Source organism: Bactrocera neohumeralis, chromosome 2 (genome assembly GCF_024586455.1).
Source record: "Bactrocera neohumeralis isolate Rockhampton chromosome 2, APGP_CSIRO_Bneo_wtdbg2-racon-allhic-juicebox.fasta_v2, whole genome shotgun sequence".
NCBI classification, from domain to species: Eukaryota; Metazoa; Arthropoda; class Insecta; order Diptera; family Tephritidae; genus Bactrocera; species Bactrocera neohumeralis.
Genome location: NC_065919.1, coordinates 73,871,120 through 73,973,130, shown reverse-complemented (window position 1 = coordinate 73,973,130; position 102,011 = coordinate 73,871,120). Strand labels below are relative to the sequence as shown.

The window sequence follows — 102,011 nt, the reverse complement described above, 5'->3', positions numbered from 1 at the left end:
CGTCACGGAAGGCACTCTCCGGAATAGCCTTGAGAGCCGAGGTACATGCTACTTGGATCTCCTTTCATCAGTCTTTTCAGGCAAGGAAACCAGTCCGGGAGCCACATCTGGGCTGTAGGGCGGCTGGGGAAGCATTGGGAGGCGGTGTGAGCCTGGACGATGTCGTGGTGCAACTTCCAATCGGCTGCGATGTCTTGTCTCGGACCCGATTTACACTTCGTATGAGTCTCTTGAGGGCTTCCACGTAAAACTTGGCGGTGACGGTTTGTCCAGCAGGAACAAATTCATGGTGGACGATGCCTTTGATGTCAAAAAAGACAATGAGCATCGTTTTCACTTTAGATTTGCTCATTCTTTCCTCTTTTTTGGGCGAGGAGACGCCCTGTCCTCCAATAAGGCCTGGTGCCAACGAAACATACCACTTCTTGCTAAAGCAACATCTGCGTAAGCCTGTTTGATCACATCAAACGTCTCTGTCGCAGATTTACCGAGTTTCACACAGAATTTAATCGCGTACCTCTGCTCTAACGAACTCTGCATTTTCATCTTGCACGACTCCTGACTCTCCAGGTGCTCGGAGACAACTGATCAGCCGTTCGTTAGCTAGGAACGCCCTCTATCGAATCCAGTCGGTGCGCACACGCTTCGAAGTACAGTCGCAGCGGAAGAAAATCAGTCCTATTACTTCCCTGAACAAACCTCGTATAGCGAAGAATTTGACTGGTGAACACTCACCTCAATAGAAACTTTTGAAAACACACTATACCAGTTTTTTTACCAATAGGGACCGGAGAGGGTTTATATGAAAGTTTCATTAAAAAAATTAACTTCAAGAAGGAAACAAGTTATCCAACAACATATGTACATATGTATGTATACAAAAATATATGTATATACATATGAATATATGCATATTTGGCCTAAATCGGATCACTTCAGCTATGCTAAATAAAAAATTTAGTGGAAAAATAGCGGATGTCTTCTTACTAAACCTTATATTTACATATGTGCATATACATATAATTACTGTATGTATGTATAAGTATGTGTATACGCTTTAAAATCAATTAAAATATTGAAAATCCTTTTTTGAGGTATGTTAAGCACCATGCCACATTATAATCAGGGTAAGCTGCTTAATTGATATCATTATGATGTCTTGCACCGAGGTCTTCATTTTGATTCACTCGGAAACTTACATATGTACATATGTGCGTTCCAAAGAAAACAGGAATTTTTTTTTAATCTAGCGCCCCCTGGTGGCGCCATCTACTTGTATATGTCGACTGGTGCATTAGAATCAGCTATCTTTATCGATTGTCAGTATGTTGGTGTTATCGGTGCGAAAATGAGCTTCGAACAAAGAGCCAACATTAAATTTTGTTTTAAAATTGATAAAACTTTTACCGAAACGTTTCAATTGATGAAACAAGTCTATGGCGAAGATTGCCAATCCCGTAGCAGAGTGCACGCGTGGTTTCAACGTTTTTAATGTGGTCGTGAGGATATAAGTACATATGTAAATGACGATCAGCATGTGGGCCAAACAAAATCTGTGAACACCGGAAATTCCCTCGAAACTTTGCGTGAATTCATCAAAAATCAGCCGAAATCATCATTGATATTCGAGGAAATGGAATTGAACATCTCCATAATATCGATTTATCACATTTTGACCTATATTTGGGCTTATGAAAGGTGTGTGCAAGGTTTGTTCGCACAAATTGACTGACGACCAAAAATTGCTCAGAATCCAACATTCGATTCGACGCTTGTGACCGATTATTTGACCAAAAATCACATTTTAACCATTAAGCACTCCCCGTATTCACCTGATATGGCACCGTGTGACATCTTCCTTTTCGGAAAAATGCATTTGCCAATGAAAGAAAAGCGTTATGCAGCCGATGAAACCATTCAAAAGTCCTGCACCGGCATACCGGCCAACGAGCTAAAACACTCGTTCGGCATGTTTTTGAACCGTGAAAAAAGCTGTATTGAAGCAGAAGGAGACTATTTTGAATAAAATAAATTGATTTTGCAGAAAAAATAATTTGTTCTGTTTACTTTGGAATGCATCTTGTAGATGCATAACTTTTCCTCGAGTCCTTTAAATACCTAACTTGATTTATAAGTATATCAACTGTAATGTCAGATTGCATTAATTATTGTGAAATATGTTAAGAAGGCGTGATTGTATATTGTTATTGCGTACTTTGAAGGAATTCACGTAAGTTTTTTAGTTGGAAAGAAGTTCCACTACTTCTTTCTCATAAATTTACCCACAACAGCTGTACTTCAGTTACTAAATTCTCTTGTAAATAAAAATTGAGCAGGAAACGCTATACTTTGGTCATATATTACTAATTTATTACAGCACTGAATTATACGCAATTATGTGAGCCTGGTACAAGTACACATATACATATGTACATAGATACATGTATATGTGTAAATGCCCACACACATTTATGCACCATATTGAGCATACTTTCCACGCACAGCAGGGCTGATTAGCATTTGGCGCTGATAGACAATAAGTTGGTGTTCCGATTAGTAGTATAAACTAAAAACACAAAAACACAAACAAATCATATGTAATAACAACAACAGCACTGCCATACATAGCATACCTCACAGTGCAGCGGCATGCCACATGCGTTAGTTGCAGTTGCAGCAAGTGCAGTTGCTTATTTGTCTAAGTGTGATGTGCACTACAAGTATTGCCCACATAAATACCGCTATAAATATGTACATAGGTGTATGTGTATGTAAGCATGTGTGTAAATATCTGCGCTTTTGTTTACGCGATACGGCGGCCACATAATAAAGCGCCGCGGCTGAACTCTTCACATTTCACTTCGACACAACGTGAAGTTGCTGCAACATTATGCACACACACATACATATGTACATATATGCATGTTGTATATAGTAAACATGCACAGTTTATTTGTTTGTTTATTTGTGATGCATTTTTTGAATGAACTTCAATTTACCACAACTTTGACTGCAACTTCAAATTCCTTCTATGTATTTATGTATCTTCGCTGTTGGTATAAGTAATCGATGTATGTATGTATGTGTGTAATTAGTAGCGACACTCGTAGCGCTCTCTACTTTAAATGGTGCATCACTTTTCTAGTAGATATTTACATAGGTGCCACATGTGGCATACAAATATGGGTATGTATGCTTGTGTATGTGTGTGCGACGTCCTTTTTAGTTAAATGCCAACATTTAAGATTATCCCCAAGAGCTGTGAAGCTGTTTGTTAATGGAGGGAAACATTATACTAGATTTAATTCACGACGGCGCACTTACATTATATATGTATATGTATGTATGTATGTGTACTTATGTGAAGGTGTATGCGTGTGTTTTTCACAAAACTGATATATCTGAGCATGTGTGAATGTTTGGCTCTTTTAACCAAGCTAGACTGTTTTTGTAAACAAACTTGGGCGTGTTTTTATTTCGCCTCTTCTGACAAGAACTCCTCATTTTTATACTTTATGTGAACTTCAGAAGCCGGAAAAAGCCATCAGCTCAGCAGAGTGTTCGAAAAATATGTACATGCATAATTATATACATATGTACATATGTATATATGTACGTGCATGACTAGAAGTAGTAGACAAATGTGTTTGTATGTATATATACATATATATTCGCAAAAAACCACAAAGTAGTAACCCAGCAGACGAGTTCGGGACATTCGATTTTCCATGGACCCTGTTGATTAAGAGCCACGGCCAAAAAAAATATTTGTGGAATTTGTGACATTTTACCTACTTTTAAGGTACTTTAATCTGTAATAGAATGAATTGGCATATAAAATATGCAATAACATACAGCTGTTGACAGCTAATTAGAAACGGTCCCTTTTTGTGAGATGTTGATGAATATAATGATTAAATGTTTTGGTATACCGTTATTTATATTCCTAAAGACCTTACATTGTTTGTGTTACTTTGTTTTGTGTTACTTGTTAATTTTTTTTGTAATGTCCTTAGGCATATACAGAATTTTAAAACTATTTCCAATGTTATACGCAAAGAAAAAACCTTAAAAACTTCAACAGAAATAGACCGCTGATTTACTACCATCGCCCGAAGAGACCCAAAACAGAGTTCCACTGACATTCTACATAAAACTGAAGACGAATATAATGTCCAAATATTCAAGAAAACAATTTCCCGGCGTTTGGTCGAATTTGGACTTCACGGTAGGACAGCACGCAGGAAACCACTTCTGACTAAAATTCAAAGTAAACAACGCGTAGACTCTTCCAACTCTTATTGATCTTGGACAACAAATCAATGGCAGTATGTTGTTTGGAGCGATGTAACCAAAGTTAATCACATAGATCCTAGTGGTCGAAGGTATGTTCGCCGACCAATCTATCAAGAGTTTGATCCTTACTATGTTTCGCGGGTGGTGAGGCATGGTGAAGGATCAATCATGGTGTGGAAATTTTTTTCCTAGAATGGTGTAGGTCCACTCCATACGATTAATGTAATTTTAAAAAAGGAGAAATATGTCGACATTCTGAAAAATGTCATTCTGCCATGGACTAAGGAGGAATTCGCCTATTATATGGAAATTCCAACAAAATAACAATCCAAAGCATAAGGGAAAGTTGACACAAACGTTTTTTGTTGAAAATTCTATGAATATTTTGGAGTGCCCTGAAGAGAACACATCTGGGTTGATGTCTAAAAAGCTGTAGGTACCAAAAATATCACAAATATGGATGCCTTTTTTGATGAAATTAGGACGGCATGGCAAGCAACACTAGTGAAGCAGTTTTAAAGTAAAAAGGTTAAGTAACAAAATACTACCTGAAAGTACATAAGCAATTTTTTTATTAACAATATTTTTTGCTTATAAAATATTTTCGTTTCGCCCTCAAATCATCGAATATACACATTTTTGTTAAAATCTTCAAAAAAAAAAAAGATTTTTAATTACAATTTGTACTATCAGAGTTTAAGTTTAACGCAAGTTTTAAAAAAATGTGTGAAAAAGCAGTCAAATAATTGATTTATCGGAAAATAACATCATTTATTTCAAACTATGTAGTGTTTCTAATTAACTGTCAACAGCTGTATGTACATACACAGTTCGTAGTAAAATTTCTCCCAAACAGCTGGACCGATCGGCTTAAAATTTACACACGATCTTGTTGGCTTTATTTGTCTGGTAATAATCGAAGGAATATTATTTTGATAAAATTTTTTTTTCTACAAAAAAGACTTCTTTGGGAAGCCACCATTTTGTGAAAAGTCATAACTCAGTCCTTTTAATAATTGTCTACGATAAATTTTTGTTTTTTGGATTGAAGGTCTTTTTCAGCAGTAAAGTCTTCACCTCCGCCAGTCACCTTCTTTCTAAGGCCCTCCTGGTGATTTGTTTGATTCTTTCATTTTCGGGTACACAAAGAACACACGTTCATCCACCGGGGTGAATTCCAGGACTCGGAAGTGTATCTCTCACCACGAATCCCATAGCGAATTACCGCTCCTTGATATGGCCACTGTAACAAATGCTACAAGGACCTACTTATCTCTGTCCTTATCCCGTCCATTCTTCTTGGACGGCTGTGATGTCAGCCTTTACTCTTAGGAGGACCTCAACTCAACTAAATAGCTACACCTTCCCACTTAAGGAACGGACATTCCAGGTGCATGCCCTTAAATCATAATCCTTAATACGATTGCAGTGATCGTCATCAAAACGGAGTCTCTCATCCGAGGCTCTTTTCTTCTTTTCATTGGGGTGTATTTTTACGTGGCAGGTCTCAAACCCAGCGCACAAACCCGTTTCCTCTTCTTACTTTCTTTTGTTTTTTGGCTACCCAGAGGATACTTAGTCTAAGACCGGAAGTCGTGAGCTGCTTAAGCCATATAAATATAAAACAATCATTTCTGGCCACTTCTAAGTGAATGGTGCTCAGAGAACTTTCCTCACTTGCGAACTTTGCTCCATCTTCCAGATTTGTGAGTTATCTCAATGAAAATAAGAGAGCGTCGTTTGCTTATAACAGTGTATCTTTGTGCTTAAAATAGATATACATAATTGGACGAAAACTTGACCCAGCACCCATATAACTATTATCAGAATTTTCTTTACTCCGTATGATTGGTGATTGTATACGGGACACCTTGACACCCGGGAGCATTTTATTAGTCTGTAGCGTATGTATTAATTCTACCTGTAATATAAGTCAAGTTCCCGGTCTTGCAAGTTTCAAGAGTATAAAATGTTCGGACTCACCCGAACTTAGATCTTACTTACGAAATGTATAATGTAAAGAAATATGAAAAAAAATTGTTTGTTCTAAATTGTACATTATATGTGCCCTTATGTTGTCTTAAATTCCAAAATCGGGTTTATTTTTTGTAATTCACGTAGGGTACCTGAACTGTTATCAACTTACAAATACAAGAAAGATACTCGTGCAATAAACCTTAAGTGATCTATTTTTTACATACTTAGATACATATAGTATGTGTACATATATGTATACATTGTTACTTATATTGTTTCAAAATTATGTATAACGATTATTGTTTAAAATATATTGCGGTATCCGCATAATAGTAGTGATTGAGTAGCCTGTCACCAAGTCAAAGGTATTTTTCTTACACACCATAATCTCAAACTTTTGTTTTCCTTATACCTTATTTTCATTCTCATTACACCAACATTGTGTCAATCCATATTTTTACCGAGTACATCAAATAAAAAAGTCTCTATAAATCTTTGAGCGGATTTCATAATGCTAAAATGCGGTTATTTTACCAATTAGTAGGAAATAATAGTTGCAAACTTTTCAACGTTTGCATTGTATGTATGCATTCAATATTAATATAATTATCAACGATTTGTTTTTATTACGACGGAATTTGTTACATACGTGCATTTATTTCCTCAATTTGCGGCAATCAATTCATTTTACTGCCTCACAGAAAGCTTAAGCAATTTGTTCCTCAGCAAAGCAACGGCCACAAATACACAGCCTCGCACACACGCACACATCTCTTCGTGTATGTAAATTGTTGTAGTTACGCCGACGTCGGTATTCGTTGCATTATTGGCACAATCCGTTGAAAGATTTGTTATTATTGCGATGCTTCTACAAACAAGCGTACAGCCTCCAAAGCAATAAACAAAGTATCAATTTATTCTGCCAGCAGTGATTGCAGCAGTTCGCCTGCGGTTTCTACGGTAGGCGGTAAGCATCGGGCGGATAACTAGAAGCTAGGAAACCAAATGCTGGAAGTATGTAAATGTAGACAAACAACTGTGAATGTGCGTTTGAATATCCACACATACATATAGGCTTACATTTATAGAAGCTTTCATATGTATAGGTGAATGCATGCTTATGAGAACGAGAGAAAGGAATCATGCGATGTAAGCAATTACTTACATATGTATATACATTTGTATGTACGTACGTGTATATGGATAATAGATATACATACATACATACATATGTGAGTGTGTGTAAGGATAAATCTTTGTTGGTTACCTTTGGACTTCAAAAAAATATTGGGTGATTTAATTCAGAATTTGTACCTTTACGAGAAAAATGGTAAGGTATTGTATATACATACTTATGTATGAAGATGGACGACATGTTCAAATTGAAACAAACTAACAAAAAAAAACTACATTTTCATATATGTATGTACATACATACATACATATATAGTTTATTCTTCTTCTTTATTGGCGTAGACAACGCTTTCGCGGTTATAGCCGAGTTAACAACAGCGCGCCAGTCGTTTCTTCTTTTCGCAATATGGCGCCAAATGGAGATTCCAAGCGAAGCCAGGTCCTTCTCCATCTGGTCTTTCCAACGGACTGGAGGTCTTCCTTATCCTCTACTTCCCCCGACGGGTACTGCGTCGAATACTCTCAGGGCTCACATCAACGATAAGACTCGCTTTTTAACCGACTTTGATGTGGTTTTTTCAGTTTCGGCCCATTTTTGGAGAGCTAGATTGTTGAACAGTTTCGACGACATATTCATAAACGCACGTCTCTTCACCAGTAGTAAAGCGTTTAATCAATACATACTTATATGGTGCTGTGCTACGTTATCAATCATCTCCTTTGCGACTTCGTTTTCGCTTCATACCCGAAACATTAAGCGAAATGTGCTGAGGCGCTGTTTTTTGTCTTTAAGAGAGATGGATGGAGGACTCCCATGAGGCAAGTTTTAGATAGCTTCACGACATTCGGTGAATACCTTACTATGTGATAAAATAGACCACCCAAAACACTTCTTCGACATTTACCGTGCAATATTACCAAGTCCCAACGCATAATCATAATATTTTAGTCAATGAAAACTTTATCCTTTTGGTTAAACACATATGTGTGTACATACATACATATATGCCTATTGAGCAAGGTGATCATGTAAGTATGTATATACATACATACATATATAGTATTTGAGTTTATAAATTTATGTACTCAGCGTTTTCATTTAGAAGATTTTTTCTCTAATAACTTTTTGCTTCTCTGCACTGTCGTAAAAAGTCATAAAAAATAATTAAACGAGTATAAGTGAATATAAAATCGCGCATCTTTGAGACGATCAAAATCTATTTATCATATCCTACATTGTCTGTATATTCAGAATCTTGAGTTTACGAAATTTCGCATTATCCACTTAAAGTTTTACACTTTTAAGAACACTTAAAAAACAAAAAAAAAATCATAAAAAAGAGTACTTAAGAGGAACAAGGCACAAGTGCTATAATAAAACATTCAAAGGAATTAGTATGTTCATAATGAGCAAGTATGTACAGTGGGGCAAAATTTACATTTTTATTCACCTTAAACCGGAATTTTTTTCACACACTTCTTATACCAAAGTTAAAGTAGTTATAAAAAGTATTTAATATATCAAAACGTCTTCGTATTCTAGTATTACATCGAGTATTGCAAGAATTTGAGACCCTATGTTCCACCTAGGAACTTTTTGAAAATATATGTATATTGCAGCAAGTAATAAACTCTTAATATCAGTAAACCCGATTGCAGTAAGTCACTAGATTTACCGTCCTTTCCCTAACTCAAAAATTGCGCCACTGTGCTCTTAAGTGGCACTTCATAACCTTGACCCAAACACTTAAGACGTCGAGCAGGTCCATCAATTGCAAATACTTTTACGCACACACACTTGCAACTGTGCAAACATGCATATTGTAAGCGATCTGCTTCCATTTTATGTCATGCCAGAAGTTTTCCACTTTTTTGATTACAAAATTTTTAAAAGATTTCTATTTGCAATTGTAGCCAATTATTACTTAAGAACAACATTCCGTTATGAGCTTGCGTTGCTTACGATTGAACTAAATTAAAATTTTAATGCAAATTATAATCGAAGCCACTTTAAAATAATGCAAATACAAAATGGAGAAATAAATCAAAAAATTAAAAAGAATATTTGTATTAAAATCATTGTTATACACACTGCGGGCCACGCTGGAACTAAAAAAAAATTAATATAAGTATTATTAATACGATATTATATAATTATTTATTACCAAATATGAAGTTTTAGAAATATGTCTTTTATGCTTTGGCTAGGGTATATTAATTTTGCAGCGATATTTAAAACACTCAGAAGGAAAAGTCAGAGACCCATCTGTCTATACATAAGTATACTTACGTATGTACATAGTACGTTCTTTTCTCAAAAATCTCCGTATTGGAAACTGCGGTATCGGACCACTATACAAGTAGGATACAGCTGCCATACAAACAAACTGATCAAGATAAAGTTCTTGTAGGAGAAACTTTTTTATTTGCCGAGATATCTTCACGAAATTTAGCATGGATTGCATTTCAAAGCATAGGTACAATATCCAAAGAAATTTCTCAAATCAGATTATTTTTATTTGTGAAGAGTATTCCAGCCGAATTTAACGTTTTTCTGTTTTTTTCTAGTTTTCAAAACTTAACTTATATGTAGCACCCAATTAAATATTTAAAAGCTAAGACTCGAATAAAATTAAAAGGTCAAAAAAGTTCAATCTATGTAGGATTATAGTCTAAAGCTCAGCTCCACCCACTTTGAGAGCACAGAGCACTGCCCTTGCAGTAATTTCCACCGCCTGTTTGCCTCATAAAGCCACTCATATCATGATTGATTGCTTATTTTAACGCACTACAAGCCGCAATATGAGCAATAATTTAGTCCGATGCGATCATCGGTTCCATTAGTCGCATTAAGTGCTTTGCTCTAATTCAACTACAAGTACCTAAATATTGAAATGTATGTACATACTTACAGATGTATATGTATGTGGATGTACAAGTGCAGATAAGAACATCCTTGCATTGAGCAAACCGCTTGCAGTTTGCAATTGGCAAAAACAAAAGCATAGCACTTACACATATTCATGTATGTATGTATGTACATATGTGTACTTGTGCATATATTAAGACATGTGCGGCAATTTAACGTAACTTATGACCGTATTAGCGCAATTATAGTAAACTTTTCTGGCTTTAGAATCGAAAGAAAGAGGTAAGACGCTATCATCGGCTGCGACGAAGCTGTAATACCTTTCACAGGTGCATTTATTATAACAAAAAAAATAAAACATTTATCTTGATCGATCAGCTTGTATGGTAACTACCTGTATATGTCGCAGTGGCCCGATCTGAACAACATGCTCTGAGATTGTGGCGTTGCCTTGGATAATAGCCTATGTCAAGTTTCGTGGAGATATCTTGTCAAAAAAAAGGAAACAAAAAAAGGATTTGATTTTAATCAGTCAGTTCGGCCAGGGTAAAAGCTATGTATGTATGTACATATATGTTAGCGTGAAATATTGGTAGTCGAAAAAGTCTTTTCGTACTTTGTCAATAGCAGTCGTATATCTCCAGTGCTACCAATCACGTTGTGTTATACCATATAGTGTTAGAAAGGTGAAGCTTCATTTAATAAAAAAAAATTAAATTCGGGGAAGTTGAAAAAAAGTTACAGTTGTTCAAAAATAAGTGAAAATAAGAAGAAATTCGCTATATTTTGAAATTTTTATATAAGAAGTGAAGAATGCCACGATGATGGAATAATGTCTCTAGAGGAAAAAGGCAAAAAGTGGTCGACCAAAGAAGAATATATGTATGTATGTATTTGTTTATTTATTTATTAGTATAATATAAAAAAAATAAGTGGAAGTTTGATTAGAAATACGAAAAGACTTTTTCGACTACCCAATATATTCGAAGATTGTGACGGTGTATAGGACAATAACCTTTGCCAAATTTTGTGAATATTTGTCAAATAAAATAATAATAATAATATTTGTCGGTCAGTTTGTATGGCAGCTCTATGCTATAGTGGTTCTATATCGGCGGCTCCGACAAATGATCATCTTCTTAAAGAATTAAGGACGTGTGCATGATTTCTGCTCGATATCTCAAAAACTAAGGCTCTAATTCGCATATATACAGACTGTCAGAGAGACAGACATGGCTAAACGGACACAAATCGCCATGCTAATCATTTATATACATTTTTCAAGGTCAGGACAACTCCATCCAAGTATTACAAAGTACAACTTTTTAGCAAACTTAATATTCCTTGTTCAGGGTATAAAAATTTCAATTGCCTCTGAATTATAAGCGAATAGCCAAATACAAGCACTAAACAGCTAGATCATTGAAGAATAATTAGATTAGATCTTATTGCGGATGTGCCGATTAAAAGTGAAATTTAATTTATTACTACATATGTATGTATGTATGTGCATTAGTATATATTGGTGTACTTATGGTTTTAAATGGAAAATCTCGAATACAGAAGCTACAAATTTTCTTCAAGTACTTGAATTAAATAGGAATGTAAGTTTCTGTGCGATTGTTTTGCACTATTTTTAATTACTAGCCTTTTACTATATGGAAGAGTATGTTTATACGTAATTTATTGTTTCTAAAACAAAAACATATGTTAAAATATACATACTTATGTAGATATGTATATGTTATACGCGCACGCACACACCAAGAAATATTTAGGCATTCATTTGCACACCCACAACTTCCGTTTCATATAAAATTATTACCGTTGTGTTTACTGTTAGCACCTCTAACAAGCATTGGAAAAGCGACACAAGAACAGTGGAGAGACCTCCTGCTGTTCACGCATACACAAATACACACACACTAGAAGGCATTAAAGTGGTCAGTCAGTGTGTTTTAAAACAGTTTTAAAGCAGTTTTATCGCTCTCGGCTACTTTTTTCACACACATACATATGCCTATGGCTGTGTGTTATTTAATTTTGTATGCTGGCTAATTAATAATAATTGGTCAGACTGTTTTGACAATTCTAAGCGTTGTTGTCGTCGTGAAGTGTGTCTCATTGTGTCAGCGTGTCTCGCCAAACACAAGTGCAATAGTGAGCCTATTACATACACTTGTGATGCCGCCTCAGCCCACCCAGACTACTTTGCCGAAAGCAATACTAAATTAACTCCTTAATGTTTTAGGTTTGCGGTATTAAACGATGTGAGCTCGGTAACCAAAAGTTTAACCTACATACATACATACATACATATGTATATTGCGACTGAGGACGTACTTATTGGAGAAGCTGGCTCAATGAAGTTCATGCTACCGAAATTGGAACTGCCAATAGAAAAATAGGAAAAGGAACGAAAATGTGATTATAAACAGTGATCCGTGCATCAATATGCTCTTAAATTTTCTTCTGTGTTAACTAAGGGATTGTTCGATATAATATTATATAAATGAAAACTGATATTTTTTTCTATTTTGTTTGAATCACTTGCCTCAAAAGTGTAAAAGAATTTGCATCGAACAAATGATATTTAAAAACTTAACGAAGTGAGCCCTTAACAATATAAAGCACCAACTCATACAAATTATATTATCAGAGTAAAACCATTTTCTAAAGCGGCATGTCCAAAAAAGAAGAAAGAAGTCCAGAAACCCAATGTCGATTTGTTTTCCGAAGAACTTTCTAATTTATTTGAAATAAAAAAACTTCTATAAATGAGAGATATGTCATTGAGGTAGAGATCCACGTTATGAAGTCAAGATTAAGAAATAAATGCAACTTTATTTACTGATTAAGAAATTATCAAAAATATTGCTGCCAAAATGTAATAATCATAAATAATGCTTTAGCATCTTTAACTCTCTGCTTTTATGGCTTCAGCGATTTTCAAGGCCTAACAGTAGATCCAGCTGCTTTTACAAATATATTACTTTTAAATTTCGTATAATATTAGATATATATCTCTAGGAAAGAATATAATAAAAAGACTTAACAGTGAACATCTACTTGATCCCAAAAAGGTATCACTACCACCTTTGCATATAAAATTGGGTTTAATGAAGAATTTTGTTAAGGCAAGGATAGAAATGGAAGAGGGTTCTTGTATCTGAAATAAAAATTTCCAAGAGTCAGTAAAGGAAAAATTAAGGAGGGCATATTTGGAGGGCATATTTGGGGTCCGCAAATAAGAGAACTAATGAAAAATGAAACATTTGATAAAATGCTCAATGAAACTGAATTAGGAGCCTGGAGTGCTCTTAAAAACGTTGTTAAAAAATTTCTTGGAAATGTGAAAGCTGACAATTACAAAGATCTTGTTACTGAATTACTTACAGCCTATAAAAAATGGGTTGCAACATGTCCCTTAAAATTCACTGTCTGGACTCCCATCTGGATTATTCCTCGAAAATTTAGGGGTCGTGGACGAATACGAGAAAAACATTTCTGCTATGGAGAAACGGTACCAAGGCAAGTGGAGTGCCAGTTTGCTTGTCGATTACTCCAGAAACAAAATATCGCCGAAAAACGTCGGCAGTAGCGTTTTAAGGTACTCTTGGTTAATAAAATAATATACTTGTATCTATCTATATTTTTTTTTAACAAAAATCCTCATAGCAAAAAAACATAAGGTGATAGAAGAAATATGTAGCTATTTTCTGCATTTGTGGCAATTTTTACATAATAAAGACTTTGTTCCGTACATGTCACAAAAAACAAGTGGATTTTTATTTACCAGTGTTATGAACTCTTTCAAACAATAAGACTCTCAGAGAAAAAACTGTTTTTTTCTCAGTAGACCATTCATCAGCAGCCTAATAAATTTATAAAATTTGTTCTAAATAACAGACGCTCCTTACAGACCCTTATTATCAATAATGATGTTCGAAAATCCAGAATGACGCCATAGTTCCATACCACCATATTCGTTTACATTCTGTTTATAATATACATAAATACCGTGAAAATTTGTCATACCCCTGAAAATTTTAAAATTCAGTTTATACTTATATTCTTCTTTAAGTGGTTACTTCTACTTTTGAATTTCAAAACAAATGACTTTTCATGGTATATACATTGTGACAAAAAAGTACCCGGAAATTGTAAATTAAATGCAAAATATTTGATTATACATCAATATTTATTCTGTCGCCTTGAAAGTAATAACCACCTGATGTATGTAATTACTTATGCCAACGATTTTTCCGGTTTTCGAAAGATTTTTGATAAGCATTTTTTGGGATGGACTTCAGCTTCTTGAACTTTGTTGTTGTATCGCTTCGATCGAATGAAAATGGGTTAAACGGAGCAACAATTTCCATTTGGTGAAAAAGAAAAAATTACACCGAATCAAATCTGGTGAATACGGTGATTGATCGGTGATATTCATTACGTTTTTGGCTTTAAACTCGGTCACAATAGTGACGTATTATCATTTTGTGAAATCCATAAATGTTTTTCCACAATTCCGGACGTTTTCAACAGATGTTCTCAAGCAAACATTCAAATACGGTCAAATAGAACTGCTTATTGACCGTCTGTTCCTCTAGAACAAATTCATGATGCACCAAGCCCCGAATATCGAAAAAAACAATGAACATCACCTTAATTTTTGAGCGACTTTGGCGTGGTTTTTTGGATTCGGCTCTTTTTTTCCTCTGTTCCGATGATTGCTGACTTGTTTGCAAGTCAAACTCATAAACTGATGTCTCATCGGCAGTTATAATGCTATTCATGAATTATGAGGACGAGTTTTTTTAAATTTATTATTTTGATGAAATAATGTATTAATTACGTTTATATATTTTTTCCAATTCAGCCAACGTTTCAAACACATACATAACCATGTTTTCCAAGAAAAAATACATAAACTGTGTTATTGAAGATAATTTTATTTTTTCAGTGCGTTATTGCTTTTCACACTACTTATTTCTAAAACTAAACTAAGCAACTAACTAAAATTAATCATAATTCTAAAAGTATACATACGCCCACTAAGCCAATTAAAACTTTCACTATCACAAATTTTGTTAATTTTTTATCATATTATTTGCTAGTTTTGCAACACTGTGCCACACAAACTTTTACATTATAGACACACATCAACGTTTCACTAAGAAGCGTTAACTAACGGATCATCTAATCTATTTCCACATTCTCATCACAGTCCTCCGTCGTGGCGGAGTGCGTCTCAGCACAGCTTTCCGTATCCGCCGACATGGCTGATGTCAACATGCCGCCAGCGGCATCCATGGCCGTTGGGCTGGAGCATGACCTCGATGGGCTGCTGCTGTCGCCACTGGCGAGCGTGTTGCCATGCGTGGGTGATGAGGAGGCAGAGGAACATTGTATATAACGCATGCCGTGCTCCATTTTAGCGAAATTCAATGCATTTTTCGTGATGTCAAAACTGTTGTTATTATTGTTGTTGTTTGTATTTGAGTGATTTCCCGCAGCGTGAGCGCCAAAACTGCCAGCAACTTGAGCATTTACCGACGACTGGCTTGGCGGCGGTATGGGCTGTGGTATCTTCGTCGCTTGCGGATAGAAATAGGGAAACGATACTTGAGGCAATGAGACACCAACGCCGTAAGCCATTTGCAGCTGTAACGAGTGGAAACAAAAATAGCAAATATTTTTGTTAGTTAATATTTATTAATTTTTTTTTTTATTTATTTCAAATTTTCAAACTTTTTAAATTAAATATTACAAAATGTTGCATATAATTATTTAGCTAGCAATAAAAATGTTGCTTGCCTACCTGATGGCGATAAATATGCAGCAGCGCCGGATCAATGCCATGCGTCGGCAGCATGTGTGCATAAGCAGCAGCCGCTGCTGCCGCCGCCGCACCACTGCCGTCCTCGCGCACCAACACCTGCACCGGCACACGCTTCGTGGCGGCGCTCATCAGCGCAGCTTCATGCTGTTGAATTTGCTTACGCTTCGTTTTGTAACGGCGATTCTGGAACCAAATCTTCACTTGCGTCTCGGTTAAACGCAGATTCTTGGCCATTTCGGCGCGTTCCGGGCCGCTGAGGTAACGCTGCTGTGCGAAACGACGCTCCAACTCAAAAACTTGCGCGTGACTAAAAGCGGCGCGCGAACGCTTCTTGCGGCTCAACGAACCGCTGAGCGCATCTGTGTCGTGCATAGTAGGCGAAGTGCTGCCCATGCAGCTATTGTTGGCGGAATGCGCAGAGGCGCCACCATAAAGCGACAACATTGGCGGTGGCGGCGAAGACTCGGAGTCTAAACATCAAAAAAGTTATAGTAAATATAATACAATTACTTGCTGAAAATTAGTTTGTTCCAGTTTTAAAAAATTGGTCACCAACACGAGTCTATTAGCCGCTTCTAACAATGCACCACAATGTTTCGCTTGCGCTAATGCATTGCCGCCATTAAAAAGCTTTTAAAACTTTACGCCAACTTACCTGATTCATTATTACTGCAACGTCGCATGTCAATGGGACAATCGCGTCCGCCAACCAAACCACCCGCGCCGATATAACCGAACTTTCGCGCTAGCTGGTAATCGTTGTGATTGTTATTCTCCAAGGTGGCCATGTAGTAAGGCATGAAATCGTTAGTTTCACTACTGCAGCCTTGTGCGCCGCCTGCTCCGCGTGCCGCCGTTGTTGGTGCCGAGTATTTTGCCACCGCTGTGCGAATTTCACAAGTTGGACTCGGATTATTGGAGGAGTTACGTGAGGCGCTGTTCTCTAAAGCAGCACTTAATTTGCTGCTAGTGAATTCACCCGCGCCGATGTGGCAACACGATGCGGACGTTTTCAAGCCGTCTTTCAATTCGCGCACCTGATTTTGACGAAAGTCGGCGACGGCTGCTGCTTCTGCGTTAAACGACATTTCCGTGTCGGAGAGTCGCCGTCGCAGCTGTTGTTGTTGTGCTGCGTTTAAGCTATTGTTGTTGCGCGTTAAAATATCATTTATGGAGAAAGGTGTTGTGAGCGCCGCCTTACTAAGGCTCACTAATGCACCACCGCCACCAACACTATGACCACTATTCTCCATATTCGTTAACATGCCACAATTTTTAATAATTTTTTTTTTTTATTTAAATAATTTTTTTTTTTTTTTTAATTTTGCAAATATATATCGCTTTGCAAACTCTTTATTTCAATATTTATCAACAAACACTCTTCGAACTATTATCTATTATTGGATGTTTCCATTTAACCTTTGACACGTCCGTTAACGTCTGCTCATGCGACACCATTGAACAAACTCACCACGCACAGTTAGATTTTAAATACTTCGATCGCACTTGGTAGCGTTCACTAGGTCGCCCGCAGTCAGAGCACAAGCGCTAACACCAGCACTCGGCCACCTCCCGTTTATGTGGCACTCGAGTGTTTTTCTGTCGAGTGACCCTTAAGCGGTGCGGCTGTTGTTGTACTCGCAATAGTGGCGTCTCTATGGTAAACTCAGTGAATTATTCTATTTTTATTCAATACCCACATACTTACATTTGCATCCATACATACATACATACAGGCATCGAGACGCACACTCCGATCATCTCAAGCATCTCAGCAGCCCCACTTTGAGCGCTTTCCTACTCAATTTCTGATTCGTTTGCTGCCGGCAGCGCTCATGCGCCGCACAGCGTCTCTAAAATCTTTGCACTGTTCGGCTGTGGTTGGTGCTCTTGTGCCGTGCGTAGCGGTAGTGGTGGTGTTGGCCGCTGATTGGTTGAGCGCGAGCATCATTCTGCTACCTCAAGTGATTTATGAGTGCAATTATTACCGTTAGCATCCAGTATGGTGCGAGCAGACGCGTTGTTATTGTATTCCCATTGAGTGACTACTTTCATTTGTTTGTGGTTTCGTAAATTGTGTGAATTAAGACTTTGGGAAACTTTAGTATTTACGCGATAAATTGTTTATACATACATATGTACATGCATGCATACATACATATTTATGCGCATATGTTGTGAAAGCGAACTAAAAAAGATGACAATATTTTCACCATTTACCCCGTGCTTGTAAAGTCAAATTAGACAAGCTACTCGATTAATTGGGGCACATTAATTTGCGGCAAGTCATCGAAATACTATACATCGTAACAGGTGGTAGTGATGTACTATATACATACATATGTATATAAGTAAAAAACTTTGAAATTTAACCCGAATTGACAAAAAAACTGCATGTTTACGTTATTTAATAGAAATCTTCTTTATTATCGCCTTCAAAATAGGCGGTTATGCAATTGTCCATACACTTGTTGTAAGTTACGGCAGGATAGGCTTCAGTGTCTTCAGCAAATCACTTTATTTCACGTTAACCGAAGTGAATTTTTCAGTTTCGAAAACAGAAAACAGTCACATTAGGGCAATTCTGGCGAAATTGGTGGATAAGTGATGACTCTTCTTTCGTATTTGGTCAAAACATTAGTTAGAATATTGCTAGAAAGTGACTGCGCATCCATATCTTTTTTTAAAAGTCTAGTATTGTCACGCTTTATTCCCAAAAAATTCGTAAAATCCGTAAGAGATGTTAAGACCCTCTGCTATCTCTCTGATGCCAAGAAAATTATTAAATTTCAAGCAACTTCTTTCCTTAGAGTCGATTAGACGCCGTTCGCAGCAATACGGACTAACTTATGGAACGACTGGGTGCATTTTACGTCGAGATCTTACAGCTTGTGCAAGAACTTAAGCCGCTCGACCTACCCAGCGACATCGATTCGCTCTGTGCGCTCTTGAAAAGTTCCAAGAAGATCCGACGTTTTCGAGTCAAATTTTGTTCAGCGTTGAGACCCTTTTCTAGCTCAATGGGTATGTAAACAAGTAAAATAGCGGGATTTGAAACGAAGAGCAAACTGAAGAGATTTAAGAGCTGCCATATCATCCAGAAAACATAACGGTTTGGTGTGATTTGTGGGTCGGTGGAATCATCGGTCCATGTTTCTGGAAAAAAGAAGCCGGTGAGAATGTAACATTTAACCGACTATTTAATGCTTAAAATTGAAGCTCGTGATCTCGGCGACATTTGGTTTCCACAAGACGGATTGATGGATTTATGGAGAGAAAACTTCGGTGAGCAGTTTTGGGCCGGTCAATTGGCCACCAATACCGTGTAATATCAGTGACCATTACTTTTTCCTGTGTGGATATGTAAAGTCTAAAGTCTATGCGGACAATCCCGCTTCAATTCAGGCCTTAGAGCAAAATATCACGCGTATCACTCGCCAGTTACCAGTTGAAATGCTCGAACAACTCATCGAAAATTGGACAAAACGGTTGGATTTTTTCGTACGATTTTATTCTATAAAAAAGCACCTGTGAAGAATTGTAGCTTCGTTGCTGCTGATGTTAAAGTATTTTATTATTTTTATTTAATTAAAGAATACTAAAAGACACCTTTTCAAACCAAAAACTCTAACTAATCTAGTCTAATTCATATCAAAAGAAAATAATACTATTTTTTTAATCGACATACAGCAAGAAACATACATTTATATTCATTGGAGCACGTGATTGGGTGTGAATAAATGATAAAAATGGCCTCCACTGAGTGATAAATAGCCGCTCTTTACTCCCACCTTTGAGTGAGTTTGCTTTTAATTGAGTGTTATTGCTTTTCTGAGCTTTAATAACAAGCTTCTGTGCGATTGAGACCACAGAATCCACCAATAATATTAGTGTTTGTATAGATTTAATTAATCGGTTAATAAAAGTAGAAAAGTTTGTCACTAATGAGTGCTAAAGAAATATCTGATTAAAATTAAAATTTTAAAATAAACTTGCTTTTGAGATACATTTAAAAAAATAAATAATATCTAACAAAATAAAATGATTTATGAGATCTTAAAAAATCAAATCGCGCAAAGAAAGATATATAAAAGCTAATCAATTATAATTATTTTAATTAGTTATCACACCATTACACACTGGAAAGCTGTGAAAACTTTTATTTTTTTGTAAGTTTTGGGAACCTTTTTTCAAGCGAACATACTAAATACAATATAATTTTTTTAATATCGCCACCCTTTACGATACCTTCAACATACCTTAAGCTCTTTAATATCCCGTTAACATTCGTGTGTGCACTTCAGCTGGCTCTTTTGCGGTTGTACTCACAAGTACGTATGTAAGTAACGTGGCTTTTTGGCCGCAAGCGACAATTACTTACACTCTTGTGAATAGGATTTGCCGATTTTTTTAAGCATCACACAAAAAGCCAAAACCCGGTAGGGCGTCGTGACCTGCTAACATGTACATACATATGTATGTGATCAACATAAGCCTCGTTAAAAAAGAAACATATTTATTTACATTTGAGTGACTCTCAATAATACTTGAGTAATTAGCAATAAATGACACAGCGACTGGGTTGATATTGCAACCGGACGAACAGTCACAAATGATGGCGCTATTATTGTTGTTATACAGCAAAATAATACAAACACACATCTTACTTGTGTAATGTGAAATGGTTGCTGAGGTGAATTGTGTTCATGCGAATAAACCACAACAATGCAATGACACGTGACCAAATAAAGTCTCAGCATGCGAAGGACTTTTCAACGCTCTCCTTCTATAGCAGCATTGAATTACTTCGCCACTGGCTTGCGATTATTTTAATACCTCAACGTATTTATGTCCACAATCTTTGTTTAAGTGTTGAGATTAGAAATCAAAGCATCAAATGCATTTCAGCATGCGGGTATAATACATATGTACATACTGTGCAAGAATATATATTTTTGTTTTGTAAAATGTCATAGCTTGTTTATAGAGTTATTTAATATCTTTCCTTGTCCTTTAAATTTCTATTAAGATATGATGAATCGCTTATTTCAATTAAATTATTTACAGAAAGGAAACTAAGTGCAAACCCTGTAGGAAATAACTAATGATAACATGAAAATAAGGAGATTCGGGTTTACAACAAGTAAGATTTTACTAAAAATACAAAAAAAAAATATATATATGGTGATCCATATTGAGGTTCAATACTTAAAAAAACACACAGAAATTTAATGGGGAATATTTGTTATTTTTCGAAATAATATTTTTTGGCATTTATATTTTCAAGATTATCTCTTTCAAATGTTGGCTACTAATGGCCCATCCGTTGAGTCCAATTTTCGATGACTGGTTTGATGATTTTCGACTGGTAACTGGCGAATGACACGCTTGATGTCTTGCTCCAAGGCCTTCGATTAGGCTTTATACTTTGCATATCCCCACAGGAAGAAGTCTAACGGTGTGATATCACACGATTTAGGTCGCCAATTGACCGGCCCAAAAAGAAAGGAAATTATCTGCTCACGGAAATGTTCTCTCAATATATGTAGATTGATGCGATATGTGGAAAGTGACGCCGTCTTATTGAAACCAAATGTTGACGAGATCACGATAACGATTACGCGATAACGATCGCCATTAACGGTTAAGTTCACAGCGGCATCATTTTAAAAGAAATATGGACCAGACTAGCGAATGACGCTCTAAAAATTTGAAGAATCCAAAAATACCAAAATGCGATGAAAGCAGTGAAGACCATCAGAGCAATGCCTTTTAAAGACGAAAATAAAGATTATATTAAAATACTTACATATTTTTGTTTAGAACTCATCTGCACATTTTATGCTATATTGTATTCGATTTTTCGTTTGAATGTCTTTACTAACTTTGCTTTATTATTTACCTAGCAGGATGCCTTAAACCAAATGGTTTGATATAATGCACAATTTTCAACCTTTTGATCATAATTCGAATTTCTTAGTATATAAACTCAAATTACTAATTTTCCTACGGGGTGTCGGCATATCTTTATAAGCTGCGTGTATGAATGTAAATTCGTATCTCTTTTAATTTTTTTGCTGACCCTGGCTCATTTACGGAGTCATGGCGGTGGTTGCTTTCTTACACACGTATTTGCCGTGGATGTATTGCATTTGGCCACTTGTTTCTTGGGTGGATAGTAAATTCACTTTAATAGTATTATAGTTAATCGAAGTGCTCTTCAACTAATATTTGCCAAACATTCAATGCCAAGTGATTTCACTATTTATCATTATTCATTAGAAATTTGATGCCATCACTTAGTAAGCTTCCGCAAAGTACTACATTCGATGTTATGAGCGATGGATGGCCTGGTGGTTATACATGTATTTGTATATATGTACTATGTATATACACACATTTATATATCATTTCTGAACAAAATAAGCTAGATATTAGTATAGTTGATGGTATTCTTTAATTTTTTTTTTTTTGAAATTCTTGAAACATCAAAAATACAAAATGGTAGATTCTTTAAGGAATAAAATTAAATAATATTATTTCTAAGATATACATACCTACTAAAGCAAACATTATGCTCAGCTCAGCTGTTTAGTAGATTCACATTACTCCCAAACACGAGTGATTGTGGTGTTTGTCATCATACACACAAGCCTGCTTTTTCAGCGAAACTCGACAGCACAACTGAAAAATTTTGCTCAGCCTCTGCAACCTAAAAGTCAACCATTATTTAAATTATTCTGACTATTCTTATGCATCGTAAACATCAAAAAATGTTAATTAAACTCAGTTTCTGGAACACTTTGATACTTCTTCTTGCACCTTAAATCTCAAAATACAGTTTGTTATACAAGGTGAACATGCTATTAACTCAGTTGTGTCTCAACTCTGCTATAGTAACGATGATCTGTAAGCACTGAAAATTAATGTACCAAAATTTTTCAAATTTAGTACAAAACCAAGCCTGGTTTCAAATAATTTTAAAATTATTAACAAAGTGTACGTTTAAAAATTTGATTTATATGAAACTCCCTGTAAGAAAGTCTGATATGCGCCCTCTATTGGAGAATAGTCGAAATGATGTGAGATATATATATACAAATAATTTGTGGTAGGTTTGTGTCTGCGATTTCTTGAATGCAGCCAAATTCGGTAGTGCCCAACCGAATACAGAAAACGATGATTGTTTTCTGGCCGAATATATGAAGGAAACGTAATAATCGAACCCTACGAAACCGAACTAAATGGATATGGATACATGTATGTATATACGTAATTGTAAGTAACACATACATATCTTCAATGTAATTTTAATATAATAATGTAATACGTAATGCCGCAAATTATGGAAAGATTTTTTTTCGAAAAAGTACAAACAAAATAAATGGAAATATATTCGAAAACGATCTTTTTGCAACGGAAAAAGTGGTTTTCTGAAAAGTCGATTTCGCATATCACAAATGCTGCTTGAGCGCTACAAAAAGGAATCGTTTTTGCTGCAGATTGTGATAAGCGATGAAACCTAGCCGATCGGCTAAATTAACGTCAAAGTCAAACATCCGTGACGCCAATTTAATGTACTTCATTTGGTATAATCAGAAGAATGGGTTGAAAACTTTTGCCAATAGTCACGTAGCACAACAGGTTATCCAAAATAGACTTAATTCATTCATAGCCATCAAGTCAACGCAGTTTTTTTGAGATGGAATCCACGAATCGCCAGAAAGATCAGGAAATGTTATAGCTTCAGATAGGGAATACTTGGAAGAATACTATTGTTCATATTTTTCTTAAATAAGCGTTTTTGAAAAAAATTGTACACATATTGCTATAGACCCGATGTAATGATGCATGAATTAATAGATTTCAGCTGTGTTGTGATCAAAGCAGAGATCAGAATCTTCCAAAATCTGTTCTGGATCGACTCAACAAATTTAGGTTAGCTAATTACACCACGAAACGTCTCAGATTTCTAACTACAGACGAAAACAAATTGCCAAAAATTCCTAAATTTTTCGGGTACAGAGAGTTATGAACAAAAGTCAGTCTTCAGCTCCATTGTTCCCCCAGATTTGATCCTCTGCGGTCTACGACTGATCTTAAAACCCAAGAAAACCGCACGAATTGCTTTGTGTAAATTGAGGATATTATAAGAAAGTTTTAGAGAAAACAAAAGATCCAACCGTCCAGCTCGGCCTATAGCTGATGCTTGAAATGATTCCAGAACTTATTTGACAACAAAAAGATGCAAAAAACATAAGCTTCCAAAAATCAAAAAATCTTTGATCTCAATCAATGGAACTTGATAAGCAGTTTTATCTAATATAGTAAAAGGTGATTTAGGGTATATTATCTACATTTGGTTAAAAGTGGACTCGGAGCAGCCAAATCTAGTATAAAACAAGTAAGAAAGGTTTAAGTTCGGGTGTAACCGAACATTTTATATACTTACTTGCAACTTGCTAGGAGGATGGAGTCATGTGTAGAAGTTCACGCAAGTGAGGAAAGTTCTCTGATCGCCATTCACTTGGGAGTGGCCAGAAACGATTCTTTTACACATGGCTCAAGCAGCTCACTACTTCCGGTCTTTGACCAAGTATCCTCTGGGTAGCCTAAGAACATCCGTTCGAAGGCGAGCTAAAGTGAGAAGGCGAAACATTCCCTACAAGGGTTGTGCGCTGGGTTTGGGACCCGCCACGTAAAAAAAAAACCCCCAGTGAAGAGCTACAACCAGCCTCGGATGAGAGACCCCCCTTTTGATGACGACCATGGCAAACGAAATAAGGACTACGAATTGAGGGCATGCACCTGGAATGTCCGGTCCCTTAATTGGGAAGGTGCCGCTGCCCAGCTGGTTGATGTCCTCGTAAAGACAAAGGCTGACATCACCGCCGTCCAAGAAATGCGATGGACGGGACAAGGACAGAGACGAGTAGGTCCTTGTGACATTTACTACAGTGGCCATATAAAGGAGCGCAAATTTGGTGTAGGATTCGTGGTGGGAGAGAGACTCCGTCGCCGAGTACTATCATTCACTGCGGTGAATGAACGTCTAGCCACAATCCGCATCAAAGCGAGGTTCTTCAACATATCGCTGATTTGCGCCCACGCCCCGACGGAAGAGAAGGACGATGTGACCAAAGATGCCTTCTATGAGCGCTTGGAGCGCGCTTATGAGAGCTGCCCCCGCCACGATGTCAAAATCGTGCTTGGCGACTTTAACGCCAGGGTGGGCAAAGAAGGTATATTTGGCACTACGGTCGGTAAATTCAGCCTCCACGACGAAACATCCCCAAATGGGTTGAGGCTGATTGACTTCGCCGGGGCCCGAAATATGGTTATCTGTAGTACTAGATTCCAGCACAAAAAAATTCATCAAGCTACCTGGCTGTCTCCGGATCGAAAAACTACCAACCAGATCGATCATGTTGTGATAGACGGAAGACACGTCTCCAGTGTTTTAGATGTGCGTTCGCTCCGAGGTCCTAACATCGACTCGGACCACTATCTTGTTGCAGCTAAGATTCGCACCCGCCTCTGTGCAGCAAAAAACGCGCGCCACCAAACACAAGGAAGGTTCGACGTCGAGAAGCTGCAATCACAACAGACAGCCGAACGATTTTCTACTCGGCTTGCACTCCTGCTCTCTGAGAGCACTCGTCAACAACTCGGTATAAGGGAACTGTGGGACGGCATTTCAAACTCCTTACGTACAGCTGCAACCGAAACCATTGGTTTTCGGAAAGTGCAAAAGAACAGCTGGTACGACGAGGAGTGCCGTGTCGCAGCGGAGAGAAAACAGGCTGCCTACCTCGCAACGTTACGATCGACCACTACACGTGCGGGATGGGATAGATACCGAGAGTTGAAGAGGGAAGCGAGACGCATTTGTAGACAGAAGAAGAAAGAGGCTGAAATGCGTGAGTATGAAGAGCTTGATAAGCTGGCCGACAGGGGTAATGCTCGAAAATTCTACGAAAAAATGCGGCGGCTTACGGAAGGTTTCAAGACCGGAGCGTATTCCTGTAGAACCCCCAAAGGTGATCTAGTCACTGATGCCCAGAGCGTACTTAAATTATGGAGGGAACACTTCTCCAGCCTGCTGAATAGCAGTGAACGCACAACACCAGGAGAAGGAGAACCCGATTCCCCAATCGATGACGATGGAGCAGACGTTCCATTACCCGACCATGAAGAAGTTCGAATAGCAATTGCCCGCCTGAAGAACAACAAAGCGGCAGGGGCCGACGGATTGCCGGCCGAGCTATTCAAACACGGCGGCGAAGAACTGATAAGGTGCATGCATCAGCTTCTTTGTAAAATATGGTCGGACGAAAGCATGCCCAACGATTGGAATTTAAGTGTGCTATGCCCAATCCATAAAAAAGGAGACCCCACAATCTGCGCCAACTACCGTGGGATTAGCCTCCTCAACATCGCATATAAGGTTCTATCGAGCGTATTGTGTGAAAGATTAAAGCCCACCGTCAACAAACTGATTGGACCTTATCAGTGTGGCTTCAGACCTGGCAAATCAACAACCGACCAGATATTCACCATGCGCCAAATCTTGGAAAAGACCCGTGAAAGGAGAATCGACACACACCACCTCTTCGTCGATTTCAAAGCTGCTTTCGACAGCACGAAAAGGAGCTGCCTTTATGCCGCGATGTCTGAATTTGGTATCCCCGCAAAACTAATATGGCTGTGTAAACTGACGTTGAGTAACACCAAAAGCTCCGTCAGGATCGGGAAGGACCTCTCCGAGCCGTTCGATACCAAACGAGGTTTCAGACAAGGCGATTCCCTATCGTGCGACTTTTTCAACCTGCTTTTGGAGAAAATAGTTCGAGCCGCAGAACTAAATAGAGAAGGTACCATCTTCTATAAGAGTGTACAGCTGTTGGCGTATGCCGATGATATCGATATCATCGGCCTCAACACCCGCGCCGTTAGTTCTGCTTTCTCCAGGCTGGACAAGGAAGCACAGAAAATGGGTCTGGCAGTGAACGAGGGCAAGACGAAGTATCTCCTGTCATCAAACAAACAGTCGTCGCATTCGCGACTTGGCACTCACGTCACTGTTGACAGTCATAACTTTGAAGTCGTAGATAATTTCGTCTATCTTGGAACCAGCGTAAACACCACCAACAATGTCAGCCTAGAAATCCAACGCAGGATAACTCTTGCCAACAGGTGCTACTTCGGACTGAGTAGGCAATTGAGAAGCAAAGTCCTCTCTCGACAAACAAAAACCAAACTCTATAAGTCACTCATAATTCCCGTCCTGCTGTATGGTGCAGAGTCTTGGACGATGTCAACAACGGATGAGTCGACGTTGCGAGTTTTCGAGAGAAAAGTTCTGCGAAAGATTTATGGTCCTTTGCGCGTTAGCCACGGCGAATACCGCATTCGATGGAACGATGAGCTGTACGAGATATACGACGACATCGACATAGTTCAGCGAATTAAAAGACAGCGGCTACGCTGGCTAGGTCATGTTGTCCGGATGGACGAAAACACTCCAGCTCTGAAAATATTCGACGCAGTACCCGCCGGGGGAAGCAGAGGAAGAGGAAGACCTCCACTCCGTTGGAAGGACCAAGTGGAGAAGGACCTGGCTTCGCTTGGAATATCCAATTGGCGCCACGTAGCGAGAAGAAGAAACGACTGGCGCGCTGTTGTTAACTCGGCTATAATCGCTTAAGCGGTTTCTACGCCAATTAAGAAGAAGAAGAAGACTTGCAACTTCCAGAAATCAAAACCGGCAAAATTCCTTCAGGTGCTGGGTTTCCATAAGGTACCTGACCTACAATCACCAATCATATGGGGTAAAGTCAGCCCGATGTTCGAAAATCCTATTATTAAGCGTTATAAAGTCACCGAGAAACTCAAAAATTTTTATATTAAGTATATGGGGACTGAGGGAAGTATTGATCCGAGTTACTATTATCAGGAAAAGATTACCTTTGAATTTCAATTGTATATACCACACATTGACCTCTATTTTCGGTCAAAAGTCAACTATGGATAGTGGGATCCACATATTCGGTACCTATAGGTTATGGTTGGATATGGACAATTTTTGGTCATAAGGCCATTTTCGCAATGTAACATAGAAATATTAGAAGAATGCCACTGACTAAATTTGGTCGAAATCGGTAGGACGGGGCCTGAGATATACGATTTCACAAGAAAGTGGGCGATGCCACAATTCACTATATAGGATATTCAATATAAAAAGAAATGAGTTTTCGTCATATTTATGCATATTTAATGGAACCGAATTCTCTTCTCCCTTTTATTTCATTTGATAAAATTGTTTCAAAATAAAATGCTTTCAAAAGTCAAAATAAAGTGGTTCAAAAGGTTAATTTGCCGCTAACTCCCTTGAACTGCAATTGTTTGAATCGCTTTGAACGTCGCTGTTGATTGCTAATTAATTTAGCTTTAATTGTCATCGAATTACCACTTGAAATTCTTTCGAATCAAAAAAATCATAAACAAAATGTCACAGATTCCCACATTAAATTCTAATAAAAACCGAAATGCACAATCTTACGCGATATCCGAAACAAGCTCTTCGTGTGTGTATGTGGAGTTGAGTGAGCGTTCGTTGGTATACTTTTGAGTGTTTCACTTTTCAATTGTTTGCTTTTTATACCAACATTTGTATGTGTGTTATGTGATTTTTATACGGTTGGGGGGAACGGCGGTGGCGGAAACATGAGTAAAAATCCACTTGACATCTTCCGATCACAAATTGGGCAACAATTTGATCTTGACGCCAACATGTCAAACAACGAATGGAGATCGGCAAGCAAAAGTTCAAAACCGAAAATCAAAAAAAAAATAAATAAAATAAAAAATGTAAAGTTAAAAAAAAATATGTACATATGTATATAAAATTAAAACAAAAATATTAGAAAAAACGGCCTAGCATTCAAAACCACAAGCGATTAAAAAAAAATAAAATACATACAAACAAATAAAAAATTATAACTGTTTACATTTATTGTGCACTATATGAATTTAGTTGGCGTGCATGCATGTGAACTTACATATATATACATACATATGTATGTATGTATGTATATTCATAAATTTCAAAATATGCAGTACTGATGCAGCAACATTTAATGCACACAAAACATACAAAAAAGCATACATATGTATATTAATGTGTGTATATTTGTTTATAAGTATGTAAAATACAATGAAATTGTTTTGTAATCGTTGACGTTGACTCATTGCCACATGAAAGGCGGCCGATTAATAAATCTTAATTTGCTTATTACCAAACTTCCTATTGCACTTTTCCATTTGCATGAGACATTTATTATCCTTAGTGCACATGCGCACAGCATTGTAGGCGGAATATATGTATGTAAATATTCAATGTTGCAGCGGCCGCCGTTGTCTTTGATCCTTTGGCACTGGGTTGCAGGCGTAGCGACAGATTGTGGCGCTTAGAAATGTCATTACATGCGCTATTAAAAGGACGCAACTCACCCACTTTCGCTGACTAGTTGCTGACGCCAGCTTGCATCTGCACACAGACACACACACGCTAACCGCAAGTATGTATGTTCGGCTGCGCATGCGCACTTGTTATCGCGTCGCGTCGGCGCATAATTGAAAAATGCTCTTTCCCCGCCGATCTTGCTGATGCTGCCGATAACTATCTATAAGTAAGTAAGGCACTGTATGGAAATGACAAATTTCTCCACTTGAAATATTCGTTGATGTTGTTCTGCGACTATTTGCGTGTGTGTGGGTGTGTATGGCGAATGAAATATTTCAGTATCATTTTATGTTTACAAAAGCAAAAGATGAAAGTGCTTTAGTCATATGCGAGGTTATGCAAGCATTTTAGATGTTGCAACTTGCAAGGACTTAATGAGGATTGCCGAAAAATGCTAACGGCATTTGTATGAGTGAATTATACAGTTATGTATATGTAGTACATGTACCTACCCTATAGGAAATATGCCGAGTTTACAACAGCGCGCCAATCGTTCTTCCTTTTCGCTACTTGGCGCCAATTGGAGATTCCAAGTGTAGCCACGTCCTTCTCCATCTGGTCTTTTCAACAGAGTGGAGGTCTTCCTCTGCTTCCCCCGGCGGGTACTGCGTTGAATACTTTTAGAGCTGGAATGTTTTCATCCATTCGGGTTTTCGCCGTTGCCAATGCACAAAGGACCATAAATCTTCCGCAGAACCTTTCTCTCAAAAACTCGTATCGCCGACTCATCAGATGTTGTCATCGTTCATGCATCTGCACCATGCAGCAGGACGGGAATAATGAGTGACTTATACAGTTTGGTCTTTGTTCGTCGAGAGAGGACTTTACTTCTCAATTGCCTACTCAGTCCGAAGTAGCACCTAGGCAAGAGTTATTCTGCGTTGGATTTCACGGCAGACATTTTTGCTGGTGTTAATACTGGTTCCAAGGTAGACAAAATCCCTATTGCGCGACTTCTTCAATCTACTGCTGAAGGAAATAACTCAAACTGCAGATCTGAATCGAGAGGGCACAATGTTTTCTAAGAGTCGCACTCGCGACTTGTCCTGCTGTTTGTCTACGACGTCGATGTTACTTGATCTGATGAAGCTGCATTTAAAGGCGGCAGCATTCGTGCTGTCAAAAGCATTTGAAATCGACGAAGAGGTGGTGTGTCGATCCTCTTTTCACCGGTCTTTGACTTTCAAATCCACCAACTGATAGGCAACCAATCGAAATTTAGAGAGAGTAGATAATTTTAAAAAACAAAAAACATTATAACAGAATGAAACTTATTGGAAACGAAAAATAAAGTAACAAACATGAAGAAAAAAATCGTTTACGGACGATCTGAGGTCGAGAAAAGGAATAGGAGGTTGAATTTTTCAGGGTTAAAAGCAGTTTATCTCGATTACGAGTCCTATTATAGCTAATACTTAGTTATATGGCAGGGTTGTAGGTAATGAAAAGGTATATAAATTTTTTATACAGACCTACATTACACATAACCTCAAAATTTAGGTGAAAAATTCGAATAACCAATTTTTTGGTTTTGTATCTTGTACCAAATCTTTTTTCTTCAGGAAATTTAGTGTAAGCTTACATTCTTAAGTCCCAAGTAGGCAAAGTAGCTGCCTCAGCAGTGATGGACTAATCGTAGCTAACAGCCCTAATGTGCATTATCGTCATATACAACTGTAACTATTTAAAAAAGTAAAACTTAAATACATAATTTCGATTTTTTTTGGTCCACCCTAAGATCACACTGCAGACACTAACAGTAGCCGTTCGCATATGAGCTCATGGGAGTACCCAATAATAAATGTATTATCATATGTTTTTGTCACTTTTGCCCCTAAATCAGTAACTAAAAATTGCAATATGTGTCTATAGATCCGTTTTTTCCGAAGACTTCTAGCAGCGCCGGTGTGACGCGACGGTAGGTATGGTGTTGGGTGTCGCTGTCGTTGTCGTTGTCGTCTTCGCCGGCGATTTTCATGCCACGAGACTAGTGAAAATCTTCATAGCCCACATACGAGCATAGAAATGTGTGTACGAGTTTTTTTTGATTTTAGTTGAGCCTGGCGACTTGTAATACGAGTCCATAGCGTCTGCTCTTGTGGTCAACATACAAGAGCTCTTGTTCAAATTTATTATATGTGTGCCTACAATACTACTATTGCTATATAAGTATGTATGTACATAAGTAGGTGTAGTTAGATGTTTGTAACTCTGTGGACAATTTTGTGTTGGTATGCGTGAGTATCCTTGAAATCTATTACGTGTGCGTTGGACAGCGATTATACGCCCGATTTGGAAAATTGTATTGACATGGGGCGTTGTGTCACTTATACTTTAATATGTAATGTACATATGTACTTATGTATATATGTATGTATGTAAATGGACAAGCAGTAGGCTTGCTTGTTTAGCATGCAACAGAGAGGCGTTTTGTTTGCAGTAAGCGGACTCTTATACAAATATATACATACATACATACATATTATATAGATAGTAAGCATATGTGTGTGTCAACAGACAGTCATTTTTATACCCTGAACAGGGTATATTAAGTTTGTCACGAAGTTTGTAACACCCAGAAGAAAGCGTCGGAGACCATATAAAGTATATATATAAATGATCAGTACGTTGAGCAGAGTCGATTTAGCCATGTCCGTCTGTCCGTCTGTCCGTCCGTCTGTCTGTATATATACGAACTAGTCCCTCAGTTTTTAAGTTATCGTTTTGAAATTTTGTAAACGTCATTTGCTCTTCAAGAAGCTGCTCATTTGTCGGAACTGCCGATATCGGATCACTATAACATATAGCTACCATACAAACTGAACGATCGGAATCAAGTTCTTGTATGGAAAACTTTCACATTTCACAATGTATCTTCACGAAATTTGGTATGAGTTATTGTTTATAGAAATAATGTAATATCAGAAGAAATTGTTCAGATCGGATTACTATAGCATATAGCTGCTATACAAACCGAACGATCGGAATCAAGGGCTTGTATGGAAAACTTTCACATTTGACGTGGTATCTTCACGAAATTTGGCATGGATTACTGCGTAAGCTAACAATATAAAAAATTGTTCAGAACGAATTACTATAGCATACAGCTTCTATACAAACTGAACACATAGTTACTAAGAGAAATGCACCTGAATGACTCAGTAAAATCAAATAACTGCATAGAGAATGTAGTATTTTATATTCTGCAATTATTAGCCTTTTTAATTCACTAATAATTATGCCATAAATTTTTAGTTTAGCAACTATTGTATATTCGTACATACACACATAAGTATGTATACATGTTTTTTTAATAATATATTGTTTTTATCGTATGTTTTTTTTAAGTAATATAAACTTTTTTCCAAATTATCAAAAGTGATTAGATACATACATTTCGGCAAGAAGATATAAGGATATTTTTAAGAAAACACCACACATATGGTGTTGTAATCTGACAACTTGATATTTTTGACGTTAAACATACTCAAAAAGTTCGACATACTAGTCGTTACAGTAACTTAAAATATTCATCTCAAATCTCATCGCCAAATCCAACAAAAGTTATTCGCGCCTGATTTTAAAAACAAAACTGTAAAACAATAAATTCTCAGTACTACACAACTATTTGTTTGCCAGTTTTGTTTAAAGAAATCAGAAAAACTAACCGTCAAATACGGATCGCTCTTCACGACGCCAATGTTAGCTCTCACACATCGACAGAAACAACTGTATTTTTGAGCACTCCAAACTTCGATTTGATGCATCATCCTCCGTATAGTTCTGACTTGACCCGTGGTTCAGGTCTGGACTGCACCAAAGCCAGTCTAATAAAGAAATCATATCTTCGTCCATTCACCGTTTAGTTGATCGCGTGATATGTTTGGGGTCATTATCTTGCTGAAACAACCATTTAACATGTAACAGGCATATTGCCGTCGGAATAGGGAAGCATTACATCTCTCAGTATAGAAATATACTGGTGCTGATGCATATGATCCTCAATTTTTGTTATAGGCCCAACACCCTTCGAAAATAACACCCCAAATCGCGAGTGTATTTGGGGTTAAACTCTTTATTTATTTATTTTCATTTGAACCGAAAAAAAAGACTCTTTTCCACTTCTTTCGAATACAATGATGATATTTCTTGTTGAATTCAACTCGTTTTTTACGATTTTGCTCTGACAGCAGTGGCTTCTTCCAAAAAATCCTCTCAAGGGGTCGTTTTTCTCTTAAACGTCTTTTGACAATTTGAATCGATAGTGGAGTATCATTTTTTCCACAAATAGGAGCACAAATTTCATTTGCTGTTAGATTCGTGTACGATACGCTCGTCATCTCTAGCCGTGGTAAAACGAGGTATTTTCTTGCGCGGTACTTTTGCTGTGGTTTTGTCGATTTTTGATTACTGATAGCATTGAAAATCATTCTTTTCGAAATCTTTAACGATTGAGCAAACTCACGCTAAACAGGATTTCCCACCATTGGGTATATTAAAAATTATGGCTCTACTTTCGCAACAGAAGAAACTTAGCTAAATTATTTGTAAGTGTGAATGAAAAAGTATTAATGCAGTGCGTTGCTTATTACGTGGCCGACTGCAATTTAAGCTTACTTAAGAAAGCACATGGTATTTGAATAAATTTTGACAAATAATTCGGGGAAAAATTCGTCGAAATATTTTTTTTTCTGGGTTTGTATAACAGTCAGTATCATCTGTGCCAAACATCACATCAAAAAATCATAAGTGTTCAGTAGACATTTAAATTTTATATGCGGAATCAAATTTCATCAGGATGTTGGAAAAGGCTTTCGGTGATAACTATTTGTCGCGTGCAAGTGCTTCTGATTGGTACAAAATATTGAACTGATGATCAACATGTCAAAAAAATAAAGCAATTGGTGCTTGAGATTTAATAGTCAGAGATCTTGCTGGCATCGTTGGAATATCGGAAGGATCAGTGAAAACCATTTTGAAAGATCATTTGGGCGTAAGAAAGGTGAAAGTATGATTGGTTCCAAAATCACTAAATTTTTTCGAAAAACAGCGTCGCCTTAACGTCTGTGAAACAATGCTTTCCGACTACCAGGATTTATTACTGGAGATTAGTCTGAGATCTATGCTTATGACCCGAAATCGTGATAAAAATAAGCTGAATCCGAAAAAAAATACATTAAATGTAAAAAATCAAGTTATATAAACCGAAATCGTGATCCGGCCGGCCAAAAAAATAAGTCGTTTGCGCGAAGCTATTTGTAATCACCGAACATTTTATACTCTCGCATGATAAAGTGAAAAATACGTCATTTACATATTTTTCAAAAAGTTTTATTAGCTAAAATCATTGGTTCCTAATGTACTATATATTATACAGAGAAGGCATCAGATGGAATTCAAAATAGCGTTATATGGGAAGAAGGCGTGGTTGTGAACCGATTTCACCTATATTTCGTACATGTCATCAGGGTGTTTAGTGTTTCTGTCGTTTTTTGTTAGTCCGTTAACGCACTTTTAGTGATTTTCAACATAACCTTTGTATGGGAGGTGGGCGTGGGTATTATCGATTATCGAGGAAATGACTCTATAGAGTTTGGTTGACATAGCTATAGTACTACTCCAAATTCTTTCTGCGTTTGCCCGAAGCTTATTTGACACTTTAAAAAGAGACAAGAATTATGGGCCAGAATCATGATATCTCAATTTTTACTCAATACAGCTTCACGGACGGACGGACGGACAGACGGACACGGACAGACAGACATCCGGATTTCGACTCTCTGTCACCCTGATCACTTTGGTATATATAACCCTATATCTGACTCTTTTAGTTTTAGGACTTACAAACAACCGTTATGTGAACAAAACTATAAACTCTCCTTAGCAACAGTGTTGCGAGAGTATAAAAAGAGACAAGCGCTGGCCAGAACTCTTGGTTTTTGCGCCGAATTCTCAAAATTTTCAATCAATATTACCGCAATCACCGTAATGGTCTCATTTAGCGCCGTGTGACTTCTAGCTATTCAGCAAACTAAAACGTCAGCTCTGGTGAAACCGTTTGAGTCAATTGGAAACTTTTAAAGTATACCCCTAAGCGCATTGAGGGCTATTCTGGAAATCGAATATTAAAAAAAAATATGCGCAAGTGTATAGGGGCCAAGGGGGATTACTTTTAGGAAGATGTCATAGGTTTTGAAAAAAAAATTAAAAATTTTAAAATTATGGGTAAAGTCTTACTATTTTTTGCTCATAGTAGTATTAAGAAATAAAATTTCTTTGGTACATATTGTTGTTAATTAGTTACCCCCTGCGTATTTGAAATTCACAAGTTGATATAACTCCTCAAGTGAGAAATATAGAGCGCCGATTTGAGATTTTTAGTCTACGTTCACATATTTCATGCAGCAAACAAATATAATATTTGATGACAAAACGAAAATAAAATTTTTCTTTGAGTAAACATTTTGAATTAAATTAACCTTCTTGAATTAACCTGTAAACGTTCTGATTTCTATTTTCACCGCCCTCACAACTCGTGACGATATGTATGTACATATGTACGTACGTAAATAAATAGGTACATATACATATATGTGCATAGTATATATTTCATATTATTTTCTGAAACTTTATACTCCAAAGCGAAGGGTGTCAAGCAAGTCAAACAAAATCGAAATCGAGGCGATCCTCAAGTGTAATCAGCTGCTTCCAGTGCTACCCCCTAACGGTAATCAAAGAAAGCTGAGTATTTGCGCAGCAAGTGCAATCGCGCTGATGACTCCATGACATCGGCGCATGGACACGCATCCGGATGTCTATAAACGCCAAAGTGTCTATATGTATACATATATGTATAGATATATATTTCTGTAGGCTTGATTGCGAAGGAGCTAATAGACCTATATTCATATGTATGTATGTATTTATGTGAGGGGTTTGCGATTTGTGAATGGCGTATGTTTATTGTGTAATTGATACGCCACTCACGCGTACGAGAATGCCTCTAAAAGGCGGAAACCCCTTGCCTCTTCGACTTGCCACTGCCGCACAATCCGTGCAATACCGCAATTCGTCCCCAGCAAACTGTTGTGATGGCTTGTTGCTATTGTTGCTCTGTCATAAATGTCAGCTACATTGAGTATTCACTTATTTATGAACTCAAAATGCTCATATATAGTACTATATGTACATACATCTTTACAGTTATGTTTGTGGATATTGCATATTGCCACACAATCTTTTACAGTTGCATGCCACTGTGTCGAAAGGGCAGACAACAAAGCGAAAGTGTTGGGGGGAAGTACTTGTGGTTCCAAATCAAAATAATAAAAACAACAACGCATTTGTTATTGCAACTTGTAACTCCCTGCCCTAGTGTGTTGCATTGCCACAAACGCCCTGTTGCGCTCCACCATTAGCCACCAGTCCACACACCCGTATCAGCTAAATTGTTAAATAAAAGGTTAAAAAAAAATCGAAAATGTTGCATCTTCTTGCCATCAGAGAGGCCATCAATGGCGTTGCTGCTGTTATTTCGATGCCTTTCATATTTCGAAAATTGATCGTTGCTTTTGATAAAAATTAATTTATATTGCCATACTCATATCCGCTACTGTGGCCCCGCTCTTGCTGTCTGTCTCACGTAAGTTAGTGTGTCTGTCCGTCTGGCAGCCTGCTGCCTGCCTTTTGTATGTCTATACTCGTATGTGACCGCTAATGGATCGATAGACTGGCAAACTGTTCGGAATCACATAACAGACCTCCAGTTCAATATGCCAAATCGGTTTAAATCATCCGTGTGCTGTTTTCAAACTACCAGAACATTACGAGTTCATATTTTAATGTTTCTCTGATATAAGAATACATATGTACGTATATATTATGTAGATTGTATTTATGTGGCGATGCGTGCTCTTACTCATCGAAGCAGAGTCCATTTCATCATCTAATTGTAGTCACCTGCGATTTTTTTTTTTTTTTTTCAAAAATGATTGCTAATGTTCTAAAGCAATGACGGAATAGATAATTTTTTATTTAATTACCGCTGCATACGTGACAAATCCAAAACAATGATTTTTCTGCCCAAATATTTAGTTCGTAGTTTATTTTTCCGAGGAAAACAGCACCAGAAATAACATTAGGAAATCACATTATATCATCAGAAGCTTTACATTCTTCTGATGCCTTATCAAATCCAAGTAGAGGTACTTTTTTCAAAGCCTTTTTTTACTGATCACGTGTGAGTCATGTCAAGCTGTCATGTAATTTTTTTTGAAATTTTATCATATTCTGTAAATAATGTGTTTCGCACGCTTCGCTCAACTTATGGTCAACATAATCGGCCTACTGAGCGTACTATTCACAACACCATCAACCATCTTGAGACCCAGCATTCATTATTGGATAATATTCGACCGAATAGATCACGTCCATCTCACAGTGAAGAATATATAATATAAGTCGTAGCTTAGAGTGTACACGAAGATCGTGAAGAGTCGATTCGACGCCGTTCACAGCAGCTCGGACTGACGTATGGAACGACTTGACGCATTTACGTCGATAACTTAAATTGAAAGCGTACAAAATACAGCTTGTGCAAGAACTGAAGCCGATCGACCTTCCCAAGCAGCATCGCCTCGCTCAATGGTCTCTTGAAAAGATCCAAGAAGATCCAACGTTTTCGAGTCAAATTGTGTTCAGCGATGAGGCCCATTTCTGGTTCAATGCAGGCAAACTGCCGCATTTGGAACGAAGAGCAACCTGAAGAGATTCAAGAGCTGTCATTTCACCCAGCAAACAAAACAACGGTTTGGTGTGGTTTGTAGGCCGGTGGCATCATCGGTCCATATTTCTTTAAAAATGATGCCGTTGAGGACGTAACGGGCAATGGCGACCATTATCGCGCCATCATAACCGACTATTTGATGCCTGAAGTTGTAGCTCGTGATCTCAGCGACATTTGATTTCAACAAGGCGGAGTCACTTCCCACACGTCGCATCAATCAATGAATTTATTGAGAGAACACTTCGGTGAACAGATAATTTCACATTTTGGACAGGTCGATTGGCCACCAAAATCGTGTGATATCACACTGTTAGACTTTTTCCTGTGGAGATATGTAAAGTCTAAAATCTATGCGGACAATCCCGCTTCGATTCAGGCCTTGGAGCAAAACATCACGCGTGTCATTCGCCAGTTACCAGTCGAAATGCTCGAACGAGTCATCGAAAATCGGACTCAACGGATGGATCATCTGAGACGTACCCGCGGCCAACATTTGAAAGAGATAATCTTCAAAAAATAAATACCAAAGAATGCTCTTTCAAATGATAATAAACATTCCCCATTAAATTTGAATTTTTTGTGTTTTTTCTTTAAAAAATTACGCAATCTTGAAATTGATAACCTCTTTTTTTTATTTAACAACAACATTAATTATAGACCGAAGTTTCTGATTATTATTAGGGCAACCAAAAATAAACTTACATCAAAAACAATGGAGAACTCCTTAGATACAGTACAAACCTTTAATTATTTGGGATTTTTCGGTTTCGACTCATTTTTGGCTCGCCACTCGCTAGATTGTTAGACAGTTTCGACGTCATCGTCACCAGTAATGAAGCGTTTGATGAATGTATGGTCTTCAGCCACGTTATCAAGCTTACTCTTGGCGACCTTTACTCTACGTTTGCAAAAAATTCAGGTATTTTGGTCGAGTCTAGAATTGACACACCGTTGAATACTCAAAACATTAACTGAAATGTGTTGAGTGCTCCATAAGAAATGATGAAATCCTATGCTTTTTTCTTTGATGCTAATACGATGATTTTCCAACACTGTTTCTTTTCTCTCTTTGACGTTGTCGTCATAAGTGGACGGACGACTCTCATAAGGCAAATTTTCGACGACTTCACGCTCTTCACGGCATGCTTTGTGTCACTCAAGTCTTCCTCTTCGTGATAGACGCCTGCTAATCTGATTTGTAAAATTTTCAACGATTCCGTTCCCGTGATTCCCTCGAGATTTTCCAGCATTGCTTCCTTAATCTTTTTGATGTTGTCGTCATAAGCGGATGGACGACTCGCATGAGTCAAGTCTTCGATGACTTCACGCCCTTCACTGAATGCTTTGTGCCACTCAAATACTTCTGGTCGTTATAGAGTAGATGCCGCAAGCATTTCTGCAAAATTTCCTACGATTCCGTTCCCGTGATTCCATCGCGAAAACAAAATTTCAAACAAGCAACTGGGATAAAGTTGTCTTACGGGTATTTAACCACATTGACAAAGTCTCAGCTGCCAAACATCTGATATGTATTATTACAAATTGTTGCTTCAGCATGTTTTGATGTTTTAGCTAGTATACTGTTACCACTCGCTTAGTAAAGAATGGAGAAATCTGTGAAATTCTTCAAAGTGTTCAATAATTAGAGGTAGAAGCAGATGGATCAGTCACAATGCATTGTAAGCAAATAATTCTAGACTAATTAGTCCAGAGTAGCAGCATGGAACCAATGTTGTTTCCTTATGAACATATGTATGTTTAGGAGAGCCTCAAATTTTCATTGCCATGAAAAGTAAAGAATATATACATATAGAGCATTTTTAATGATTGAATACTAAAATATATTTTTGGTAGGACTTATAGAGAATGGTCCTTTTGTAGATATAACAAAAAGGATTTTTCAAAATTCAATTTATTTTTTTTTTAATTCGAAACAGTCAAAAATATTGGCATAAAATTGTTTTTTTCTAGCAGTCGTTATTTTGTGGATTTTTTTTTCAAACTTTTAATTGGTTCCAAACATTATTCTAGATTCTGACATTATTTTTAGGTTGCTAGGAGGGTTGAATGCCAATGACAATTTGTTGACAACCTCGAAACACTCTATAAGTATTAGCTGCAAATTTTTAAAATGCTTAATTTTTTGATTTTTTCTGTATTGTATCTGTATTTTCTGCTAATTAATTGGCTTTTTTAAGAGTATCTATACTAGAAAACCTCCATAAAGTCAATACTTGTAAACATTGCGTACTCTCTTGGATACAGATGGAGTCTTCTATAGTGCAAATATCAGTAGGCATATAAATTATATCTTTAAAATCGGCATTGACTAAGAATATAATGAGTAAACTGTGGTCCTGATACACTAACCCTATATGGATGATAACGCTGAATAACATTCCTCTGGAACTCAAAAAAGTAGGAGCATTATCTTATGAAAATACTGTCGTGTAGGTTGTTACCTTTCAATAAAAATCATTTAGAAAAGTATTACGTCACTTATAACCGATGTGGAATAAACGCAAAGAGGACTGCAGTAGTGCTATTTTCACTCCCTTACAATTAAAGAAAGCTCCGGTTGCAAAAATATATTGATTAAAAATTGAATTACAGAAGAATTCTCAGCGAAAGCTATACTCTGATCCAACGATGAAACGAGTCTTAAGGATGGAAATGACGGTCATCAAACAATCCTGAGAAAATGAAAATAAATGCACTTATAGTAGTTATTGGAGCTCATATATCGGGTCCAACAGGAGAACAACAACGACAGCATACCATCCAAATGACACACCTCTCCTACTTGGTTTCCAGTAGTCGATTTTATTCTTAATTATTCGCTTAGAAAACAACTTCAATCGGCATGTTCTCTTACGTCATCACCATTTCATCTTCTTATTTATATGAAAACATATTTTCCTCTTTTCCCCATTTGTTCCATGAATTTCGATTGTGATCAAATAAAAAAAGTGTCGTTCATTTATTTAATGGCACTTTATTATTGTATTTTCTTGACCGAAGTCAATTATTGTCATTTTATTTACAACTCACTTATTTAACTATTAATATTAAAATACATTATGCTCGGATATTCCGTTCATAATAGACCTTTATGCTGTTACAATTGTTAATTTCATTTTGTTCTGAAGGTACTTGGCGTAAACCGAATTTCCATAATTATTGCAAATTTTTAAAACGAAAAATTAAAACTTATACTTAAAATATGCACTAAATAATTTAAATATTCTTGCACTCAGCGAACCGCGTATGCAAACACGTACATAAATACCGTAAGTATGTGTGTGTATGTGTTCCCAGTATCCACCTTGCTCTGCGTGTTATGAGTGATGCATCGCTTGCAGCGCCGTTTGCTGTGGATGTGTTTGATGCTGGCGATGCAGTTGGCCCCACATAACACCACCCGATGTCATTACGCCCGTCGCGCTGCTGTCGGCTTTCAGTTTCACGGAGATTGTGTCGCCGTCGATTTCACCGCGTTTCGACTTGTATCGGCGATTTTGGAACCAAATTTTCACCTGCGTCGGCGATAAGTTCAGTTTGTGAGCGATGACTTCACGCTCCGCACCTGTTAGATACTTTTGCATACGAAAGCGGCACTCCAACTCCAGCACTTGAGCCTGCGAGAAGAGCACACGTGGTTTGCGCTTACAACGCGGTTTGCCATTCTTGCGAAGTTCCGAGCGCGAAGAAGTGACTTGTGAGGTGTCTCCTGAAAAGAAAATGGAACACGAACTGTTATTAAAGAGACGAAAGTATAACATTCTGCCGTTAATGAATAGATGAAATATGGAAAGAATAATAGTAATGCAGCTGCCTTGAATTTCATTTTCTTATTTTATTATGGCACTGATAATATGATATTATTCACGTTCTGTAAAGAACATAACATGGTCAACATAATCGGCCTAGTGAGCATACTATTCACAACACCATCGCATTGTCCATCTTGAGACCCAGCATTTATTTTTGAATAATATTCGACCGAATAGATCACGTCTAGCACGCAGTGAAGAAAATATAGCAGCGGTAAATAAGAGTGTACACGAAATCCAAGGTAACTCGGACTGGCGTATGATCGACTTCGCGCATTTTACGTGGAGATCTTCTTGTGCAAGAACTGAAGCCGCTCGAAACGCCCAAGCGAAAACGCTCTTGAAAAGATCCAAGAGGAACCGACGATTTTGAGCCAAATTTTGTTCAGCGATGATTGATCCACTTCGCACAAATCAATGAATTTATTGAGAGGACATTTCGGTGAGCAGATAATGTCACGCTTCGGACCGGTCGTTTGGCCACCAAGATCGTGTGATATCACACCTTTTTCCTGTGGGGAAATATAAAGTCTAAAGTGAATGCGAACAATTCCGCTTCCTTGACCTTGGAGCAAAACATCGCGCATGTCATTCGCCAGTTACCAGTCTAAATGCTCGAACGAGTCATCGAAAATTGGACACATTCACCGTTAAATTTGAAGTTTCTGTGTTTTTTCTTTAAAAAAGTAGAGAACCTCGAAATGGATCACCTTTTAATTTCGAACTAATTTTTCTAATCACTTTAGTATTACAAAATATGGCATAAAACTTCGTTGCAAAAAAAATATAAAAATGGTTGTCAAGTTTCGGCTCACCAGTTAGAAACACTAAATAGACTAAGGTAAAGGTAATTTGGATAACTGATTGATATTGTTGTACACCTCAAAAATATATAAGGAACTAAACTTACTGCGCTTAGAAACTCCACACTCTCCGCTGCCGCCGGTATTTCCTCCAATAGACTCGCTGGAAACCTGCACATTGTCGGAGACGCTTTTTTGGTTACTTAAATGTCCATTCATATTGTGCAAACCTCCTGCGCCGTTATTGGCTAAATGCTGCTGCATTGAGGAACCGTTATTTGTCGTATCTATTAAGTTCTGCAGCGATTGTTGTGACGCCACCGTGGACTTACCATGTCCACTAACTTTCGATGGTAATGCCGTTAATTTTGCTGTCATCGCCGATGTGGCCGAATGTGGATCGCCCACCTCTGTCGAACTGTTGAGATCCAAGGTGGGTGATGGCGTCACATATGGTGTGGAAGTGTAGTCGCTTTTACTGCTGGCCATTTCGAGGTTGCCAACGCCATTCGCGCCACCCACGCCACTCATACCGTAAGCATCACTCGGCTGTTGATAGTTGTAGCTGTAAGCTGTGGGATGCGCGGCTGGCAAACCGTAAGCACCGGGCGCGCTGGGTGAGACGCTGCTGCTGCCTGGAGCACACATCGCGTTGCCATTGGTCATTGCAGGTGTGGTTGGTGTTGGCATATACCATTGCACAGCGCCGTAATGTTGATGGTAAGGAGGAGGTACATGATGTGTATGTGTGTGCGAATGTGGATGCGCGTGTGGATGCGGACCGGGATGACCGTGCAAGTGCGCTTGTGGGTGTACATGCGGAGGATAAGCGGCGGCAGCGGCATAATCACCGAAAGCGGCGTGAGGATGCGGATGATGGTTGTGCAGAGGATATTGGTAGCCGGATGTTGTTGTTGCACCGACCGCCGCCATTGTCGCCGGCGTCATGGTGGGCAATTGGAGTTGTGACATAACTGGAGTTTCTTGATAATTTTGCGTGTCGTAATCGTTGACGCAAGATGCGGGTGTCGAATCACTGTGCATGGGACTGTAAATAGTTAGAGAGAAGGAGAGAGTAAGAGAACACATGAGTAAAAACTAAAAAGCGGAAATAAGCATTTAGTAAAAGGTTCCCCATGTCAGCACCCCCCGTAGGCATAATTAATGAAATACATGTGTGCTCATATTGACCGTTATTAGTCGGAGTGCATATGTGAGCGCAGCAAGACATTAACGTATGGCGACTAGTGAGCGGGCTAAAAATTTCGCAAATCCCGCTGGCCTCTGCTTGGTGACAACGCTGGACATTGCTTTAAATATGTGAACTTATGCCGAGCGGCACTACTAAAATAGAACGGCTTGACACCATCGGCCAGCCAGTGACCGGAACATGGAGTGCACACATGACCACTTTTATACTTATATTTACATATGTATATAATGCATAATATACACATGTGCAGCGTTACCTACAGCTGAGTTTGAAGCCACTACACACTTACAAACATGTGTATGTATATGCAAACATTGCTGCTTCGAGACAAAAACGGTCATCATCTTCTGCGCAGGCGCCCGCGTCTCAACTTTCTATCGACCTCACTCCAAAGCAATAAAAATATGTCAGCAGCAACACAATCACACGCACGCTCAGTTACATACACTATTTAAAGAAAAAAGTTAACCACGTAAATATGTATTTGCATCTGTGTCGTATGTGTGTGTATATGTGTATCTATGCCTTTACTTGCTTGCAAACGTGTGTATGCACATAGAGGTTGGTTAAAAAAACAATGTCGATGATTTGACAAAATTTGCTGAGTTCAGAAAAAAAATAACAAAAACAACAATTTTCATGAATTTAAAGTAACCACAACAAATTTTCTTGTGCGTTCGCCATAAAGCAGTGCTGCAGCTACGCACCGTGATGAGCGTAGTCTCAAACACAAACACTCATATTTGCGTAGGATGTTTTCCTTGCCGCGCTTCCCGCTCATCTTTAGTTGATTTTGTCTAAAGTAAAGACTTTAGCAGACCTTTCTTTCAAATTTGTATTTTATTTTATTTCATAATTTTTTCTTCGTTTTTGCTTTTCGCCCGTTGTATCTTTGTGTGCATCCGTTTTGCCTATGAAAACACAGAGTTGCTGGGTGTATGTGTTTTCTTTGGAAATTGGTCAAAATTGTTTTTTATAAGGCGTTATTAAATGTAAATAAATAGAAAAAACTACAGAGTTAAATGACAGCTTCTTTTCTTCTGGCTACCTGACAGTGTTGAGTTATTTAAATGCATACATACATACAATATACCGACATGTATGTACATTCCTACATTTTCAACGGTTGCATACATACATACATATATAGATGTGGCTATTACTGCTAAATGTGGTTCAAAGTTGGAAGGAAAATATAGTTAACAGAAAAGTATAAGCAGACATTAGGGTGACTTTCATTTGTAAGATTTACCATTTTTTCTTTGAATAAAAGGTGAATTGAAAAATTCCCGACCTGACACATAGAAGGCGCTACTAGAATTAAATCCATATAATTTTTAGTCAGCCACTATCTTTAAAAGAAACTTTTACAAATTTGACAGCTGTCAAATATGTTTATAAAAAAGAATAAAAAGAAATTTCGTTTGTTAATAAATCATTGCTTTTTGGGGGCAAAAATACTGTTGAAGGAAAGGTTTGAAGATTGATCAACATATTTTTACCCTGCACCACGGAAATCAACCATTGAAAAGTGGTTTGCTAAGTTTGAACGAAGCGAAATGAGCAACGAGGTCGATGAAGGCAGTGAACGCCCAAAAGAGGTTGTTACCGACGAAAACATCAAAAAAGTCCACAAAATAATTTTGGATGGCCGAAAAGTGAAGTTGTTCGATCATATCATTCACAAATATTTGAGTATAAGAAAGCTCTATGTAAAGTGGATGCCGCGCGTCTTTTGACCAAAACCAAGGACCAGTTGATGATTTGGAGCAGTGTTTGGAGCTATTTTTGCGTCGATATGTGACAATGGATGAAACATGCTCCATCATTTCACTTCGTAGTCTAATCGACGGTCATCCGAGCGGACTGCACACGACGAACACGCTCCAAAACGTGGAAAAACGCAACAGTCGGCTGGCAAGATTATGGCATTTTGAAATGAGCATAAAATAATTTTTATTGACTACCTCAAAAAAAGATGGACCATCAACAGCGACTATTGCAAAGCGTTATTAGACCGTTTGAAGGACGAAATAGCCCAAAAACGGCCGCATTAGAAGAAAAAGAAAGTGCTGTTTGACCAATACAAAATGCACCGTGTCACAAATCAATGAAAACGATAGCAAAAATCCATTAATTGGACATCCACTGTATTCTCCAGATTAGGCCCCAAGGACTATTTTTTATATTTTCTGGTCTCAAAAAATTTGTCGGTGGGAAGAAATTTTCTTCGAATAAAGAAGTGATTCCCGAAACTGAGGTCTATTTTGAAGCAAAGAACAAATCCTAGTAAAAAATGGAATCGAAAAGTTGGAGGGTCGCTATAATCAGTGTATCACTCTTGTAGAAAACCATATTGATAAAAAAAAATTGTTTTTGGAAAAACTGGGATAGGTCTGGGACTTTGACCTGTTATTGCAATTAATCAAAAAGGTTTTCTCTGTGTGTGAATATAAAAATTTGTAATGAATAATATAATTACATATATTTCCGATTACATGTTATTAACAGTTGTCAACAGGACACGAAGTATGCTTTTAAACGAAATATGGTCCAAAGTGGGGGGAGATCAGGAACAATTCGAATGAGCACGGGGCTGAGCAACAATTTTTGCAAATTTTTGTTTCTACAATTGATACATCGGGGGAACTGCATCCTCCCCGGACAAGAAGTAATCTACGAAATTGCTGGTCTCTTGGTGCTATTATCTAATCTTGCCTGAAGGATTTTTGATTGCTAAACTACATACACATATTGATGGTCCTTTTCATTGGATCTTTTCTATGCTGGCAGCCGCTTCTCATGATAGACAAAAGCTGAAGCTCTCTATTGAAATTAACTGCTACTCGAGGTTTCCCATGCGTTATATCTATTATATTCTCAAGAATGCAGTTCTAATTAGGATATTTTAAAGAGTTAATATGTCTTTTATTTTCTTTTCATCACTTCCTTCAAAACCGATTACCGCTAAAGATCATTTTGCTATATTATATCATGAAGAAGAGAAACATCATTTTTATAGATTAAAATACGAAGGCTACTACTATACTATGAAACTAAAGAGTTTTGTATATTTTATCGTAGATTATTTCTGTTTTTTAAGGGGTTAGATCAGTTTTGAACCCTCAGAAAAGGCTCAATCTTGGCAATTCATTAAGGGTATTAGAAATTGAATTTTCCTCTTTCATATTTTATTAAACATATAAATGAGTTTTGAAATAAAATAGAGGCTTCTGGGCCAATGTTCAGAATCTTGTTTTTCAAGTAGACCTCAAAGGTTATCGATAAAATATGAACTCGTTCTATCTAAAACAAAATCACAAATGAATCTTAATCAACATAAACCGTGGGTTGTAAAGAAAGTAATTTTTTAACCGAAAGAATAAGGGGAACTGTTTATAAAAAAGGGTTTGATAGTAACAAAAAACAAGAAAAGATGTTAACTTCGGCGTCGAAGCTATACTATCGATAATTTACCTTACCTTAATTTTGGGCTCAATATCGGAGGCTCCCACAAATTACTTTATAGCACCTTCATGACAAACTAGAAAATGTTACAGTCTGGTGAATACATACATACGATTATTTATCATCATCTCCTGATTCGAAAAATGCAGTTTCAAAAAAAAAAACGCTTAACGCCATTTTATCAATTGAATTATGATGTCAGAGCCCTAAATTGTACTTTAATCCAACAAACATATTTTATATTTTTTCTGCTTCATATTTAAAAACTTAACTGTATACATACATATTTATACATCATGACTTTCAATTGACAAAAATATTGACAGAAGCTAAACCTATTTGCCTCAAGTATTTTAACAGTATGTTTAATTTTTGCTTACATAACTTAAAAAAGAAGGAAAATTCTATCATTTCGATTGATAATTACTACTATATCACATTCGAATAAATTTTTTGAGTTTTCATAAGCTTTAGCTTCATTATTTTTATAATTGTAACATAAATAGATTTTTGATGGATAATTTACACACAAAAAATTTAAAATTTATATTATATTTTTATATATAATTTTTTACAATTTACATTTTTTGCAAAAAAAATATTAGAAACGATGTTGTTAGTATATTTACATATATACAGCTATATTTGTATTCAAATTCAAATTAATAAATATTGAATTTTACCACTGTGATAATACATATACAAAATACGAATATTTAAACGTAACAAAAATGCAACTGACCTCTCCAAGGAGCCAAACACTTCATAACTCTCGTTTTGGTTCACCAAATTCAGTATATCCTTCACTGAAAACGGAGTTGTATTTAAAGAATCCGAATTGGTAAAATTTGTCGGACTGGTTTGATTGTAATCGTAGTATCCCTGTGACACCTGTGATTGTTGTTGATGTTGTAACATATTGTTGAACTTTAACGACGGCACTCTTCACTTGATTTGACAATTTGCACTGTCCACTTGAAATTCTCGCTGACACATACACACGTGTATGTGGAGATTAATAGAAAAAAAAAACAAATTGTTTATATTGATTTAATTGCACACCTGTTTTGACTAGTTAGTCCACTTCCTTCTAAAGTACTTTTACCCACACATTGTTTCTTGTTATTGTACATATGAGCTGTATTAAAGTATGTAGGTATGTAAATTTATTTTATTTGCAATTGGTATTATTTACCGTAGCGACAATGCAAACGCGGTATAATTTAAATGCGGACGGGCCGCTCGACTGGTTCCGATTGACTGCCTTCTTCTTTTAATTAACTGTAAACGAAAACACTGATCCCATGTGTCAGCCATGGCATTGACACAGGGCAAAATATACATATTTACACACACACTTAGCGAGTGCCTTGCTTAAGCACACAAACACGGCTTTCGTACCGTCGTTTACCCACCCCTTGTTCGTCGTTTCATTGGTGAGCGATGTTGTGAATTGCGTGAATGGTTTGTGTGTTTAAAAAATGGCTGCCGCTTCAACCAATCACATTGCGGCGGAATGTTTCATTCCGTTATTCATGAGTGTTTCGTTGCCATTTTGTCGTTTGATATAACGAGCCATTGGCGAGGCTTTTGATGTATTATTTTTGTAGCAGGCCATCTCACATTTAAATAATGTTTTGCAAAATAATTATTTTATTTATTTTGGTAATACTTTGTACATCGTCTTGCGGCATGTTTGTTTTGTATGAACATCATGAAGTAAAATAGTCTTTCCAATTGGGATGAAAGATCAGAGAATGTAGACTTATTATTCATTATTATTATATTTATTGTTTATTATTCTACATGCTCTATGTAACGACGTTTTACTATTATCTTATCTATTATAATATTAATTATTTTCGAAAATGTGTAAATTAAAGTTTATTTCTGGTGGTAATCTCTTGGGAGATATTTGTTTTTTTTTTGTTGGAAATGTATTTAATAAAAAACAAGAAGCGAAAATCAAATGTTATTCCTTTATAAGTTAAAAAATAAAAAATCAAAAAATTAATTTAGTACATTGTAAATAGTTTTGATGAATTAATGAAATTTAAAAAATTTCCTTAAAAAAAGTTTTAAACATTTATTTAAGTTTTAGTAAAAATTGTTAGCGTAATTTTTAGATAAAATTATTAATAAAATGGCATACGCAAATATTTAATATCTTTTTTATAAATCAAAAAATATCAAAAATGCCCAATTATTTAGAAATTATTATATTCTGCAAATTAAACTGGTCTTATTGGTATGTTAATACACATCTGTAAAAATTCGTATTAATATTTTTATCTGCTTTATGTTCTATGTATCTATTTTTAAATAAAAAAAATTGTCTAGAACACATATAAATTTTATTTTTGTGAGTTTTTATCTTAATTAGTACTTGACGGCAGAATTCCACTATAGCACCAAGCAATAACTTTTCAACTAGAAATTAGAAAGTGGGATGGAACTAGTAAACCATATACCAGCTTATCGCTAAAATTTTCAGAAAAAAATACGCATTTATGCCCATTTCCTGTGGCTTCAAGTTAGTATCATAGTTTTCTACTATTGCACCACTTTCCGTCAGCGCTCTTAATAAGCAATATTGTGTTCAACAAATATATGGAAATCCTATTTTGCGTGTGGACGCTGTGTTATGAATTACTCATTTCACATTGTAACATCTGGCAACGCTGCAATGTTTTTTTCAAGAGGCGCAGAAAAACAAAATAATTGAGTTTAGCTAAATGTTATTATAAAAAGTTGTGTTTTTATCAACTAATTTAATAAAAATTTGCTAAAATAAAAGCAGCACTATGGCTTCACATTTGGATCCTCAGCTTGAGGACCGAATTTTGCATGAGGTAAAGTCACAAGGCGTTTTCGATGAATTTCGCAAAGATTCTATGGCAGACGTGGACACAAAGCCTGCTTATCAAAATCTTCGACAACGCGTTGAAAGTACTGTGAAAAAGTTTCTATCTGAACAACAATGGACGCCGGACATGAATAAAAATCAATTACGTGAGAAATTGCGCAGACATATCACAGAGTAAGTCTATAGAACGCGTGGAGCTCGTTGTGGTGAAACATATTTACACTTTTCTAATTTGCTTTTGCAGATCTGGTTTTTTGGATGTAGGCGTGGAACGTATAGTTGATCAAGTAGTGAACCCTAAAATAGGCACCGTTTTTCAACCGCGCATTGAAGAAATTACATACAAATATTTAGGACTGCCACCACCACCCGTCAAACACGAACCGCCTCCACCAATCATGCATCCACTACCACCGTTGCCATTGACTGGACCGCCTTTGAAAATAGAAACCAGCAGCCTTTTGCCTACTGGTCTTGAACAAGTGAGTCCTGATTCCGATAAAGCGACAGTAAAATCGGAATGTTACGGAGACGACCCATCCGTCATGGATATGGACGTGGATGTCGATGATAAAACGGCAGACGAGGATGACGAGTCACCACCTTTCGAACCGCTTGTGAAATGTGTTGAACCAAATACAACTATAAAGACAGAGATTAAAAATGAAGATCTAGCTGATATGAAGCCGCAATTGAACAACGCTAAAGTGGAGGCAATACCAAGCGAAAGTGTGATAAAAGCTGAAACAGGTAATCAACAAGATTCAGAAACACAGGACACTTCTGCATCGGCAAATTCAACAGATCCCGAAATTGCGAAACATGCCAACATATCGTTTGGAACGGAAGCGCTATTATCGCAAGATTCTCAACTATCACAAGTGTCCAGTGACAGTAACATCTCTGACGTAACAGCAAATGCATCACATAGTTTCATGGATAATTCTAGTACACACAACACGCCACAACAAACAATTTCTGATCAAACAGCAGCAGCTATTGAATTAGCTTCAGCGAATATATCTGAAGAGGCACAAATGCCAAAATTCAGTGAAAATTCATCGGAAATGTTAGGTGCAAAGTCAGTCCCGTCTGAGCTACATTTCGATATTAAAAAAGATGAAATTAAATTTGAAGGTATGTTGGGATGCATTAGTCCATTATATATGTATGTGTAATGTGAAATAATAATTTATTTATAGGTACTGAGCGAAAAACGAATTTGTTGGAACAAGAAGGCGAATGTAATTCAATAACAGGTGATGATATATCGACGAGACAAGTGAATACTATGGGTGAAAATTTAGAAAGTAAGGAGGCACCACATCACTTTGGTAATTTAACAATTGATACTGATGTGGAACGCATACAACCCACGGGCATCACAACACCTGCAGCGACACCTACGCCCACTCCTCTTGACAGCAGTTTCGGTTCTTCCTTAGAAGATATAAGTACTCAACATTACAAAGAGGAAGTTGAAGTGGAACCCAAAGCTGAACCTGCGAATGTAACAGATGAGGTATTTCCAATACCTATGCAAGAGCAGCGCGATAAAAAAGAAACAAGTACTTCAAGAAATCACGGTTCCTCGTCATCGTCTTCGAGACACAAAAAACATTCTAAAGATAAGCGGCGATCGCACAGCTCTAAAGACAAGTATAAAGATCGGGATCGAAGCAAAAACAGGAGTCACGAAAAGGATAGGAGTAGTGATAGGGATAGAAGTAGCGATAAAAGTAGTCATAGAGAAAAAGACAAGCACAGAGATAAAGAGAAAAACCACAAGGAGAAAGATAGAAGAAAGGATAGATCACGCACACACGACAAGAGTACAAAGGACAAGAACGATAGTACCGAGCGTAGCAGTAGCTCCAAGCGGTCTAGTTCTTCCACTGGCCGCTCACATGATACAAGTTCAAGTAACAAAAATGAAAAGCAAGTTACATCGAAACATTCGAGCGCTTTCACATCTTCATCAAGTTCGTCCAGCCGATCGGAGAGCCACGACGCGAAGCGTGAGAGACGTGAAAATGAGAAGAAATATCATCGGCCCAGTTCGAACAACGGTGGTAGTTCAAAAAAAGATGATACAGAAACTACCAAAACTGAAGCGCCCGTTGACGATCACAATAGTGAAAAAGCGAATAAATTGCGACGACATAAGTCAACCGATTCGAATGACGAAGGTGGAAGTGCTGGTGGCGCTAATCGTAAAAATGGCGGCGGTGAGCACGAAAAAGCTGGTCAAAATAACATATCGAATAACAACGAGAAGAAACAAAGTCAAGTTAAAGATACGAAAAACTCTTCGCATAGTCCAAAAGGGAAGTCAAAAAGTGGTAAGTTTGAAACGAAAATTCCAAGAGAGCTTATTAGCCAATTGTCATAAAAATATACCATATTTTTTTTTTGTTTTCAGATCTCGAAGAGAAACCCGCTACCGCGTCGACTATGATAACCGAAGATGTAAGTACAAATGCGTTGGCGACACAACCACATGGCAATAAAGTAGTCATTTTAAGCGATATGCTCGAAAATCCCAACATCAATTTCATCGATCTGGGACCATCATCAGCTACCTATACTCACACCTCCGAAATGATTCTAAAAGATTGTCAAATAGACACCATATCAACTAAACGCGCTGTTACGCCACTTGTACCGAATACTCAAGCTGCCACGCCGCACATAACGGAGGATGAGCGCCAGTTACTTTTCTTCGAAGAAGCAATTGAACAGTTTTCAGATCGCTTGCGATTAATAGATAACGCAATGGATCGCTGTCGTCGTGTGGTTAACAATTTACGTTTCAATTGTGTCAATGAGATGTGCGATACTTACGAAGAACAACAAAATGAAGGCGAGACAGACGGCAGTGAAAGGCCACAAACCTGTGCTACTCTTACAATCGATTGTGTGCCCACCTATGCTGGAGAACGTGAATACTTCAACAGAGGCGAAAGGAGTGCGGATAGTCCGATCGGCAGCACGTTCGATGGCGTCTACGACTTGCATGGGAAACGTAAACGCAATAATAACGGCAGCCTTGTACAAAGTAAGCCCTCACCCACTCCATCCGATGCGAGCGCGAACTCCAAAGAGAATATGGCGTTGGATAAAAATGCCGGTAAGCTTCTATTACGCTTTGGCAAAACACACATTTTGTTTTTGTAGATTTTTGCAGTGTTTTAATGACTTTATTTACTTAGTTTGCATTATTGTGTAACACATATTTTTTGTTTTATTTAAAAGTTATTCTTTATGAAAAGTAGTATAGTAGTTGTTTTTTGCATGCTTCTCCTAAAAATTATGTAAAAAGGTTTGTGAAGCTAGAAATAAGCTCGATTCTTTCACATGTCTCGCCTTAATATTTTAACAGTAAAAATAAATTAAATATTTTATGATTAAATACATATACCTTTAATACACCCTGTGTAAGTTTGCCACGATGTTTAAATCACAAAAAAGGAAACGTCCGGAACCGTGTTTGAATTTAATTGACCAGCGTGGCGAGCTGAACCAATTTGACCATGTCCGTCTGTCTGCATATATGCGAACTAGTCTCCCAATTTTTGATAAAGTATCTTCATGAAATTCGGCATAGATTATTGTACAAGAGCAACGCTACAATATCTGAACATATTATTCAGAACTGACCACTAGAGCATATAGCTTTAATATATACTGACCGATCAAAATCAAGTAAAACGTTTTTTTATACCCTTTTATGCTATGAAAAATACGCCCCTGAAGGTTATTATAGTGGAGTGCAATCGAGGTTGACATTTTTTCTTGTTATTAGCAATTTGTTTTATAAATTATTTGTCACGATTTGAACATTTAAAAAAGAAAAAAGTTGGGTATACAGTTGTACCGTGCACAAAAAAATTTGTGCGACTCTAAGTAGTATACTTCTTTATTAACCATTGTCTCTATTTTCCATTTTTTTATGCATTTGTGTAAAAATTCCTTAGCCGTGTTTGTGAATCCATTCTGCAATAATTTCAATAATTTCTTTTAATGTCAAAAATTTTGTTCTGTCAAAATTTTCTTTTAATGTCAAAAACAAATAAATTTATTACCTAGTTGAGCGTAATAAAAAATATTTTTGAGTATGTATTTTGAAAAAATAAAAAATATCCATTTACCAAATGCCATTGATTCAAACTTTATCTTCTACTCAAAATAATTTATTCATTTAATAAAAAAATTGCACAATTATTTTATTAGTCAATATTAGTTGAATATTTTTGATTTTTTTAATGGAACTGTGCACATTTTACGTCCTCAATGACTTATTTAAGGACTTATTATACCCACTTGCAAGTTATAAAAAAGGTTTTTTTGTCATTTTCTTTTATTTTGGATTATGGAATGTACATGAATAAACATAATAAATTATTTATAATAAAATACAGTAGAAAAATAATTAAATTGAGAAATTGTTGACTCCCTTAATCCCGTAGCCAGTCTTCGGGAGAACCTCTGATAATGGCGCTGAAGAAAATTTTCCTGCTTAAAGTTATCTCAAATCCAAAAACCTAAAATTTATAATTACAATAGATGAGAACAGGTAAATCAAAGGAAAATTTTTGTTTTTTTGTCAAATGACCAAAAAAGTAGTTTTTTATGAAAAAATAAGACTTTCGCTGCAAAGTGGTTTAAAAAAATCAATATTATTATCAAAAATATTGTTCCGTCGATCATTGCCTGGCAAATATATGTACATATCTAAATAGATCGTGTGAAATTTTCAAGTATGCCAATCCAGGCTATTCCCGAAAACTCTGAAAACATCGTTTCACGAAAAATGCTCTTAAAATCTTCGGATAATATTCGCAAATATATGTATATCCGATTCACATATGTATATTAAATATAATTTTCGAAATCCACAAGTGGTTATAACGCTTTAGGTATGCAATTTGAAATATAATATGGAAATATAACCGGAAATTAACTTTTTACTTACAAAAATTATTTTAGCTCTTACTCCTTTAATCAATTTATTTAATTTAAAAATCTACACTCTAATTATATTTATGAACTACTAATACTAGCGTTAAAAACTGGTGCCATACGTACACACTCATTTTTTGCAAAATCACGCTAACTTTTCTACTTATAAATTAAAACAAAAATAAATGGTAATTTGAATTGTAAAATAAATTTTGAAAACAAAAATATGGTAGAAAATTTTGTAAGAAATTTGAAATTGCTAATTACTTATTCGATTAATTAACAGTAATCACGTTGTTTTCTTTTATTTACTTTTCGCTCTATTCTTCATTGATTTTTAGATATGCATACAAATTAAATCAAAGAAAAGCAAAACTCAATATGAAGCGTTTATTAAGTACTGGTAAAAATGTAGCGTCTACGCGTATCGCATGACCTAATAACATAGTCAGTCATAAAAGAGTTCATTAAAAAAAATTTAAACAAAAAACAAAAACAAAAATGTATATCCTACAAACCATGCTGGGTAAGCAATTTGTTAATTAATTTTGAAGTGCTTTCAATTGATTATTTGAGTATTTTCCTTTTTCCGTTTAAATTTCCTATGTGTCTCTTTATTTAAATATTTTAAATATAATCTGCCGCTACTTACTTTTCACCTACATGTTTTTGTGTATGTTCGTATTGATTTTCCCTTTCAAGCGACTTTAATGTGTGTGTCCTTTACAGATGAGGTGAAATGCGTTCGCCGCATTGCGTCTGTAAATAAATTGAGTCAACAGCGTTATAACAGCGAGGATTTGTACAAACCGCGTCCTGTTTTAAGTCAGCGTTCACGTCGTAGAGGTATGGATACTATAATCTAGAAGTAGATGTTGTTTTATCGGTGACATAAAAAAATATTATTTAAAAATTACAAATTTATATACATTGCTTGCATAAAAAAATATATATATATATTTATACAAGTAAAAACAGTTTTTCATTTTGGCACTTTGATAAAGTAAGAGATGAAATATATATTTTTTTCTTTTGTAAATAAAAAAATTATAACAAAGAAAAAATACATTTTTTTAATAAAAAGCCCTTTTAGAACTTTAATTAAAATTATTTTACTTCATCTCATTAAAAAAAAAAAAAAATCGTTTCTTCGAGTTATTTATGATCCAGTTAGTTATTGTAAAAATGTTGTTTTCCGGTACTTATTTACTACGCGGTACAATTTTTTCTGAAATGCAATTAGCCCCTAATCACCAACAAAACTATTAAAAAGCTAGTAAAAGATAATACTAAATACTAGCCCGTTCATATCGAAATTTTAATTCAGATGAGTAGTGGTTCGGTGACACTCAACAACAGCTTTACATTAATAATCGATTATTGCTATAATGTACAAACGTCTCGACAACGACGTCATTTAATATTTTATACCTTGGACCATAACTCCTGCCACAAAAAATACCGGATCAGTTTGTACAGCTAGAAATGGACGTGTGCAAAAAAAATAGTGTCTCAAAAACTGAGGGATTAGTTCGCATATATACAGACAGACATAATGAATATGACTCAGCTCGTCATCGTCATATTTTATAGGGTCTTCAACGTCTCCTTCGGGGTATTGACAATTTTGTGGCAAACTAAATTTATCTAAAAAGCTTTTGGTGGCGACACGCTGTCAGTAAACCTGCTGGTCATACCATTTTCTTCTCCTTTGATATTTTAATAATATATAGATATTTTGTATACCAGAATCGCCTTCCGACTACCAGATAACTGTAGTGTTTTGGAAGCGGAGTTCACAGAAATTAAATAAACCCCACTTTTTCTGACAAAAGTGGCCTTACAACAAGAAATATTACACACAGATAGCCAAGCGTTTTTCAAATCACTAAAGTCTATTAAATTTTCATCGAAGATAGCGCAATAATGACCTGATCTATTAGTGAATCGAACTTCCCTTTTCAGAGTGATATGGCTGGCAACTGTGAAGCATGAAGATGAACTAGCCAGAAGAGTCACCACCCTACAATTAGACTCTGATATAGGGAATATAGGAGCATATATGACTTGTAGATATTTAATCGACAAATATTTATGTTATTATATATATCTGAGTCTCGGCGAAAGTAATCACTGACTTATTCCACAAGCAGACGAACGAGGCAATATGGAATATGGGCCGCACATACCAAATTTTATTTCCGCAAAATTGCCAATACCACATTGCCCCTTCCGCGCCCCATTAAATGAAAAAGCAAAGCATACATTTTGGCGAAAAGACTATTTTTTCAGCTTTTCTGTTTGAAAATTACAAGGTTGTGTAATTTAATAACAATAAAATTTTTAAGTTAGCATATATTTAGAGTTTACATTTAATATAATTTAAAATAATATTAACAATTTTCATATCTTGCAGTCACCACGCTAAAACCACAATCTAAATATGTAGAATGAAAACAAAAATGTATTGACAAGACCTGTCTTTCAAGTAGCAAAATGAGCATCATCTTCTTAACTCCGAACATATAAGGCGTGTATGGTGTAATATATATATGTAATCACAGTAGAAATTCTCTTGCAACGTTTGTAACTATGTATGTGTTTAATTGTGTGTATATGTATGTTGTTAGGAAGTGTTGTCGATTCCATGTAGTAGCGTGGTAATGGCAAAATAATAGTTTCAACTTGCTGCTAGATCGCGCTGCACCTGAATTTAAACGCAGTTCGATGCCGTGACTTGTATTTTATGCACTCGTATAGTTGTGTTGTGAATTTCTTGGAAATTCAAAATGCTGCTAACGAGTATTGTGCCTACAAACTACGCATGGCGTCATTTCTTATTTTTCTGCTCATGTGATTTTATTTTTCTTCTTTCTTTCCTTTTATATATATTTGTATAAACTAGGTTCATTTAGTGTATTGTAATTAGATTACAAGTTGATGCTCTTTTGCAAAGATTTTATTGTGTAGAGTAAACACGTAGTGATTTTTCAAATTGATTTCACTTTCCGAATTGATAATTTTATTTTTTTTTTTATTTTTACAAACATGAATTTTTACACCGCAAATAATGTGCGGACGGGGGAGAGGGGGAGGGCGCATCGTGCCGGTAGGTATGGTTGCTGAGCAGGGGTGTAGCTAAAGACTTGCATATTTACATAATACTATATAAGGTTCGTTTTATCCAAGAGTTGGCGAAATGTTCCAACCTGTTGCCAGCACAATTAAAGCCAAAGGTTTTTAGCACTGGTTCGATTATTCTCTCTTTAGTAGTATAGATATTCTATATAATCTATAACGTTAATTTTAATTTGTCTTCTGTTTTTCTTCATTGAGCTTCTTTTCTATGCGGTTTATGCAACAGGCAGGTGATGGGTATTTAAACACTGCACAAACAAAAAATAACATTTATCACATTCATCACCATTAAACAAAACTTTCGCCAGTTAGATACCGTTCTTGAGCACTCTTTTGGTGGTCTTTAGTCTTCTCTGATAGGAAGGTATTTGGGGTGACTCGCAGTGTGACGGTCCACGTCGACACTGTTAAACACACCACCCCGCCCAACTGCACGCACCAGACCTCACAATAAAGACACGCCACAAATAAATAAATATACACGCACACGCCAGCGTTGCCAAATACGGTAATAAAGTTGTATGTTGTATTAACGTGCGCTCCACGCTGGCATTGAGTCGTCGCTTGATAATTAGATTTTTGTTGAGTTTTGTATATTACAATATTTTGTTTCGTTTCATGTTGCTACCCTCTCTCCGACACTCGTTCTATTTCTCAGTATCACTCTTTGAATTACGGACTCGAGTATCCTCGTTCAAATGGGCGCGTACTTTTCACATCCGTATGTCTGGTGTGCAGATTTAATGCGGATGTCGTCACATTACTAGGCAGTTCACATACGCTTTTGATCGCCGTAGCACTACTTGGCGCTGTCGCTCCACCCGCGCTGCTGCTACTGGGCGCTGTAGCTGTTGTTGCACTTGGACTTGTTGGTAGCTCCTCCACGGCATCGGCCGTTGTCACTGGCAGCACGTAGGCTGTCTTCTCAGCGGGTTCCACTATATCGTCTCGCCGCTGCAACGCATTCTTGCCGGTTATCGATGACTTGTAGGTGCTGTGATTGGAGCCAGCCAAATAGAATTTAAAGAATTCATATGTTGACCAGCAAATTGCGGTAGCGGGCATGGAGTATAACACGCGTGCCAACATGCCACGGAAGAAGCCTTTTACGCCAGCCACGGCGTAGATCTGCAAACAAAGTTAAGCAATTAAATGATTATATTGCACATTTGAAGGAGGAAATTTGATTTGAAATTTGCTTAAACACAGGTAGTACCACTACTTTCTTTACCTGCCGGATTGCTTCACCCATGCCCTTCGTGAGCCCATTCTCCTGTGTATTTAACAGCGTTTTTACCACATCCAGTGGCGTTGTGAAGGCAGCAGCGGTTGCACCAGCTGCGCCACCGGCTACCATATGAACTACGGGACTATATCTCCGTTCATGATTCAACTGTTGGAAAGGAAATAATTATTATTTTTCACATAAATAGCGCTATTTGTATTGGTATTTACCATATTTTGGAAAAATTCGTATGTGGCAAAATGTATTGTCTGATATGGTATATTCATCACCAGCTGTGTGGAGTACGATCTGTAGAATGCTTGGATGCCCTCAGTACGATATACGTCCTTCATACAGCTAATAACTGAATTATACTTTGAATTGTACATTTGCATGCGTTGTTTTATCACTTCCGTGGGATTCGATACGGCATCGTGTATGAGTGTCGCTATAGCACCGGACGCCACTAAGGATTAAAAACAAGAAATTTTTGTGAAAAAACATTAATATAGTATATATGAAATATTATACTCACTATAATTGACATGATTGTTGGTGGTGAACTTAGTCAGGAGCTCTTTCGTCATTTCGTAGGAACCAAAGTACAGCGCATGTGCGGGTCCGGCGCCAGCAACAACAGCGGAGACACCACGTATGGGTCTGTAGCAGCAGGCCATCAATAGTTATGAAAAACAATATGGAATTGCCAAAATTTTATCAGTATGGAAGATAACAAAAACGGCTTGTAAAGTACCAATTAACTCACCTCATAATACCCTCTTTCTTGATCATGTTCTTGAAGGTGGTGCTGATGTCATAGTTGGAAGTGACTGGCGATAAACTTTGCATTCTTGTCTGAAATTATGTATGTGTACGTGTACAAACAATGATGATAAGGTTTAATAATAAAGTGTATCTTATATGCAGGTCGTAAAATGAAATGTGAGCCCAGACATAATTGCGAAAATATATTTTTAAGTCTGCTATTTAATATTTGAAATTTATTTTGCGTACAAAAATAACGACGTTGGGGTCGATATTTATGTAAATACATACAAACATATGTATGCATAAATATTATGTTTATGGGATAGTATGCGATATTGGTTTTGAATACGCACTCGCTTGTATCCATATGTACATATGTATAAACATATTATTTTTATGGACTGAGTGATGTAGCGGTATTGATTGTTCACCAATACTTCATCTAATTGGGCAACTACAAAAACGTAATTGCAATGAAAATTAAGCCTATTTTTATTTAATATTGATTTGTTGGTCTATACAACTGTAATTTACAAAATTGTGTGGTGAGGTGTTAACCTTTGATGCTACGCTTAGTTGTTTTTAAGTACTTAGTAATTGTAGTATCCCATTTTCATTCGTAAATAAAGCGCTTTTACGCAATTTCGTAATCTAAATTAATATGAAAAGTTCTCTACATCAAGTTGCTGCACTTCAGGTCGGTGCACAGCAGAAGCCGGTCGTCGAGTGCAGTTTTTGATTGTAGATAGATGCATAAAAACGTGTATGCATGTATGTATGTCCACCAGTTGGTGGTAAAAATGTCGTGTGCTCGGAAAAGGCAATTGATTTAAGCAAACAACGCCCAGCTATCACTACTCAAACAAAAACAAAATATTATTTATAATGCTGTTACGTCCCTTGAAATGTTCTTAAAAAACAAAAAAAATTTAGTATAGTATAGTTGGGGAACGGACAGTAAAAACTTATCTAACATTGAAATCTTAAACGACACTTGCGTGGTTTCCTAGAATCGTTATATATGCCTATGCCACAATCGTCATATCGAATTGGGAAACAAAATACATTTGTACCTATGTCCGAATAGATAGACGACGATTGATTGGCATGATGCAGGAAAAATGATATCGTGAAAAGTATAACGATTGTGTGAGCTGAGTAGAAGTAGTGTTTGTAGTTGCTAAAATTTCATTGATATATGTATATGAAAGTAGAAAATAGCTCTCTAAAGTGTTAATTAAGTAATTTAATAAATAAAATTTTCAATTATCGAAGTAGGAAAGTAGTGACACAACGAAGAATAATATATTATAGGTTATATAATAGGCACGAAGCAAATACAATGTACATATGTATGTATATAAAGCAGTATGCATACAAAATACTTTCACGCTAAACATAGCATTTGCAAAGGAGCTTGGAAAATATGCACACAAAGAAAGCGTATTTAAAAGCAATTTTAAACTGAACTTCGCTTTGTGTTCGAGCATATTTGAAAATGTTAATTATTTTTCAATGTTCTATAATGACCCTAACAAAAAATAAATAAAAAAAACCAAAAGAAAAAACATTTTTTTTTGCACTCGAGCTACAACTCTTGTCACAAATAAACAATTTTTTTCCGTACAATAACTTTTACCGTTCTACTTTCCCGTTTTTATGGCAGCTATATGCTATAGTAGTCCGATCAAAAAAATGGTTGGATATTGTAGCGTTGCTTTGGACAATAATCTAAGCCAAATTTCATGTTTACATCTCATCAAATAAAACGTTTTCCATACAAGGAATTATTTCTGATCGTTTAGCTAATATGACAACTAAATTCTAATAATGCTGGCCGGATGTAGGCGGTTCTGACAAATGCGCAGCTTCTTGTAGAGAAAAGGACGTGTGCAAAATTTTAAATCGGTATCTCTCAAACTAATCCTTCAGTCCGCGCATATACAGACAAATAGACGGACATGGCTAAATCGATTCAGCTCGTCACGCCCATCATTTTTATATATGTATATTTTATAAGGTCTTCGACGTTTCCTTTTGCGTATTACAAACTATGAGGGTATAAAAATAGGAAATACTATGAAGTTTGCTATATATAAAAATGTTTTTTATGAATGCAAAGTATAACATACAAACATGCATAGGTAAAAATGTTAAGTTCTATGTATTAGTTATAGAGAAATTAAGAAGAGGTGACAAACGCGTCAACAAATGCTAAGCCCTATACATACATACATATGTAGCTATTCTAACAAGATCGCGCAAAAATGTATAAACTAAAATGAAAATACAAACAAGAACAAACTAACCGAAAAATCACGCACATAAATTTTTTTACGATTATATGTCATGACGGCGCGTATAAGCAGTTAATGTTGTATATAGTAGATATAGTATTTTCATGTGTGTTTAGCTAAATCGATAACTCGCACCTAGCATAGCATAGAGATTATGTGTATTTAAGAAAAGTTAAAGAATCCAAGAGAGGTTACGTAACATTATGCGAGAAATAGTTTTGAAATGCGCTGTAAGCGTGAATAAGCACTTATTTATAACCGTCCATTTTTTATAAATACACGGACATTGTATTCTCATACTTACTATACATATATATTATACAGACAACTTTGTATGTGCATATATATTCTATAACCGAATAATGCACGCGAGGCTCATTCATGAGCACCAATATAATATACAATATGAGTATAGTAGATATAAATTTATATTAAATTATTTAAATGTATTTTTAATAGACATATGTACATAGTATATTCATATACTCAACCATGTATGAGTGTATATGCGTATTTATAATAATGCAAATTACTGCAATCAAAAGTAAGAAAAAATTAAAAGATAATTACTAGGCATCAAGACATGACAGTAAAAAATGCCAGTACAATTGTTGTTGCGCACTTTATTACCTCAGTGGAAAAAACAACAACAATAATAATAACATGCACTCGTTCAATTACAATCGCGGAAAGTAAAAACATACAATCATACAGACATACATATATGTATATACATATATATTATATACAAATGTACTACAGTGTTGCGTACTTATGTATTGGAGCAGAAGCCACGATAAATTACGATTAAACAAACACTTCACAATTGCTTCTCATTTTTTGCAAATTGTAGCATGATAATCACATTATTCTATGTATATTTTTTTGTTGATCCAACTAATAGTGCGGGTGGTATGTAAGAAGATAAACTTGCGAAATTAGTTTCAAGCTCTATATAATGTCGACTAGTCATCTAAATGCCTTTATATATTATTTTGCATTGTTATGCAAAAGCACATCGTTTAAAATTTACAACAATTTATCAGATCAAGACATATTGTGGGCCTCAATAAATGTACAGATGATTCTGAGAAACATTTATGGGGATTTCTACAAATGTCAACATTTTGTTTACTGAATCGTTTAATTTTCTGATCACATATGAATTAATTTTTGTGTATTTTTTTCTTTTGCATACTATTCCTATGAGTACTTCATGGTGAACCCCCAATTAATTATATAAGACACTGAAGCACGGTAATTATATTACATTTTTATCAAAGCAAATTTGCATATAGAGGATGACTAAAATAAAAAGGGAACATAATAGGCATGTATATATGGTATACATCGGCACGTAGAAAATCAACAATCAGCAATATTAACCCAAGTTACGAAATTGAATTATTATTCATAAATATCTAAAACTTACGAAAAATAATATATACCATATTATATTGTAATTGTTGGACATTATGTTTGACAAAAATTTTACAACGAATATAAGTACGTAAATTCCCATTCTTCACGATCTACGTCTTAGTCGCATAAGTTTTTTTAGTAGCAAACTAACAATTCATAAGAATTAACACGCTCACCTTATCTAAAAAATAATATAATACAGCATTAGATTTTAAAGTAACAAATTTAATTCACATAAAATAGGTTCTAGATCTAGTTATTATCTTATCATGTAGCAGTTGGCAGTCAGGTACATTGTTGGCCAAATACACTAGTAGCCGATAAGCATACTTCAGCCAAAAATAATTAACCAACGTGCAATCTCAAACTTTATATACATACATATGTACATATATAAAAAATAAATGGAGCAAATTTACCGACTCATAATCATGTTTTGAGACATAAGCACCTGAACGTGAATTACATTGAAATATATGAAATTCCACTACCATAAATGAGACGTATCGAAAATGGCAGAGCAATTTAACTAACAATTCAACAATATTTATTGCAACTCACATAAAAATATTACTGACATACATTGTATAATTATTAAAAAAACTTAAAATAATAATGGCAGAAATGTGCAAAACTGTTAAAAAATAATAAATAATTTATTGAAATTGAGAGTAGCTGCGGTAAATTCAAAAAGAACTATAAATGATCAGCATGACGAGCTGAGTCGATTTAGTCATATCCGCCTGATTGTATAAACGCGAATTAGTTTTTCTGAGACATTGATCTGAAATTTTGCAGTCATCTCCAGAAAGCTGCTTATTTGTCGGAGACGCCGATATCGGAGCGCTATAACATATAGCTGCCATACTTCTGAACGATCGAACTGAGGTCCTTTTTTGATTTGACAAAAATTGTTATCCAAAGCATCGCTTCAATCTTCGATCATATTGTTGAGCATAAAGATATTTGTATACCCTTTTAAGCCACAATAACTGCACCAGTGAAGGGTTCTATTAGCATTGATGCAGCTGAAGTTGACGTTTTTTTCTCATTTTTCTATTTTATGCTTAAATACATTTTTTTGTTTTTCAAAATAAAAAATCTGCAATTACTGCTATTATCAACAATAATTTTGCACAGCAAACAATTAACCGCAGATGGGCTTAATAGTTTATGCTTAGTCAATGATTTTACAATACACCTGTTTTCATACTAACAATTACACCTGCTCTCACAATCCTTAACCAACCAAACATCTGCTGATACATTAAAATAATTTCTTTTGCACTTATTTATACATAAAAAACATCCGAGCACGCATTCATTACCAATAATAAATAGACATACCCATCTATGTTCTGGTATGTCATGCCGAAATCGAACGAACCAAAAAAAAAATAACATTTTTGTATAGGAAGAAAAACAACAATAAAGCAGCCAACAAAGAGGAAAGAATTACATCACGACGCTTAAATGTGAGGTTAGGACAGCGTTGCTAACAGCTGAGCAGTCAGCTTTCAACCGCTGGTTTGCAACAAAAACTAAATTAAATCGATTGATTTAGCATTAAGTTAATTTCACATATAATTTTTTAAAGCACTTGACAAAAACTCACCTTAACCGAATCCAATGGATACATAACACAATGTTCCAATACGCCCGCAATTGCTCCGGCTGTCATATTAATGCTCACACTGGTAGTGGGTAATGATTCGTAGTCGTCCATATTCATTGCGATTGTAGCAAAATCAGTAGTAATTCAATAAGAACGTAATGTAGTTATTAAACTTAGTGCTGATCACAGCTACTATACAAATTCAATAATTAATTGCTTTAAATGCCGCTATTTTAAGCAATTATATGCACTATATATCGCCTGTAAACAAACTGCCTTTACAACAAAAAAGGCAAAAAATTTGCCTCCTATGAATGGCTATACTGATCCCAAACGCTGCCGTCCGATTTCTGCGCGTCACTAACCGTTTGCAATGTGTTTTCACTCTTTGCCGAGCGAATAACGATGCCAATACACAACCACCACCACCTTGTACTCCCTTCCAATTGTCCACGAACTGTAGTTGTCACTCGCTCTACTGCTTATTCCCAGATTTTCTCTCCACTGATGCGCTATTGTTTCTTTTGCTTTGGCGTTTGATTTCCTCCACGTTTTCCACTTTCTTACTTTCCACGCTATCGACAACTTACTTTTCTGTAATTGATAACAGCAACAGCTATATTAAAGAATAAAAAAAACATTACACATAATTTTTGCCGCTCATTTATTACTTCAAACCATTTTAGACTTCAGCATGTTTGCCAAAATATTTTTACCTGCTTATACGGCTTGAATTTCGCAAGTTCTCTGTGAACACAAATCTCAAAACTCTATTAGCACAATCAGAAGTTATTTGGAAAGCCAGAAGTTTTATTATATAAAAATTTTACAAAATCTCTCCGAGTAGCAATGTAAAAATTCAAAGCTATCTTCTTAGTTACTCCAGTTATAATAAAATTACTTTTTATTGAGCGCAGTATATCTTTGCGGCCAGGTTTATCTCTGATCGCGGAATTAAACACATGCACGCCCAACTCAATTTTGCACTTGGAAAGACGACATACATCGCTTTTCCTTAATCTTTTGTATTCTGCTTTACGATAATTTTTCGTAAATTTTAAAAATGTCAAAACATTTAAATATACTGAGTTGCCACACGAGGCCTTTATTATCCACGTAAAAGTATATCACATGCAGATGTCGCTGTCATACATTTCGTATAAAAATTGGAGTTCAGTTTATTAATTTTATTTAAAAAAGAATATTATTCATATTTTTTTTTGTAATGACAAAATGTATATTGCAATAAAATTTTGGTACAAAAGTAATAGTATTAGATATTTTATGGAATTTCCGTATGAAATATTTTTTTGAAATACAAAAATACAAAAATATTTCATATTTACAAAGTTCAATCTACCGGAAGAAGAAGCTAGTAAATTTGAGTATTCTTTTATAATCAATATTTTAATTTTTAACGTTATGAAAATTAGTACTATATTACATTCAATTAATATTACATCAAATTAATATTAAAATAAGTATTTAATAAATAACTGTACAAAAAAAAAACAGAAAATAAGAAGGCCACAAAAATAAATATGTAAATGATAGCAAATTAATAATAAATTGACAATCTACATAAAATGGAACAGTAATATCGTATTATAAATATAAGTGAAATAAATGCTAAATAAATTTATAAAATTAATTAAACGATAAAAACAAGAAAAAAATAATGAATCGCAATTTTCAAAAAAAAAGTTACATAAATAAATACATGGTAGAAAATTAATAAAAATAGTGAACAACACTAACCACTATGATATTTGATAAAAAATGTTATACATATTTTAAATAAATTTATTATAAATTAAGAAATGAGAAATAAAGTAAAAAATAATAATTCACTGCCATTTTCATTTATTTTATATTGCCATATATTTTTAAATAATTTTTTAACACTCACTGTCAAAAAAATTCGTTTTGACAAACTAAAATAAAAAAGCAAATACAAAATTTAATTTTATTATAATCATATAAATAAAAAGCATTTTTGATTGAAGTTACATTAATTCAAAAATAGTCTTTATTTTTGTATGCAATAACATGTCTACGTTACACAGTTTTGTTTCTTTCTAAACAATTTCCTGTACAATACATTTAAAAATATGAAGAAAACACTTTAAATTAATAATAATTAAGTTATCATTAAGCATGAACATTTCTCAAATGAGGTATTTCTTTACAAAGCTGCAAAGCAACGCTGTGGGAGAGCCGAGCAGTATTAAGAGAAACGTTTGTATAATGATTACAAAAGTTCTAAAGTACAATTAAATCGCGAAATTATTTTAACTACATATAAATGCCAAGTAATTATATTTTTCTCTAACACAAATGCTCACGACGATAAGCGCTTGTCAGCAACTAAATGGAATTTTTTATTGTCCTTTAAAAATGCAGAGTCTCTAAAAGATATTCTCAATAAGGCTGCGTTTGGCTTACAAGCCCTTGTTGAACCATACTTCTTTAAGCTCGGCATTGTGTTTTTTAATGTCTTGCTGCACGTCATCCTCCAGACGGTCCACCTGTTCAGTACATAGAAAACAGAAAATTATCGATTAAAATAATTTTAACTCTGCAAAAAATTGAATTTAACTTACCCCGATTGCGGCGCGTTGACTGAAGAATGCACAGCCCAGCGGGGTGGCGAATATCAAGACGAAACCGCAGAAGAGCGTCTGGATGGGAGCGCTGGCTTTGGGGAAGCGCTTGAGGAAGCCACGTTTCTCCAACGACTGTATCAACAGTGGCGTTAGCACTTCAGAGAGAGAAGATGGAAATTATGTAAAATCTAATAAAGCATGACTTTGACATAGAGCTCACCCATTCCGGGCGCAGCCATGGCAATGCGACTAGCCACCACAGCTGTGATACCGACGGCAGCCGCCTTCTTTGAAACGCCCAACTCGTTGTTCTTTTCGTCCAGCAAAGTGACGCCGTTTTTCAACTCTCTTTCAAGTTTAATTTAAATTAGTAATATAAAAAACGTTTAATTTCAATTACTTACTGCATGCGCATCATGGGCACATTGATGCAATTAGCTGCTGCCACAGCCGCCAGCGGCACTAGGCGTCCAATTAGCGGGTTTAAATTCTGCAATGCAACAAAAAAGCGAAAGAAAATATACAGTTAGTGAAAAGTACGTTCAAATAAATTGCAACTAAAGCTAAAAAAAATGTTCGAATAAAGTTTGAGGATAGTTATGTTGTCCATATAGACTGCATGTCTCTTATATACCCTAAACAGGGTATGTACAATCCACAAGAAAACGTCGGCGACTATATAAAGTATATACATATGTATGTAAATGATCAGCGTGAGAAGATGAGTCGTTTTAGCCGTGTACGTCTGTCTGCATATAGTTGTGACACAAACTGACCGCCCAAAGTCAAGTTCTTATATGGAAAACTATTTCATGGATTATTGTCAGAGACAACGTTACAATCTCCGAAGAAGTTGTTTAGAACGGATCACTTTAGCACATAAGTAGCTCCTATACAAACAAAATTAAGTTCATGAATGGAAACTTTTGTGTGTGAAGGCTGTCATAGTTTCGGCACAACCGAATTACATTTTTTTTCTTGTTTTGTAACTATGTACGTTATGTCTACCTCAGTTTCGAACTAGTCCCCAAGTAACTAAATTCACACTAGTGCTACTTATCATTTTGCGTCCAGGTTCTTTCTCGAAAGGGCTGTTATTGCTTGATGTTGGAACAACTCACCTTCACTAGCCGGTTGAGGGAGAGTGCTGTGGTCAGCGCGCCACCAGTGGCCAATACATATGAAGTAAGCAATTGCCTGAAAGAGAGCCGTCATTAGATTCAATATCTTAAATATTCTACATATAACATACAAATCTCCAAATATATGTACATACAAATATGATGTACATACATACAAATATCGCTTAAGTGATGTTTATATATATGTGTGTATGTATGTATAATTTAAAAGGCAAACAGATAAAAAGCGAAAGCGAAAATGTACATATAATGAGCAATTGAAACGATAACAAAACAACACAATTAGTATGTTTGCCAAGTTATAATTTCTTAGTGGAGGCGCTACAAATACTACGTATATTTTTATCAACGTTTATACATACATAAATCATACATATGAGTACGTATTTAAATTGTGACATAAAAGCACCCGGAAATTGTAATCAAATTCCGCGAATAAATGATAGTTGAAAAAAATGTATTTTGCTAAGTTGGTAGGACTGTCCTTAATTGGTATTATATGTGCCCGATCTGTCAACCACTTTGTTTACAGCAGCTGCTTGAGTCAGTACACCTCAGTATAAAAATATCGAACAAGGAATTTGTCTCAAATTTTGTATTACCAACCAAACTTCGTGTGCTGAATCGTTGCGAATGTTGGAAAAGGCTCATGGTGAGTCAGTTTTATCAAAAACACAAGCCCACGAGTGTTACAAAGCCTTCAATGCCGGTCGCGACAACGTGGAAGACATGACTCGTTCTGGACAACCTTCTTCGACTGATGAAAATATTAAAAAAGTGAAGGATATGGTGCTTGAATCGTCAAGCAAGTGTTGGAGAGATGGCAAGAGAGCTCGACATCACTCGCGAGTCTTTTGGTATGATTTTGGTGGATATTTTGGGTATGAAACTTGTTCTTGCTCGACTCGGCGTGGTAAAGCTGAATTTTTTCATAAAGAGTACCGTAGCAGGTCTCTTTGAACATGCTTGATCATGTAAATTCCACAACAAGTCAAAAAACGTCGGAAAGAAACTCATTTCAGTCGATCGAAGAGATAAAACAAAATTCGCTGAAGTAGCTGAAGGCCATCCCAAAAAGTGCTTATGAAAAGTATTTCGAGGACAGGAAAAATCGTTGGCATAACTTTATTACATCTGATGGAGATTACTTTGAAGACGACAGAAAATGTTGATGAATAATTAAATATTTAGCGTTTTTTTTACAATTTCCGGTTACTTTTTATCACAATGTAATTTGCACTTACTCTTTGGAAATGGGTGTTGATCCAGAGCGATTTGTATAGTTGACAACTGCGTTGAATGTCTGATTGACCCATTGCCAGAAGACGACTGCTGGTGTGGTCTTGTAGAATGACAGCATACCTACAGGAAAATGACAACAACAAAATTTGAATAATTTGATGAAAATACAACAGTCAATATCCAACAACTACAGCATATTTGAAATGCGCATAATTTTTTGTGTATTTATTTATCTTGTATTGTCTAGACGCGGCAACCCAGCGGTAGCGAACAGTATTTACATCAAAAGTATTGGTCCAATACTGAAAAAATGTTGGAAAAACTACTATGTTCATTGTGATAAAAAATTGTATATTCAAAATAGGAATGTTAATGGCTATATTTTTTTTTATTTAGGAGAGAATTTCAGAAATATAGTCCTAAAATGTGGCATTTTTGAACTGAACACGCTAACATATAATGCTAAAAATCGAACTTTTGACTTATCAAATGTGCAAATATTCTACAAAAATTGTATGTTTATCCAGCCAATAGGTTCGAAAATAATATATGTACGTTTTTGTAAAAAAATACTAGGTTGTTGTAATCGGCTCACAAAATTTTAAACGCGTTTTGCTCGAAATGCTGTTATTGGAGTTGGTGAAAAAAATTTCTTTCGATCATTGTCTGTTACCTATTTTATTAATAATATTTTTTTGTTGCAGTAGAATATTTCCCTCCCTCAGAAACCTTTTTCAAAGGTTCTTCTAGAGATCAAGGGAATACAAATTTATCATAACACGCTTCTCTAAAAAAAATCCCAAAAACTCAAAAAACTGATTTGTCCTGACTTGCAAGTGGATATAACCCCTTAAATATATCTACTTATTTCATACCTTTGAGCTTTGTTATATGTATGTATATACTATATTTGATATGTTGAGGACAACACGTATGTCGAAATTAAAATTTTTTCGAGTATATTATATGTAGCCATGCATACAGACACATGTACATATGTTAATAAATACGCAATTGATATTGCATTGGAATTGCTTAAAATTGCTTGATTGACGCAAAACCTTGATGACTTGGACCTGAGCAAAAAATCAGTAAATTTGCAAATAATAAAAAATCAACGTATTTATTTTCTCGCCTCGCTGAATATATTAAATAAAAGCAATTCAAAGTGATATAAATAAGAACGAATGGTCAACGATGGAAATACATATATAACATCAAATTTAAAATTGTGTAGTTCAAAAGTTTTTTATAACAAAAATGTTTGTTTATATTACACATATTTTCATAATTACTAATAATTAAAAAAAAAATAATGGCTTCTACCTCTATTATCTCTAATTTTGCATATATTCCAAGCTATAATAATTCAGAAAATTTGTTTTAAACCAGTACAAAACATTTTTTAAAACTTTTTAAAATATTTTGTTCGCTTTTAGGCGCATTCATATATGTACATACATATGTACATTGCTTATAATTTGTCGCACGTAGTGAGTGATTGCACTATTATTCTTGTCGACAATTGTTGTTGAGCGCGTTGAAGTTTTACGATGTCTCAGCGCTTCGCATTCAATCACTCGATACTATTCAAGGAATTCAATGAATTTATGAATGCTTATCTGAGTTAATGGACATGTGAAGCACTCATTACTAATTTTTCATTCATTAATGATTTTATGAATGAATAAAATGCTATTTCGCAGTGTTTTTTGTGTGAATTTATGTTTTTTTAAAGGAAACATTATAACATTAAACAATGTTCGTTGTTAGCTTGTGGCTTTAATATTGATTTTTTTGCTTAGCCATTAATTCAAAATAATAAATAAGTTGAAATCGATAGACAAATGCAAAACAGTTTTATTATTAATATGTGAATAAGAAGACGATTTTTAGTCCTCTATCTTAAGTTATTCATAATAGCGTAAAAAAGTGAGTAAAACAGATCAAAAGGATTCTTAAAACATACTTCAACTATTCTAAGGTTTGCATAAAAAACAACATATGCATATACATATATGTTTAGTTAAAAAAATTATAACTGAAAACAAGATTTTCAAAAATTAAAGACTTAATTAAAAATTGAACTATTTTATTTAATTATTAAATATTTAATTAAAAACTTAATTTTTTATCTCAAAATTAGAATTAATAAGTAAAGAAGAGCTAAGTTCGGGTTAAAGGCAGCGAAGCATTTTCAGGTACATAAAGACTGTTAGTTATATGGGGTGTTGGGCGAGTTTTCACCCGATTTTATTCATTCTGAGCACCGTTATAAGAAAAACACGATTTCTCATTTTCATTGAGATAGATCACATATTAGCCGATATATGCATTATAAAGTCACCCGGAGGCTCGAAAATAGTTGTGCTAGGTATATTTAGGCTAAAGGAAGTATTGACCCAATTCAACCCATTTTTAGCACACAGACATAATACTTTCAGGAAAGCGTTATCTCTGAATTTCAATTATAAATCCGACAAATTGACCAATATTTTCGGTATAATGTCAACAATAGGTACTGCGGTCCAAATATTCGGTATCTATGGGCTTGAAGAGTTCTGGTTGGACTTGGACAATTTTTGGCCATAAGGTGGAATACTATACTATACCAAGTTTCATCAATATATCTAATTTTTTACTCAAGTTACAGCTTACACAGACGGACAGACAGGCACCCGGATTTCAACTTTTCTCTTCATCCTGATCATTTATATATATGTATATATATATTATCTATATGTATATATCTATTAGCTTTATTATAATTAAGATTTTCTGGATAACAAAATAAACAAAAATTAAATTTTAATTAAAATATATATTTTTTAAGTATAATATTATTTGCAACCCTGATTAATTAAATTATTGCGTATTCTGAATTTTTTTCTTGAAACTAATTAATTGATAAGAAAACCCAACAACCCCTTCCTCCTAAAGTTTGAAAAACTGTATCATTTTAGCTTTTTATAGCTTGATTTATGTTCGACAAAAACGACACGAGCATACAAGTTTATTTAGTTCTATCTCATAATACTTAGTTGATATTCATCTCAAATTAAATACATAATTATTTGTTGAAATAAACTCCACAAATCGTTGCTATCAGTTCAATGCCATTACTGCTCGAAATTATTCTTGATAACTCAAATAGTTTGAGGCTTTAAACTTTACTTCTAATCATCAAAAAAAGCAAATAAATAACTGAAAATATGCTCGTACTTACATCCTGTAATCAGCGTGTTCATTGGCACTTGAGCCGACATGCGTCCAATAATCAGCGACTTCTCGCCTGTCTCCGGATGAAAAGCCGAATCGTACAGGTACTTGGCACGCCACAGCTCCTCAACGCTGCCGCATTCCTGCACCGGTTTGCCGGCACGATAGCTGTGTACGATGCGCTTGGCGCGCTCCAACTCCTCGTTGGTGGCTAAGAGATTTAGCGGATTGGTGAGCAGGAAGAAATGCTTGGCACGATTGATGTATGTGCTCTGGTCATATTTGGGTTGATCGATATCGATGGCAGGCAGTGGTGTGACGGCTGCAGTTGATGACATGTTTGTGATATTGCCGATGTGTGTGCGGTGCTGGTGGCAGTGGTGTTTTCACGTAACGCTGCAAATAGCAATAAAGGAATAAGGCATATTTCACAAAGTTTTAAATCAATTTTTATTGACGGTTATTGAGCTAATTAACTTATGTTTATTGTGTAATAGTTAGAATAAACAACAAGTGTTGTTATTTTTATATTAACAACTATTGTTATTGTTATTTTAATTGCTTTCACGTTTTACGATATTTGTATGGGCAAGTGTTTGTGTTTGTTCAGTTAAAGTTTCAACTGTTGAAAGAGAGTTATGGCTTCCTCAGCGCTCTCTCCAACAAATGTTCTTACAGTATGTACTCAGTAATCGTAACCAGCGGTATACTTTATTTCAGTGGTTTGCCTCGTTTTCTTTTTTATAAATTATATTAATAATTTTTTAAGACGAAATAACGATTTTAACGTGTTTCATCGAGAAATTGTCAAAAAAAACATTGATACATTAAATATTTAATATTTTTTATGTCTTAACTAAACGTAGCGCAACTTGGTTTAAAAACTGTCAGATATAAAAGTGTAATGGCAAATGTCTATTTTCTGAAAGACGCGCTCTTTTTTGAAGAAGCATTTTTTTAATAAAAACATCTTTGATTCATTTTGAAAAATTTCACTTGATTTCGCAGTCGATCTCTAAGGATAAGAGGTGTTTGGCGGTGAGAAAACTTTTTGCTATTTAGAATTATCTTCAATTTAAAAACCAGAACAAATTTGTATTACTGTAGATGAAAACAGGTTATGAACGAATAATTTTTTAAAAAATGGTGGCACTCCCAAAAAAAGGTTTTTCTTTTTGTGAAGGATCTACACTTCAGTGTGGCTTAAAGTATCGGATTTCTTATGAAAAATCGTATTATATAGATCACCTAACTGATATGTATCTAGACTGCGTCAACTATCAGTCCAGCCGACCTCACCGACTCTGAAAACAGCGCTTCGAGATAAACGCCTTTAAAGTTTATTCTTCTTCTTTAATGGCGTTCTTTTAGCAATTTGGCGCCAATTTGAGACACCAAGTGAAGTCAGATCCTTCTCCACCTAATCTCTCCAATGGAGTGGTCTTTCTCTTCCTCTGCTTCCACCGGTGGGTACTGCGTCGAATACTTTTAAAGCTGGAGTTTTTTCGTTCATTCAGACAAGTTTTAGGTGCCGTTAAAAAGGGTAAATATAATTAAATCATTCTTAAGAATACGCTCATAGTGGGAAACATTATTTATTTTTTTTTTTGTTAATTATCACTAGGAGCTGCTACGGTTTTTTTTGGTTTTAACCAAATAATCATAATGTTTAGTTACAAATCACACCTATGTTTAGCAAAGCAAGCTACAAATTGTAAAATAAATTCTGTTCCAACTTATACTTGTTTACAACTTATTGCTTATGGTTATTGAGGGAGTACTGTATCTGTGCATACATACAAATTTACAATATATACATACATATGCATGTACATATATGTATTTGCTTATTCTCACAATTATAGAATTCACACTTAATTTTCGATTATTATTTTATCAGCTGTTTTTGATAAAAACTATTTTTACAATATTTTTATCTCTTTGCATGGCTAATAACGGTTTACATACGATTAGCATGCAAGCGTACAGCGATTTTATTGATTTACAACGCCAGCGCAGGCGGCCGGATCTGGAGAGGCTCTTATCATATGCACTAGACGACAAATCCCACATAAATCTGTACACACATTTGTAAATACACAAATACATACATACATATGTATGTACGCTTGTTCATATTTCAACAGATCAGCTGTATGGCGGCAAGCGTTTTGTGGACGCGGAGCTACGTAACCATTGACAAAGCCAGCAGTATTCAGCGCATTAAGAGAAAAGGTTCGTAGGAAACAACAGATATTTGCAGTTACATGCAGTTAGTATCTGTATATGAACATATTTACTTATACATTGTATACTGCTTTTTATGTGTGTGTGTGTATATTCATATCAGTGAATCCATGAATCAATTTTTTCTATCGACCTTTTGTGCTGATTTACGCTTGCTTATCGCTGGTGAATCTTACATAATTCCGTCTATAAAGTTGTTTTTAATAAATAATATAGGCTTTACCGCGACAGAGCACATTCAAACGAACATTGTCGAAATATTCTTTGATTTTCATAAAATTCCAAATAAAGAAATCACCTGCTAACAAAAAAATGAAGGCGTGTCGTGTTAGCTGTTGTTGTTCCTACCTTATGCCGCGCGATTTGCGTCGAAAAATTTGTTTTTCCCGTTTGTTAAAAATTTTATTTTTTTTTGCTGCCCACTCTGCCACTTGCTGGCGCTTGGCTCTTCTGTTTTATGTATAACTTGTCAGCGTTTAAATAATGCGCGCTCGAAACACGATTTTCAACCGCTACGGTCGGCAGTGTACGGAAAACTGACAGCTGAGCGATAACCAGTCTTAACGCAATCGCACCAATTCCATGCTTGTAGCTCGTTTCTTTCACATTTTATTTTTATTGCCACGAAGGAAATCAACAGACGCGTGTGCATACATTTATATGTATGTTTGTACAAACACACAGGAACATACGGACAAACCCGGCGCGTCTGCAGACAGCAACTCGGCGGCTGCGCTAACTCGCATTCCTATCGGAGGCATCAGCACAACCTTCCAAGTTAAAAACTGCCGATAGGTAAGAGTGCGCAAATGTCGAGCGTGTTGCTGTAATAGGTAGTAAGAAAGCTTCTGAGCGCTCTTTGGGGGAATCATAGAAAGCAACAACCACAACGAAGGAGAGAAACAAATTTTGTGTGCGACCATTTAATTGTGTAGTAACCCAGTAGTAAAATTATGACTGCATTTAGGCATGGAAGACTCATCCGTGATAAGAACAACCAAACTCTTTTGTCTTAAAAACTATACTTAACACCTAATTAGAAATAAATCGATATTTTCTTATAATATTTCGATAAGACATATATTTTAAAATATCATAATAAATGTTTAAATCGATATCTCAAATAGTTTTTGACTTACATCCTTCTAAAGTGTAGTCGCTCAGTTCAATCAGCTTCGTCAGTTTATTTTCAAACCTTTTTTATCAAAATTATCTTTTTTAAATTTGCTTGAGTGATTACTCAGAGACAAAATATCGAACTTTTTAATACTGTGTATATACTTGTAGTTCTCTATACAATGAAAAAACAGATTTTTGGCAGGCCAAAAACGATCAAAATTTAGAGTAAAATTCAACTTTTTGTAATTTTTTTTTCATTTTTCTCGACCCCTTCATTGTACGGACAATATCTCTTGTATAGTGAGAATATTTTAAGGTTTCATCTACGAAGAAGGTCGGTATTTTTCAGTGGAGAACATAAAAAAAACATATTTCTCAAAATATTACAGTGTATTTTTAAAATATGCATATATATGCTCTTAAAAATTAATTAAGCAGCTATTTGAAATGCCCAAATATTATATTCTTTTATTATATTCTAAATGCGCCCCTTAAAATAGATTTGAAATTTTTTTTCTCAGTGCAGAAAATTGTTTTGAGTAAGAATCAATAGATTATGCTCTGTGAACTTTACAAACAGACGAAAATTTTGACTGAAAACTAAAACAATTTCTTGAAAAATGTTTTTTATAGCTAATAATTCATCATTCATTAATGTTCTTTAACCATTTTATTACTCCTATTATAAGTACTCTTTGAAAATAGAAAACGCAACAATCTTTTGTTATTTCTTTCCACATTCACTTTTGTCTCTTGCTAACTATTATGTTCCCGACAACCCTTGTATATTTATCTTTTTGAGAGATTAAGTCACTTTACTCTCTTTATATCTCACCCAACACATCTAACGCGCTACTGACCAGCTGAGTTGACTTTGTATAATAAAAACATACACAGTCTAAAGAGCTTATTGGCTCTTTTTAGACCTCCAAACTTGTACTTCAAATGCTTTTAGAGAGAGTTTAAGGATAATAAGTTTGAAAAAGTTTTTCACGTATATAAATTAATAATATTAAGAGCGGATTCACAGGATCGCATTAAACTAGGTCAACACAGTTCTGTCTATGGTTATTCATGAGTGGATATATTCAGCAGACAGATTAAAGTTTTGTTCAAGAAGCATCTGTAGACATCTGTACAAAAAGTCAATTAAAGACGTTACTATAAATTTCTGTTGAACATTTTTATAACAATCTAATCTCTTTCTCTTTCCCTGTTTCCTTTTGTGCTGACTTATGGTCAACTCAAAGCAATGTCTCTCAGCGCAATCACCTTTCTACCTTCTCACTAATGAATCTTGTTGCAATTATGGTTTATAACGTCGAATCCAACATACTACCGCTTAATAATTAAGAGTATAAATACAACCCTATATATATATATGTATATATAATATGCCGAAAATTTCAGTTCAGCGAAGTTGGTATTCGTATTTTGGTGCCTATGCGTGGGTTGAACCAGAGAACATAAAATAATTTGATTTGCTCCTTCTCTCATTGTTTAATGTTCTCTCGTTGAACTTTAACTTTAGTGTTGAGTTGTTTAGTCGAAGAGACCGAAACCCATGTCGTAGTCTTCCTCGGACTCCGAGCAAAATTTGTCAAAAGTTGAGCCCGTAGAAATCAACCATATTTTTTTGTTTTCATTTGAACAATGTTACCATTGCTCAATACGCATATATAGTTTTGTACACATCTAAGTTTTCAAATACCATTTTTCATAATATAAAATATCAAAACTGAAAACAAACTATATAGTTCATATAATATTATTATACAAATAATAGCATTCGACTCTGATTTGGAGTTAATTTAAGAAAATTTCAAACATATTGAAGACAATTTTTATAATTACTACAGTTTATCGAGACTGGCAACCCTGCGTTGTGAGAGAGCAATCAGCTGACACGTTTCTACGGGAAAAATCCAAATCGTGGGAAATTCTACGGTATCCTACGGTAAAGCGGGCGGTAGAAGCGGTGTTGGCTGATCATTTACATTGCGCTCTCATAAGATAGGCCGTATCAGCTGATTCGGGCTGCGGTTTTGCGGTGTTCGCTGATTCTGCTATTACGCCATAGCAGTTCTCTGGTTAAGAGAAATACAAGAGCTGTCATGTCTAGCCAGAGACCGTAAAGTATACTTTACGTTCTATGGTCTAGTAGCGGTCATTGGGCAATAGACTGGTACGTTAGGCAAGAACATGTGAACCATAATTGTTGCATACTTTTAGGCGTACGCTAACATGATTTCCGGCGTTTCACTTCCCACAACAAAATTCAAACAGCAATATATAATATTTGTTTGTATATATTTTTATTGTATTATTCATTTCATTTAAGCATCAATAACTGATTACTTTGTTATCATTTAAATAATTTTCATTTAATTTGACTTTTATTGAATTTATTTTAATTGTTATTTTACGATTTTGTTTCATTAAACTAACATAACATCAACAATAAACATTGTACAGTATCGGGTTCCTGCCTATATATAATATTTGTATGTATATATGTGTACCTATATATATCTTGTCATTATACACACCACTCAATTGTTATATAATATATTTTTGCTGTTTATATGCACGTATGTGGGTAAAACAAATCCTCTTATTACATATATATGTGTTGGGATTTTGAGTGGATATTCGAATGCTTCTGTTAATTGTATGTGAATTGTATTTGTATTTGAAAGATTTTGGATTTTCGTTAACATTTCGTGGCCACGCCCACAAATTTTATTAACTAATTCGTTAACAGGTTAAAAATATCAAAGTATGTTTGAAAAAATTTCGAAAAAAAAATTCTAGAAATTAAAAGTCAAAAAAACTCAGTTGAGTGTTATTATATCCTATATAATATTTTCCTACATATTTCATTTGAAAGCTCTAAATTATGGCGGAGACCTTAAAGTCTCAAGCCTGAAAATTGAATGCGACGTTTTTCTGCTCGAAATATTTTCTCAATATTGACGTTTGACAGAACTGAGAAATTACGATATCCTTGCACTTATTTCACACATTCCGCTACTGGGATTATAAGATTGTTGTTTAATTTTAATAAAAAAAATAAAACATAAACTCCCAAGCAACCAAGCGAGCTTATGTTGGCTCCAAAAAGCTTTTCTCCAAACTAGGTCTCTGGAGCTAAGTTCTTTCTCTCACTATCAAAGAACTTGAATATAGCATTATCTCGTATAAAACCATTTTGAGGGCTGTGAACTCAAAAAAAAAATATTCGAAATTTTCACACGACTTTCTTAGATATTATATATTTTTCAGGTATTAATTGAAGGAATTTCGATTTTTAAGACTTACTAAAGTGTATATTTTTCACAAAAATCGAAATTTTGAATTATTTTCATAACACTTTTGGGTTTTTTGGATTTCAGATAGTTTTAATTTGTTGACGGTCCAGCTGGAGATCGCCTACGTGATCGAGGGAATCCATATTTTTCAAAATGAACTACCGATTAAGAAATTCTGTAAATTTACTTTATTTTTTCCATATTAAATAAAAAATCTTAAATAAATTTTAAAATTAAATTAAAGTAATAATTACTCTCAATGAGACTTTTAAAAATTATTTGAAAATAAAGTTTTCAAAAAGTTTATTGTGAAAAGTTTGACACCATAAAACTAGTCCATTAAAGAAAAATGCAAAATTTATGCCCTAGTCTATAAAGAATAAGTTGTGCTAGGGTGTCTAATTAAGCACCTGAATGATGTAAGTGCAAGTTTAAAATTTGCATCAATTCATATTGGTTTTATTTCATTTGAGTTTTTCAAAGTCAATGACCATGTACATACAAAGGTACATTTGCATATACATACATATGTATGTATAATTGTATGAAACGACGACGAGAAGTCGGAAGGAAAAACAAGAAAACCAGAAAATACGAGTATACATATGTATAATTATTCGTTATTATGAATGGAGCAATATGTTAAGTATGGCGCCTAAAACAATTAAGGGTGAATAAGCCAATGGAACGGTTTTACGTGTAGTTAACTAAAGTGATCGGGTGGATCTACTTTTGGAGCGTTTCTATTTTTAATTAAAGACGTTAACGTTAAACCATCTACTTTCACGAAACGTGAATTGAGTTAGATGTGATACCGATTTTGTTTCGTAGAAGATGAAAGCTCTAAGCTTTGTTTTAACGTGGAATCGTGTAAAAATACTCGATTTGTTATTGAGATCTAGTTGGAGAGTCGCATTATTCATAACGACCTCACCCAGCATTTGTTTGTAACTTTTCTTGCCCGAAAGCCTAGCATTGCGCACAAGCATCTTCTGAGAAGTTTAAAGCTGATGTATATTTTGAACTGATATACAAGTATTACTGAATTTTCTAAGAGTCTGACGAAAAATATTTAATTGTAATGTTTTTGTTTTAAAATACTTGGATTGAGTGAAAGCTTAAAACTAAAGCTTTCGTATGTTTGGCTTTCACCATTCTTTGGCTTCATAAAATTCTGTCTTTTAATTTGAGCAGTAATAGTTTTGACTTAAAAGCTTTTAGCTGTTATGAATTTTATGTCAAAAATTAATTGTAAATTTTTCTGAGTTTCCATTTTTCGGTAATGAGTGAAAGCTGAATTCTGTTTACGATTTTTTTTTTTGAAGAATTCATGTGAAAGGGAGAAAGTAATAGATTATTTAAAGAATTTTACTACATTTCGTGGTAACTTAAATAATTGCAAACTATTTTTGATCATGTAAATGTCAGATTTTGACTTTAGTTACTTAATTTACAAAGAGATCAAGATTTCTTCGGAACTTTCTTACTTAAATTTATATTTAAAAGCGGCGAGTGCGGAAAATAACGGTATATTAGGTTCTGTTTTAAATAAAATAATAAATTAACGAGTTTGTACAAAAAAACTAAAAAATGAGAAATTGCCTATGAGTCATAAAGAGTAATAGCTTCACAAATTAAAAAAATATATATTTTCACTAAAAACGCAAATAAAAACCACAATATTTCAACTCCAATATTTTTTTAATTTTCGGTTAACATATTCAGCATTTTTTGTCGCATATTTTTAAAAATAACATAAATTTTTACAAGTATGTTTATATGTATGTTATGTATGTTTGTCTGTATGTAATTTTAATAAGAATAGCATGTTGACATTTCTCAATTGACAATGGAACAAATACTTAACGCAATTAACTATTTATTTTTTATATTTTTAATAAAATTTAATTTAATTTAAAATTGACTAAATTTCTTTGAATGCACCACAACGGTAGTTACCGTTACGCACATACACACATTAGAATTGACTATTTTCGAAGTTTTCTTTTTTTGTTTTTTTTTTAAGTATTTTTGAGTTTAGTGTAACAGCTTGTTTAGTTTTGCGTATATTTGTATACATGTGTGTGTGTGTGTGTTCTCAAGTGTCTAACTTACATTTATTTATCTTAGTAGTATATAATATTATTTGGATAACAAAAACAACTATGTATTTAAATGTATAGTATTTTAATCATGTATGTACATATGTATATGTATATGTACTATATATATTTACATATAAATATATAGTTTTTATAAATATATGTAATTTATTTCGTATAGTTTCGGTTATTACATAATTAGAAAGTTATACACTTGTGTTTGTGGGCATATATGTATTTGTTTGTTTGTTTGTTTGTATGTACGTATGTTTTGTATGTATTTGGTAGTAAGTAGTTTAACAAATATAAATTTTTCACAATTTATTACAATCGATCTTTTTTTGGTATGTTTACAAGTACATAGTGAAAAGTTTATACACACATACATATACATATACCATGTATGTAATAATTCGTGTTGTAGTAGTAACTAGTTTTGGAATTTAACAAACAACACTAAAGCTACAGAAAATTGTTTGTGTACTTATTTTAATACGTAGTATTTAGCCTTCAACAATATTGCCTGACTCCACTTTCACTTCATACTATCGTTCATTAATCCTTCCATTACTGCCTTTCGATATTATTATTTTTGTTTTTATAAACATGTTTAATACATTTTTTAATACTTATTTGTTTACAATTTTACTTAAAAATAGTACAAAAAATAATAAAATCATAAAATTCGTTGCCTATGTAATGTTCGCGCATGTCCTTCCATGTGTTCGGTTAATATTTAATATTCATATCCAATACAATTTTGCTATTTATAATTGTGTGTTAACGTTCACATTAAAATATATATACTTATGTAAGTATGTATGCAAGCATATTACCTATATATTTATTGGTTGTTGTATGTACTAGTATGTAAATATAAAATCTTGCGTGCCTGTAAATCTATAAACGAAACCATGGGGATGTGGTCGATTCGAGTGGGAATATATTATGTTATGCTATGCTATGTTATGTCACACTAAGCTATGCCATGTTATGCTAGGTTTCTCTTTCGCTCTAAAATTATGTTGGTATGTAAAAATAAGGAGAAAGTTAGTGTCGTAATTACATTTTGTATTAAATAAAAGTTCAAATTCCTTGTAAATACAATAAAAATAAATATCAAATCTCAATTACACAATAAACTTGCTTTCCACCTAACTTTTCCAGAGCTTTCATTGCCTCAATCAATTAAAAATGTCACATTCGCTTTTAGTCCACAGAGCTTTCATTGTTTCAATCAATTAGAAATGTGCTTGTACACTTCAAAGTAACCTTGTGCAAAGCAAAAAGCTTTCGTGCAAAAGCTTGCATATTTGCGAAAGCTCGAACAACAAATTGTTTGACAAAGCGTTTTTGAAAAAGTTTTTCGGAAGAGACCTCGAATTGCTTAAAGTTTTAAGACGGATTTCAAAATATCCAATATATATCCAGTCGTTTTTCGTCCTTTTTCGGAGCATATATCCCGTCGTTTTTCGGAAGAGACCTCGAATTGCTTAAAGTCTGGAGACCAATCTTAAAACTATTGGCATACATACATTCAATCTGCTGAAAGTATTGCATAAGCTATATTCAGATAGCTATTGACAAATTTGTTCAGTTATTCACCTCAACCGCATTATTATTCTTATTCCGTTCCGTTCTTCTGTTCTATGTTTGTTGGGAATAGCTTGTAATCAACTGCCTATACATAGTATATATTTAGAAACTTCATATAATTTCAAATGATATAGAGTACAAGTTATTTGTCCAAAACTGGAGAACGCTAAAATTTAAATTCAACTTTTAAGAGTTGCTTTTGAATAAAAATCTGAGTAGTTTTAAATCGATCTGACTAGTTAACAACAAAAATATAGAGAGAAGAGTAGTTATTTTTACAAAAATTCGATCATTGTGAATTATTGTCAAACACAAAGCTTTTGTAAAGCGTTACTCAAAATATGTATGTATCTAAAGTTTAAAAAGTATGTACGTATATAATTTGTTTAAGCTTAGCTAAAAAATACTGCAAGCGCATAAACATATAACAAATACATACATATATGTATGTATATTTAGTAGTTGAGGGAGATTTCATTAATTATTTGTTAATTTTGTCAAATTTAAATATTTTTTTTTTTAATTTTATTTTATATATAACTATATTACTCGCATTACTTGAACTTGTATTTCTTATTTTATATATCTTTTAAAGGTAATGCATTTCTTAAAACGTCATAAGCACATACATACATATCGACAAAGTTGCTCTCCGCTCACAAAAGTTTGCATTGAATTGCCTACAGGGCTTTCATTGTGCATATGTATAGTATGTATGCGCTTATGTGTACGTTAACGCTTGCTATATATGTATGTATATCGCTTCTATTGTATTATCTATAACTTTATGGCTTCATTGTATTATATGTATGTACTTAAACATTAATATATGCAATCATAATATTTGTTTACTTGAATATTTCGTCCTATCTACATTACTTAGTGAGTGCAAGTGTAGCTGCGTTTATCTATTTGCATTGTTGTTTGCTGCTCTTTTTTATTTATATGTATATATTTATTTGTATCATTACAATTAATTTGTTATCATTTATACGCTTCAATGCTGTTTTCAAGGTCGCTCAATTTTTAAAACCGTTCTTAATACATACATAAGTGTCTGATGAGGTTAAACGAGAGATTATAACATATATTTTTGGAATTTTGTCTTATAAAATTATTTTAGGAAAATAATATAAAGGTACAAAGTATAATTTAGAAAGGATAGATAGCCAAACCATGGAAATATTTTATATATCTACTAATTTTATTTTAGCACTTTCTTAACTTGAAACTTGTTTTTTCGCTGGCTTTCGCTTGGAAAGTCAAAAATTTATTATTGTTCACACTTTTCTTCAGCTTAAACTAAGCGCATAGCCTTATGGGTACGACCTAAAGGATTTTACACGTTCTCAGCAATAAAGGGAATGAAAAATATTAAAAGTTTTTTATATTATCTCTAATAAAAAAATATAAAATACACAAAAACTCTATTTAAAAATCGAAAATTTCTTTGGATTTGTAAAATTTTTTATTCTTTACTATGCAGTAAAATGGGACATTTGTTTATAACTATTCTGTGTTTATTCCTAAAATTTATCTACTCGAACTTTGTTTTTTTATGGGCAATATATGGTTTTAAAAGTCTTAACCAAAGTCACATTTCGGCTACAAAGATGATTAATGTATCAAAATTTGTTACAGAGCACATTTTCGTTATGAAGATTCGGAAATAGAAAGTGTTAACACCTTATAATTGCTAAAATAGCGAAAATTAATTCAATAAACTAATTTTTTTCAAATAAAAGTGTATCATGCCTTATAATCATATTTTTTACAAAGCGTTGAACATTTTTTTCTCTGACCAAAACCGAAGGGTAAATTTCTAAATGCATATTTTATTATTTTCGAAATTTTCACAGGAGATACATTTTTCACCTATTTTTTTTTTATTTGTTTCAAATATATTTCGAAAATGTTTTTTTTTTTTTAATTTTTAAATGTTGTGTTAATAAAAAAAATTAAATTTACATTTTTTTGGAATTTTTTAAATACTTTATTAATAAAAAAATAAATTTATAACATTTTTTTTTGTAATATTTCAAATATTTTGTTAATAAAAAAAACTAAATTTATAACAAACATTTTTTTTTGTAATATTTCAAATATTTTGTTAATCAAAAAAATTAAATTTATAAAAAACATGTTGTTTGTAAGTTTTAAAATATTTTATTAATAAAGAAAATAAAATATATAATTTGAAATACTCGTTTTTCATTAGTTCATTCTTTAAACTAAAATTAAAGTATTTTTCGTAATAATAAAAAATATATCTAACAAATATTAGCTTTTAAATATCTACATATATAAGAACTGTTTAAGAGATGACCTCAAAAAGAGTCATTTGAAGCGCATTGTTATTATAGCTTTCATTTTAGACATTTTACGTTAGGAGTATTACTTGCATTAGGTCAATATTTTTCATACATATGAATTTATATTATACATAGTATTATATAACTTGTTGCTTCGTGCGATGTAAAAACGTATGTACTAACATTTTACTTTTACGAATTGGTTTGTATATTAAAATGTTGTTGTAAATATGGTGCCGTGCTAATATGGTATATGCTATCTTTTCGTTTCATTTTAATTTTTAGCTATTCTTATAATTGTTTATATTTTCATCATAACTTCTTTGAGTTTGTCTCGTATGTTTCTGCAATATCTGGAAGTTTTTCAGTGGAGGCGCCAGAAGTAGAGGAAGAGGAGCAGATTGTGTAGGTTTCATACAGTAAGATATATTCAAGTAATTATATATTTTCAGCTAGTTAACAAGTCGAGTTTAACGTTACGTGCATTAACAAATCAACGCCAACACGACTACAAGTTCTTCGCAATCACCCTGTATTTGACTATTTCATGGCGTTGAGTGCACAGCTGTTGCCGTTTAATTGATAATGGCGAGAATTGTTAGTTATGCAGCCGTTAATCTGTATATCTATGTATGTATGAGTGCCAGTGTGTCAGCATTTGTCCAGTATGCACCGGTAGGTAATGAGATCTGAAGCTTAAAGTTTGATGCAGACTCGCTGTACTTGGCACATGTACTCAAGTACAATAACTGTTTGTTTGCTTTTTTTTTTGTATTTTTTGCATAAGTATGCGGTTGTGGTTGTGTTCTGTGCCAGTTGCTCATGTGAATGATGCGTTCGCAGAAGACATGAAATCAAAACGTGGAGTTAACTTAACAAATGCATTTGTCCAGCTTCGCAACACAGCCGCTCAGCAACGTAACAAAATCCAAATCGCTTGGCTTACACACATACAAATAAGTAGATGTGCATGTAAGCTGCACTTTGTTTTGCTGCTTCTTAGACTGCGAAACCTTCTTGATGTCGACCCATTTATTTATTGAACTTATGTAGTGTATCTGTAAATAAATAGCTTCGTCCTGTGAATGCTTGATTTGGTATTATCTTGTGTTTTCAGCTTCCTCTGTGTTGTACCTACATTCATAATACAGCCACATTGATTTTTCTAATATTCACCTGAAAATGTGAAAAATAAAATGATTAATAATGTGAGTTTGCCGTCAATGTATGCCATATGATCAAATTTGACCTGGATTGGTTCATTTAAACTACGCGTGCAAACCAAATTGAAAAAAATCTTTGCTTGGTAGAACCTATTTTATGTTTGTTTGAAGCTCGATCTCCTTATGCCAATTAGTTAACAAACGCTTGTCAGCTGTTTTTTTATGTCGCGAAAAGATTTTTCGGCGGTTTTTACCATTGAAAATGTTAACAACAAACTTCTCGAAATTTTGTGTTTCCAATGGCTTCACGGAATCATTGAAAATGTTTTGTGGAGTCTACTTTATTACGAACATAAGCATTTGAATGGCACCAAGCATTCAATGACGGTCGTTAAGTCATCTAAAACTTGTCTCTTACAGTCGGCCATACACCTATGATAATGACGATAACTTCGAATAGCTTAAAGAAACAGTGCTTGTTGTCATCAGAAAGAAAACAGAGGATATCTCATTAATCGATTCAACACACTTTGGTTAGAGTTTTGGTATAAAGCTTGACAAAGCTGGACTCGTACCAAAAGTCCTGAATCGTGTGCAAAAACGTTGTCAAGTAGAGTTCCCCAAAACGGTGACAACATAACTAGGCACCCAACGCTCACATTACTGGTGACGACACGTGTAACTCATTATCGATAAAAACAGAGCCGAAACCGAAGAAGAAATTTGCTGAATGCATTAAAGGCCTTTCCAGTCGAAGTTTTTAAGAAGTGTATAGAAAATTGAATTAAGTGTTGACATATTTGCATTGCCTATTTTAAAGCCGAAAATAAAGATTTGTATTGAAATTACAACTGACCGAGGTGGAGCTTTTGGCGCAAACGCAGCAGAAGAATTCCGCCGGGCCCGGATTAGACCAAATGCCAGCACAAGTCAGGTGGATACGGAGCAACCTTGCTGCAAGGCAAGCTTATACTAAGACTTACCGATCTAAACAAGGTTAGGTCTTTGAAATAACAGCCCTTGGCCGCATAAAATCCGGATCAATTCAGGTGCGAAAAACGAGAGTTCTCCAGCTTCGTTCCGGATACTCTAGAAGGTTAAACTCCTGCTTATCCAGAATAGATCCTGATATATCTAATATATGTATGTCCAGCGTGCAATGAATTCCGCATGACACTGGCCACCTCTTTGCATGCCCTGCTAACCCTACTCATCTGACACCTTTCTTCCTTTGGTCCGATCCCGTCGAAACAGCACGTTTCCTGGGCCTACCGTTGGATGACGTCGACGACAACTTATATAACCCTTACCACCCTAACGGGGATTAGGTACCCGTTACAACATAAATTAAATTTGTGTTGAAATACATGAAAATGCCATTTTTTTGTCCGTCTTGGTCAAATTTGTCAAATGGAATATAAATAAGATGCTTGTAAGTATATTTACTGGCGCATTCCGGTGGGTTCATGTAACCAAATACGTTCAACTCATACAGCGAGGCCAATGTGATGAAGCACAAGTACCAAATCATCAGTATAATGCCGAGTCGTTTGTCCAATTTCCAGCCGTTCAAATGTGTGGACATAATGAGAAAGATGACCGTCGAGAAGAGCGATAAGGTGGAGTATGCCAAGCCTGTGAAAGAGAGCATACAAAATTTGTTTCAAATATTTTCTTTAGATGTAGTGTATTGAAAATACATTTACTATAAAAATCGAATACTAATAATACAACCATAAATGTGAAGAAAAAATCGAAAAATCTACGATCGGTCATAAAAACTACTGTGTAATTCAAAAGATTTTTACTTGTATGTAGTCAGTGTTGATTGAAAAGCATTACAGTATAATTATATAAGTTGGAGTCGAAGTCTCTCCATTGCTTGTCTTTTATTAGTTTATTTATCACTTTGCTATAAACGAACCCATCACTTATTGAGCTTTCGGTTCCGAATATATTGTTCTTTATGTTGATACCATTAAAGTCAGTCACGCATCAAAATTTGTCACTTAGTTTAACAAAATGAAAGTAGCTCTACTGTGCTTGGTATATAACAGGGAACCGCAGCCAGCATCAGCCCTTTATTTGTTATTCAAAAATTTTTCTGTTGGTGGTATACGAGTCCAATATCAATAAATGGGCATAACTGGTTGATCAACTAAAAGCTTATCCGATCAGTGTAGAAGACAACTTGAAAGAATTACTCTTAGTAATCTAGTCAACGCATCTTTGAAACCATAGACAATAATTTTGGTCATCTAGTTTTGTTGTTTTGGCAGTGAAGGAGAGATGGGGGAGATCGGAGACATTTCCCCCAGGCTATACAGTGCTCTTCAACAATATTTTGCGTTTTTTTTCAACACTTGAATCATTCCCTGGTGACCAGGGTTTCTTTCTACGCTACTATGTTTTGGTATTGTAAGTCATGATCAGATTTTAGAAATGCAAGTTTAGTAAAATTAATATACAAAAAATGTAACTTGGACCACGATAAAATCAAGATTTTAACCCTTAACTCGAGGAGTAAAAATATTAGGTTAATTTAGGAATTTTTTTTCTAACCTGTACAGTTCCTCTATAAACTTTCCACTCGAAATAATTATACTGTAATATTTGCTAAGTTATATAGTCTGATATATATTATTGGTTTTTAATTAAATAAAATAATTGTAAAAGTTGTGTAAATATTAAAAAACTTGAGTAATAAAATTTGTTTTTTATTTAAAGTGATTTATGCAGCTAAATAGTTATTGTGTTTCAAACAAATTGCAAAAAACCCAGTGCACAAAAATCAAATTGTTACGGAATTTAATTAACGTTAATTATTTTTACTTTTATATAAACTTTAAGAATCTAATTTTGTAATAATTAAAAATTCTTAATGATATTTAAATTTTTTTATTCAACAACGCTGCAGGAAAATACCATATTACATGAAAGATTATACGTACATATGTCTAAATGCTTCACGCCTATCAGCAAGATATTATTTTTTTTTCAATTATCTTGATGAAATTCATATTTTACAATAATTTGGATCGCTGGGCTTCGAAACCAATCGCATGTGCTAATGAACTCTTTTGATTCGCTTATTTCTGAGTTTTGTATTTTCATTGAATAATTGAAACGTTTTGATTTCTGGTAAATTTTTCACTGTTAGTCTTGTTTTAGACAATATTCCTACAATAATTTGACCAAAATAAATCAAATTATCTTCATCAACTCAAGCTGGCCTACATTTCTTTAAAATATTGCTACAGATTACTTGAAGAGAAAACCGACAAAAAGTGCTTGAAATATAGGTTTAGCTCCAATATTTACTGTATGTCATTCTTAAAGCATGTGGCTGTGCATGTGGCTGCAACTTTTTAAAAAGTTCTAAAAGAAAATACCATTTAGCATTTTAATGAGTTCCTCAATTAGTTTAAAATAATGATTTCGATTCTTCGATTTCGAATTTCGGCTTATTTTGGAACAATATTATGATTCTAACTAATCTGCTTTTAAGTTGATTGAATTATTATGTTTTCAATATATCTTTTAATTTCCTGCAGGGTCTGTGAATATACTCTTAATACCAATTATGCGAATCATAATTTATTAGTTTTTTAAATAACTTCTTAATGAAGACAATTCACGAAATATACATAATAATTATATTTAAATAAATGCTAATTGATTCAATTGTGTTGCTTTCAGAATTGATTTAGAATGATAATTTTTAGAAAAAATACTAAGGGTAGCACAACAATTCTTAAACTTGAATGTAAAATTTGCCAAATATTAAATACAAATTCCTATTGTTAACAAGAAAGAACATTAATGAACGTTAATGAGCTTTTAAGTAGAAGTGTGTTGAAAATTGATTTTATTTTAATTATGAAGAAAACATTTAATTGTCAAACACATACAGTTAAAATTCATAAACTACTTAAGTGTGTGCTTTTGAAGTTGTGTGTAGTTTATACATAAATATGCATTAATTGAAATATTCCATACATACATATGCACAATTCTGACCTTAATCATCACTCCAGCATCGGAATTGGTTTTTTCTTAAGTACTTAGTAGTTTCACATACGTATATAAGTACATATTTACATTGCATATGTAAATACACATGTACATATATACATATATTTCATGTGGACACACATAGAATTCGGTAATTATATGCCAAGTATATATACATACCTTTCGAGATGACATTGACGTGCGAGCCAGGCTTTATAATGGCCGTTTGTATAAACCACGGAAGACCTAAGCACACTAGGATATCAAAGACATTCGAGCCGATCGCATTCGATACGGCCATATCGCCGAAGCCTTCTTTGATTACCGCTATTGAGCTTAGGGCATCGGGTACAGATACACCAGCAGCCACAAATGTCAATCCCATAACCGTGTCTGGTATGGCCAATGTTGAACCAATCACGGTTATCATCCAAACCATAAAATATGAATAGAACGAGATCCATATCATCGATACGATAAATGTGAATGGATACCAATTACGGTATTTTTCGGTGCGACAATCTGGCATAGTTTTCTGGCATAAATAATGTATGGGATAGACGACATACCAGGCGATCAGTGTTGGAAGTCCGCCTTCCGTGGGACGTTCCAATGGATTGGGGCGTGCCTCTTTCGATTTATCAGCTGATTTATAATATTCAACACCAGCTGGTTGCGGTTTACCTACACTCGGTTTGCTGCCGTCACCATTTGTGTTTGTTTGTGTGACGACGGCATCCGGTTGATCGGGATTATAAGCCATATTATCTTGTCCCGAACCGGGTCCAGAGGCGTAGAACGTATTCGTGCCCCAGTCATCTTCGCCGGGCGGTTGGCCGTATCTAACACTGACTCCCACTGGATTTGTCGACGGTTCATCGCCCCAAGCGGCGTTTGGATCCCAACTGGTATTTGATTCTCCATAGCTTTGGTAATCGCTTGTTGCCTGTTGCTGTTGCTGTGAACCAGATGCACCGTCTTGTGTAAGGCTTGTTTGCTGTTGTTGCTGCTGAGTGCCTTGTGTATATGAGTTATCCGGCATGTTCTTATATGTCACCAACGATGATTGCTCTTCCTTTGTGGGTAACTTGAATGGTAGATTTAACGACAAAGCCCAACGCTCCAGTTCCGTATTGAAATGTAGCGCCACACAATATCCCACATAACACAGCAACATGAAGACGGACTCGTACTGTAAAGGAAAACAAAAATTAACGCATTTATATTGAGTTTATACACAATTTCGAATAAACATAGTAGAGAATATTTTTTGAATTATACATATATTCGAGTCAGAGGATTTCATATTTTAGTGGGTGTATGTCTTTCGAATACAATATAGTTTGATCTACTTACGCAAGATATAACGTCATTAAAGATGATAATCAGCATCACTAATATCGAAAGACTATAGAAGAAGCAATCACGCACCAATGGCCACCAATTCAGTTGACACACAGTGCCAGAGCATAGTGCACAGACCGATATTACAAACATGATATTGAACACCGCCGAGCCAATAACACCGCTTATGCCGATATCGTCCTTCGCAAAAAATACACCAATCACTACCGTTGCCAATTCGGGCGCGGAACTACCCGCTGCCATGAAAGTAGCACCCGCTACATCGGGTGACAACTTCAATTCTTCACACAGGCGATCCAAACTGGCGACAAAGTATTCATCACAAACGATAGCCAAACCGAAGAATGTAAAAATGGCAACGAGTACGTGAATGATGAGTCCACCATGCTGACGTGCCCATTTACCCATCAATGGCTGAGGAAATTGTTCGATGGCGGGCGGGGTACAATTGCGTTTTGGTCGCCAAGTGGGTACGGCGTGTTTGGCAGCAGCGTGTGTGGCTTCTGTTGTCATAACAGTACTCTAAAATTAAGTTAAAAATGAGTATAGAAGTAGGTGCTTGTATATGAAAAATTTTTGGTAATCCAAGAATCTTACCTCCGTTGTAGTTAAAGAACTGAGCGTACTATCCATCACATCGGTGTCCGCAAGATCACTATCTGAGGGTTCATTGCCGCCTGTCTCACCTACTCCGCTATCCCCTTCTTCTTGCAAATTCTCGGCATTAAACATACTTTCTGTTCTTCCCTCACTCTTGGCCGAGTAGACACTAACACAGTAGTAAATAAGGAACAATAGTCCCATATTCCACATACGAGCTCGACGGCTTCTTCTTCGGACAATCTGTGAATGGAAGTGATAGGAATAATAAATGTACTTTTGAAAAACTGGATTTAAATGGGTGAAATTCAGCAGTATATAAGCGAGTTATAGATCTGACTTAACTATTAATAGAACTGGAACTAGATTAAGTGGTTCCACTCCGAATTTTTGGTATCAACGATGAGTTATATAAAAAAATGAATTATTTTTTAACTCGAAAACGAAATGGAGAGCTTGAGAGTTAGTCGGAGTCTGATAACCAATATTCTTAATATGCTACTTTGAGACTGAATTTCTGTCCAAGAAATTCCAAATTTGAAAAGAAACAATACCAAACCGCCGAGAATATTTCTTATTCTGACGTTACTAAAAAATTCATCAGCCGTTTGAGAAAACTTTATAATAAAATGAAATAATCGTGTCACTTCTTTATAGTTTTCTCATTTTTTAAAAGTCTGTAAATGCGGATGATTCAATAAGGAAGAAATGGGGAGACTGATAAATTTATGACATTTAATATAACATACTTCTATATATATATATAATATATATTCTTTATTATTGTATTCTTCAGCACCTAATTTGAAGTTATAACAATTTGTTTTAACTGAAATTTCCATATGCTCAGCACAAGCATGTATGGTATTGTGAGGTGGTTCATACAAATATTGAATGATTTCGAAAAATGACTGTCTAAAGTTTTGGTATTTTTTAATGACCCTAATACCTTTACCACTATCTCATACAAATAAACAAGTTAAATGACTAAGAGTACTAGGTACGAACCAACAGTGGAACTTGCGATACCGCAAATTGCATACTGGCGCTGAAGCCTAGTCAAATGATTTCCGCTTCGTAATCCGATACATTCAGTTATTTACCACATATAGTTAAATTTTACTTTTTGTGATTTTTTTCATCGAATATGAATGCATTTGTTTTATTGCAATTCGGGGTCAGTCAACTTTTCTAGACATGGGAAAATAAGTTCATAAATAAAGTATTATTTACAGAAAACCTGTGTTTATGAGTATGCTAATATATGTAAGTATGTACATATGTACATTGTATATGTCCAGAGAGTCGAAGTGAATTTGCATACTCATAGTATCGTCACAGCTGTTTTGAACGAGATCTACCCAGTACTTCGAGCGCATTAATTAGCTTTTTAATGCCTTTGAAAATTTGTAAGTATGTTTATAAATGTAGATATTTGTTATAAGATAATAGGGAAGACTCAGTCAGTTGATATATAATTCCTTTAATTTAATTCCTAAAAATTAATATTTTTTATTTGGGTCGATTACTGCGGGAAGATAAATGAGAACTGACAGCACGAGGCCGTGACCGTCAAAATAGGTGAGGTTAACACAAATAGCTCTATTTTGTAGAACCAAGAATGCATCTTACAATGAATGTCTTAAACAGTTTAGACATTTGAGTTTCACTATATGAGCTTTTGGAGAAATAGAGACTTCGCGAACCCTATTCATAACTTACAGCAAATCGTTACATGGTGAGAACATGGTAAGCGAGTATGTGTGAAGATTATAGATTCAGAAGCACTTACTTTGTTATATTGTTTGTTGGTGCATTAAACGAATAATATAGTAAAGAAAAAACGGTACAAGTTAATTTCGGTTTCAAGAGTCCTTTCAGAACATGATGGATCCCCAAGATCGAAACTGCTATAACGAAATTTTGCTAACTATCTTTGGTATTGAAGTTCAGTCCGTACATCACATAATTTTCACCTTACTCGAACTGCATTTTTATCTTTTTGATAGTAAAACAGTAAAATATGCCGAAAATGCGGTTTAAGAACTTCGATTGGGCATAGTGGGACTATTCAAAAATTATTTAGAAATTTTTTTACAAACGAACTTTACTATATCAGCTATTCAAAGATATAACGGTAAAACGGTTAAGTGTGAAGTTGGCTGCGAAAAAATCAATAAGATCAACTGTTGTCATCAAACGAAATTACTTAGTGAACGACCCGATATTTGTCATATGACGGCATTATATAAAGCATCGAGCAGGTCAATAATTCTCTGAAAGAAATAGGATCAGTTAGTCATTTATTCGACTGAGACAAATAGCTTGATAGGAAGGCACTTGAGGCCAGCTCTAACGATGGTTATGACAAGTATATGGAAATTGAATTGGATACGTATTAGAATACATGAAAATTTATTTTTTTATTTTCAGATCAGACTAATTGGACAAAGTTACCACCCTTTGTAGCGCTAATATCCCATCATGTGCCAGTAAAACTGCTTGAAAATCAGATTACAAATCGATCTTTCCCAAAACAAACACCATTGAACCACCAGTCTTATTTTCGTTATATTGAATAAATATATCAGTCCTCAATGAGATATTGAATCAAAATATAGCTTAAGTAAAGTTTATCTCATGTTGCATGAGTAATTTTGCTCCGCGCAGTTAAAATACTTAATTTAAATACACGGACGCATTAGTATTTTGCTCATCACGTGATTCTTAACATTGCTTTAAAGTCTTTACAGTGTTTAAGTAGAAATAACAGAGGATGATAAAGGCAGGAAAAACTTGGGAACAGTGACAAATATGAAACTACAGAGAAGATAGTAACCGCACGTGCAATGAATTATATATATGTATATTTATATACAGATGTATATATGTAAGCATGTATGCATAACTGCATGGGGGCGTCTCACCCATTGGGAACGACGACACATCGTCTGTGTGAATCGTCGTCTACGGCCAGCAATGGTAGTGGTGGTGTGCTCGATGACTGTGGTTATGATGGCGGTGACGACAGCGCTGGCATTCGTGTTGCCTTCAGCATTACTATATGTTGCGTTGTTAGCACCGCTGTAGGTTCAACATTGGCATTTACACACTTTATCGATTTACAGTTTTCTTTAGCCGACTCGTTGGAACGAGACGCTGGCAGGACAGCGAGAACACAAAATACAAAATAATGAACAACAAGAAACGACACAAAAAAGTATATTTGTATATATAGAATACATATATGGTGAGTACGTATGTATGTATGCGTGAGCTTTACTTATATTTTGGCAGCGTCAGGTTAGGGAGATGGCCTCTGCCGGTTACTTTGACTGCTTTTTGCTGCATGCAATAGCAGAAGGACCTGCGACAAGCGGCCCTTCACAGTAATAAGCGCCAAGTAGTGACAATTTAAGTTAGAAAGGGCGCTTCTAAGCTTTTATAAGTGTGTGCTACATAAACTTTTTCATTTGGAATTTATGTCAATCGACGGATGACTTAATAAATGTGATAACTTCAGCGACGCCAACTTAAATCAACAAATCAAAGAATTCATTTCGACTTGTATTCACTTATATGCGAGTAAACATGTAATTGTATGTGTATGTATGTGTGTTGAAGTACGCAATGCGCAAGGATGCAAAGATGACGTAGATGCACACAGATACACATATAAATATATATCCTCTATATACACACATAAATAGTAATATGTACATGTATGCTCATATAATAATAATATATAATATATGTATGTATATATAAATGAATGTATGTATATAGTAGATAAAAATTTGCTAGAATTCTGGCGACTGCTTACATCATACAATTTCGCAATGTAACCGTTTCAACTAAACAAATACAATAAATCGACTGGCAAAACGACGTCATTCAGTTTATGTGTCACTGCACGGGTTCTATTGGCGCCAGACACTTTCGTGGGTCTCTATTACCCAATTTTCCCAAAACCACAGTTATCACTTCACAGTAAACGAATGTCCCAATGCAGTGGTTAAGTCACATGCATATATGTACATACATATTGGCAACAGTGTCTCACGAATGTGTTCACAGAAAACTTGTTTTGTTAAGTGACAATATTCTTTTTGTAAGTTTCTCTTTTCATGTATGTAAAAATAACAAACTTTTACTTTTTTTCCATATGTAAAATATAATAAATCAATCCATATACGGATCAATCAATCTATATACGGATGTTGAACGGAAATTTTTTTTATTTTCATTACAACTTAGTTTGACCAAAAAATTAGTTTTTTATTCAAAGTCTAAAAAAAAATATTTTTTTTATTTGCTTTGTTCAAAAACAAGATTAATATATGTACTAACGGAATATGTTTGGTTTTTTAATTTTAGATGAACCAACAATAAGTTATGCTGTCCACGTCGAGAGCACTTTTTTTTGTGGTCTCAACGGCTGAATTTTCAACATTTTTATATCAAAACTTCAGAAGATATTGCTTAAGTATGTACCTATGATATGAAATATTATATTTTTGAAATATGTGCTTGCCTACATTAAAAAAAATTCTAAAAATACCTTTTTTTTACCTCTGAAACCCACCTAACACCTTAAGAAATACTAAAATTTGTTCATACTATAATCGATTTTTCAAATATTTTTTGATTAACAGTCGTTCAGTTCAATCAGCTCCATCTGCTTAACTATAAAATAATAGTTTATCAAAAAAACTTGTTTCAAATTTGATTTGTCGGAGATAAATGATCCGGTCACTATAATTGCTTTAGACTGTTCTGTACAAATTTCTCTTTAAAATTAACTTCCAGTTTTTGTTCCGGCCAATCAAAGAATTTTAGCAGACCAAAAACTACCAAAATTTAGGGTAAAATTCAACTTTTTTTTTAAATTCCGCCATTTTGTAAATTTTTATTTTTTCATAAAGTAGTTGGTGAAGTAGGGTTTTATCTCACAAAATATGAAGATATTTCCATTAAGCTTAGTGAGAATGAATGCTGGAGAAAGTTGGAGGTGCTGACATAAGTTTTTCCCTGATAAGTAATACATATGTTCAGAACACCCAGAGGCAAATGATGAAGACCCTACTGTTTTTTTATAGTAGGAGGAAGCATCGGAAGTCAAAGTGCGGGACTTTAATCAGCTAAACCTATCCTCATCTCATTTCTCTTCCACGCGACCGCTGGACAACTTCCTGGGAGAGAAGAAGATATTTAAGTCTCTACCATACAAAGTGTATATGTATGTATATAAATCATCAACTGAGCGATATACATAAGTAATTCTAGCAATTTTCATCTGTGAGTCCATGAATTATTGTATTAGTCCCTTAAGTTTTGAGATATCGATATGATTATAACACACGTTTTTTCTCTTCAAAGATCCAGTGCTATTCACCAATTTGTGAACTTGTGGACTTGTAAATGATGTATTAGAGCTTTGGAGTAGCCAAAGTTAATGTTTATTTTCTATTTTTTTGCTGAACGTAGGATAAAATATGTAAGCAAAGTGAGTGCTTTCAATAAATAAAAGTAAATTTTAGAAATTTTTCATTTCTGAATTCTATTTCCTTTATATTTGCTGAAAATATTTAGAAACCACTGTAAGCAAACACACACACATATCTGCAGTTCTATAAATTTATCACTTTTCATTTATAAAATTGCGTAAATATATATTTTCTAGGTATTGATATACATATGTACATACATATTTATACATATTTTTAAGCATGTGCGAATTTATTACGTAAATATGTTTTTCAACATTTTTTCGATGGTTTGCTGCTCATTTACCGCCTGCCTACCGTCAATCAAAGCAATCAGCTAAACAAAAACACAGTGCAATTGTTTTGATTTGATCTCAATTTTTATTCAACTTGGCTTAGAGGTACACATACATACATACACACTCGTACAATGATGCAACTGCCTTTTGTGCAAAAAATTCAAAGCGAATTTCAACCGTGGCTGCGCGTTATTAAAATTCATGCATACCCACATATACATATTTGTGTGTGTGGGTGTGTGTATGTATGTGTTTATGTAGTTATGCTATTTATAGTAAGCTCAATGGTATCTATGAAGAAAACGTAGTATACTTTGCGGGGCAGGCTTACAGGTAGGAAATGAAAATGAACAAATATAAAGAACAACAACGTATGTGTGTGTGTATTTATGTGTACTTTTGGTGTGCGATTGTTAACGGCATTTACAACACACACTTGTGTACGTTTCTGTGTGTATTTGTATGGAATTGTGTACTTGTGCGCGCGGCAGTGTGGTGAAAAGCAAAGGCAAGGTGGTGCATCTCAACGGCTGTATATAGTATAACGGCAAATTAGGCGCCGTAGCGCGATACACAGCTACTGCTTGTGAGTGTGTGTGAATGCCGTTTTCATTGTAGTAAATTCTACTTTGCCTATTACATATTATTTCTTTCGTTTTTCGTTTGCGACTCGTACTAACCATTTTGTATTGTTTTTTTGTTTTTGTGGCTGCTTGTGTTGTTGTTGTAGTTGTCGCGATTATTTGAGCTTTGTCTCTAAAGCCCTATTGTTATTTTGATTGTTTCCTCAAAGGATATTCGCACAGCTTACGCCTGCTTAACTTCGTGCCTGCAATATTAAACGCGTTTATCTTATTTTCACTGTCACTTGCATTTGCACTTTTCAGTCTTTTATGATTTTAAATCACACATATATGTGTGTATATGTGTGTGTGACGATTTACACTGTTGTGTATATAATAGCTAACGAGGTGATGGCATTAAAATAGCACATTACATTCGTATAAATATTTGCTAATAAAAAAGTGAAACACTGTTGTTTTCCCGACGTTCTTTTCGTTGTATTTTTCGTCCGATTTTCACTCGGTCAGAATGTATGTATGTATGTCTCGCTCGATTCGATTATTCAGACTCCACTTGTACCGCGATTAGCACCATTTACGTTGTCACTGAAGAGGTTTTCGTCGCAGCCCTTTCTTCCTGTATACACTTTTTTCTTTTCGCTCTCCCGTTTTTGTTTTTATTATATCTTTTTCATTATTTTTCTGTATTTTTTTTTTGGTTTTTTTCGGTGTGACACACAACTGCAATCGTGTGATGGCAGCGTAGAAGTGGGTGTTCGGTTGGGTGGTTGGGCGCTGTGGTGGTGGCGTTACAGTTTTCAGATACACAGAATATTATGTTGTTGCGTATTTGCAGAAGAAGCAGAAGGAAGAATAAAATTTCAAGTTGTTCGTTGAAAATTTTTCGTATACGCAAGAGCCTCACTACTTTTCAGGCGTAGAACAACATTTCATTTCACACTCTATTGCAAAGAATTATTGACTTGCTTGTTTTTAATTGCACTATATTATATTTTGCTATTTTTTATTTACACTAAATTTATTCAGTTTCCGTTTATCTTCAATAATAACACATAGTGGCCAAGAGTGCGACCGTCCTTCCAGCAAGGGAAGACCGTAGAATTGTACTGAGTTTTCACCACCGCATCGATTGTCACGACGGCACCGCTGGTGTGCTACTGCTAAGCGACTGTTCGTGCATTGCCCGCGGTGGTACAAGTTGGCGCTGTTGGGGCCAAAGCTGTCGCTGCTGCGGCCGCTGCTTTTACCTTGTTGTTGGTTGTCGTTTCAAGCGCGCCTCTTTTGCTTCACTTTTTACTTTTGTCACAGAAGTTTAACGGTAATAGTACGACAAACAGTCTTCGGCTATGCATGGTATCTATAAATTTTGCGCTATTCACCACACAAGCGCTGCGCTCCACAAGTCAGAGTTGAGCGCAAAAAGAGCATAGATTTTTTACCATTCATCTGTGCATATTCACTCATTTACGTACACATACATATGTATGTATATAATTAAATATTCATATAATCAAGTAGATTCCACCGCAGTTTATTCGTATTTGTTTACCGTTACGCACCAAAAGT

The 102,011-nt window shown here is 35.0% G+C and overlaps 6 protein-coding genes across 11 annotated transcripts; 1 reads left to right on the top strand and 5 right to left on the bottom strand.

The window, feature by feature from the left end:
- Positions 1 to 15,332: 15,332 nt before the first annotated feature.
- LOC126767753 (homeobox protein bagpipe) lies at positions 15,333 to 17,429 on the bottom strand. Its single transcript, XM_050485354.1, has 3 exons — positions 16,774 to 17,429; positions 16,098 to 16,588; positions 15,333 to 15,940 (listed from the first exon to the last, which is right to left on the bottom strand). Exons 1-3 carry the CDS (start codon positions 17,381 to 17,383, stop codon positions 15,476 to 15,478), a joined length of 1,566 nt encoding a protein of 521 aa, XP_050341311.1. The 5' UTR covers positions 17,384 to 17,429; the 3' UTR covers positions 15,333 to 15,475.
- A 23,974-nt stretch (positions 17,430 to 41,403) lies between these two features.
- Positions 41,404 to 48,725, bottom strand: LOC126767754 (muscle-specific homeobox protein tinman). Its single transcript, XM_050485355.1, has 3 exons — positions 48,488 to 48,725; positions 43,172 to 44,112; positions 41,404 to 42,158 (listed from the first exon to the last, which is right to left on the bottom strand). Exons 1-3 carry the CDS (start codon positions 48,661 to 48,663, stop codon positions 41,767 to 41,769), a joined length of 1,509 nt encoding a protein of 502 aa, XP_050341312.1. The 5' UTR covers positions 48,664 to 48,725; the 3' UTR covers positions 41,404 to 41,766.
- Positions 48,726 to 50,432: 1,707 nt separating this feature from the next.
- Positions 50,433 to 56,567, top strand: LOC126767749 (biorientation of chromosomes in cell division protein 1-like 1). 2 transcript variants are annotated; one of them, XR_007669157.1, is made up of 6 exons: positions 50,433 to 50,785; positions 50,856 to 51,748; positions 51,814 to 52,953; positions 53,034 to 53,741; positions 55,915 to 56,099; positions 56,303 to 56,344. XR_007669157.1 is itself a non-coding variant. In XM_050485347.1 (5 exons), exons 1-5 carry the CDS (start codon positions 50,550 to 50,552, stop codon positions 56,437 to 56,439), a joined length of 3,114 nt encoding a protein of 1,037 aa, XP_050341304.1. In that variant the 5' UTR covers positions 50,433 to 50,549; the 3' UTR covers positions 56,440 to 56,567. The 2 variants fall into 2 exon arrangements, 1 of the variants encoding a protein (XP_050341304.1); XM_050485347.1 differs by lacking the exon at positions 55,915 to 56,099 and having other exon boundaries at positions 56,303 to 56,567.
- Positions 56,568 to 57,835: 1,268 nt separating this feature from the next.
- Positions 57,836 to 67,022, bottom strand: LOC126767755 (mitoferrin). Of its 2 annotated transcripts, XM_050485356.1 has the most exons (7): positions 66,755 to 67,022; positions 66,039 to 66,654; positions 60,703 to 60,791; positions 60,472 to 60,596; positions 60,167 to 60,402; positions 59,943 to 60,104; positions 57,836 to 59,839 (listed from the first exon to the last, which is right to left on the bottom strand). In XM_050485356.1, the coding sequence occupies exons 2-7, from the start codon at positions 66,153 to 66,155 to the stop codon at positions 59,384 to 59,386; spliced, it is 1,185 nt and encodes a 394-aa protein (XP_050341313.1). In that variant the 5' UTR covers positions 66,156 to 66,654; positions 66,755 to 67,022; the 3' UTR covers positions 57,836 to 59,383. The 2 variants fall into 2 exon arrangements, with proteins under 2 accessions (XP_050341313.1, XP_050341314.1); XM_050485357.1 differs by lacking the exons at positions 66,039 to 66,654; positions 66,755 to 67,022 and adding an exon at positions 65,641 to 65,801.
- Positions 67,023 to 68,043: 1,021 nt separating this feature from the next.
- Positions 68,044 to 77,048, bottom strand: LOC126767757 (sideroflexin-1-3). Of its 2 annotated transcripts, none has more exons than XM_050485359.1 (8): positions 76,793 to 77,048; positions 74,255 to 74,643; positions 71,031 to 71,148; positions 69,766 to 69,841; positions 69,049 to 69,134; positions 68,865 to 68,992; positions 68,642 to 68,799; positions 68,044 to 68,566 (listed from the first exon to the last, which is right to left on the bottom strand). In XM_050485359.1, the coding sequence occupies exons 2-8, from the start codon at positions 74,583 to 74,585 to the stop codon at positions 68,480 to 68,482; spliced, it is 984 nt and encodes a 327-aa protein (XP_050341316.1). In that variant the 5' UTR covers positions 74,586 to 74,643; positions 76,793 to 77,048; the 3' UTR covers positions 68,044 to 68,479. The 2 variants fall into 2 exon arrangements, with proteins under 2 accessions (XP_050341316.1, XP_050341315.1); XM_050485358.1 differs by having other exon boundaries at positions 76,843 to 77,048.
- A 7,441-nt stretch (positions 77,049 to 84,489) lies between these two features.
- Positions 84,490 to 101,694, bottom strand: LOC126767750 (probable sodium/potassium/calcium exchanger CG1090). 3 transcript variants are annotated; one of them, XM_050485351.1, is made up of 7 exons: positions 100,542 to 101,694; positions 94,074 to 94,319; positions 93,468 to 93,998; positions 92,292 to 93,303; positions 89,544 to 89,732; positions 88,073 to 88,110; positions 84,490 to 88,013 (listed from the first exon to the last, which is right to left on the bottom strand). In XM_050485351.1, the coding sequence occupies exons 1-6, from the start codon at positions 100,542 to 100,544 to the stop codon at positions 88,100 to 88,102; spliced, it is 1,992 nt and encodes a 663-aa protein (XP_050341308.1). In that variant the 5' UTR covers positions 100,545 to 101,694; the 3' UTR covers positions 84,490 to 88,013; positions 88,073 to 88,099. The 3 variants fall into 3 exon arrangements, with proteins under 3 accessions (XP_050341308.1, XP_050341307.1, XP_050341305.1); XM_050485350.1 differs by having other exon boundaries at positions 84,490 to 87,992; XM_050485348.1 differs by having other exon boundaries at positions 84,490 to 88,110.
- Between the last annotated feature and the right edge of the window lie 317 nt (positions 101,695 to 102,011).

Bases quoted from the DNA above. Each gene is read 5' to 3' on its own strand.
- LOC126767754 (XM_050485355.1), bottom strand. From the start codon at position 48,663: ATGTTACAACATCAACAACAATCACAGGTGTCACAGGGATACTACGAT. The intron at 44,113-48,487 runs GTCAGTTGCATT...AACTATTTACAG, and splicing joins GTGTTTGGCTCCTTGGAGAG to TCCCATGCACAGTGATTCGA. The intron at 42,159-43,171 runs GTAAGTTTAGTT...TTTTCTTTTCAG, and splicing joins GTGTGGAGTTTCTAAGCGCA to GAGACACCTCACAAGTCACT.
- LOC126767750 (XM_050485348.1), bottom strand. The intron at 93,304-93,467 runs GTAAGTAGATCA...TTTCCTTTACAG, and splicing joins TTAATGACGTTATATCTTGC to TACGAGTCCGTCTTCATGTT. The intron at 89,733-92,291 runs GTATGTATATAT...TCTCTTTCACAG, and splicing joins CGTCAATGTCATCTCGAAAG to GCTTGGCATACTCCACCTTA.
- LOC126767753 (XM_050485354.1), bottom strand. From the start codon at position 17,383: ATGTTAACGAATATGGAGAATAGTGGTCATAGTGTTGGTGGCGGTGGT. The intron at 16,589-16,773 runs GTAAGTTGGCGT...TTTGATGTTTAG, and splicing joins TTGCAGTAATAATGAATCAG to ACTCCGAGTCTTCGCCGCCA. The intron at 15,941-16,097 runs GTAGGCAAGCAA...CACTCGTTACAG, and splicing joins TGCATATTTATCGCCATCAG to CTGCAAATGGCTTACGGCGT.
- LOC126767755 (XM_050485356.1), bottom strand. From the start codon at position 66,155: ATGAATATGGACGACTACGAATCATTACCCACTACCAGTGTGAGCATT. The intron at 60,403-60,471 runs GTGAGTATAATA...TTTAATCCTTAG, and splicing joins CAACAATCATGTCAATTATA to TGGCGTCCGGTGCTATAGCG. The intron at 59,840-59,942 runs GTAAAGAAAGTA...CTTTGTTTGCAG, and splicing joins TGGGTGAAGCAATCCGGCAG to ATCTACGCCGTGGCTGGCGT.
- LOC126767757 (XM_050485359.1), bottom strand. From the start codon at position 74,585: ATGTCATCAACTGCAGCCGTCACACCACTGCCTGCCATCGATATCGAT. The intron at 69,842-71,030 runs GTAAGTGCAAAT...GCTCTCTTTCAG, and splicing joins TCAACACCCATTTCCAAAGA to GCAATTGCTTACTTCATATG. The intron at 68,993-69,048 runs GTAAGTAATTGA...TAAACTTGAAAG, and splicing joins GTGCCCATGATGCGCATGCA to AGAGTTGAAAAACGGCGTCA.
- LOC126767749 (XM_050485347.1), top strand. From the start codon at position 50,550: ATGGCTTCACATTTGGATCCTCAGCTTGAGGACCGAATTTTGCATGAG. The intron at 50,786-50,855 runs GTAAGTCTATAG...TTGCTTTTGCAG, and splicing joins TTGCGCAGACATATCACAGA to ATCTGGTTTTTTGGATGTAG. The intron at 51,749-51,813 runs GTATGTTGGGAT...ATTTATTTATAG, and splicing joins AGATGAAATTAAATTTGAAG to GTACTGAGCGAAAAACGAAT.